This window comes from Pinus tabuliformis, chromosome 8, assembly GCF_031772625.1.
Source record: "Pinus tabuliformis cultivar Carrire ecotype Pingquan chromosome 8, CPIR1, whole genome shotgun sequence".
NCBI classification, from domain to species: domain Eukaryota; kingdom Viridiplantae; phylum Streptophyta; class Pinopsida; order Pinales; family Pinaceae; genus Pinus; species Pinus tabuliformis.
Window position 1 is genome coordinate 1,900,806,020 of NC_142294.1, and position 130,657 is coordinate 1,900,936,676.

General features: G+C 37.6%; 5 protein-coding genes and 2 pseudogenes across 5 annotated transcripts; 3 read left to right on the top strand and 4 right to left on the bottom strand.

Moving 5' to 3' along the window:
* Nucleotides 1-29,211: 29,211 nt before the first annotated feature.
* On the bottom strand, nt 29,212-29,928 carry LOC149244006 (putative indole-3-pyruvate monooxygenase YUCCA9 pseudogene; annotated as a pseudogene).
* An 18,964-nt stretch (nt 29,929-48,892) lies between these two features.
* LOC149244007 (putative indole-3-pyruvate monooxygenase YUCCA9) lies at nt 48,893-51,958 on the bottom strand. The gene is made up of 4 exons (XM_089371373.1): nt 51,272-51,958; nt 49,411-49,659; nt 49,217-49,339; nt 48,893-49,133 (listed from the first exon to the last, which is right to left on the bottom strand). The coding sequence occupies exons 1-4, from the start codon at nt 51,956-51,958 to the stop codon at nt 48,957-48,959; spliced, it is 1,236 nt and encodes a 411-aa protein (XP_089227499.1). The 3' UTR covers nt 48,893-48,956.
* Nucleotides 51,959-73,530: 21,572 nt separating this feature from the next.
* LOC149244008 (protein argonaute 9-like) lies at nt 73,531-78,945 on the top strand. Its single transcript, XM_089371374.1, has 8 exons — nt 73,531-73,785; nt 76,559-76,740; nt 77,736-77,799; nt 77,922-78,030; nt 78,237-78,310; nt 78,427-78,521; nt 78,620-78,651; nt 78,764-78,945. The coding sequence occupies exons 1-8, from the start codon at nt 73,531-73,533 to the stop codon at nt 78,943-78,945; spliced, it is 993 nt and encodes a 330-aa protein (XP_089227500.1).
* Nucleotides 78,946-85,366: 6,421 nt separating this feature from the next.
* Nucleotides 85,367-86,927, bottom strand: LOC149244009 (WAT1-related protein At2g39510-like). The gene is made up of 4 exons (XM_089371375.1): nt 86,766-86,927; nt 86,381-86,542; nt 86,118-86,269; nt 85,367-85,502 (listed from the first exon to the last, which is right to left on the bottom strand). The coding sequence occupies exons 1-4, from the start codon at nt 86,925-86,927 to the stop codon at nt 85,367-85,369; spliced, it is 612 nt and encodes a 203-aa protein (XP_089227501.1).
* A 26,555-nt stretch (nt 86,928-113,482) lies between these two features.
* On the bottom strand, nt 113,483-116,657 carry LOC149244010 (putative cellulose synthase A catalytic subunit 2 [UDP-forming]). The gene is made up of 6 exons (XM_089374700.1): nt 116,184-116,657; nt 115,860-116,072; nt 115,511-115,763; nt 115,216-115,412; nt 114,754-115,104; nt 113,483-114,655 (listed from the first exon to the last, which is right to left on the bottom strand). The coding sequence occupies exons 2-6, from the start codon at nt 116,034-116,036 to the stop codon at nt 114,071-114,073; spliced, it is 1,563 nt and encodes a 520-aa protein (XP_089230826.1). The 5' UTR covers nt 116,037-116,072; nt 116,184-116,657; the 3' UTR covers nt 113,483-114,070.
* A 237-nt stretch (nt 116,658-116,894) lies between these two features.
* On the top strand, nt 116,895-117,374 carry LOC149244011 (pentatricopeptide repeat-containing protein At3g12770 pseudogene; annotated as a pseudogene).
* A 3,845-nt stretch (nt 117,375-121,219) lies between these two features.
* LOC149244012 (alkaline ceramidase TOD1-like) lies at nt 121,220-122,924 on the top strand. The gene is made up of 4 exons (XM_089371377.1): nt 121,220-121,417; nt 121,727-121,933; nt 122,299-122,446; nt 122,572-122,924. The coding sequence occupies exons 1-4, from the start codon at nt 121,220-121,222 to the stop codon at nt 122,922-122,924; spliced, it is 906 nt and encodes a 301-aa protein (XP_089227503.1).
* Nucleotides 122,925-130,657: the final 7,733 nt, after the last annotated feature.

Consider the following 130,657-nt stretch of genomic DNA (forward strand, 5'->3'; position numbering starts at 1 on the left):
TCAAGGCCAGGGTCAAGTCCTTTAGCAACAGGCACAAAGTCCTTACGTCCAAGAGCAATAAGTTCAGTCTTGTTTTGTCCAAGGATAAAAAATCAAAAATCCATATGTCCAAGGACATTTGGCTGAATCCGCATAAATGTGTCTTCTGTGTTGAATCAGATGACTCCTCGGCTTTATCGTTTCGAAAGAAGGAATTCACCTTGATCCTCTTAATTCGAGGCCATAGTTAATTTACCCCCTCCATCTTCATTGCATCAACTGTAGAGTCTGCAAGGAAAATCAAATTTCCTTCGTCATTTTGTACCGAACTATGCTAAGCTAGCTTCAAGATTCACCCAATTGCTCAATCAAGGAACCCCGTTTGTTTGGGATGGGGCTGCCCAAAAGACTTTTGATGACCTAAAGGATGTCGTCATCAATGCTCCTTTGTTGCATCCCCTGAACTATCATCATGATTACTTCCTTTATCTAGCTGCAGCCTCTAGTACCATCACTATGGTGCTGGTATAGGACGATGACGAAGGCAATGAAAATGTTATTTATTACCTCAGTTACAACCTCCTCGACACCAAAACGCATTATTCTCATGTCAAGAAGTTAGCTTTGGCTTCCGTATAGGTTGTTTAACGCTTTCAGCATTACATTCTCCTCCGCACTACCATTGTGATTTCATAATCAAACCCCATGACCTACATCCTGACTCATCAATTGTAGGGGGGTCAAGTATTCAAATTAGATTGTCATCCTCCAAGAATTCGATTTGGTGTTCACTACTGCCAAATCTAAGAAATCATTGGTCTTCACTGAGTTGATTTTCTCCCTTCCTTCTGCTTCTCTTCCTGCTGGTGCCAACGAGCAGCTCCTAGATGAGACTCTTTTCTTAATTAGCACTCTCAACCCCTGGTACGGTGATATCATCGTGTATCTCCAGACATCCACTTTCTGGTCTGCGTTGACCAAGGATGATCGCTGACGCATTCGACATCAATCTAAAACTTACCGTATCATTGGAAATACTTTATACCCCATCGATGTCGATTCCATTCTTCGTTGTTGTCTCGCTCTCGAGGAGGCTAAGAGAGTCATGAATGAGTTCCATTCTGGTGCATGAGGCACTCACCTGTTTGGATATGATGTTGCTCAAAAAATCCTTTGTGCTGGCTATTTTTGGCCCTCTATCTTCAAGGATTTCATCCTTGCTGTTTGCAAGTGCCATGAGTGCCAAATTTATCAGCGAAAAATGCGTGCCCCACCTGCTCACCTACACCTCTTTATTACCATTGGTCCTTTTCCCAAATGGGCCATCGACTATATGACCTATTGTTGAGATTGCAACAAGATGATGGAGCTTAGTGAAAAGAGTCGCCTTCACTAAGTGGGCCCGCAGGCAAATTATGGCGCAAGTTCTATTTTTGATCCCAGCAGGGATGATCACAGTGTGGGTGACCACAGTATGAGTGATCACAGTGTGGGTGACCACAGTGTGAGTGATCACAGTGTGGGTGATCAAAGTCTATTTTTAGACTGGCTGTCAAAAATAGAAAAGTCAAATATTATTGTCTCATAATAATATTTGGACTATAAACTTGATCTTATTCTCTTGGAGCACTTCAGGATGAGCTACGGATGTGGTACATGCAGATCCCAGAGGGAAATACGTGGTTACCTATGGGATGACTAATATTTGCATGCAGGACTTCAGTTAGAACTCAAGTGAGTTGAGTTTAGTGGACTGGAGGTGCAGTTGATGGAGTTGTGTTCAGTTTAGCTTTGTTAAACTGGTTGTATTTAGTATAACTAGCAAATAGACTAGAGATGAGTTGGGTGAATTAGTTATTAATTAATTCACAAGTTATTAACTCATAATGCAACTATAGAATACATCAGTTAACTCAGTTGCATGTCATTGCATGTTCAATTCGGCAGGGACAAGTGTTAGAGGATCAGATTGCTATCAGTTGTGACTATAGTTGTGCATGATGATTTGCACAATTAGAGGGATTGAGTATGCCAATGAATTGGCCAATAACAAGAATTGTAGCCTGTGCTGACATCCAACACAATGTGAGTGATTATTTACAGGTCAAATACGAGTTTGGTAAACCATTCTCATCAGTTCTTGAGCAGGTATTGAGCTGGAGAGGCAGGCAAGCAGTGGAATATATTTGGAGATCAGATCTGAGCTGTATTGTGTGTAACAGGTGGAGCTGGTACTGGATTGCTTGTGATAAGCATTGTACTTTGTAATGTTACATGTTCTCAATCATTAATATACAGATAGTGTGGGGTTTTTAGCGAGATGCTTTCCCCGGGTTACATACTTTGTTAATGTGTGAATGCTCTTGATGTTTTATTGTTATTGATGTTGCTATATTGATGATCATGTATGTATTCCGCAATAGTACATGATCAGGATAATCTCTGTTGAATATGTGTTAAATTATTCAAAATTTCTACACCTATAACCCTCATCTGGTCAGGGGGCATGGGTATATTATTGTTGTTGTGGATTATTTCACCAAATGGGCCGAAGCGATGCCTACATACTCTGCAGATGGTAAAACGACGGCTCAATTCTATTCCATCACATTATTTCCAGGTTTGGAGTGCCTTAGGCAATTGTCACCAATCATGGCTCCCATTTTCGAGATTACATAATGGTTGATCTAACTTCTATGTTGGGTCTGCGCCACGATGTCTCAACCATGTATTACCCTCAAGCCAATGGCCAAGTTGAAGTTGTGAACAAAGTCTTACTTACGATGCTTCAGTGCACCATTGGGATGCACAAGTTAAATTGGCATCTCATCCTCCTTTCAGCTCTGTGGGCTTACCAAACCTCGACCAAAGCCACAACTGGATTCACACCGTTCCAACTAGTCTATAGTCTGGAAGCAACATTACCAATTGATTGCAAAATTCCGTCGCTGAAGATGGTTGTCAAACTTCTCCCCGATACCTCACCTCAGGAAGAGCGCCTCTTGTATTTAGAACAACTAGATAAGATTCGTCGTCTTGCTGTTTTGGTCTTCAAAGCACAGAAAAAGCGGGTCAAGTCTCATTTTGATCAGTCTATCTCTCCTTGAGATTTTTCTAAGGGCGATTTGGTTCTTCTGATTATCAGGCTAATGATGACCTAGGAGCAGGCAAGTTTCAACCCATGTGGCATGGGCCCTACATTGTTAAATGTGTGTTACAAAAAGGGGTCTATGAGCTTATTGACTATGAGGGCAATCCCTTAGAAAAGCCCTGTAATGGGCTTTATCTCAAAAATTATTATGCTTAGGTCATCTTGCATGGCTAGTTTTGTACAATAGTTTGTTATTCATTTTTGTACAGTGTGGTTTGGTGTGTTGTTTTCTAAGCATCTTTCCTGCTTATTATGTTTTTTCCTTCTCTGTAGATGTCGGTGTCTCCTCACATTGGTTTTGCTCATTATGCTTGTCGTAGTACCTGTAATCTATCATCTACGGCATGGGCCATTTACGACCCCCATGGTGAGTTGATTGATCTTCAAGGTATTTGTATAGGTCGAACAACTAATAACATCGTTGAGTATAGCACAGTTATCGAATTGTTGTCAGAAGTTATCTCTCTTGGCATCCGACAATTCATTGTCAACCTTGATTCATAGCTTGTTGTTCTTGAATTCAACAAGAAATATTCTGTCAGAAACCCTCAGATATTGAGAATGTATCTGCATATCCATCTATTGGAGAGAAATTTTGATTACATCACATATCATCATATTCCTAGACACATGAATAGATTAACAGATGCATTAGCTAATTATGTGTTGGATAGACATTTGCTAAACATGTAAAAATGCAGAATACAAAACATGTGTACCATAGTAAGCAAGAAAATATAGCATAAATATATATGTCAATAATTTTTGTCATACATCAAAACCCTAAAAACTAATGTGTGTTCAAATAAATCTCTAGCTTGTAGGCCTTATACATTCGTGGCTCGCAGGCCTCAAAAATGTGGAATGCTAGACCTATGAACTAAACAACATGATGCTCATGGTAGCATGTAACTTCTCGGACTACGCGAGTCAATAATCGGTGGATCCGATCTGATAACCCCACTGTATGCCTCTGATACTGGCATGGGACATCACCCATCTGGGCATACTCTGGGATATCGTGGGTCAATCCCTTAAGGTTCTGCGCGATCTCCTCCTCATTATCGCTTCCTTCCTGATAAGAAGCGACATCGAACTACCGAGCAACGTGCCTGGCAATCAGGGACATCCTAGCAGGACGCTCTATTCCAACATCTGCATTCATAAAATTGAAATTTCATGAACACATATATCTCAAAAACAATAAAAAATTAAAAATTAAAATTGTTTGTTTTTACATCCATAATAATAATCCTCCCCCTCTAGGAGTAGCATATCCAGATCACCATGGAAGTTGGTACCGTTGTAGGGCCAATCCTCTACTACGATTAGCTGTTGTCATAGCCATGAGAAGAAGGCGGGCTTATAGGACATCTGTTGACCCCTGGTAATCCTGGGCATCAATGCACTCCAATGGATCATCTGTGGGTCTCATGGAAATGGCAATTCCACCTTAGCCAATTACAATGGAACCCACTCCAGGAAGAAGGTCACTAAAATGGACCCATAGCAGAACTGCTTCAGGTTTCCCGCCTTAGCTTTTGATAGTTGGTGCTTCATGTTTACCTTCATGGCTTCTGCCCAGTTGAAGATAGTTGGCATCGTACAGTCGATAACATACTGAAACTTCGACTTGTTGGTCTCATGTTGTGCTTGGGCCCCATCCACTCTGTTTATGGTCAACAACAAAACTCTCAGCACAAGATCCCGAACAGTCATGATCTCGATCTTTCCACTTTTTGACTTGAGTGCTTTTAGGCAATGTTCTGCAAGTGGAATTGTCACGCTTGCCCAAATCGGCCTTGTCCCATATAGATTGACTAACTCCCCTCTTAGATACAATACTGTGATGAAATAAATGTTTGAAGTTTCCAACTTCAATTCTTGGTCATGGATCATTAAAACTTCTCAATTCACATCCTAGAGACTGATCAGATACCGTAGCAATTCAAGTTGAGCCCGTAGACCTGGTGTGAGGAAGAATTTGAGGAGCCCACAGTTCCTTACAACATTCAGCAATTTCGGTCCTCCATTGCTTGAATTTGAATATCCTCATGCTCGCGTTCTTTCCAATCCACCATTTTTCACCATTTTTCCCTGCAAAAACCATATAATCAAGTCAATAAACATCTTTCGCTAGAAAAATTTGGATTCAATTGGGCAAATTAGGAAAAAAAACTTGAAAATAAAATATTCAGAGCATCCACATGACTGTTTTAAAAATAGTAGCACCAAAGGCATGCTTGACAGTCTTAATAACCCCCAATCGGCGTGATTCTGTGCCCAGAAATCGCGCCGACCGAGGGAAATTTTGTTTTGTCAAAATCTCCTCAAAAAATCCAAATCTTGTTAAAAATAGGTAAAATAAGCATGAAAATGGAGCTTAAGGTCTTAGCTCTTACATGCAACTGATGGATCAACAAATGGGCTCTCGGATCTCCCGCAATCTGCTCCTGAAAAACTAGGGCACAAGTGTGTAAAAAGCTCTTCACACAAAGGTACAACGGTAAATGGTAAAAAATAATTACTTTTTCTTGATTTTATTCATTTTTCATGAAATATTAGGTTTTTTTTAAAAGTATTTTTGACCTATTTTGCCTCATAAACTAGATACTGCATTTTACCTTTTGTGCAGCAACAAGTGACAGATTATTGACGATGGTATTGGAGTCACATTTCAGCTATTTCCTTGACTCGTAAAACTCAAATGAAAAGATCGTAGAGCATTTTTCCCTTTTTGACTCGTAAAAGAGAATAAAAATGGGGGGTCCGCTTTCAAGATCTTTTCCGACTCTTTAAACATGAAAAGCTTGCTGAGCTCTTGTCGTTTTGAACTCGTTAAAGGTTGTGAAATGTCATGTACCCAGCATATGTTTTCTACCTTTTTCGGGTTGGGATAAACTATTTACAAAAAAGGTACTCCTTGATTGAAATGGTCAAGCGGTTCTCTCAAGTATCGTTTTCTACTTTTTTGGGCTCTAGAGACACAATTATATGAAAAGGGACCATGTGGAATTTTCTTTTCCATGTATTTTTCAAACTCTCTAAACATGAAAAAGATATCAAGTTACCCCTTTGTCAAACTCGTTAAAACATTCAATGACATTGGATTCATCACCATGACGAACATGAGCTTCTCATTCCTAGGGCTCATTAAACTTACTAGGTCGGATTTTTCTGAAGGATGAACTTACAGTGCAAGCATATGCTATCCCCTTCAAGCTTGCAATCAAAAATAATTGGTGTACCTACCATAAATGGTGGGGTAAAATTGGAAATTCTATTAGTCATGTTGGCAGCTCACTCTTGAATATGACACTTTCTTGTTCATGTCGGGTTGGGATATCCTCCTTTTTCGTCATTGACATTCCTGGGTTGGGCCGCTCATTTTTTCCTTCCATTTGATCTCTTCCACATCATCATGACCACTGGTCCTGTGGATCTAAAAGCTACGAAACTCAGGAGTCATGTCACTGATATGTTCAAGAGTTAGTCCTTCTGCAGTTACACTTACTCCTAGTTCTTTGTATCATATGAAATCATCTCCATCCCTTTGTCTCATGTCAATGATGTTGGATACATCATAGCCCTCCTTCGACACGGTAACTTCCTGTTGACCTTAGCTCATTATCCAGGAAATTGGCTGAGAGACTCCCTTCCAGTACCTTAGAGCTTGCATGCCCTAATGGCAAGTTCTTTGCACGCGACAACAAGTTCACGTCATTGACTTTTGATCGGGTGATTTCATGGGTGTTTGACTTTAGTTCCTTTATTCACATTCTATGAACTCTACTGCTAGTATTTTGAGAACCATTGTCATTATTAGTGGTTTCTCTCGTGCTTGTTAACGGTTCACGTCATTGACCGGTAATCAAGCGACTTTCTAGCATGTTCGACTTCAAAACATTCATTCACATGTTAGGATTTGTACTTTGATTGGGTCATTTGGAGCGCAAGACCCTGGGCTCAGATTACACAAATACAAGTTGCGAGGTGATGTGACATGATCATGTTGATATACATGTCTCTTTCAGATGGATGGTTGTGACCATACCATGAATTGTTTTATGTGATCCTTCTCATTATTGGATGGTTGCGACCATACCTTGGTTTCATTATGATCCTCTCTATTGGATGTTTGCGCCCATGCCTTGGATCAATTTACATGATCATTCTCTGGGTGGTTGTGTCATACCACTATTCATGTATCATTTTTCAGTGTTTTCAGTGATTTATATGTATCTATGTTTGCTTGCAAGTTTTCTGATGACAGACTTTGGTCCCCCGCATCCACTTGTAAATAATTTCACCCCTCACTCTAGTTTGGCCTTCATGCTTTAGGGGGCATCTGTTAAACAACATTTTTCCACTGTACTTATACTCTTCGTCCATGATCCTGGAGTACCTCTACAGTGAACCCTACATGCTTTCCCATCATGAAGAAGCTCCCAGTATGTTTGTCTTCATGAACAGAATAATTCCCCTTTGCATCATTTCCCAAGAATCTTCCTTTCACCCCAGTTTACAAGACCAGTGCTACTGACCAGTTTCCTCCTCACGCTGATTTGCAGAGATTAAAACTAGAAATATCGTCGTATGGAGTGACTGAGCCTTTTTCCAGTCATGTTGATCCTCTTTTGGCAATTTTTTTAAATATGGAGTCAAAGCTTCCAACTCTAGAAGCTTCATAACGGAAGTCTGGTAGATGGTTGGGCTGGATGGAGCCGAAGAGGTCAATTTCGGCTCCTTTCACTATTAGGATGGAACAAACTCAAGAGATAAGACCTTCTCCCATGATGAAATGAACCATCTCTCATCCATCAAAGCTATATAAACCTCTCTTTTCCCAAGCTAAACTATTTTTGGAGTGAGTTTGAATGATCAGAAAGACATTTATAGCTTGTAGCTTTCTAGTGCATGTTTGAGGGAGAATAGTGTGTTTGGTTTGGTTTGAGGCTAAAGGAAAGAGGCCTTAAAACTTCCATTGTTGGGGCTATCCATGGGATGCTAGAAGAAGTGTTGGAACCTGGATACATCGGAGGAGACCAACAATGTCAAGGCATTGGTTGTCATCTCTTTCTGATTTATATGAATACAACTATTGATTGATTTCCTACATGAAGTGTTATTTTACATATTTATGGCTTAATGTTCCTTGACCTGTTAAGTAGGTTGAATACAATATTGTATGCTATCATATTTGTTGTTGTTCTTTTTTTGCTTGTTTCAGGTATTCGAAGCAAGGAAACGAAAGATAGTTGGAGTAAGGAAGCAAGATCATCACCAAGAGGAATAACGTTCTAAGAGGTAGGCCCTCTTAATTGATTCTATCTTAAGGAGATTTTCCATAGATTGTTTATTTGTAGCTAGACCCACTCTCTCAGGCTAGAGGAATTGTTTGTGTCCGCACTGAGAATTTACCTGCACCACAAAGCTAACTGATTATAAATGGCTTGTCCTAGAAGTTTCTTTAAAGAACATTGTGTTATTGCTCACCATCTATACTTGATTGCGTGGATCCTTCGTAGGTTCTCTCTTGAAAACCGGTGAACCCAACTATGGATGAATTCCTATGATTTGAAGGAATCTCTACCTATTCTTCCCTTGTTGCTTCCTTATCACCTGGACATGAATGGTTAAGGTCCCTAGGTCCATTGCAAATAAATCATAGTCCTCTCCTCCTTAGTTCATTCTTGCTATAATTTTTTTGCTTACTTCCTCCATCAATCCTTCTCAACACCTTCCTAGTAAGCACCCTTATGAGCAATTTTATGTTTTACCCCACCAACTTCTCGACTAGATCATAGGCAAGTGATGATACCTTTGGTTCCTTCCTCCAAATGGTCAACAACTTGGATCTTATTATTTGGTTTATGTCAACATCTCCTTTTAAGAATAGATACACAATATTTTTCATGCTTGCTTTGACACAGTCTTGATGAGCTAATGTAATGTTGGTGTAAAATCTTTGTAGTAATTGAAATATTAAGTAATCACATTCCAAATTCAACATATAGGTGCCAAATCTCAACTCTGCCATGAGTTTTAAAATTCTACACCATTTCTAGAAGTTAAGAACCTTGATATTGTTCAACCCCCAAAGGGCTTCTACTATCAGTTGCAATACCTCTCTCATGATATCGTTATTGTAAGGCAGTAATGGTCATGCTAAAAGCATGATCTTGCTGAGAAAAGAAGCCACTATGAGCCTAACCTCTTCGCAACAATGCTCCCAGAGTTTGGGTTGTATGAACGCAAGCATGGATAGCATGAGTGGCCAACTGAGTTTCTTTCATTCTGACTGCCCCACCCTAGACAAATATGTGTCTAATTCCTCCAACTTACGAAGGTCTATGATTGACTTTGTTCATTGCACCTTGGATCCATGTGTGAAGAGCTTAACCTCTCTTCCATATCCTTCTTTCACTTTCCATGTGTGATTTTGCTGCAAAATGGCATAGACTCTTTTCGAGAAAGGCCTGTTTTTCTGCTCTAAAGCAGTTTTGTTATGAAAATGCCCCCATATTTCTTCAATTTTATCTAGAATTTTGTCTGGAATTTTATGAGTGTTTTTTTAGGGAAGGTCCCATTTCTCTACATAACAAAGCTCCTCCCCCTCTCTCTCTCTTTTATATTGAAAGCACGAGTCAAAATTCACCCATATGCTCGAAGGTGGGGAAATAATCCCAACACTAAACAGGGGTTGGTTGAAATCAAATGCCAAATGACACAATTAATCTATTTCAAAATAAGCACTAGAAGATTCATATTCTAGATTAAAGAAATTACCTCCTGATATTGATATGTCTCTCTTCGTTGCAATCGCAAACACCTCATAATTTTGTATTTGTGAGTTATGTGATGTTAATGATATCTTGAAACAGTGAGTCAAACTTCCCATAAGATTGACTCCACTTCACAATTATTATGATTTGCTCCGAATCCCAAGAGATATGTTTGCAAACAGATGTCAATAGCACTGCTTGTAAAGAAAACCTGAAGTTTCAAATCAGTGTTGACAAATATAGCATCACGACCTTCTAGTACATGTGCACTGGTCTTGCGATGTGACTATTGGATCGGTCCATGAATGCCTACAAATACAATGTTGTCATGTGAAGAGACTGTTGGTGAAGAATGAAGCAGTGTTGGCACATTATAAGTTTGTGACAGCTACACGTTGGCCTCAAAGCCTTGAGACTTTAGCTGTTGACTTCACATTCCTCCTAATAGTTGGCACTACCATGTAAGATATTTAAAAAAAAATCTTCCCCATTGAATGTACAAAAAAAAAATTGCCTAGAACTTGAACCTGTATTATTTTAAGGCAAATGGTTTGGTGAGATATGATCAGAAATAATCACAAACTTCAGCCCTCAATCTAGAACCTGCGTGTTATAAATAAGTGGATCATCCCACTACACTACTGCAAATGGCCTCACGGCCCCTACAGTCTCAAACTTGTTGACCACTCATGCCCATCATTAAATCACCCCCACCATAAACCTAGTTGCAAATAATGGCCAATTTGACCACCTATTTGGCACATGAAGAAAACAAACATCAAGCAAAAACAATCCTCCACGATGTCCAAAACGACGCATTAAGACCCAAATCTTCTTAGTGGTGATGCATATATATGGCTTTAAACTCTGTGCAATAAGTGTGGCCTTTTTGGCCTCTAGAATTCTGCATATGATTGGCCCTTGACCCTAGTGCTTCCACATGTATCCCTCTTTAGGATGAAATTTCCAGCGAGGTGCTTAGCTCTTCAATCAGCCACAATTAGCTATGCAAATGCAGTAGGTGAATAATGTCATCCAAAGGCTCTCTACCAGATTTTCAAAATAATAATTGAGTCACTTGATCACAATAGAGACTTTTATTAACTGTTATGCAAATGGATGACTTCAACCATGCAATTGCTACGAACAAGAACCCCGGACTACGTGTCATTATGCATCACCTCAGGGATTACGACCCCCTTTACGACGCGTTCACCTCAACATCCACGAACCCTTTCTCTTGTGTCTACAATGGTGGCATGCCTCCTCTATCTAATGGACCACTAGGCTCAGGGCCCCCTTTGTTGCACATCTGCCTCAATATCCATGACCTCTCTCTCCTACGCTTGCAATGGTGGCCTCTTGAAGTGACCCAATCTCCAGCCTCAGAAATACCACTACCAAATACCTTAAGAATAAAACACAATATGGATGTGTCGCCGCTCTTGAATATGGATATGTCTACTCGTCATTCAAGCTCATGTGCCCTCACCACTCTCGACCTTCTAGCCCTTGCTCTATCAATCCCACGTAGACCCTTTGTCCATGACCCAATATGTTTCTCCTCGCAGCTTCTTGAGATTCATCTTAGCAGCTCTTTACACAAAATGGTTTTTCAGCCCATATTTTGCACGAGAGATCAACGCCAAAACCCTGGAACGTGTAAATGTGTTAGAAAACCTGCACAGATGAATCTAGCTAGTAAAGGTTGAACGCACAACTTTGCAGAGAAAAAACACTAAAATAAAATCGAAAGAAAAAAAGAATGATTCATTAGAAAATAGGTTACAATGCTCATGATATAGCATTACTGGGTGAAGATCCCAAGGTAATGCACCATAGTGGTGATCAATGAGAAGACAACACCTACAACAAGTTCCGGAGATAACTAGCTAGTTGCGGAGTGAATGGAGCAAATCAAGGAGTAAATCATGCAGAAGAACTAACCAGTTGCGGAGTTAAAGAAGGAGCAAATCAGGGAGTAAATCATGCAGAAGAACTAACCAGTTGCGGAGTTAAATAAGGAGCAAATCAGGGAGTAAATCATGCAAAAGGAATCTTGCATGTAGTCCCATGCTCTAACTAAGTGTCCGCATGTAGGTGTGTAGTACTTCCAACACCCCCCCTGAACACCACTATGGGGAAAAATAGAAAATGGGCCCTGGCAACTAAGGCCAAAGGTCACCCAAAATACAGTGCAACTTGTACTAAAATTGAGGAAAGAGGGAAAACCTCGTGGGAAAAACCCCCCTTCAAAATACAATGTAATCAAAAGAAAAGAGGAAGAAAAGATAGTTGCTAAGCAACTGTGTCCTTCACTCGAAGACGATCGTGCAGATAGCGAAACTTCTGCTCAGTGAATGTCTTGGTGAAGATTTCTGCAGTCTATTCTGCGGAAAGACAAAACTGCAAATCAATGACCCGATCATGTACTAAGTCCCTGATGTAGTGCATATGGATATCTATGTGCTTTGTCCGCTATCGCTATACTGGATCCCTGCAAAATTTGAGAGTGCTCTGGTTGTCACACCAGATGACAATGGGCTGGTGGAACTGGACGCCCAACTCAGTGAGGAAGTGTTGTAGCCACAGAGCCTGAATGGTGATGTTGAGTACTCCTCTGTACTCAATCTCAGTTGAAGAGAGAGCAATAGCAGCCTACTTCTTGCTCGACCAACAGATAGAGCCGGATCCTAGACTGAGTGAATATCCGGAGGTGGACTTGCAATCAATGTTGTCTCCCACCCAATCAGAATCTGTGAAGCCAAGGAGATTCAATACAGTGCCTGCTGCAGAGTGAATCCTGAAGGTGATGGTGCCCTGCACATATCGGAGGATGAGCTTGGCAGCATCCCAATGTAGCTCATGTGCCTCCTGCATGTATCTAGAAACTACCCCTACTGCATATGAGAGATCTGGTCTAGAGTGGGTGAGGTACAATAAGCTCCCCACTAGCTGTCAATAGAGAGTGTTGTCAACTAATGGAGTGTCACCTCCATCCTCAAGGTGGACCCCAGATAGAAAAGGATTCGGTGTTGGCTTGTAGTCAGTCATGTGAAATCTCTTGAGGAGATCCTGTGCATACTTAGCCTGAGAGAGTTTGATGCCTGTGGCATCCTGGCTGATCTCAAGACCAAGAAGGAAGTGTAATGGACCCATGTCCGTCATCAAACACCTATCATGCAAGGCCCTCTTGACTGTAGCAATGGTTGAAGCCGAGCTTCCAGTGATCAGGAGATCATCCACATACAAAACTAAGATAAGAAGAGAATCATGTGTCCTGAGCATGTAAACATTCGGATCAGACTTACATCTTTCAAAGTTTTGTGATAAGAGAAAAGAATCCATCTTTGTATACCAAGCTCTCGGGGCCTGGTTAAGGTCGTAGAGAGATTTCTTCAGTCTGCAGACCAAAGATGAATCCTGAATGAAACCATCTGGCTACTCCATGCAGATCTTCTCAGATAGGTCTCCGTGAAGAAAGGCATTCTTCACATCCATCTGACGTACTTCCCACCCCTGGGTAGCCGCAGTGGCAAGTGCAAGGCGTATGGAATCCATCTTTGCTACTGGAGCAAAGGTCTCATCATAATCAATGCCATGCATTTGTTGGAAGCCTTTGGCTACTAGCCTAGCTTTCTATCTGGTGATTTGCCCATCTGTAGCACTCTTGGTCCTATAGACCCATTTGCATTGGACAAGGGGGACCAGATCCCAGGTCTGGTTCTCAAGGAGGGAGTTATACTCCTCCTCCATGGCAGACTCCCAAGATGGATGCCCAGCAGCCTCAGCATAAGACTGTGGATCAGAAGATTGAACCAAATGACAGTGCCAGGATGGCGATGGTTCAGTGGTAGTGAGGGCAAGAGGAGGCTCAATAAGCTCTTAGCTAATCCTCTACAGATCATAATTATCCTCCACAAGACCATTTATAGCAGTTGGGTGGTCTTGTGCATATATCTCACGTAAGCTCATTGTTCTCTAATTTATGATAGGAGAATTTGATTCACTGCTAGAAGCCTGATCTGGGCTTGGATGTGGATCATCATATGCATGCACTGGATTTGTATCTAAAGACTCTATCTCTGCATCTGCATGCTCTATCGCAGCCTCTGCATGCTCTGTATCTACATCTGAGTGTACTGAGTCATCATCTTGGACATGAGGTAGATAAAAGGTGTCTGCATGCAGCAATTGAGGTGCATGCGAGAGACTTTCCTCAAATTTGACACTTCGCTCAATGATGAGCTTGTCTGTAGAGGAAATCAGGAGTCGGTATCCCTTCACGCCATTAGGGTATCCAACAAAGATGCACTCAATGCTCTGTGGATCAAGAGCTTTGCTCTTTTCAGAGGGGATCCTGGCCCATGCTCGGGAGCCGAAAACCCGCAAGTGGGTGACCTCTGGTTTAGTGCCGCTCCAAGCCTCAATGGGGGTCTGATCCTTGACAGACCTATGAGGAGATCTGTTCCGGATGTAGTTAGCACAATTAAGTGCTTTAGCCCATAGCTTATGAGGTAATGACTTAGCATGCAACATGCAGGAAGCCATCTCTTTGAGAGATCGGTTCTTTCTCTCAACAACTTCGTTCTACTACGGAGTGTATGGAACTGTGTACGACAACTATATGCCGGACTGAAGGCAAAGGTTCTAAAGTGTTGTGTTAACACATTCCCCCCCATTGTCTGTATAGAGGGCTTTGATCTTTCTCTCCGATTGTGTCTCAACTAGTGCTTTGAAATCTTCGAAGTGCGCAAAAACTTCAGATTTATTCCTGAGAAGATACACCCAAGTATACCATGAGAAATCATCAATAAATGTAAGAACATACATTTCTTTGTTGATGGAAGGATGAGGAAAAGGCCCCATGAAATCACTATGGATCAGATCTAGAGGAGAGGATGCTCTGTGAGTCTTACTAGTGTCAAACTTTTCTCTAGGATGTTTGCTAAGGACACACCCTTCACAGACTCCTTTGGAGAAACTGATATTTGGCAAGCCTTCCACCATCTCATGCTTGCTTAGCTGCTGCATATGCCTGTAATTTAAGTGACCAAACCTCTCCTGCCAAAGCTTACTACTATCATCAGCATGTGTAAGCAATAAGGAGGATTCAGATTCAATAAATTTAGAAAATGTATACAGTTTGGCTCTATTGTTTACCTCGCCGGTTGCAATTTTGGAGTTGCTATGTAAGTCATATATGCTCACTGCATCTGGAGTGAATTCCACTCTCTTTCCTGTTGGATACCTATACCAATAGGTTTCATATTTCATGATTGGCAAGAGAAAGTCCAAATATGCTCTGCTTTGGTATCACAAAGATCCCATATTTCCTAAAGAACAGAAGGTGTGTATAGTGTTTCAATGTTGATGACCTTATTCCAATTTTGATGGATGATCCAACAGTTTAAACTGGGTCATGCCATATTTAAATTTTCTGTTTTAGAATAGAGAAAGGAGTCTGTCCAAACTGTTCAATCTTGGCAGACAAGTAGTTTAGGTAGAGAAGAAAAGGTTCCCAACAGCTTAATCTGGGACCTTGGAAGAGATAAGGGTAGAAGTAGATAGAAAAGAATAAAGAAAAAGCCAAAGAAAAGAAAAGGCAAGTAAGGGTTTGCAAGTCCAAGTGCACCCTCCAATGGAGAAACAAAAAATGCTAGGAAAATAGCTGGGTAAGTAGTTGTGGTTGCAGAAAGGGCATTTTCACCATTGCACATATGTCAAAAGATGTATTGCCAAGGCAAAATCTATCAATGGACAAAGTGGTTAATTCCATCAAATTGCAGCAAGGAGCATGACTAACCTCCCTTTCCCTTTCATTTCATTATTAACATTCCCTTTTCAGCTGAGATTCATGGAAAGAGATCATGGTTTTATGGTGGTTCTTGTTCATTCAGAAGCCACATTTCTTGTCTAAAATCTTTTCATTTTGATCTACTCTCAAAACTAAATCAATTTCAGATAAACTCAGTGAGATCCCCTTCATTTGCTCCCTCATTCATATTAACCTCTAATTCTACTATATAGCTCCCCTATCTTACCCTTCCCCTAATAGTATTAACACTATGGTGTATAAAGCCCCAAATTCTATAAATACTCCTCCCCTTGGCATTATAGCCATATGTTCTTCAAAAGGAACCAAAGTGACCTCTGGTCACCTTGGTGAACCTATCACGTCCCATTCCCCCTTGCTACAAGCCAACTTGCTCCTCAAACCACCATTTGCATTGAAAAAACTCTTGTAAACCCTCTTTTACCCCTAAATCCTTTGCAAAAATTACCCAAAGTCTAAAAAGCCCGCCTCTGGCACATTTCCAAAAGGTTAGCGCGCAGTTTGTTTTGAATGGAAAACATTGAAAAACCATCAAAAAACCCACAACCCAAAGTTTTCCGCCCGCGCATATACTCCGAGCACGTTGTTGCTCCGCCCACCGTCGGATCAGGTCCCGAGGATCCGACGATCCACAGCAATATCGGAGCGGCCCCCATGGTGGTCCTTTACCGCCCGAGAAAGTGACGTTGCGTCACGTCACGGGCAGGCCACGCGTCAAACAATAAGGGCTCTCGGAGCCAGGCCTGACACTTTCAGCGCCGTACCCAGACCGCCCCGAGAGACCGTAGCGGCTAGCCTTAACCGTAACCGCTACGGTCCTGACTGCCAGCTGCCCTCCTATGTCATATCGCCACGTCATTTCTGCTCATTCTTTTGCCGTTGATTGATCCACCTCGCTGATGACATGGCTGCCACCTCATCGCCCCCATGGACCAATAGCTTACCGCCACGTCACCCGATGACGTCAGCTGACGTCACCTCACCTTGACCCACCAATAACGTCATGCTGACGTCATCACTAAAAAGCGCCAAAATGGTAAAAAGGTCCATATTAACCCAAAAAAACCGGGTTTTTCTCACTTTTTACTCCTGTCGCTACTTCGGCTCTGCATGGCTGTTTACGTCCAAATTTTCGCCAACCTGCTCAGTTAACCAAGGCGACCTCCAGAGCTCCAACCGTGCACGCCCATGCGACCTCTGTTCGTCAATTAACAGGTATTTACCGTTTGCTGCCCTCCATACGCCTGTTATTGAAATTAAAGTTACTCAGAGGGCTAAGGAGACCTTAAAAATTATATTTTCACCGGCCATTTCCCTCTGCACATCCACATTTGCAACTGTGAAGTCCAAAAACATCAGCCGAGCCTTAATACCTGTAATTTCACTCAAAAAACAACATTCACTGCGTATTCCCGGCTAATTTCTTGTTAAACTCAATTCACCCGCTAAAAGAGGACATAGTGAGACCATAGAGAAGCCCTGCTCCTGAAACAAACAGTATTTCAACTGCTGTTGTGTAAATTCCTCCTCTGGTATCTGAGATACAAACTGTTTTTACAGAAAATCACTTCTAATCTGTGTTGCTTTCATTAAACCATCCACCTACAATTGTTGAACTTTGAAGAAGATCATGGAGACTCCCATTGCTCTCAACATCAAGCCCCTCAATGCCCCTCACCAGGAATTGGAGTGGAAAGCTCTGGGAGATATGGATTACCAAATGCTGGACTGGTTTCTTATGGGCTCCAAGTATAATATCCAGATGCTGAATGAGTTGAAAGCCCAGCACCTGAGTGGAGCAGACATCTTGGGGATTTGGGACTCAAACCTGCCAATCTACAACCTCCCCCAGGTAAATCCTATGCCAGAGTTGATATACAGCTGCCAGGAATGCTATGACCCAAGCCGAAGAGCTGTCATTAGCCCCTCAGGCTTAGTTTTGTTCCAGATCACCTCAGAGAGTATTAATGAGATGCTGCACTTCCATACTGCCAAGCAATTGACCCCCCTCAATATGCAGAATCTGATAAAGAAAGGGAGCAAGCTATCAAGCGACCAACTTATTAAAATCAATCAGCTGTTTGTAAGACCAGGCTCTGAATCTGTCAGAACTCCTCCTATTGGATATCACTACTTGAATGAATTGGGCAGGATGTTAGTGGATTTGATCAGCTATGCCCTAGGATTCAAGGGAATGGAGGATGTGGATGAAACCATAATAGCAATGCTGTCTCTATTCTCTCCTGGTAAGCCCCCAGCTGTGCATTATGATTATGCTACATACATTGCAGATAAAATCCATGACCAGTTTATGAACTTGAAGAGGGAAAGACTATTCAGGTACACCTCATACATATACCACCTCTTCTTGTTTTATCAGCCAGCCACATTCTCTTTTCCTTTGAAGCAACTCAATGCCCAGGGAAATCCAAGGTCAGTTGTGTTCTGGACCTCTGTTTTTCATCATACATCTGTGTCACCTTACACATACAATGAGTTCATTGACTTATTCATTTATCCAGCCTTGGCAGTATTGCATGGTGCTCCTCCTCCTAGACTAACTGATGACATGAGGAGAATTCTCCATTTGAATAAGTCCTACAGCATTGGTAACTGGTACCTCTACCAGAACCACACAGTCATCAGAATATATGGCTGTGAGTTGACCCCTTTTAGGTTGCCAAGGTATGTCCCCATGAGGCTTTTTGCCTTGGAATATTTCAGACAGTTTGGGAACTCAGACTACCTCCATTTTCAGAGCAAGAACAAGAAGTCACAGCTAAAGGTGAGGAGCCAGTTGGGTCCTTTCCTATACAACAGAAAAGAGGAGGGATGGAAAGAGGCAAGCACTATCCTGGAAGGCCTCAGACTGCAAACTAGTTTTGAATGGATACCCTATGACCCCAATCATTTTGTCTCCCTCAGAAGGATAAAATACAAATTGGGTAGTTATGCACACAAGAGACAACCTGAGATTGAACAGTATGCCAATGCATTAAGCTGGGAAGAGGGTACCTTAGAAGAAGAAATAACTGCTGAAGAGCTTCTAGAAAAAGAAGCTAGAAATATACAAAAGCAAGCTGACTTGGAAAATTGTGGACAGGTTCCTCATTCATACAGAAGACAGCTTGGAGCAGCTACTACATCATCAACAACACAGCAGCAAGCTGCCGGGAAAACACCACAAACAGCCAGTAAAGATAAAGGGAAACAGGTGGAACAGCCACCTCCATTGACAGAAGAGCAAGTGGAAACATTGGTGCAACAGCAAGAAGAGATGGAGCAGCAACAAGAAGGGCAACAGCAAGAAGAAGTGCCACTTAAGGAACAGCAACCCTTGCAGCAAGAAAGGGTGATTGACACTCCTAGTTCCACTGAGCAACAGGCTCAGAATATAGTGCCTCCTAGGGCAGAAACTACTTTTGATGCCTCGGTCCTCCAAACCCCACAAAAGGAGGACTTAACCAGGAAAAGAGATAGAGAGACTCCCCTGACTTCATCCATCAATCAGGGAGAGAAAAGACAAAGATTAAATGACTTTCCAGAGGATGACATAGCAATAAGACAAGCAATGGGCATGGGCCCACCCAGCCGAGAAGTGTCAACCAGTTCATTCCAGCATGAACATGATAGAGCTATGGGAGGAGAGGTCAGTTCCTCCAGCCAGCAACAAGAAGGACAAGTAAGCATCAAACAGCAATTTATCGACATTAAAAAGAGGAGTGATCCTATTAAAATACAGCTGTACAATCATTTGCTGAACCTGGCTCCCACCAATCAGCAAAGACTCATGTCTGCCTTTGATGTAAGTGAAGGCAAAATGATCATGAGTCATTTCATGCCCACAGCTCTGCATCCCCAATCTACCTCGGATTACCTAAGGACTAACATGGAGGTTCTGGCTAAAGACATACACCCTATGGATAAAATCGAATTACATAAACAAACTGGTGAAATGGTGTATGCCTCCTTGGCGGATGAAACATTGGAAAATTATAAATTGAAGAGCAGCCTGGATAATACAGCCTCTCAGCTAGAATTGGAGAGGGCTTCATCACAAGCCAAGGACAACAGAATCAAGTCCTTGGAGGATGTAATTATAGAAATAGGACATGATCCTAAAGATGTTAAAGGTATCCAAGAATTGTTAAAGATAAGGGATCAAGACATGGCTGCCTTAAGGAAGAAAATCAAGCTCCCAGCCACCATCCATCCTCAAACAGATGAAGTTGCTCAGCAAAGGCTAGAAAAGGATGCCACAGATCTAATGATATCTCTGTACAAGGAGCTGGTTCGGACTCAGGACCAGCTAGGACAATCAGAAGCTGCAAAGGCAGCATTACAGACAGCATTGAAACAGAGAGAAGAGGGCCAAACTTCCCAGCCCCCTCCGGAAGTAATCAATCTTGAAGAAGCTCCTCCAACAACTACTCTTCCTCCTCAGCAGACAGGAACTACAGCACCATCTACAGCAACAACTACGCCAACAACAGAGCAGACTCCTAGTCTGGATATGCAGAAACTGCAAGCTGAGATCCAAGTTCTTGAATCCCAAATGAAAGAGCTTGATGAAGTCAAAAGGTCTTTGACTAAGGTGAATGAAAGATTTGACAAAAGCAAGCAGAATGAGGCAGCAAAGGAAAGAGAGGTAAAAGCTCTAAAAAAGAGAATAGCTGAACTAGAAAAAGAGCTTGCACTAGAAAAAGTAACAGCAGAATTAAAAGCAGTCCTCTGGGGCAACATTGGTCGATCCATCACCAAGCAGTGGCAGTATATTGAGACTATGGATGAGCAAATAGCACTCATCACAAAGGCAAACAAGGAAATACACAGAGCAAGAGCAAGCCTTGGCCACATGCCAGATGCTGCCAGCAGAATGATCAATATTTTAAATAACAAGACAAGCTCTCAGCTGGCCACAATAGGAATTACCAACAGGACTGAGACAATCTCAGTAGTTAAAAGAGTCCTGACACTAAGAAGCCTAATTGGAACGCTGGAGAGGAGAACACAGGATATGCAGACCGAGATCAACAAATTCCTGGACAGATTCCTGGCATTACAGAACAGAGGCCTCCCCAGCATATTAAGCAGTGTAGGAAGACTTCTTACCCTGGAAAATTACATCAAAAGGGTTGATGCCCATGCTGCAACACAAATTGCAAAACAGCCCAGTACCTCAGCAGAAACAGGGCCAGCATCAGGGCAGAATTTGTATGATAGGGTGGATAACCTGTTTTTTATCATGAATGAAATTGATCACCTGTTTGATACACCACCAAATTTCTTTAAGTATACAGAAGCAGATGAAACTATGCAGGCAATCATAAAACACCAATTGCCCACACAGGAAGTATGGAGGAATTTGACGCAGATAATCTTATCAGGCCCGAACCTGTAGCGTTAATTTTCTCCAGTTTATGAACAGTCATGCACAGGCAGAATTTGGTGGATAACTCCACAAGGAAAAGACAGATGCTGAGCCAACTCAGCAGGGCTATTTACTCACCACAGCAGCAATCACAATCACTGGTGGCAGACCCAAAATACAGCGCACGAGCCATAAAGTCGGGTTCTCCAGCATTTGATCAAAGTATCCCAACCGACTTAGCAGCTCCCAAAGGCTAAAATATCTTCTGACAGAACATCAAGACGCCTTTAATTTGTATTCAATGCTGTAATAAATTTCTGATAATAATATCTCAAAAGTTGGTGAGAACATTAAGTCTGAGATAACTTAGAACTCAGATATTTTTGTAAAATCGTATGTATATATTCGCCCCCCACTGAAGCTTAAGGGGTTGTTGTTATTTTCATTTTGGAGATCTCACTTGCTGTAAAATTCTCAGAGAAATAATACAAAGGGTGAATGGAATTTCCAAAGCTTGGCGTACCTTGATGCATTGTGATGAATGGTGAATGTTGCAGGATTCCAGAGTGTTTCATAAAACAATAAGTCTTTCTTAAATCTCTGTGTTACATGTTTTCGAGTCTTTTGTTCTCTTTTATTGTTTAAATGTTTTACACTTAATAGCAAAGTAGAAGAATAGTTCCAGGATTTAATCACTGATTACCCTGAACTCAATCTGAGCTATTATCCATGTTTTCTTCGGTTACAGTGAATGAAGTGTAATTCTTAATTGCTGCACTTTAAAACTATATCTCTTACAGTGATAGACATTTCCAGGGATTCAAGTTTTGCCCCTGAGACATCTATCCGTTTCTCATACCTAGTTTGGTGGAAATACTTAAATACTTTAGTGAAAATTCTTAAATGCTTTCACTGTTTGTTTCACCTGTTCATGTTATAAATCAAAAATTTTGTTGTATGAAGTATCCAAATGGCCCTGTAAGTTTCACCAGTTCACCTCAAGGTTTCTAGACACCTACAGCCATAGACTCCATTGCCCAATGATATTTGACTCTTTGAACATTATATCACAAGACCTGAAAGAAAATCTTCAACCAAAACATAAACAAAACCTGTGCATAATACCTAGCCTAAAACACTATCATAACAGATACAAATCATAAAGAGAGAGCCCTCTCTGATCACAGTTTGGCTAGAAACAGTGATCAAAAGATTGGTTAGTGGTTACCCCGGCCGTATTCCCTTGGGAGTCATAGGGAACAACCTGGGTGTTAACATTTCCGATGCCGGAATGAGTGATCTGATAAACTGAAAGCAGGTTCACCGAAAGTTTTGGAACATGAAGCACATCTTCAAAGCTTCTGTGTAAAAGTTCCACTCTACCTTTTCCGGTGACCTCAATAGGTGAGTCATCTCCCATGAGGATGGGAGGTCCTTTGCATGCATCCAAAGAGGAATAGAATTCCTTTGTAATAGCCATATGATGTGATGCACCAGAATCTATAATCCATGCATCAGGGGAAGAATTAATTGCAACTAAAGCATGAAAATTGTTACCTTTCCCGTGTGGCAGATCCTCAGTTTTCTTCTTGGCGCCCTAAGGATGTGGTCCCCAAGGTTGTGCTTCTAAAGGATTTCTACCATTTGGCCAATTTGTTTCTTCATGCAAGAGGATTCTCGATGGAATCCTCTTTGACAGTAGGTGCATCTATTTCCTTTCTTCCCTTTCTCATTTCTCACGCTGGAGGAGTCATTGAAGGGCTTGGTGTACCCTTTATTCTTTGGATGGGAATGCGCTTTTCCCTTGTCTTTTTGTTGCTGATGTTTCTGATTTGAATCAAATCTATGATTTTTATTGTGGTTGCCATCATGCACAGCAAGTGCATGCACTTTTGGAGGTTTGATTTTCCCAATGCCAATGAGTTTATCTTGCTCAAAAGTAAGGGACTCCATGAACTCTTTGAGAGAAGGCATAGTGTAGGATTTACTTATTGTGAGCCTTACTGAATGAAATGTAGACACAAATACGGAGTATTCCGGTCTGAGCTTTGACATAATAGAGAGAGCTTGGCGACTCTCCTCCTTGGATTTGTCAATTCCACAACCCTTGAGTTGTAGCAATAGATCATTATATTTGGTGAAGAAGTCTTGAATTCTGTCATAGTTCCACGGATCCAATGACAACAGCTCCACTTCGAGCAGGTGTCCTTTCATCTCATCCTATTTCCTGTAGATTTCTTCAACCTTTTTCCAAATCTCATTGGGAGTATTGTAGGCAAATAGATGAAACTGCAACTCTGGAGAGATGCACATGCATATGGATCCGTGGGCCTCATCCATACGGTTGAGGTACTTGGATTTCTCTATGGCTGAAGTGGGTTCCACTTCTGCAGCCATGGTAATCCTGTACAACCCTTTTTGACGAAGGTATCGAGCCATTTGGTCCTTCCATTCGTGATAGTTGTACGGTGTTAGGATCGATGCTTTGGGAAACTCCATTTTTTTGTCGATCTTCGATCTCCAAGATGTAATACCTGCAAAATAAAGTACTGGTGCGCCTTTTATCTAGCAACCTGTGGGCTTTGATACCATGTAAATGTGTTATAAAACTTGCACAGATGAATCTAGCTAGTAAAGTTTGAATACACAGCTTTGCAGAGCAAAAACACTAAAAGAAAATTGAAAGAACAAAAGAATGATTCATTAGAAAATAGGTTACAATGCTCATGATATAGCATTACTGGGTGAAGATCCCAAGGTAATGCACCATAGTGGTGATCAATGAGAAGACTCAACACCTACAACAAGTTCCAGAGAGAACTAGCTAGTTGCGAAGTGAAAGAAGGAGCAAATCAGGGAGTAAATCATGTAAAAGAAGTAACCAATTGCGGAGTTAAAGAAGGATCAAATCAGGGAGTAAATCATGCAAAAGGAATCTTGCATGTAGTCCCATGCTCTAACTAAGTGTCCACATGTAGGTGTGTAGTACTTCCAACAGAACGCTTTATGTTCAATATGGCTACGATAGATATCGGCAGCAAAACAAAACACACCATTTGAATTACTTCTCTTTTTCGCCGTGAAGGGCCTTTGAAATTTCATCTGGTGTATTTTCCTTGTAAATTACATAACCACCAGGTATAAATGTGACCCAAAATATCACCACAACATCTTCTTCAACCTTACATTATGATGCTACTACCAATGCTGAGATCTGGTAGAAATCAATCTCCACAAACTTGAATCTCCTAGAGTGAAAATAAGATTGATATATAAAGAGGTAATAGATCTTAGTTACTAATAATTAATTATTTGTTATTAATAAATTATTTATTATTAAAAATATATTTATTTATTTATTTATTACATAATAGTTAGTAATTACTAAATTAATTAATTATAATTAATAATTATTTATTTATAATAATAATGGTTTATTTATTATAATGAATAAATAAAATAATTATTTAATTATAATAAATTGTTTATTTTTCTGCAAGTATTTCTTTTCTTATAAATTTGATTTATAGGATTTTTAATAAGCTCTTTTATTATAATAATAATAATAATAAATTATTATTTATTCATCTTTTATTTCACTTGTTTTCGCTCACAGTCCTCATGATGGATAAAGGAATCCACAAGATTCATCTAATATGATCTTGAGTACACAAGATTCATTTAATATTGTCCTGATAAATTCCTTTAGGATTCACAACGTCAACAACAACAAAATTTTTCTGATAGTGTAAAAAATCCAAATCATCTTTCTCTTCAAAAATAAATCTAACAAATTATAATAAAATTTATAAACTTAATTTTTTCTATCAAATTCATTTTTAACCAATAATATAATAATAATTATCATATAAAAACATAAATATTAATTAAAATAAAAAACCAATAATATAATAATAATTATCATATAAAAACATAAATATTAATTAAAATAAAATCTAACGCATTATAGTAAAATTTATCAACTTAATTTTCCCTATCAAATTCATTGTTTACAATAACATGATAATAATCATATAAAAATATAAATATTAATTAAAATAATACTATTTCAAATATTTGAAAATAGTGTTTTTGCCGTACGAGAAAAGCATGATTATATTATAACGATTTAGTCCAAATTACAAAACAGGAAAGTAGAGAGCTAATACATACAGCTCGATAAGAAGTCAACCTGCAAAGGTGCAGGAAACAAATCTATACCATACAGAAAATTACCAAGAAGATTCTGGAACGCGAAACACGACAAAAGCTCCTCCTTTCAGATTTCTCCGCATGACGTAAGTTGGAGGATCATAGGATCATGATGCATTCTTGAGGGACTGAGATATATCCTGCGCGATCCGCTGACCATCCTCCGAAGCTCCGAGCAGACCTCTCTTTCCGAAGCCAGCGACATACAGACCGTGACTTCCCTTCCAGTCGCTGGGAGGCCGATTACCTGGACGTCCGTCCTCTGGGAAAAGCTCTCTGCCATTCTGCAAATTAAATGCCAATTTTCAAAACCAGAGATTCCAGGACAAACGCAGTTCCAAAGCAGAAAATAACTGTTCAAGCATACCTTGAGCCAGCGAAGTACTTCACTCTTGTAACCAGTCGCAAAGATTAGGGCGTCGAAATCCTCTTCGACGCCATCTTCGAACACGACACCAGTAGCCATTACGCGGATGAAATTCGGGACGACCTGCGATTAAGAATGTAATGGAGAACTTGGATTGACGTCGAATTTCTTAGCGAAGAATGCAGTCTATTTACCTTAATTTTGCCTTGCCTTATTTTGTCAACAGTGCCGTGGTCAATCACCGGGGTTTTGCCGGTCTTAAACTTGAACTCTAAAGGTCCTTCCACGGGCCGCGGTAGTCCGTAAGAAGTTGTGTTGCCTAGCACTAGATTACTGTACATCAGGAGCAAATTGTCCACCATTCGGAGAGGCAGCAGTTTATGCAGCTGAAATGCAAGCGAAACTGTGGATCTTCCAAAAATCTCTCGCGGCAGGACATGATTCTTACATACAAAGTAAAAACACAGACCAAATTATCGTTCGGACAAGATATACAAAAATGAATAATATGGTAGAAACAGTGAAATTTCGAAGAACAAGTTTATTGGGGCGAATTAGTTACCTAGATGCCGGTTAAAAAAACATGAAAACTTTATTGGGGCGAATTAGTTACCTAGATGCCGGTTAAAAAAACATGAAAACACTACAAAATTGATTTAAAAAAATCAAATTTTCATTTTTGTTATTTAACGGTGGAAATATTAATGCCAACCACCGCCTTAAACACACTTACCACTGCCTTAAACACACTTACAACCAGCGTGCTTGCCCAGTAAACTATTCTACGGTTGCGAAGAATAACAGAAGACAGAACAGAAGTTCAGAACGGACCATTCCGCAACACATCACATAAGTTAAGGCATTTAATGAAGTTTATTAAATAGATATGGGCAACCATTCATTCGGCGATTATTACCCACACTCCACGACCGTGCAAATTCAGAAAATCATTTACTATGTAATATCGTCCAGGTTGTCTATTAAATATTTTCTCATGTTCAGCAAGTTAGAGAGGGAGTCCTCAGCTAATGAGGAGAAAATGGTAGAGGAAACCAATAACGCTAAGTTTGTTTTTTTGTACTTGGAGTTGCAGCCTCGTAATTTCTTTGTGTTTCGACATATAATATAAAGTGTGGTTAGTTGCATTATGGTTTTAATCTTACAAAATTCGGCAACCTCTTTTATTTTACTCTGTTTTGTCGTAAGTAAACTCTGTATTTTAAGTCCCTGTAAGATTTACCTTTAGGCAAGTGAAGATTGACTTTGTCAACTTTGTCGCAACTTCCTCTACCCCTAAATTTATTTTCTAACATTAAAAATGAGTTTTTGATTATATATAAATTCAACATTTTGAACTTTGTATAGTAAAATCACAGAAAATTCACAGCTCACACTTGTAAATTTAACAATTCTCTACTAAATTACCTAATTCTAGGCAATTCTGACCAGAAAAAATGCCAAAAACACCGTTCAAAAATTCTAAGAGATATCTACCGGAAAAGTTTTCTCGAGGGTTGGCCTCACGAAAATAAAAGAAAGGAGTATTATGTTCCTTCACAGCTTAAGAAGACCAAGAATCTGGTTCGCTTAGTGCTGCTTGATAACAAGAAGCGGATTTTTTGTAGGGGGCTTTTGCTGACCTTTCTTGTGGCGCCCGATGGGTTTTATATCCCTCCCAAGATCACTTTTACGAAGGAAAATTAGGTGTTGGCTCTGGAACCAATACAGAAGCTGGACTTCTTGCGTGATGAAAGTTGGGCTCTTCAAAGGCATCAAAGTGTGTATATTTTTGGGATTGAAAAGTAATTTTGGATTGGTTTTGTTGTAGATCTAAGCTCAAGGTTCCTCGGCTTAAATTTTGGCAGAACAAGATGAGGGCCTTTCAGGAGGCTTTCGACCCAGGTCCAGCATGTTTTCCCAGAACACAACACTCTAGCTGATCTTTTATCTATAAAGACACTGATTCTTGAAGCAGGTTTATGTATTGTGATTGAATCTGGCCCTAACGGTTTAAACTCTGTTTATACTATACCTTCAAGACTTTTTTACTTATAGCAGTTGTGTCTTTTCAGACTGTCATCTCTCCCCTTTGGGGACTGTTTTTATTCATAGTTTAGCACTGTGTATTCTGTGCGTCTGTTCTAAGGTTTATCTTTCACTTTCAGCTGAAGGTCAATATTTCTTAGGCACTCTTTTTGGTTTAAAGCATAGTTACCCAGTTCGCCCGAATCGGGCTGAAAAAATCAAAAATTCGCCAATTCGATACGATTACCTTATTATTCGATGAAATTCGATTCGGTTTTCAACTATAGGTGGTTGGATAAGCGGTTAAATGAAAAAATAAATGCTTCAAAATCTGCGCGATGGGTGGTTCACGTAAACAGAACAGGTTGTTCATTTAAGAGTGATGTTAATGGCGGAATAAATAGTGGTAGGATGCCATCCGCGTAGAAGGAAAGAAATTGGAGAAATTGAAAAATTACAATGGAATAGGAAAGTTTGTAATTTTTCAATTTTATTATTGTTTTTATGAATTAAAAAGTTAGTAAAATAGGAAAAAAAGATCTGTTACACTGAATTCGTTATAGTTTGTTAATTTGTAATACATGTTAATTTTACAATGACTGATTTTATGGAATTTTATATATTTTTAAAAATGTTTATATTTATTAGGAAGGATTATCTATAAATCATTTTTAAAATTAGAAAAATATTTTAGATTTAAATTTAGAAATAAAAGAAGTATTGAAGGAAAGGGAAGTTTTTTTGGTAAATTGTAATGGTAAAATTATTATATTATCTAATTTAGTAGACCTTATTCAAAATTCAAAATAAATTTAGAAAAAAATAGGCAGAAAATATTCGGGACTAATTTTTAAGATGTATAATGTTGAATTTTTTTCGAATTAAAAATTTCTTGTTCAAATTTTTATCCTATCCTATAGAATTCGAATTCTGATTCAACTTGGTAACTATGGTAAATTCGGATTCCAACTTGGTATATGATAGTGCTATTTTTATTTCAGTGTTGAGAGGCTTCTTGGACTCTGCTCATTACATACATTCTTGGACATTAAGAAAGTAAATTGTGACATAAATAGGGTTCGGCCTCCGGTTTTCATTGCTGACAGGAAACTTGAAAGACGAAAAAATTCTCCACAGCTTTGCAGAAAATCCCGATTTCCAACAAAAATCGTCACAGTATAACGATTCCGGCATAATTATGTCAAAGATCCATAAATTGCTGTACGCAGCTATAAATATTTTTTCCCTGTATCTGGTTCCTGTCTGCATACTCACAGCTTTGCAGAATTTTTTATTTTTTTTTCCGAGGCAGATTTCGTGATTCAGGCATAAAGATTCATAAATCGCTGCATGCAATTGAAAACATTCACTTCTAAAACGAAAATAATGTTTAATTATTGCGGCGTCTCTTTAAATTTTCCGGCGGAAGATGCAAAAGATGTAAAACCTAGCGAAAAAATTGAAATGGCTGTACAGAAGGAAGATTTAGGGGTTTTGACATATCATTACCGGACTACGAACTACGATAGACGGCCTCGGCCCTGCGTCGTTCTTTACAAGCTCCAGCGCTATTTCCATGCCAGAATTTCCGCATCCCACGACAAGAACTCTCTTGCCTTCGAAATCTTTTTCATTTTTGTAATCAATCGAATGGATAACAGTTCCTCGAAAGCTGTCAAGCCCGGGAACATCTGGTATGAACTTTTCACTGAATTCGCCTGTCGCCACAACTAGAAACCTTCCGTGGTACTCCCTCTCAGAATTATCCGAAGAACACCTTGCAATGACATGCCATCTTCCCGTCTCTTGACTGAAGCTCGCAGACTCCACGGTCTGGCAGAACTGCGGCTGAATATTAAATCTCCTAGCATATTTTTCCAAGTAGGCAACAAAATGGTCCCTGGTAAGGAACACAGGGTATTCATCAGGAACGGGCATGAGAGGAAGGCTGGAGTGTTGCTTGCTGCCCTGCAGCGTCACCCGATCGTACGTCCGGTTTTTCCACAGGGACCCCACGCAAAAATCTCTCTCCAAGACGAGACTGGAAATTCTGAGGTCTGCAAGGCATGCTGCGACAGCCAAGCCAGACGCCCCAGCGCCGACTATTATAACTTCTTCGTCCCTATTTTCATCGAATGATTTGTCGTGTTCCTTTTTCCCAATCTGTTCCGATGGGCGTGAAAAGTTTGGCATTTGGTGAACTATTCGACTTCTGCAAACGATCCTAGTTAAAAGACCAGCTTGCACGATCTCGTCACACACCAAAGACCAAAAGGCAGGTTATCCCGGTATGTTTTGGAATGTCATAAATAAGAAGAGCGTTTCCACAATATTGTGAAGTGCGTTGAATGGGGTCATATTAATGTAATTGTAAGCTATAAATAGAGAGGAAAGAGGGGAGGGCTGTGTTGAAAAATGACACATTACATTATCACGATTATAATGACATGAGAGAATAACTCCCTTGTGAGCTTATTTAGTTTCAAGTCAACAACCGCTTAAAACAATGCGATAGCCGTGTTTACCTGACAAGGTTATAGATTTTTTTTTATAATAGTTTTTATAAGAGTAAATTAAATAACTAAATATTAATAAAAAAAGAGTATTTATTTATTTTTTATATTTTTCTTTCCTATTTAAATTTTTTTGAGATTTTATTTTTTTGAGATTTTTTTTTACATTATAATTTTTCTCCGTTGATTTAGTATTTGTATAACATACAATTATTATAAAATTATATATTATAAAGGTTTTTTTTTTTTTTCTCAATATGACTTAGTATTTGTATGGCATATAATTATTATAAAGTTTTAAATTTTATATAAAAGAATTATTATTCACTTGAAGATATAGAACATTTGGGACTACTTATATTATAATAATATTCTTTCATCAATATAGTGTATTTAACTTTTTGATAAACTTTTTCTAAATGTGTAAATAACTTTGTCAACCATTTCCAAAAACAAAATAAACCCAATTGAAAAACCTTGCTCTATTCAAATGTATTCCTTAAATCTTACATGATTTGATTTTGATACACCTTTTTCAAAATCACCACAGAGTCTATGTCCAACAATGTTAACCACTACTTAGAGTGGTGAACAACCTCCCCCTCAAGGAAGCTCAACAATAAAGATCAACCATTTACATAATGATACACAAACATTGTCAAACATTGAACCATAAAAAAACTATACATATGTGTGCATATATATGGTTTACTGCCATATGCTCAATTACATTATGTAAATGTTAAATCGTGCCCCAAATACCTTAGAACCATCATATTTTCATTTGTTGATTTTCCCTTAGTTGTATTCCATGAAATCATGCATATATTTGTTATCTCTATTTTTGTTGTCCCTAGTATATAATTTTTGGTGTGCCTAATTCAATATCCATGAATTATTACAATATGAGGATACTTGAATAAGTGTTACTTCTCATCATACATCAATCATAAGAGTTAGAGAGCTTTGTCCCTTTCTTTGCAAAGAAGATCTTTTCAGCACTCCCCCTTAGTCAAACAAATTTAACCATTAGTCAAACATAGTCAAACAAATTCAACTATAGACAAACAATTTTAACCATTAGGCAAACATAGACATAGACAAACATATACATAGGCAAACATAGTCAAACATAGACAAACATAGTCAAACAAGTTTAACCATAAAAAAATCAAAGACAAACAAATTTAACCATCAGTCAAACATAGACATAGTCAAACATAGACAAACATAGTCAAACAAATTTAACCATTAGTAAAACATAGACAAACATAGTCAAACAAATTCAACCATTAGTCAAACATAGTTAACCATAATGCTCAATCAAGGTCTCTAGGTCAACAATGATCAACTATGGTCAACCAAGATCAACTATAGTAAACCAAGATCAACCATTGTCAAACATGGTCAATCGAGGTCAACCAAGATCAACATGGTTAAGCATGGTAAACCATGGTTAGCCAGTTCACTATTGTATAATATGGTTAACCATAATGGTCGATCAAGATCTCTATGGTTGAATATGGTCAACCCTCTTCAACCATGGTTGACCACATCAATCATCTCAACCATTATTATAACTATTTTTGTAACATTAATATAGTTCAATATGGTCAATAATGGTCAATAAGGTTGATGGTAGACCTCATCAACCATCTCATCCATTATTCTAACCATTTTTGTAACATTAATGTAATGCTAGCATTAATGGTCAACCTCATGAACCATGGTCAATGAGTCCACCCCACACATGTCAGTACTACTAGCACAACCACATGTATTAATGTGGTTGAAATAGGCCAATCAGAAGCATTTTCCACCTTCCATCTTTTATACAACTAGCACAACCACATGTATTAATGTGGTTGAAATATGCCAATCAGAAGCATTTTCCACCTTCCACTTTTTGTAGGCTAATGAACATATCAAAATGATGTCAATTGATGTATATCAACACATTAGTAAATGTGATTGTGCTAGTTTTCTTTTTGTTTGGATCACAAGTGAACTTTCAATTTAAATCTAGTGCTTTTAATTGCCTACTTTTCAAGCCCATGGATTTTGAATTGCTTTAAGAAAAAAATTGATCTATAAGTAATTAAGATCATAAATAATGTTGGTTGTATCCAACGAAGGCAATAGTGTTATCATTACAGGGTTGTAAAGAGGAACACATAATTGACACTACCTCTATTTTGTCTAGTCATATATTTCTTAATTGGATATGCATTTAAGTAATTTTACATTAAACTTATTTAACACATCTCTTCGATCTATACTTTGCTTAATTCTTTCTACAAATTATCAACAAAATTTTATGTATTTCTCCATGTTAAGTGTCATGCCAAATTGGTCAACCCTATGTAATTTTGCATTATATTAAACAATTTGTAATTCCGATTGAATGTGGCATCCATTTAGTTGTATATGCTTATAATGTAAATGTGATTTGAACAAAGTCCTACCAAAATTACTACTTTGTAATTGAATTATAAAATTTTGTTTTTTTTGGAAAATAATTATATGAATATTCATACAATTGTCTTTTGTAAAAAAATTTATAAAATAATTTTGTTTTGTAAAACAATTTTATAAAATAATGATTTTCTATTAACTTACAAAAATACAAAATATATATTAATTTTCTCCATATACTAATATAAAAAAATACTTAAATGAAAAAAATAAAATTATCAATAAATCAATTAATTCCAATAAATATTAATTAATTTACAAAGCCTAGAATTTGTAAAGATTATACAAAACTATAAAAAAATCAGAAAAATCAACATAATACCTAACTCATTGTTGGTCGACAAAAAATATTTAATTTAAATACTAAATTAAATTTAAAAAAATAAATAAATAAATATAAAAGGTTAAACACACCCTTAAAATATTCTAAATCCTATTATTTGTGATTTATATTAATAAATTGAAACATAAATTTATATTAACTCATTATTTACGGAACTAATAACCGGTGTGAAAAATAAAAGATAAAACTCTCTCTATATATATAACAAATAGCAATGGAAAAATCAAATAGCATTCGCCCAGCCCGCACGATATCGTCGTCAATGAATTCGATGCTCACGGTCCCGTCTTTCCATTTATAATACAAATCCTAGCCTTTTCCTACAGATTTTTAGATTTCAAATATTTTTATTTTAAATTAAAATGCAAAATAAATTTGATTTATTAAAAATATTAATATTTTTTCCTTAATTAAAAAATAAAATGAATTGAGATAATTAAAGGAAAAACGAATGGGGAAATTTACCAATTAAAATTAAAATTTATTACATTCTTTTTATTAGAAATTTATATTTTTTATTTTTAAATTTGAAAAAAACAAAAAAAAACCTAAAAATTAATATTAAAGTTTAACTTTTATTGAATTTTATTATGCTCATTAATATTATTTATTTTTAAAAATAATCTAAGTATATTTTTAAAATTATTTAATTAAAAAAATAAAATTAGACAAATTAAAATACTATAATATGAAAGTGCATATAATAATATAGGGAAAACTATTTACTAAAATGAAATTTCATATTCACAAAATGGAGGAAAAATGAATTGGGAAACTTATCAATTAAGGATAGGTTTTAATGTTTTTTTTTACGAAGAGTACACTTTCTTTATTCATGGTTTTACTTTTATTCTTTTTGCCGAGGAGTACACTTTCTTTCTTCATGGTTTTATTAGAAATTTATAGTTTTTACTTTTAATCGGAAAAACAAAAGAAATGAAGAAAAAATTTAAGATTAAAATTAGAGTTTAATTTTTATTGAATTTTATTCTTCTCATTAATATTATTTATTTTAAAAAATAATCTATGTTTTATATTCTTAAAATTATTTAATTAAAAAAATAAAAGTAGACTTACATATAATGATATAGGGAAAACGGTTTATTAAATTGAAATGCCGTAGTCTAATATTCTTAAAATTATTTAATTTAAAAAATAAAGTAGATTTACATATAATGATATAGGGAAAACTGTTTATTAAATTGAAATGTCGGAGTCTAATTAGCGGGAGTAGCAGGAGGAATTGCTTGTAAAGTTATGGAAATTTCAGTCATATTTACAGAAAATTTGGCGAGGAGTTTTGTAAATCTAAGTTATAGTTGTTAAACTTCAAAATTTTAGGTGTCCTAGACTTTTTTGATGGTGCTGAATCCATTTCTACCATCAAAAAACACGATTCAAACACTGTGTCTACAAGATTTTTTGAAATTTTTTTGCTCAGATTCTGACCACTTTTAGATGTCTAAGCAATTCCTCCGTCTTGTTAAAGGAATCGAAATTTGACATTTATAAAATTATTAATAATTAATTAATAGTGAAATAATTAAAATAGTAAATCAAATTATATTTTAGTTTGGCCATTTTCATTCTAATAATATTAATTATTTTGCTTTTTTTTTTAATGTATTATTTTATTATGAAATAAATATTAATTTGATTGGCTCTCTGTCTGCAGGGCGGCACCAAATACTGGAATACCGCCATCACGCACCAATATCCACTCAAATAGACACGTGGCACAATCGAGTTCGTCTGATCCAGCGATGATAGGGTTATGTATGTATGCGTGCCAGCTGTGTTAAATTTGTAATTTTACAGCGCGCGGTGGTTTTTGGAAAACCGCCCGGTCTCCCCGCACCGCCATTCTCCAAAGACTGTACGAGCAGGAGGGGCTCCGAACACAATCACTCTCCACCACGCGTCTCTTGTACGACGCCCAAAACCACTTTCCCCGGACGGTAAAGATCGTTTGGTTTGCTGGAGGTTGGCGTGCGAACCACGTAGGATCGGGTCAGCGATTTGATCGCGTGATCTCCGCCGTCAATCTCCGGAAGGTGCACGGGGCCACGACAAGTCAGATTTTGCGTGAAGTTTTTTTTGTTGACCGCCGAGAAAGGAATTAAATGTATTTAATGTTGTTCGTAAGTTTTTGGTGGAGGACTTTTAATACGTTATGGGCATGCCTTTAATATAGATATGGGCACATAGTTTTTTTTTATAAGTTTTATATATTGTTACGTAAGTCTAAAAAAAGTGTGGTATGTCTTTTATGAAATATGTATTGTGGCTGCGATTGTGAAGTAGTGTGTGTTGTCTTTTTGGTGCACAGCAGTGCGATTTTCATTTTTGTATATGCACAGCAGTGCTGTAATGTTGGTCTGGCATTGAAAAACAGAGGTATGTTTTGAAATTGGTTTATGTAATATCCACAGCAGTGGAAAATCTGTGACTGCAACAGAGTTTTTTTGTGAATCCCTCTTTGCACAGAGGAAGGAATTTGTATCAGTCTTTCAGTTTTAAATTAATAGAAATGTGTTGTGACTGTGTAATGCTGTGTTCTGAGTGAGTTTGTTTTAAAGAGGTTCTCTGCAAAAGATCCTGGACAGAGGAAACAGAGCATTGTCTCTGTGGTGAATTTTTATTTTGGTTTTGGTATTTCTCCATTTAAAAATACCCAACATTGGTATCAGAGCAGGCTCAGGCTCTTTAAAGAAGTTAAAGAAGCTGAAGGGAGAAGGTTGTTGCTGCAGCAAAACTTCTCAGGCAGACAGAAGACTCAGACAGCGAAGGATTCAGGTATTCTTCAAAAGCATTTCTTTTGTTATTGCAGAAGACAGTTAGTTGTTTTAAAAAAAATACACAGTCAAGGAATGGCTAGCACAAGCATGGGTATGTTTAACACCCAGCTCCCACAGTTTAATGGGAAGAACTATGATTACTGGTCAATAACCATGAGAGTTTTATTTGCCTCTCAAGATTTATGGGAAATAGTTGAATCTTGGGTTTGAAGAAGTAGCAGATGAAAATGAGTTCAATGCACTAACTCAGGGAGAGAGAGATCTCCTGAAGAGCAATAGGAAGAAGGATGCAAAGGCCATTTTATTGTTGCATCTAGCAGTAGACCAGAGTATATTTCCAAGGATAGCAGCAGCTAAAACATCAAATGAAGCATGGCAAACCCTCAAGACAACCTATCAAGGCATGGAGAGAGTGAAGACAGCAAAATTGCAAATGCTGAGAAAGGATTTTGAAAACTTGAACATGAAGGAGTCAGACAACATTGAATCATTCTTCACTCATGTGATTGGTGTAATTACACAAATGAGAACTCATGGAGAAACAATTGAAGATAGAAGAATAGTGGAGAAAATATTGAGGGTCTTACCCTCAAGGTTTGATGCCATAGTCACCACCATTGAAGAGACAAAGGATCTCTCAAACTATTCAGTTGATGAGCTACATGCATCACTGATAACACATGAGCAGAGGTTAAGTAGGAATGAAAACTCATCTCTTGAGCAAGCCTTCAAGACCCAGATGTCCTTTGGAAGAGGAAGGGGTCAAGGAAGAGGAAACCGAAGAGGAAGAGGCAGAAGCCAAAACAGAGGTGGAAGGGACAGCCCATCAAATGCACAAGGAAGAGGCAACAATCAAAATCAGAACCAAGGTCAAGGCAGCAGCCAACAAAGAGAACAGTATCATGGTCAAGGACAAAGGTATGATAAATCTAATGTTCAATGCTATTATTGCAAAAAGTATGGACATTATGCTAGTGATTGTAGAAAGAAACAACATGATATGAACAACAGACAAAATGCAAATGTTACAAGAGAAAACAACAGTCAAGAAAATGTCTTGTTAGCTTGTAACATGGCTGAAACACATAGTGAGGACATATGGTTTTTAGACTCAGGTTGCAGCAACCATATGACAGGGAATATAACCCTCTTTTCAGCCTTAAATCAGAATTTGAAATCAGAGGTCACACTAGGAACTGATAGTAAAGTGTCTGTTATGGGAAAAGGGGAGGTAAAAATATTTACAAAACAAGGAGAAAGGAAAACCATAGCAGATGTCTACTATGTCCCCGGAATGAGATGTAACCTATTGAGTGTTGGACAGCTTATCCAAAAGGGTTACAATGTTTACTTTGTAAATGATGTGTGCACCATCATGGACATACCACCCAGCAAAAGATGCATTGCTGAAGTGAAGATGACAAGGAACAGGATGTTCCCTCTCCGGATCAGGACAGACATGAAGAATAAAAGGGAAATGGCAGCAGTCACCCAAGAGGCCTTCCAAAGCGTGCCAAAGGATGAGAACTGGTTATGGCACTTGAGATTCGGGCATCTAAATTTTGGAGGTCTAAACTTATTGAGCAAAAAAGGAATGGTAAAGGGATTACCATTGATAGAGAAGTCGGACAGCCTTTGTGAAGGTTGTATATTGGGCAAACAACATAGAGAGAGTTTTCCATCAGGGAAAAGTATAAGGGCAAAGGCACCCTTAGAGATTATCCACTCAGATTTGTGTGGACCAATGCAAGCTCCATCATTAGCAGACAGCCTATATTTCTTAACATTCATTGATGACTTTACAAGAAAAACTTGGGCATATTTCCTTAAAAACAAAAGTGAAGTGTTTGAGAAATTCCAAAACTTCAAAGCACTTGTGGAGAACCAAAGCGGGCTGCACATAAAAGTATTGAGAACTGATAGAGGAGGTGAGTATATCTCAAATGAATTCCTAAAGTTTTGTAGAGAAAATGGAATACATAAACAGTTCACAACTCGGTACACCCCACAGCAAAATGGAGTTGCTGAAAGGAAGAACAGAACCATCATGGAGATGGCAAGGAGCATGTTGAAGGCAAAGCATTTGCCAAATGAGTATTGGGCTGAAGCTGTACATTGTGCAGTGTATATTTTGAACAGGTGTCCTACAAAGGCAGTCATGAACAAAGTGCCAGAAGAGGCATGGAGTGGGAGAAAGCAAGGAGTCACCCACATGAGAGTTTTTGGGTGTGTGGCCTATGCACACATTCCGGATCAGCTAAGGAGGAAGTTGGACAGCAAAGGGGAGAAATGCATCTTCATTGGATACAGTGATGAATCCAAAGCCTACAGGCTGTACATCCCATCTACCAAGAAGTTCTTTGTTAGCAGAGATGTTCAATTCATTGAAGAGGAAGCTTGGGATGGAAGCATAGAGAAAACAGTGAATGTAAAAAACTGTTTGCCTCATGATGAAGATGAAGAGGAGGTGGCTGAAATGAATCCCCAAACAGCAGCGCCAACACAAGAACAGCAAGGTACACCATTGAGGATCAATGAGAGTGCTTCTCCAAGCACACCACAAGGAGGAAATTCAAGTGCATCTTCAAGCACTTGCACACCAAGTGAAAGAGGTAAGAAGTTTAGAAATCTAAGTGAAATTTATGAAGAAGGAATGAATTCCTTATTTGCCTTGTTTTGTCATGTTGATGATCCTATTCATTTCGAGGATGCAATTAAAGATAGGAAATGGATAGAAGCTATGGATGAGGAGATCAATGCCATAGAGAGAAACAAAACATGGGATTTGGTTGAGCTACCAAAAGGCAAAGAAGTCATTGGTGTGAAATGGGTCTACAAGACCAAAAGCAATGCTGAAGGCAAGATTGAAAGGCATAAAGCAAGGCTGGTTGTCAAAGGCTACAAGCAGCAGTATGGGAGAGATTATGAGGAGACTTTTGCCCCGGTTGCAAGAATGGAAACCGTGAGAGCAGTGCTGTCCATAGCAGCTCAAAACAAATGGAAATTCTACCAAATGGATGTGAAATCAGCATTCCTAAATGGAGTGTTAATGGAAGAGGTTTATGTGGAACAACCTCTCGGATATGAGAAGAAAGGTGAAGAGCACAAAGTGTGCAAATTGAAGAAAGCTCTTTATGGGCTGAAGCAAGCGCCAAGAGCATGGTACAGCAGGATAGATTCATATCTATTAGATAATGAATTTGACAAATGTGAAGGAGAACCCACAGTCTACATCAAGGAAAAGGATGGTAAAATTTTAATTGTTGTCTTGTATGTAGATGATGTTATTTTTACTGGAAATGATATTCATCTTATTGAGAATTTTAAATCAGTCATGAAGGATGAATTTGAAATGACTGACATGGGTTTGTTGAGATACTTCTTAGGCATAGAAGTAGATCAAAATGAAAAAGGAATTTTTATATCTCAAGCAAGATATGTAAACCAAGTTTTGGGCAGATTTAAGATGGAAGAATGCAAGGCAGCAATCACTCCCACAGTGATGGGATTAAAGCTCAGCAGAGAGGACAGCAGCAAGGATTTTGATCCTAGCTTGTATAAAAGCATTGTGGGCAGCCTTATGTATTTAACAGCAACTAGGCCTGATATTATGTATGCTGTTAGTTTGATTTCCAGATTTATGGAGAGGCCAAAGGAGGCACATTGGCAGGCAGCAAAGAGAATTTTGAGGTATGTCAAAGGCACCAAAATGTTTGGAATTCTATATCATGCCTCAGAACATTCAGATTTGGTTGGATACACTGATAGCGATTGGGCTGGAAGTGTAGATGATCGGAAGAGCACTTCCGGTTATGTTTTTAACATGGGTTCAGGAGCCATTTCATGGGCTTCTAAGAAGCAGTCCATTGTAGCATTGTCTACAGCAGAGGCTGAATATGTGGCAGCTACAGCAGCAACATGTCAAGCAGTGTGGATGAGAAGAATGTTGAGAAGCTTAGGCCAAGAGCAGGCAAAAGCGACAGTGATCTTTTGTGACAATAGCTCAGCTATTGCTTTGTCAAAGAATTCAGTGTTTCATAAGAGAACGAAACACATCGATACAAGGTTTCACTACATCAGAGAATTAGTGAACAATGGAGAAATTGTCCTCGAACATTGCAGGACCCAGGAACAGGTTGCAGACATCTTGACAAAGCCACTGGTTCAGAAGAGTTTCGAATTTTTGAGAAAGTGTTTGGGAATGACCGAACGCGCGGCTGTTAAAATTAAAGGGGAGTGTTAAATTTGTAATTTTACAGCGCGCGGTGGTTTTTGGAAAACCGCCCGGTCTCCCCGCACCGCCATTCTCCAAAGACTGTACGAGCAGGAGGGGCTCCGAACACAATCACTCTCCGCCACGCGTCTCTTGTACGACGCCCAAAACCACTTTCCCCGGACGGTAAAGATCGTTTGGTTTGCTGGAGGTTGGCGTGCGAACCACGTAGGATCGGCTCAGCGATTTGATCGCGTGATCTCCGCCGTCGATCTCCGGAAGGTGCACGGGCCCACGACAAGTCAGATTTTGCGTGAAGTTTTTTTTGTTGACCGCCGAGAAGGGAATTAAATGTATTTAATGTTGTTCGTAAGTTTTTGGTGGAGGACTTTTAATACGTTATGGGCATGCCTTTAATATAGATATGGGCACATAGTTTTTTTTATAAGTTTTATATATTGTTACGTAAGTCTAAAAAAAGTGTGGTATGTCTTTTATGAAATATGTATTGTGGCTGCGATTGTGAAGTAGTGTGTGTTGTCTTTTTGGTGCACAGCAGTGCGATTTTCATTTTTGTATATGCACAGCAGTGCTGTAATGTTGGTCTGGCATTGAAAAACAGAGGTATGTTTTGAAATTGGTTTATGTAATATCCACAGCAGTGGAAAATCTGTGACTGCAACAGAGTTTTTTTTGTGAATCCCTCTTTGCACAGAGGAAGGAATTTGTATCAGTCTTTCAGTTTTAAATTAATAGAAATGTGTTGTGACTGTGTAATGCTGTGTTCTGAGTGAGTTTGTTTTAAAGAGGTTCTCTGCAAAAGATCCTGGACAGAGGAAACAGAGCATTGTCTCTATGGTGAATTTTTATTTTGGTTTTGGTATTTCTCCATTTAAAAATACCCAACAAGCTGTATATTGGTGAGAGAACATGGGGATGGGATGCATGCTTGCCATGGCTCTCTGTCTGGAAGGGCGGCACGCATGTGGGCGTTTTCCCATTGGCTTTTTCTCATTTTATTTTTAGATGTTTTCTTCACGGCCTGAGTGATTGCGTGCTTTTTCTAACTGTTATGCCAACTCAGCTTTTTGTAACTGGTTGGTGTGTTCCCAACTTGGGACGATGTCAAACTATCCGCGAGTATTGTCGATTTAGCGGAATTTATCGATGTGAGTCGGATAGATGGTCTTCTAATTTTTTTTTATTTTTATTTTTTTCCTTCCGGTTATAAATTAATTTTTTTAATTACAATAATAATGTTTTTTTTAAATCAAAATTAAATTACTAAGTTATTTTAAACTGTGATTTTTTGAGAAATTTTAATCGAAGTTTTGAATCCATATAAAGTAAAAGAAACTAATTTAAACAACACAAATCAAGATTTTATTACAAATTTTTTCATAAATTAGTAACAATCACCATAATACATTAATAGTTAAATTCATTGTCATACTAAAAACAAATTATAATAAAAGTCCTCTCCCAATGCCCTCAAACCTATTGTGATAAAGTATCCTATGATTTTCATAAATTAATAACAATCACCCTAGTGCATTAATGGTTAAAGCCATTCCTCACAGCTAAAAACAAATTATAACATTAAATTAATAACAATCACCCTAGTGCATTAATGGTTAAAGTCATTCCTCACACTAAAAACAAATTATAACACTAAATTAATAACAATCACCCTAGTGCGTTAATGGTTAAAGTCATTCCTCACACTAAAAACAAATTATAATAAAGGTCTTGTTGGGTAGCGAAGGTCCCACGCAACAGTTTTGAGACAGAAAGCCTAGAAATTAGGAGTCAATTATTGTAAAAACTCCGAAGTATGCGGAGCACGAAATGTAAATAAGTCAAAGGGTTGTCTGCCCAAGAAATAATGTAAACTAATAGGGAGTAAGTCGGTCCGCAGACTATAGCTAGGTATAAATAGAGCGAGGCTCTATGGGGGAAAGATAGTTCTTGGTTGAGTAAGCGTCTGGAAATCGGATATGTAATGCGTGTTTGAGAAGCACAGTGAAAAAGTGTCTATAGTCCGAGTCAGGGTGTCACGCCCCCAGGTCGACGGTAGTCTTTCAACCGCTCTCGATGAGGTGCAGCACACCGAACACTTTCTTTTCACCAATACTTATGTTCATGGACTACGCCTAACCACTTGTCCTATTTAGTTTGTGTTTTTCAACCAAGTATTATTATGTTTCCTTTATACCAATGAACACCCATACACATTCATTATCATCAGCAATTATACATGAAGAACACAATTGCACAGTATAAAGGGAGGGGCAACTCCCTGAACAATGAGTCTGCCCGAATAAATATATTATTCAACTTTACAATGTTTACAAGCTTTACAAGTATACTTGGGAAACACTAAGTTTCATACTTAGCCAATTTTACATCAAGGCAACACCTCCGTGTGCCAACCAAAGTTCCTTGCCCAAGCTGGGCGGGCGCGCCCTCACACGAGCCGCCAGTCGCTCCTCAACCGAACTTTGTTTCGACGGGCAAGCGACCTACCCGAGTCACCCTTCACACTTTCGCACAGCAGGTGGGCGACCTACCAAAGTCACCCGAAGACACCTCCGCGTTTTCTTCTGCATGGCGGGCGAGCGACCCACCCGAGTCTCCACCTGCACCTTCACCCGAACACCGGGCACCTTCACCCGCACCCTCGCCTTTCTTCCCAAGTCCGCATGCTACCGTGTGGTGTTGCCCAAGGATGGGCGCATTAGAATTGTGCCTTTCCTTGCTGCGGCTAACACTCCCTTTGCACTTCACTTGCTCCACGAAAGACTTCGTTCCAAATGTGATGATCGAATGCCCCACGCCTTCGTTGTATTTATATGGATGGTGGGGCGAGTCGAGCTGCCCAAGCCGACTCGTCCACCATATGTCAAACGTCATTACACACATCGCAAAATCGCCATTATTGTTGGTCGGCCAACAATCTTCGTTCGATCTTGCCATCGCATGTAAGTCGGTCATGGGCTATGCCAAATGCTCCTCTCGCCATATATAAACCATCTCTCCTCCTCTATGCGCATTATAACTATGTTACCTTGCACATTTGGTCGTAGAGTTGCACTTTGTTCAAGTTCCCAACTCGCTCGTTCACCAACAAGCCATCGCATTTCACCGGTGGTTATGCCAAGGACCGCAGGTCCTTACATCCTCCCCCACTGGAAGTCGTTGTCGTCCTCGACAACATGCCATCTTGGTAAGCATCCTGCTACCAAGATTTTTATATCCGAATAGTCTTATCCATGATATCAACTACTCCACATACTGCAAACATTCCTGCAACATATGTAGAACTACCATCTCCATCATGTCTCGTCCCGACAACCATTTGTCACTAAGATCACCATACCAAGGCATACACCCCATCGATATGTCATACATCGGAAATCATCTCAATCCATGACCATCAACCACCCAGTCACAATCTCCACATGTTGCTCCCCATCGTGGAAGGCTGGCCCCTCCATCTCAAGCTACATGCTTCCTCCGACATCGTGTCGACCTCATCATGTATCGTCATTGTGTGAACTGCTACCATGATACTCCAACAAATGCTAACACATCTCTGCACACTACGCGTCCCCATGTTTGAACTAGTCGGATGATCAGTCCAACTGTCACGCTCAAACCATGAGAGTGAACATCCTCATGCCATCATCATTCGTTTCTCATAACATCCTGTCACATCCTCAATTCGATTAAGAATCCATCTCCATATAAGTGTAAGCCATGCTCAGGTCCATGAAGTAGTCCTCATCTCATCTGCAACATGTTGTCCATGATGTTTGGTGTCAATGTGCTGCATGAAATCAGCCGCATCTATCCCAACATCATCCATCTGCAAAACATCCATCTCCTCAAAATGAAGAGATCATCTCATCAAACTCCGACTCTCGATGTGCCACATCCAGGTCCATGAAGCAACCTCCATCATATCTGTAATGTGCCATCCCTCAAGTCTGCCATAGAAACAAGTATACACCTGTCTCATCTATCCATGTGCTACGTATGATCATAGATCAATCAGCTCCTATGCATCAAAATTGGTCAAGTCTTGGCTCAACCCATGCCCAAGTGTTGCCACCAAGGTATCATCAATGTTGTAACTCCATCACCCCAAAGTGTCTTATATCGATCCTACACATCAAGTCACTCTTTCAAGCTACACCCATACATGTACTCGAAAGTATGCATCCCATTCTGCATCAAAGTCTCCGACCTCAACTCCTCAATGCATCAGATCCTCCAAGTCCACCATATATGAAGTCTCCCTGAAAGTCACAACCTCATGTCATCATGAGCTCCGTGTGTCATCTCCAACCAAAATCCAACAAGCATACAAGTCTTGGCCCAAAGGTCTCTGCAAGATGCCTTAGCTCTCCATGTAGTAGGAATGCTCCATAGTCTGCTCACAACTCCATCCAAGTCCCTGCATAAGACTGCCATGCTCCATGTTCCAACCTAATTTCCATGACTAAGTTGTCCATGTAGTCCAACCAAGTAGGCCCATCACAACAATTAGTCATCCTCATCCAAGCTGCAATCTTCGGTTTAGTGAACTCGGTCACCCAACCATATCACGAGTCTCTCCATCATAGCTCCCCCGCTAAAGGTTCCACCAAGACTATCTCTTGGTCTCAGCCATGAGGAGTCCACCCAAGTATCATCATACCTTAAGTGTGTGCCCTCCAATCTATCCATGAGTCATGCCGGACACTTAGCCAATTCTCCATGTGGCTAAAGCATGACCCAATCTTCCGCAATGATCATCATTTTCCTCCCTTGTCACGAGCCTTTGTACCTTCTACCATAAGGTCACAAACAACCCCAACAAGTCCTGCAACAGTAAAAAATCCTTGCTTCTTCATACAAGGTCTCATCATAGACATCCATGGTAAGATGCTCCCTTGCATCGGCAAACTGATTTTGCTCTTCCCTGCATACGGTTCATCTACCAAATGCTCAAGTGAAACAAAAGTATCAATAGTACTTACATCATCATCATCATGAGGCTCCTCCATGTGAGTATCTTCATCCATCCATATCTGCAAACTGCACGATCCTTGCCCAACTTGATCAATCTCAAGTTCATCCTCCATCGTTGTCACATCTGCAACATCCTCGATCATCACGACTTCCTCTTCCTTGTCAGCACAACCTGCAACTTCATCCTGCTCCATTGTCCAACCAAGTTGAAGAAGTTCGTCTTCAACATTCTTTTCCAAAATTTCAAGCTTATCTCAAATCTGGGGGTTCTCTTCTTTCATCTGCTTCAACCTGTATAAGGTAAGCAAGAGCTTCCCTGCGCATTCTTCCAAACTTGCCATGCCTTCCCGTTCAGCTTGGCCCAAGCACTAAGCTTCACCTCTGCTAAACCCGTTTCACCATTCACCAGCTTCACCAAGTTCCCTGCAATCATGAACCAGCCCTTGTTCCACTTGTATGTGAAACCAGCTTCCTTCACCTGCAAGTACCTGCTTCCACTATCATCAACTGTCAAGATTCCTCAACCTTGAATCAGTTTCAATGCCATCTGCACTTCGTCACGAGCAACCTTGCTCTAATACCAATTATCATGCCCCTAGGCCGGCAATAGTCTTTCAACCACTCTTGGCGAGGTGCGCACCATCGAACACTTTCTTTTCACTAATATTTATGTTCATGGACTACGCCTAACCACTTGTCCTACTTAGTTTGTGTTTCTCAACCAAGTATTATTATGCTTCCTTTATACCAATGAACACCCATACACATTCATTATCATCATCAATTATACATGAAGAACATAATTGCACAGTATAAAGGGAGGGGCAACTCCCTGAACAATGAGTTTGCCCGAATACAATATATTATTCAACTTTACAATGTTTACAAGCTTTACAAGTATACTTGGGAAACACCAAGTTTCATACTTAGCCAATTTTACATCAAGGCAACACCTCCGTGTGCCAACCAAAGTTCCTTGCCCAAGCTGGGTGGGCACGCCCTCACACGAGCTGCCAACTGCTCCTCAACCGAACTTTGTTTCGACGGGCGGGTGACCTACCCGAGTCACCCTTCACACTTTCGCACGGCGGGCGGGCGACCTACCCAAGTCACCCGAAGACACCTCCACGTTTGCTTCTGCACGGTAGGCGGGCAACCCACCTGAGTCTCCACCCGCGCCTTCACCCGAACACCGGGTGCCTTCACCCACGCCCTCGCCTTTCTTCCCAAGTCTGCGTGCTACCATGTGGTGCTACCTAAGGATGGGCGCATTAGAACTGTGCCTTTCCTTTCTGCGGCTAACACTCCGCACTTCACTTGCTCCACGAAAGACTTCGTTCCAAATGTGATGATCGAATGCACCATGCCTTCGTTGTATTTATATGGATGGTGGGGCGAGTCGAGTTGCCCAAGACGACTTGTCCACCATATGTCAAATGCCCTTACACACATCACAAACTCGCCATTATTGTTGGTTGGCCAACAATCTTCCTTCAATCTTGCCATCGCATGTAAGTCAGTTGTGGGCTGTGCCAAATGCTCCCCACGCCATATATAAACCATCTCTCCTCCTCTATGTGAATTATAACTATGTTACCTTGCACATTTGGTCGTAGAGCTGCACTTCGTTCAAGTTCCCAACTCGCTCGTTCACCAACAAGCCATTGCATTTCACCGATGGTTATGCCAAGGACCGCAGGTCCTTACATGGGGGATTGGGTAGAGGATAGAGGCTCTGCAGCTGTGTGCGCAGAGGCCTGGAAGTCCGTAGCTGTGTGCACGGACCCCTGCAGCTGAGTGCGCATGGCAGATCTAGATGTAAGGGTGATAAGTGGAAATAAAGTTAAGTTCTTCTTAATTGTGTGTTAATTCTATTGCAACTCTGTTCTGTCATGGTGAATAAAATTGTTTTGATCTGTGCATGTATGCTTATTGAATACTTGTGAATTAGGTTTAATCTTAATGCGCAACTGAATGAAAGTAATAAATGTTTGCTTAAAGGCCCCTCTAAGTAGATCTGAGTGATAATGCTTAATCAAATAAATAAGATCTGTAATTAGCACGGTAAAGAAAAGCTACGGTTATCTAGATCTACGTGGATCTAGCGCAGCACGAGGCTGCAGGATAGCACGCAAACCTCTCGAACCACATCTAGACATCCCAAGGGTGTGGAAACTTGGTTCCAACACCCTCCCCTACTACCTCGAGTGAGACCTCAGTCCACGTTTCACGGGCTGTTGCTGAAAGGGCTGGTAGCTATGGGATTTGCTTGGCTAAATAATTCTTCTGAACCTGAGTCAGGGCCATATAAGCCAACAGGTCCTCTCCCAAGGTCCTCAAACCCGTTGTGGTAAAGTATCATACGATACATTAAAGAACATATAAAATTGCAATGATTTTGGGGAAGAAAGACATATTCACTCACTTTACAACATCGAGAAACAAGTGTCTCAAAAATAATATGGATGAACATCAAGTTGAGGGAGTTTATAAAATTGATTGTTCTTGTGGCAACAGTAAAATGCCAAGATTATCGCTAAAGAAAACACTATCAAAAGAGGAAAATCAAATAAACTCTTGAAATTATGAAGCATCCACATAATCTCAATAGGGATAGGAGAGCCAAATGAATGGAAAATGACTTCTTCTAACTAAACATACTAGTCCTTCCAATTATAGTTCTCTCATATATTTTACCAATACCAATTATACTACCTTGGGTATAACTTTCTATCCCATCCTTATCTTAGATTTCTTATAAACTTAATTTAATTTCATTAAACTAAAATTAAATTAAATTAGTATTAATACTAATATTAAATAATATTTATAATAATTATATTTTTTACATTTCATCATTAACATTAATATTTTTTTTAACTTTAGAATTTAAATAAATTAGTTAATTATTATTAGTAATCATTTATTTGTCATAATAATTATTTATTTATCACGAATGAATAAATAATTATAAATTATTTATTATTAACCATTAATTATTTATGTATTACATATGAATGAATAATTAGTTATTATTAAATTAATTAATTGTTAATGAATAATAGTTTTTTATAATAATAATTATTTATTTATTACATTGAATAAATAATTAATTATTAATAAATAAATCGTTTTAATAATTAAAAATTATTTATTTTGAATGCATTTTGGCGAGGAACTGTGTGCATTCATGGATAAAATGCATATCACAGGATACTTAAAACTCACTTTGTACTCAAGACAGGAAGAGAGCAAATAATTATTTAGTTATAATAATTAATAATTATTTAATTTTAATAATTAATAATTATTTAGTTATAATAAGTTATTTATTTTGATAGGTTTTGCCACCTTCGGAAAAAAAAAAAAAATTTATTTATTTTGTATAATTATTTATTTTTATAAATTTAATTTAAGTTTAGATTTTTATTTCAAAAATTTTAATTAACTTAAAAAAAATCATTTATTATTTATTCATTCACTACGCTCATAATGGGAATGGATTAGCTTCGGGATTAGAAATGTAGACAACGTTCATCTAATACGGTGAAAAATCCGAACCAACTTTCTCTGAACAAATCGGAACCATCTCTCTCCAAAAATAATTTAAAATCTAACGAATTATAATAAAATTCATAAACTTCATTTTCTCTATCAAATTCATTTTGGACCAATAACATGATACTGACCCTATAAAACATAAATATTAATTTAATAATAGTATTTCAAATAATTGAAAATAGTTTACATCCATTTTATTTTATTTTATTTATCAAAGAAAACCTGTACAAATCCCATTTAACATGTGGCTAAATCGAAACACGACAAAAGCTCCCCCTCTCAGATTTCTCCGAATGACGTAAGTTGCAGGATCATGATGCATTCTTGAGGGACTGAAATATATCCTGCGCGATCCGCTGAGCATCCTCAGAAAGTCCGAGCAGACCTCTTTTTCCGAAGCCAGCGACATACAGACCGTCGCTTCCCTTCCAGTCGCTGGGAGGCCGATTACCTGGACGTCCGTCCTCCGGGAAAAGCTCTCTGCCATTCTTCAAATTAAATGCCAATTTTCAGAACCAGACATATCCGGACAAACACAGTTCGAACTCAGAAAATCACTGTTCAGACATACCTTGAGCCAGCGGCGTACTCCACTCTTGTAACCAGTCGCAAAGATTAGGGCGTCGAAATCCTCTTCGACACCATCTTCGAACACGACACCAGTAGGCGTTACGCGGATGAAATTTGGGACGACCTGCGAATAAGAATGTAATGAAGAACTTGAATTGACTTCGAATTTCTGAGCGAAGAATTGAGTGTATTTACCTTAATCTTGCGTTGCCTTATTTTGTCAACAGTGCCGTGGTCAATCACCAGGGTTTTGCCGGTCTTAAACTTGAACTCTAAAGGCCCTTCCACGGGCCGGGGTAGTCCGTAAGAAGCAGTGTTGCCTAGCGCCAGATTACTGTACATCAGAAGCAAATTGTCCACCATTCGGAGAGGCAGCACTTTATGCAGCTGCAATGCAAGAGAAACTGTGGATCTTCCGAAAACCTCTCGCGGCAGGACATGATTCTTACATGCAAAGTAAAAACACGGACCACATTATCGTTTGGACAAAATATACAAGAATTAATAATATGCTGGAAACCGTGAAATTTCAAAGAACCAGTTTATTGGGACGAATGAGTTACCTGGATGCCGGTTAAACAAAACATGAAAACGGTTAAACAAAACAGGAAAACCCCAGGAAACTTGTAATTTTTTTTTTTTCTTTCTAAATTTTCATTTTTGTTGGGAAATATTTCATTTTATCTTTAATTTTCATTTTGTTATTTAAAATGGTTTTTGATTACATATATAACTTCACAGTGCAACTTCATAGTTTTGAAAAATCTTATAAAATCTTAATGGTAGAGAGTTCAGCATTTAAATTTTTTATTCTAACAAATTTGTACTTATTATGTCCCTTCCCAGCTGAAGAAGACCCGGAATCTGGTTCCTTTAGTCCTGCCGGATCACAGGATGGTTTCTTTTTTTATGGGGTTTGTGCTGACCTTCTTGTCGTGCCCGACGGGTTCTGTATCCCTCGCCAGATCACTCTTACAAGAGAAAATTAGGATTTGCCTCTGGAACCAATACAGAAGCTGGACTTCTTGCGTAATGAAAGGTGCTCTCTTCACAGGCATTAAAGTGTGTATATTTTTGTGATTGAAAGGTGATTTTGGAATGGTTTTATTGTAGATTTAAGCTCAAGGTTCTTCTGCTGAAATCCTGGCACAACAAGATCAGGGCTTTTCAGGAGGCTTTCCACCGAGGTCCAGCAATGTTTTCCGAGGACACAACACTGTAGCTGATCTTCTATCTTAAAAGACACCGATTCTTGAAGCAGGTTTATGTATTGTGATTGAATCTGGCCCTGACAATTTAAACTCTGTTTATACCTTCAAGACTTTTTCTAGTTATAACAGCTGTGTTTTTTCAGACTGTCAGCTCTCCTTTGGGGACTTTTTATTCATATTTTAGCAGTGTGTATTCTGTGTGTGTATTCTGTGTGTCTGTTGTAAGGTTTTTCTTTCACTTTCAGCTGAAGGTCAGTAGTTCTTAGGCACTCTTTTTGGTTTAAACCTGTATATGCTAGTGCTGTTTTTATTTCAGTGTGGTGAGGCTTCTTGGACTCTGCTCATTACATTCTTGGACTTGGAAAAAATAATAAGTAGAAGAAAAGACATTATGAAAGTAAATTGGGACAGAAATAGCTTTCGGCCTCCAGTTTCCATCGCTGACAGGAAACTTGAAAGACGAACAATTTCACCACGGCTTTGCAGAAAATCCCGATTTCTGACAAAAACCCTCACAGTATAACGATTCCGGAATAATTATGTCAAAGATCCATAAATTGTTGTACGCAGATATAACTTCTTTTTTTTTCACTGGATCCGGTTCCTGTCTGCATACTCACAGCTTTGCAGAATTTTTTAATTTCCGAGGCAGGTTTCGTGATTCAGGCATAAATATTCATAAATTGTTGCATGTAATTGTAAACATTCTCTTCTAAAACGAATATAATGTTCAATTTTGCATTTCTTTAAATTTTCCGGCGGTAGATGCAAAAGATTTGAAACCTAGCGAAAAAATTGAAATGGCTGTACAGAAGGAAGATTTAGGGGTTTTGACATATGATTACCGGACTACGAACTACGATTGACGGCCTCGGGCCTGCCTCGTTATTTAGAAGCTCCAGCGCTATTTCCATGCCAGAATTTCCCCATCCCACGACAAGAACTCTCTTGCCTTCGAAATCTTTTTCATTTTTGTAATCAATCGAATGGATAACAGTTCCTCGAAAGCTGTCCAGCCCGGGAACATCTGGCATGAACTTTTCATTGAATTCGCCTGTCGCCACAACTAGGAACCTTCCGTGGTACTCCCTCTCAGAATTATCCGAAGAACACCTTGCAATGACATGCCATCTTCCCGTCTCTTGGCTGAAGCTCGCAGACTCCACGGACTGGCAGAACTGCGGCTGAATATTAAATTTTCTGGCATATTTTTCCAAGTAGGCAACAAAATGGTCCCTGGTGAGGAACATAGGGTATTCATCAGGAACGGGCATGAGAGGAAGGTTGGCGTGTTGCTTGCTGCCCTGCAGCGTCACCCGATCGTACGTGCGGTTTTTCCATAAGGACCCCACGCAAACATCTCTGTCCAGAACGAGACTGGAAATTCCGAGGTCTGCCAGGCATGCTGCGACGGCCAAGCCAGACGCTCCAGCGCCGACTATTATAACTTCTTCGTCCCTATTTTCATCGAATGATGATTTGTCGTATTCATTTTTCCCAATCTGTTCCGATGGTCGTGAAAAGTTTGGCATTTGGTGAACTTTGTACAATCCTAGTTAAAAGACCAGCTTGCAGATCTTGTCACACACCAAAGACGAAAAGACAGGCTATCCTGGTATTACTCATTTTGCATCTGTAACCAAAAAAAATAATTCTATAATGTTCTGGAATATCATAAATAAGAAGAGCGTTTCCACAATATTGTGAAGTGAGTGCAATCGTGTCATATTAATGTAATTGTAAGCTATAAATAGAGAGGAAAGAGGGGAGAGCTGTGTTGAATGGTGTCATATTAATGTAATTGTAAGCTATAAATAGAGAGGAAAAAGGGGAAAGCTGTGTTTAAAAATGACACATTACATTATCACGATTATAATGGGCTGAGAGAATAACTCCCGTGTGAGCTAATTTAGTTTGAAGTTAACAACCTCATAAAACAATGCGATGGCCGTGTTTACCTGACACAGTTATATATATATTTTTTATTTTGATAATAATTTTTATGAGTAAATTTATATAACTAAATATTTTTTTGAAAGTCAACATTTAAAAGAAGGATGACCAAAGTATGTAGAAGATGACACAAATATAAAAAGATATTAGTAGTAGTGTCCACAAACGAGAGGGTCATAGATTCCAATAGGCATATAAAACATAAAGGAAAACAGAGGACGTACTAATCGTTTGAGGTGACAGAAGCTGGGTTATCTGGAGCATTTCTTAGAGGAGATAAAGGCCGGAAATTGCACTAAAAGCGTGCTTCGAAGTGTGTCATCAAGGTCTCCATCTTTTCCACTTTCTCTGCTAGATGGTTTTGTCCCTACCAGACTACCACCACTTGCTCCCTAACTTGGCACTGGAAGTAATGCATGCGTTCCGGACTTGCCATTAGCTCTTCATGCTTTTTTCGATTAATTTGTTCTACCACATTTATCTGGTCCATCAAGAATTGAATTAGGCCACAACAATTTTCCAAGCAGCAATGTTGGAATCCCTATGGGTCAGGGGCTTCATTGCGGTCATCGCTTTGAACAACTTGACCTCTCCTATGCCCACCACCCTCCCGAGAGCCCAGTATCCGAAATTTGTTTCCCATGCGGGATGTCTTCGTGCCACCATTGCTACCACGCTAATTCACATGTCCTCGACCTCTGCCTCCTCCTTGAACAGTCAGACACCGGCCTCCACGAATTCCACTACCTTGCCCTCCACGCACTCTAGAACCTGCACCCCGACCCCTACCCATGGGATTGCTCCCACTTCCATCCATCATGGTTGCCAATCCGAGGGCCTTATCCATCCCCTTTCCTGGCTCCGCCAAAAGGATAGCCTGCACACATCATGGAATGGGGCACAACTGCCACCAACTAAGTGCTCCCACAACAGTTGAGAGTGTGACCCCATCCACTCGTCTGTCCGCCCGAGAGCTATAGTCGCATGCTTGAAGCCGAGGGAGTTAGCATGATTGCCTTCACTAGCACCACCTTCGTTATCCCCACTACACCAATCACTCCATTGTACAGAGTCGGCTACCGGGAAGACAAAAGCTCACCATAAGCTTGGCGCCTCTCAGTCATCTCCCTCTCCATGGCATTTCCAGCTTTTACAAAGATGTTCCTTGCCCCAAATAAACAAGAAATAACATTTATTCCCCCCCAGCACTTTCCAACCCAGTCTCGCCCTGCAAGGTCTGAGAAAAACCAGAAGTTGGAATCTATTATATGCAACAAACCACGATTCCCCAAAGAAAATCCATACACCACCAATTATATTGTGCCTCTGACGTCGCTTCTGTCATCAAGCAGAAAAACAAGTGTAGCTACACCACCAGACCTGAGCATCGAAACAAATTCTCGGCTCCTCCCTCATCCCGCCTATCAATTCATCAACACTTTCCCTTCCCGAGGCAGCTTGATTACTCACACGCTCCAGATTGAATGTATATATATGTTGGGTATTTTTTATGGGAAAATACCAAAAACCAAACAAAATAACCTCCACAGAGGCAATGCTCTGTTTCCTTCTGCCACAGGATCTTTTTGCACAGAACAGAGTATTACACAGCCATAAAAACATTTCTATTGATTAAAATATAAAGCCTGATACAAACTTCATCCTCTTTTACTGAGAGGGATTCACCAAAATTACATTCAGCAAAACTCTGTCTCTTCTTGAGAATTTACTGAGCTGGGTTTACTGCTGTAAAACCCCTTTTACATTCACTGCTGTGAAAAACTATTTTACACTTACTGCTGTAAAAATAAATTTACTGCAGTAAAATTTTACATTACATTTACCAAAAAAAGATTTGCTCACACCATACGTTCTTGCTACCCTTTTCGTTTTTACAACATTTAAAGAACGGCTTACATTTCAACCTGGTTTCTTTGGTTCGCACTGCTGTGTAGTATCTCCCTTTGTTTCACCACGGTCAACACATAAAACAAAACATTACATTAACTTATGCGCTTCCCACTTTTTCTGGATGCACTGCTGTGCAATCTTTAATCTCCCTCTATTCTCTTTTGCTGCCGCGAGCTCTGATTTCATTCTACTTCATTAGCGCCTTTGCTCTCTTGCACTGCTGTGCACTATTTTCTACTTGCATCATACACTGGGCAACACATAACAAAAATTACACTGGCATATATGTTCTTTTTTTTCACCATGCACTACGGTGCATTTTACGACTTACAATTTTTTTAACCTACGCTGCCCCCTTTTTTTAATACACAATGTGTGCGTTTCTTTCAATGTAATTCACATGTGAAAAACCAAATGGTCAACACACGAAACCTGCCCATACTTCCGCTATATATAAAAACATTAAAATTAAAAAATTCACCAACTATTTATGAATGCCATTTATTCTCAGCATGGCGATCAATTCTTTTACTGACAAGTCGGCGGTCAAACTGAAAGTTTGATATTACTCCACGCAAGGCTTTTAATTCTGGCTCGTATGCAGGTTAGAATAGATCAACGGACGAGAACGCTGGAGCAGATCGGACGGCGGAGAAAGATATCGGGAGCCAGTTTGCTGCAGAACTTTAGCGTCCGATAAATTACGTTGGCTGATGTCAGGCGAGAGACACGTGCCGCCTCCATATCATATCGGAGTCGATCGCCGGGATATTCCTTCGCCTGAAGGCTGGTGCGAAAAGTTTCGGGCTGCCGGAAAAACTCACGATCACTGCGCTTACTGAGTTGGCATCCATCGCTGCCCACGTCCGCCTGTAACCTGCAACCTGCAGTTGGAATTATCATTCCAACAATATACGCCATTCCCTCTGCCATATATGAAGAGGTGACCGGGAGGTACGACCCTCTCCCGTGGCCCATTTGTCACTCTTCATGAGGCCCGACGACCACGTTATTCTCGATATTCACTACCATTAGGGAAGTGGCATCCTCCTCCACTATTGTTCGAAACTCTTCCAGATAATTATCTCCGTAGGAGGGAGGCCATTCTTGCTGCATTTCTCGGCCCTATATCTCACAACCTTGATTTTCTAGGAGGTTTGCTGCCTTGCTACCTTTCTAGTCAACATGCTCTGTGATCACATAATAAAAAATGAGAGGTGGGATTGGATGCGTTCCCATATCAATTCCAGGTGAAAACTTTTAATTACCTTGTCCAAGGTGAGCCATTGATAAGGTGTTGAAGCATAGAGATGGCAATCTAAGAGTCCCCACTGACCTATAGCTTTGTGATTCTGAGATCTTTGGTCATCTATAATACTCTGTCTAGGGCCATATACTCTACCACGTTGTTTGTTGTGTGTCCACGCATAACTGCATATATTCTAATTGCCTGCCCTTTGTCATTTCATATTATTCCCCCTAAGCCCGCATTCCAAGGGTTTCCCTTAGATGCTCCATCGAAGCTCAATTTCTGGAATCCTTGTGGGGAGCATTTGAACCTGTTGGAAGACACTTGCTTTGCATGTAGATGTCGGGTAGGAGGCGGGATAGAGGACTTTTGAGAAATATCTAACGCCAAGAGGATGGTGCACTCCTTTCCTTCTTTCCAATCTCTGTCCTTCCACTAACCAATGGTGAGGGTCTCTTGGATGTTCCATATTATAGTTGTCCAGGCCATAAGGGGCCTTCCGAATGGAAGATTACTCTATTCCTTGATTTCCAGATGTTCCATAGTACTAAGCCCCGTGAGAGGTACCAGGCTCTTTTCACAATAGGGTTTTTGGACATGGACCATCTCCATGTTTCTATACTTTCCCCAAGGCTATTATCTGGTCTATATGAGGCTCCAAAGAGCTCCAAGTGATGCCCCAAGAATTCCAATGCTTGTGGGCATGAGTTTGAGAGATGGTCTATTGTTTCCTACTCCTTGTGACATAGAGGGTAGAATGATGGGCCCACTTAAGCCTTTCTTTCATATTTTGTCCCATGCTAGCAGTTTAACAAATCTTGCTAACCATAGGAAGAATATTACTTTAAGCCATAGGCAAGAATACCAAATTCGTTTCCATATGGAGTCTGGCTCCATATTTTCTTTTGTTGACAAAAGGGAGTAGGCTTCCTTCAAGTTGAACATTATGAGGGGTCTCTATCCCCAACACAACTTATCTAGTTCCTAATTGTTGAGGATGGGTCGTTGCTGAAGAGTTTCAAGGAGGCCCTCCCACACCCTGTGGAGAACCTGTGGGGGCTAGTCCTTAGAGGTCTTCCATTCCCTCCATTTTGATTCTAGAAGGGAGTCCTTTCAGAAGTCCTGTTGAGCCCCAAAACTACCTCACTTCTACATACTTTCCTAGACCTTTTTCCCACATCAGTGCCTTATAAGCTATCAAAGATTGTTACATATTGATTCTAGTAGCGCATTTAATTGGTTTTATAACTATATCCTTGTGTGTGCCATTTGATTTAGATTTTGTTCATCAACTACAGAATGTAGCCACTTTCCGCAGCTGGCTTGCAATTCCGCAGCTATTTTTATTGTTCTATAGGTTACAGGTGTCGGTAGATGAAAAGAGGCATGTGGGCAGCTCAGAAATGATCTACACATGGACAAGGTCCTATTTGTTCAGCCAAATTCGTAAAGAAATGCCTTGGTCAAACAAGGAGTCCTAAGTCAAATAGGTCTCTGTTTTAGCACGTGAAAAGTCTGAGACCGTTCCTAGATTCGTGGATCCCTCTTGACAATTGCAATCTTTCTCCATGACGCAAATCCAACATCCACCTTTTGTAGATTGAATGATTATGGCAACCAAGACGCTGAACTTACGGGTTCTGTCATGTTTACGTGTCCTCTGCTGAAGATTTCTCACAAAAAAACAGTTATCTATTTTCCTCTGTAAATAAAGAGTTTGCAAACGCAAGTAGTTAGTCTTGATGTTAGTTTTTATGTTGTTGTTGTAGTGTTAGTCCTGCTGTTGTAACGAGAAGACATATCCTCTGTTTTTGCAATATAAAAACTCTGTTTCTTATGACTGTTTAAAGCGTGATTTTGGTTTGACAACGTATTAACCAAAGGCCGTGCAGAGGGCCCCTGTTGGCTAAGGTTTTGCTTTTCATTTTTGTAAAAATTTTCATGCATATTTTCTCTTATTCCCACTGTATATTTTTCATAATTTGTTTATGGTGTTAATCCTTTACTCCTGTACATGATTTCACAGCATTGCATACTTTTTACTAACACTGATCAGTGTGTTTCAAGATAGGTTATGCTCGAGCTTTCTCATATAATTTTTGCATCAAATAGTGACTTGAGATTTGCTTCCCTGTTGAAATTTTTAAGCTTTTCAATTTCAGTTATGCTTTGATTTCAGTGATATTTGTTTGCTGCTATTAGCTAGTTTAGGTATCAAGTTCTTCATGTTATTTGACGTTATCTTCGGTGCCATGGCTTAACCCAAGAAGCTACTTGGCGAGCTATCGGATTATAAGCGAAGTAATTTGATTTCTCTTTCATTAATCTGCAAGTAGGTAGTTTAGATATCAAGTTCTTCATGTTATTTGACATTATCTTCGGTGCCATGGCTTAACCCGAAAAGCTACTTGGCGATCTATCGGATTATAAGTGAAGTAATTTGATTTTGCTTTCATTAATCTACAAGTAGGTAGTTTAGATATCAATTCTTCATGTTATTTGACGTTATCTTCGGTACCATGGCTTAACCCGAGAAGCTACTTGGTGAGCTATTGGATTATAAGTGAATTGATCTTGCTTTCATTAGTCTGCAACTTTTGTTTTTTCTTTTAGTGCAATAGTTTAGATTTTATTTCTGTAATTAGATGAGAAACAGAGGCAATGACTTCATGATCAATATTTCATCTTTTGTTTGATTTAAGTAGCTGCATATTTACGTTCCTGTTCAAGTATGATTTAATCAATAGCATGTTTTGAGATCATTGGAAGTGCTAAGTGTTGGAAATTATCATAAGAAACATAAACCTTGTCTTAAATCTACATCCATACTTTCCCTCTAAAAGTATTCTTAAAACCTAGGAATAGGATTTCCATTTGCATTAAGAGACCAACAAGGACAAAACCCCAAAAACAAAATAAAATTGAAAACAATAAAAGTAAGAAAGAGGTTGTCTTGCACAAACAGTGTGCCACACTTCATCAATTTACGACTCCAGGATTGATAATTAATGTAGTAATTTAGAACATACTATATTGACTAAACATTTTGGCGTCATTGCTGGGGAAATGTAGCTAGGTAGCCTATCTCTTACATTTAAAAAAAATAAAAATAAGGGGGCAAATTGATAACTTCTTGAAGTATGCTCTTCTCTTGCACCTAATGTGATCTAGAGGATCAGAAAAGAGAATTATTAGTTTAATAATTTCTTGAGTATGCTCTCTTCTTGCACCTAGTGTGATCTGGAAGATCAGAAAAAGGATTATTAGCCCAATTAAAAAAATGGCATGCATAGAGCAAGAGATTCTAGGGGAAGGTTTATAGCTAGGGCCAAAAGTTTGATTTTTACAACTCCAGCTACTTCAAGGCATAGACAAGATACACCTCCATCCCAGACTCATACTCCCAAGCTTAGGATTCCCGAAATTCAAGGGGCAACAACTGAATTAGAAGATTCTCCCACACTATCTACTAAATTTGATCTAGGAGAAGAACGCTTCTTCACTTATATAGGGGAACATATTGTAGTTGAAGAAGTAGAATCACTTGGAGAAGAAGGAAAGAAAGAAACTCTCTCTCATCAGCCATTAATAGAAGAACCAGAAGACCCTGAGGAAACTATCATGGCAGAAGAAGTACTAGATGGAGAATATTCTCTATTTGGAGGAAGGGGTAGAGGTAGAGGTAGATGAAATAATGGAGGTGGTGGTAGAGGAAACAATGGAGGTAACAATCGAGGAAGTAGAGGTAATAATGGGGGAAATAGGGAAGAAGATAACTCATTTGGATTCCCTATAGTTGATGACGAAATCCATACAACAATAAAAAACATTTCACCATCTATCCTCCCAAACTTTTATGGGTTGCGAAGTGGGGATCCTAAAACATTTATATTTGAGTTTGAAGTCTTGTGCCGGACCTATGACTATATGGAAGACTCTCGAAAACTCAAACTGTTTCCTTCAACATTGAAAGGAGCTGCTTTGAAATGGTTCATGGGATTAGTCACTCAATCTATTAGGACTTGGAATGATATGAAGAAAACATTTTTGGATAGATATCTGGATTATTGTATGCCCACTAATCATAAGGATGAGGTATTCAAAATGATGCCAAAAGAAGATGAGAACTTGGAGGATTTACTTGAAATATTTCAATACAACTTAAAGAGAGAAAAAATGAGCAATTTAGACGAGGAAACTTTAAAAGCCCTTCTATTGAAAACCATTAGAGATGAATGGATAGATATTTTAAACATGATGGAGAAGGGAGATATTTCTCAACTTCCACTACATGACGTAGCAAAACTATGTGTCCATCTCTCAAGGGGAAAATCTAAAACTAGAAAAGGGCCTAGAGATCTTTCTCTTATTAGAGCAAACAAATCTGTAATTGGATCAGTAAGTAGGGCAGAGATTGGAAATATGCTTGATGAGTTCAAAACTGATATTCTAGGGAGCCTTAATGAACAACTAGACATCCTTAAAATTCAAAACAAGCAGAAAACAGAAGCTGATGCCTTAGCCATCTTTTGTCCAAAATGTAGAAAGAAACATGCTTTAAGGGAATGCCCCTTGGATGCAAAAGTTGTAGAAACATGTATGATTTGCTCAGAAAGTCATGAGACCAAGGATTGTCCTTCAATTCCTTGGCTCAAAGCTATCTTTTAGGAAGATCCAAATTCAGTAGAATCCCTTTGTTTTGTTTCAAGAAGACCTTGGCAAGGGCAACAAAATCAAGGATTTAACAATCGTATGAATTTTCAACTACCACCAAATTGGAATTCTTGGCAACAACCTTGGCCCCAACCTCAAAATCCGTATCAATCATGGGCACAAGGGGTACAAAATCCTTATAGGAGATTTGCTCAATTTTATCAATATCCTCCATCCTTTCAAAATCAACAACAAAATCCACAACTTCCAAATCAAAACCCATAATTTTCATTGCCATTTCCACAACAACAACCTTCTCAACAAAATCAAAATTCTCAACTCTTGCTTCCATTTCAACAAAAACCAAATCAACTACCAGCCTAGCCATTACCAAATCCCAATAACAAAAATCCTCAGAATGCTTACATGGTAGAAGGACAACAATTTCCTACCTATATGATTGTTCCTCTTAATGATGTTCAACTTATATCTAGTAGAATTTTAGAAAAGGAAAAACCTTCTATAGATGTTCAAGAGCAATATGCCTCTGAGGAGGATTCTCTTAAAATCAATAAAGGTTCTGAGGAAGCATCCCTTCAAAACCTAATCATTCAAAAAGAAAAGAAAAAAAGAGTCAACCCCCACAACTCCTATAGTTGAGCGACCTGCATCGTCATCCACACCTCCTTTCCCTGAAAGATTACAAATTGAAAAAGGGGTGGAAAAACAAATCTTGTTGCCTGACTATGATTTCCTAGATGAATTAAAGAATGTTTGTATCAAGATCCCCTTGCTACAAACCATTAGGGAGATTCCTATTCGAGCAAAAATAATAAAGGAGTTGAGTTTCAAAAGACCAGGTAGGAAACCAAGAGATACAAAAAGAATCCACCTGGTAGGAAAAATTGTAGAGATCATGATGGAAAAGATTACCATGCAGAAATATGTGGATCCAGGTAGTCCAATTGTCAAGACACACATAAATGGGATAGAAATTCCAAATACTTTGATTGACTTAGGGGTTGCTATAAACATTATGAGTAGACATACTATGGAACAGCTTAAACTTCCTAATCTTCTTTTTACACCCACCTTACTGCAACTTGCAGATAGATCAGTAATCAGACCAGATAATGTATTAGAAGATATTTTAGTCTCCTTAGATTCTTGGGAATATCCAGTAGATTTCATGATTTTGACTCCCAGGAGTAATCTAGGAGGGCACCCACTCATTTTAGAAAGACCTTGGCTAGCCACAGCTGATGCTTTCATTATCTGTAGATTTGAGGATATGTACATTTTTTATGGTAGTTCAACAAAGAAATTCAATTTGTATCCTCCAGCAAAAGCAATTACAGAAGTAGGAGACAATGAATGGGTCAACGATGAAGATATTATACAACCTGTCTTTACTATCTCTGAAATTAGTGAAGATAGTCAAATTTTGAACACATTAGAAAATTTTGAAACATCTTCAGAATATGACCACACACAATTTCAGTTAGATTATGATATTGAATATTTGTCATCAAGGCAAATGTCTCTTTACTCTATGGAAGAGTTTGGTAGTTCTGCAATTGAAATTTTTCTAGGTAAAACATTGAATATCAACAAAATTTTTGAAAAGTTACAACAATAAGAGCTAACCAGAATCTTGCAAAAACATTCTACTGCATTTACATGGGAGTATACTGATATGAAAGGTATTGACCCTAAGACTTGCATCCATCATATCTATATCGAGGAAAATAGTAGACCAATCAGACAACCTCAGAGAAGGATGAATCCAAATCTTAGGGAGATTGTGAAAGAAGAGCTCCAAAAACTACTCAATGTAAACTTCATTTACCCAATTTCAGATAGCCGATGGGTTTCTCCTTTGGTTATAGTACCCAAAAAGAATGGTAAATGGAGGGCGTGCATTGATTACAGGGAATTGAATAAAGCAACTTTAAAGGATCACTTTCCTTTGCCCTTTATCGATCAAGTCTTAGATACATTAGCATGCAAAAAGTACTTTTCATTTCTGGATGGTTTTAGTGGTTATAATCAAATTCCGGTAGCACCTGAGGATCAGGATAAAACCACATTTACCTGTCCATGGGGAACTTTTGCTTACCGAGTGCTTCCTTTTGGATTATGTAATGCACCCACAACATTCCAAAGAGTAGTACTAGAATTTTTTTCTGATCTAATCCATGATTGTGTAGAGGTATATATGGATGATTTTACAGTTTATGGTAATACATTTGAAAAGGCGATAGAAAATTTGGAAAAAGTACTTATAAGATGTAAAGAAACAAACCTTTCATTAAACCATGAAAAATTCTTTATGATGTTTATTGAAGGTATTGTTTTAGGACATCATATTTTAGGGGATGGGATTAAAGTTGATAAATCAAAAGTTGAAGTCATCTCCAAGTTACCTATTCCAAATTGTCAAAAAGATGTTAGAAGTTTTCTAGGATTTATTGGATATTATAGAAGATTTATAGAAAACTTGACCAAAATAACATCTCCACTCTTTAAACTACTTACAAAAGACTGTGAATTCAAATAGAGTCCTGTTTGCCAATCAACATTTGAAACTTTGAAAACAAGAATATCTGAAGCGCCTATCTTGAGAGGACCAAATTTGAAACTTCCTTTCCATATTTCTACAGATGCTTCAGACACAGCTCTAGGGGCTGTGTTGGGACAAAAAGACTTAGTTCCTTATGCCATTTACTATACCAGTAAAAATTTAACTCCCACTGAGTTGAATTATACTGTGACTGAAAAGGAGTTCTTAGTTATTGTTCATGCAATCAATAAGTTCAGACAATATATAACAGGCTATGAAACTTTATTCATACTGATCATTCTACAATTAGATATCTAATGAAAAAACCCGTTACTAATGTTAGAGTTACAAGGTGGCTCCTACTTTTACAGGAATTCAATATTGCTGTGTTAGATAGACCAGGGAAACAAAACACAGTAGTTGATTTCTTGTCTAGGATTCAGAATACTAAAGAAGATTCTCCTGTAGAGGACAAGTTTCATGATGAATATTTATTTGCAGTAACTACTAAGACTCCTTGGTATGCAGATATGGATAACTATTTGGTTACAGGGAAACTGCCTCCACATTTATTTCCTAATGAAAGAAGAAATATTATTAAGGAGAGTTCAAAATATTCATGGATTTATAACAAATTGTTTAAAATAGGGCTAGATCTTGTGATCAGAAGATGTGTCAGGGAAAATGAAATGCCTAATATTCTCAAAGCATGTCATGATGAACCATGTGGTGGACACTTTGCTGACAAAAGGACAGTCTATAAAATCCTTTCTTTAGGATATTATTGGCCATCCCTCTTCACAGATGCAAAACAATATGTCAAAAGGTGTGACAGCTGCCAAAGAGTAGGGAAACCTACCCCCTCAAATGAGTTGTCATTACAACCATAGGTACTCATCGAACCCTTTGAAAAATGGGCTTTAGACTTTATTGGACCTATTAATCTACCATCTAGAAAAAGTATATATTGGTATGTACTGATTATGTCACTAAATGGGTAGAAGCCAAAGCATTATTTTCTGCTACTAAGAATTCAGTTGTTAGTTTTCTTTATGAGGATACTTTTACTCGCTTTGGTGTTCCAAGAGAAATTGTGACAGATCAGGGAGGTCAATTCACATCCAAACTGGTGGAGAAGCTGATGGAAGAGTACAAGGTTAAGCACAAAAAATATACTCCTTACCATCCGCAAGCAAATGGTCAAGTAGAGTCGACAAACAAAGTAATTGAAGGCATCATTACCAAGATTTTTCATCTACACAGAAGAGATTGGGCAGAAAGGCTTCTTGAAGCCTTATGGGCCTACCGAACCACATGGAGGAACACAACATGACATTCTCCCTATGAACTTGTTTATGGGAAAGAAGTTCTGCTCCCCATTGAGTTTCAAGTTAAGACCTTCAAGATGGAAATTCAATTGGGAATGGATCTATCAGAAGCTCAAAAGCATAGAATGGAGCAGTTGAATGAACTAGATGAGATCAGACAAGAAGCAATCCTAAGAACTGATCTAGTTCAATATCAAAGAGCTAAGTGGCATGACAAATACATCAAGGAAAAAAAGTTTCAACAAGGGGATTGTGTATTGCTATTTGATTCCAAGTTCAAAGATTTCAAAGGTAAATTTCAGACTCATTGGCTTGAGCCATATGAGATTGAAATTTTTTTTAGAAATGGAGCGGTAAGAAACAAAACTATTGATGAGTATCAAACTCCTCTCATTGTGAATGGTCACAGATTGAAGATTTATCATAAGCCACTCTCAAAGGAGGAATTTGTCTAAATCTTTCAAGGTAATTCTGCAATAAGGCTGGTGAAGAAGAATCCTTCTTCTCCACCAGCCTAATCTTTTTTCTTTTCATTGTTTCTTAAGAAAATAAAAAAAATAAAAAAAAGGTATAAGCCTGAAAAACCAATCACTGATTGGTAGTCTTATACAGAAAATACAGGGCGAAAATCAGAAAATTCTGACGCCCTATATTTTCCAAAAAAAAAAAATCTCTCTTATTTCATTCATAGTTGTTCCATTTCATTTCACTTCATTCCATTTTTCCATCACATTCCACCAATAAAATTCCTTACATGTCCAGTTTTCATATATCATTCATTCAGTCATCATTCATTTCCATCCATCTCCATTCACTTTGCCAAGTCATATATTATTCACTATGTTAGTTTCTGCAGCCGAATTCTGATTCTGTAGCTAAAACTCTGTTACTCTGCAGTGATAGTCAAATGTTAGCCAAGTAATGATAAAAACCAGATGCGGGTATGGAAGAGGAAGATATTTTGAATATGTTAGCACCTAAAGCACCAACAAGAGGCAACCAATCAAAAGTTAGCGAACGGAAGTGGTAAGATTCTAAGGTATGAGAAAAATTAATTTCAAATAGCATTTTAAAACACATAATCTATATAGTTGTAAAACCACCAGCTCTATCATGTGTAATTATTCGAATTGATATCTTCCTTAACTCCTCCATGACCTTTGCATAACTCCATTATGATTTCTGCATCAAATTCCAATGGCCTCATGATTCTCTTCCGAATCTAACTCGTACTTAATTGTATGTCTGCATTACACCTGTTGAACCAGTTAATCATGAAGATGTAAGCGAATTGACCACGGCTCTCCTCTGCGGCACCACTCTGCAGTCATTTTACAAATTTGCTAACGTCCACTTCATAGCCTTTTAATTCAAAATTCTGCCAGACTCACTCTGTTTCCATGCTCTCAGATTGAGTTTATGATTGTCAGTTCTGGGTTGTTTATACAAACCTCTGCTCCGTGAACTCATTTTCATTGCATGCTCTATATTCTTTCCATTTTGTAACTACTAGTTTTCTCCACAATCCTCCTCCATCTTCTACTCATACAACCGTTCCGCCTCCGTCAAACCATCACTTACAGTCCATCACTTACAGAGGTATTTTTGAGGCAAGAGGAAGGAATGGGCCTTCTGGTAAGAACAGAGCTGGATGGACCTAAATTCATGGAGGGTTATCCATAGTTAAAGAGCACGTTAAGGAAAGCAAGGTGGCTGCAGTTTATCCAGAAATTCAGGGGTCATAATAAAGAAGTCATGAAGACATTTGCAAGGTCCTTCAACGGCATGGAAGTTGAGGTTGCGGATATCAAATTTTTAGTAATAGAGGCATCCATTGCAGCATCAATGGATCTCCCACGGGAAGGAGCATGATGGTTCAAAAAAAAAGACTTTGATGAGAGGGCCTGGAGGATCATTTTGCGTAACCCAGGTATGGATATAACTGTTTTTAAACGTGGAATTACTGTTACAGCCCTAAAGGAAAAATGGACTAGTTTGATGTTGATAATTCAGAAGTTCATTACGTGTGAAGGAAGGTTTGGGTCCATGTACATGTACCACATAAGGTTATTAATGAATTTTCTGGAGAATCAAACCATCAATCTACCTTATTTCTTGTTGAGTAGCTTGAAAAAGATTTCCACCACTGTACAAAAGAATCTGGATGACGTAGAGCCTTACCTTTATCATCACGGCCTTGTCAAAATTCTGATTGAAAAACAATTGAAGGAAAGAAAGGACACATGGGAAAAATTCCTAATTAGAAATTTCTTTCAGGACCCACCTGAAACACCTGAAGGTAGCTCAACAAGAAAAAGTAGGAGAAGAAAAACAAGTGTAAACATTCAAGATACTCCTGCTAGTATAGCTAAAGAAACTAGTAAGGAAGAAATGTTGTCTGAAACTTTGACTGAGGTTAGAAAACAAGTGAAACAGAAGGGGAAAAGAAATGTTGAAGATGTTTATCAAACCCCAGAACCTTCCTTAGAAGAGGAGCATATACTTTTTGAAAGACTAATTCATCTTAAAGAACAGTCAGCTAAGGCAAAGGAAAAAGGAAAGGAAAAGCAAAGTGTAGAAAAGGGAGATACCAACTCACAAAATTTAAGAAGGAGCTCAAGACTTAAAGGCAAATTGAAGAAAGTGCAAATCAAAGGGTCTCACTTCATAGACTTGTGAGGGGAAACACCAGAACAGTCACCAGCAATCACTCCTCGTGACCATATTCCATAGCATTCTCCTTTTCCTCAACCAGATTTTGAAATCAGTGCAAGAAAGGCTACACCATAAATAGATCCAACTCAGCAACAAATGTATGATTTTATTGAATCATTGGAAAATACTGCAACAGACCAGGGCACTTCATCTAATTAGCCTGATACAGCTCAGGAAGTTTTGATCCAATCATTAAAACATGAAGCTTTTGAACTAGAAGTCCTGAATAGACACATCAAAAGGGAAAATGAAACATTGAAAGAATAGAGCAGGTTGGATAAAATTATCTATGACAACACCATGTTGAATCTTGGATTGTGGCATAAGAAAAATAGGAAATTGAAGAAAAAGAATAGGAGGTTGAGCAGAGCCCTCATTAACCTCAAATACAGGTGCCTAATGATGAAGCTCAGGGTGACAGTGACACCAAGGAAGAAGAAAAGAAGGCTAGATGTATTAGCAGAAGTCTCAGAGCAGATGAACTAAAGGAAGGATGGTCACAGTTTTGGTTGCATGAGGACATGCAACATCTTCATAGTGGGGGTATGTTGAGCCCCAGAACCACCTCTCTTCTACATACTTTCCTAGACCTTTTTCCCACATCAGTGCCTTATAAACTATCAAAGATTATTACATATTGATTCTAGGAGTGAATTTAAGTGGTTTTCTAACTATATCCTTGTGTGTGATATTTGATTTAGATTTTGTTCATCAGCTACAAAATGTAGCCACTTTCCGCAGCTGACTCACAATTCCGCAGCTATTTTTATTGTTCTATAGGTTACAGGTGTTGGCAGGTGAAAAGAGGCACGTGGGCAGCTCAGAAATGATCTACACATGGACAAGGTCCTATTTATTCAGATAAATTCGTAAAGAAAGGCGTTGGTCAAAGGATGGTCAAACATGGAGTCTTATATCAAATAGGTCTCTGTTTCAGCACGTGAAAAGTCCGAGACCGTTCCTAGATTCGTGGATCCCTCTTGACAGCTGCAGGCCGTCTCCATGACGCAAATCCAACATCCACCTTTTGTAGATTGAATGATTATGGCAACCAAGAAGCTGAACTTACGGGTTCTATCCTGTTTACGTGTCCTCTACTAAAGATTTCTCACAGAAAAACAATTATCTATTTTCCTCTATAAATAAAGCGTTTGCAAACGCAAGTAGTTAGTCTTGATGTTAGTTTTTATGTTGTTGTTGTAGCGTTAGTCCTGCTGTTGTAACAAGAAGACATATTCTCTGTTTTTGCAATATAAAAACTCTGTTTCTTATGACTATTTAAAGCGTGATTTTGGGTTGATAGTGTATTAACCAAAGGCCGTGTAGCGAGCCCCTGCTGGCTGAGGTTTTGCTTTTCGTTTTTGTAAAGTTTTTCATGCATCTTTTCTCTTATTCCCACTGTATATTTTTCATAATTTGTTTATGGTGTTAATCCTTTACTCCTGTACATGATTTTGCAGCATTGCATACTTTTTACTAACACTGATCAATGTGTTTCAGGATAGGTTATGCTCGAGCTTTTTCATATAATTTTTGCATAAAATAGTGACATGAGGTTTGCTTCCCTACTAAACTTTTTAAGCTTTTCAATTTCAATTATGCTTTGATTTCAGTGATATTTGTTTGCTGCTATTAGCTAGTTTAGATATCAAGTTCTTCATGTTATTTGACGTTATCTCTGGTGCCATGGCTTAACCCGAGAAGCTACTTGGTGAGCTATCGGATTATAAGTGAAGTAATTTGATTTCGCTTTCATTAATCTGCAAGTAGGTAGTTTAGATATCAAGTTCTTCATGTTATTTGACGTTATCTCCAGTGCCATGGCTTAACCCGAAAAGCTACTTGGCGAGCTATCCAATTATAAGTGAAGTAATTTGATTTTTCTTTCATTAATATGCAAGTAGATAGTTTAGATATCAACTCTTCATGTTATTTGAAGTTATCTCTGGTGCCATGGCTTAACCCGAGAAGCTACTTGGCGAGCTATCAGATTATAAGTGAAGTAAATTGATCTTGCTTTCATTAGTCTACAATTTTTGTTTTTTTTTAAGTGCAATAGTTTAGATTTTATTTCTGTACTTAGATGGGCAACAAAGACAGTGACTTCATGATCAGTATTTCATCTTTGTTTGATTTAAGTAGCTGCATATTTACATTCCTGATCAAGTACTAATTTTATCAATAGCATGTTTTGAGATCTTTTGAAGTGCTAAGTGTTGGAAATTATCATAAGAGACATAAACCTTGTCCTAAATCTACATCCATACTTGCCCTCTAAAAGTATTCTTAAAACCTATGAATAGGATTTCCATTTTCATTAGGAGACCAAAAAGGACAAAACCCAAAAAACAAAATAAAATTGAAAACAATAAAAGTAAGAAAGAGGTTGTCTTGCACAAACAGTGTGCCACACTTCATCAGTTTATGACTCCCGGATTGATAAGTAATGTAGCAATTTAGGACATACTAAATTGACTAAACAAGTCCTTCAAGAATTCTTCTCTTAGCTGAGAGGGAGAATCCATGGCCACTAAAAAGGAATGTTCTTGATCTAGTTGTGGATTCTTCATCCAACGTTCACTCCAAAATATGGCTTTACCACCAATCCTGATTTCCCAAAATCAGTGTGTTCAGATGAAGGCTTGTTGGGTTTTAACCTGGTTCCAGACCGAGAATCCATTAGTGAGGTGCATATGATCTTGCAGGGGCTGCAGTCCACCCTCGATCCCATATTTTCCATTCCACACTTGTTTCCATATCTTGTGCCCCCTTGTATCCACCAACACTACACCTTGGCACTGAGAGCATGGAATAAGATCTCTGGGTCTTTTAGGCCTAGGCCACCCTAGGATTTTGGTTTACATAGCTTGTCCCATGCCATTAATGCCCATTTTCATCCGATCTGAGTCCTAGACAAAAGAAATTTCCATAATTTTGCTGTCATTTCTCTGTAGATACTTTTGGGTGCCAACAATGTCGAGAGTTGGTGTATCGGGATTTCCTGTAGGATGAATTTCAAAAAGACCAGTTTCCCTATTGAATTAAGGGCCATGAATGTCCATCTAGATAGTTTCTTATTGATACGAGACATCACCTCTTTCTAGATTGTAAGCTTGAGGGAATTTGATACTAGAGGGACCCCTATATAAGTGTTGGGAAGCTCTCCCACTCTGAATCCCATGGTTCTAGCCAGGTGGTTTTGGACTCGGGTGAGTACTGAATAAGAATACATCTGAATTTTCTCCATTTATCTAAGTGCCTCAAGCCTGTTGGAACGTCTCCAAAATCACATTGTTTTTCTTCACCTCTCTTAGTGATGACTTCCCATACAGAATGTTTCATCTACAAATTGTTGATGAGTTTTCGGTGGGGTTCCATGGGATATCTTAAGGCCCATAAGGTTCTCAGAGACAACTTCAACTTTAATTAGGTGGCACAGGCCTTCCACAACAATGATGAAGAGGAAAGGGGATAAAGGATCCCCTTGCTGAAGCCCTCACGATCCTCAAAAGGGTCAGGAGGGTGCCCCATTCACTAAGACTGAGAAGAACGGTGTTGTTATTAGTGCCATGACCCATCTGATCCATGCCGGGGAGAAGCCAAACGTAACAAGGATCGATAAAAATTCCCAATTTAATCTATCATTTGATTTAGAGAGATCTAGCTTTATGAGCATACCTAGAGTTCATGTTGATGATAAGGTATGGACTACCTCATGAGCCACCATGATTCCATCCAATATTTTCCTGCCTTCCACAAAGCTCGTTTTCTTCGATCCTATGATAGTCTTAAGCAAGAGTTTGAGTCTTATAACTAGGATCCTCGAAAGAATCTTTTAGATGGTGCTACAGAGAGAAATCGGGTGAAACCTGTCCGAATCTAGGGCTTCACCCTTCTTAGGGATGGCGGCAAGAAATGTGGCATTCAGGCCTGCCCATAACCACTGGTATCGACAGGAGTATTCCAAAATCTCCAGGATTTTGTTCCCTAAGAATTTCCATCCCACTTTAAAGGACTAATTGTGAACCCATTCGGGCCTAGAGCCTTGTTTGATAGGAGGGCCTTGACCACCTTCTCGACTTCTTCGAGGGATATTTCTAGCATATGGGCTTCATTTTGGTCTTTCGAGATGAGGGAGGGAATGTGCTGTTGAATTTGCTGAATTGCTTCTTGTCTGTCTACTTCTGGTTCTGTGAAAAGGGTCTGGAAGTGTAATATTAGTTCTTTTGTAATATCCTCATGGTGCACCAAGCGACACCCCTCCTGGTTCTTAAGGGAGAAGATGTGATTAAAGTGCCTATGCTTGATCATAGTTTGGTGGAATAATTTTGTATTGCATTCCCCTTCTCGTAGCCATTTCACTCTCAATTTTTTTTCCACAAAATCTCCTCTTTCTTCCTCCTCTGTTCTAAAGCATTGAGGATTTCCCCCGCTTGAGCTATGTGGTCCTTTATCCTACCTTCCAATATTATTTGCTATTGGAGGGATCACATGGCTTCCTCTAGATAGGGCTTCTCCCCGTGGATGTTCCCAAAGTCTGTCTTGTTCCAGACTTTGACTTTTCCTTTGAGCTATTTGAGTTTTAATTGGAAATTTTCCATTGGGATTTTCCCTCTTACCCTTGAGGCACCCCACCAATATTCCATTTTGGGTAAGAGGTATGATCTGTCAAGCTAAAAGGATTCAAAGCTAAATGGCCTGTTCCGAGGGGGCATTTGTAAGTCGATATCAAGGTATATAGGTAAGTGATCAGATCCCATACACTGGAGGATCTCATCTTAAAAGAACAGATCCTGCAATAAAATGTTGTCAAAAAGGAGAAAGAGATCCATTTTTTAGGCTATTTGGAATTTACCTCCTCATTTATTCTTCCAAGTAAAAGTTTCGTTCCAGAATTTCACATCCTTTGTTCCCAACTCTTGAATCATTTCCTGGAATGCCATTGAGTTCTGGTCTAGGCGACTGATACCCCCCTTCTTCTCACTGAGATCCTTGATGAGTATAAAGTCTCCCGCTAGAATCTAGTTTTCCATACCCACAATTTCCTTCAAATGTCATAGTCCTAGTGGAAAGTCTGGTTTTAACCCTGACATGGTAGGACCATATACCCTTGTTAGCAAGACATTTTCTAGATTTCCTATTTATTCAAATTTCCCTGTAAGGCAGTAGGGATTGGACATCCATTTAACAAAGGCGATGAACCTAGGATACCAAAGTATTCCCGTGGTGTCGTAGGCATCCAAGGCCATACACTCTGCCAATGGCCAATTTTTGCCTACTATTTCTTTGAATTGCTCCTGTGTCACCTTGGTTTCCTGAATAATGAGGATATCAGACTTCTTTTTATGAATTCTTTCCTTCTGGTACCTCATCTTTCCTTTGGAGTCGAGGCCACGAATATTCCATGAGAGTACTTTCATTGATGGGGAGAGGGGGTGGAGTGTTGATAATACTACGTCAATACATTTGTCTGTCTTGAATTAACTAGGATTTCCCTTGCTTCCTGGATCACCTCCCTCATTAGTCTTCTTCCCCTTTTTCTTGGGCCTTGGATTTGATCAGAACGTGTGGATGGGGAGATTTCATCCCATGGTACTAGAGCCAAGGTTTTTGTTTGTCCATCGACGCTTGTCGTTGTTCCCATTCCTTGAAAATCTGATGGAATTGTTCCAGCTGATCCTAAGGAATCTCGGTCAATCCATCTTTTTCCCAGCTGTGGAGGTAAGAAACTGTGACACACCCATCAGAGTTTAGTTGGTTTAATTTCGCTTCATGATCCAGTTCCTGACGCACTAGAGCCAGGGCTTGCAGGATCTCTTTGTTATTGGCTTGGCCTTCTAGGGTCTTAAGCTTGCTCTGCTGCTTTCCTTTTTGACTCTCCACCTCCCGCTCAATCTCCATTGCAGAACAGGCTGAGGACTATGGTGCTAGGGTTTCTATCATCTCCGTATCTGAGGCATCAACCAAAAGGGAATTGATTTTCGTGAGGGATCTGAGGGGAAAAGTGGGGATTGATCGGCGAATGACTGAATATAGCAATGGTGGATTCCCCTGCCCAACTAGACGACGCGTTTGAGGCCTTAGTCTAGCCTGTGGGTGGAGGAGGCTTTATTTGGAGGGGGTGCCGACGCTGCACTTCCTGGAATCCATCTGAGGCTGCAGGCACAAACGGAGGTTGGTTCTGTTGAGGACAATCCCTGAAGAAGTGGCCATACTCATGGCATAATCGACATTTGAATGACACATACTCGTAGTCTAATGGTTGTGACCCGATTTCATCCTGGTACTTGATGTCCACTGATTTTGGGAGAGGTTGAGATATATTCATGTACATAGAGATGCGAGCATATGATGAGAATCTTCTTCAGTGGATGGCCTCCGAGATTTGGACAATATCTGTAATGGAATTTCCTTTTAGTTCCAAGATATTTGTTTCCTAGAAATCTTCTGGGAGAGAATATAGAAGAACCCAGATGAGGGCCACCAGAAAATGCTCCTTGTTAAGGTTGTAGCAAGGTTATCAATGTCTCATGAATAGCCCCGCATTGTTTATGAAATAAGGGCCATTTTCCAAGTTTCGCTTCTGATCCTCTAGGTCTTCAAATATTATTGTGAAAAAACCCTTGGACCTAAGAGAGGGTCGAAGGGGACTTTCAGCTGCCATTTTTCTTGGATCCATCTTAGGATATCTTCTTCCCTGGGCTAGATGCCCATGAATTTACAAATGACAGCATGGTCTTGCATAAACTGGTGATATTTCTCAATCCAATTACTGGGGATGGTCACCTTGGGTTTTTATCTACCTTCGGGAGGCAACACCCCTTCATCCGTGCCTACCATTTAGCACTGAATGCCCGGGCTTCTGGTGTTTTCTCGATGCGGGTCCCTGATGAAGATGATGCGGCGAAGGATGACTTGTTCACTCCTGTGAGGATCAGTTTGAAGGAGGGGCCTATTCCACCCCCTCTAGGAGGCCCCATTCATGGCGTGATCTGTCTGGCCATTCGAAGATAGTGATAGTGGCGACGTTTTTAGAGGAAAAGGTCATTGTTGATTCAGAACATTGACAATACGTCAGGCTAAAACCCTAGCCTCAGGCTTGGAGAGTGTTGCTCTTGTTAATATTTCCTTATATAACTAAATATTAATAAAAAATGAGTATGTATTTATTTTTATATCTTTCTTTAATATTTAATTTTTTTGAGATTTTTATTACTTTCTAGTTTATTATAAGATTTTGAAAATGATTTTATATTACAATTTTTTTTCTAGTATGATTTACTATTTGTATGGCATATAATTAGTATAAAGTTTTAAATTCCATATAAAAGAACTATTGTGACTACTTATATAATAATAATATTCCTTCATCTATACAGTCTATCTTCTTGATAAACTCTTTCTAAATGTGTAAACAATTTCCAAAAACTTAACTATTGCAATTGGAGAACCTTGCTCTCTATTGAAATCTATTCCTTAAATCTTACATGATTTGATTTTGACACACTTTTTTCAAAATGACCATAGAGTCTACGTCCAAAAATGGCTCACTAAACAATGTTAACAACTCCTTATAGTGGTGAACAACCTTCCCCTCAACGAAACTCAACAATGAACATCAAACATTTACATAATGAGACATAAACATTGTCAAATGTTGAACCATAACCAAACTATACATATGTGTGATTATATATGGTTTACTGCATTAAATTATGTAAATGTTAAACCCTACCCCAAATACCATAGTGTCATCATATTTTGATTTGTTGATTTGTTGTATTCCTTGAAATCATGCATATATTCGTTATCTCCATTTTTGTTGTCTCTAATATATAATTTTTGGTGTGCCTAATTCAATATGGATGAATCATTACAATATGAGGTTATCTGATTAAATGTTACTTCTCATCATACATCACTCCTAAGAGTTACAGAGCTTTGACCCCACTTTAAGCACTTCCCTTACACTCTTTTTACCAACAATTTAGTCAAAACACATATAATAAGACATTGTACATTGTCCCTTCCTTAGTTGTATGTTAGTGTTTTATAAACTTTTCTATGACTGAAATAAGCACCATCATTGCATCATGCTCTATGAAAATTGACTATCTTGCATGTGACCCACCACAACACAAAATACACTTTCACTATAATATGGCTCTATTTTTTTATAAGCTCTAAGTTACCTCATTCCATAAAATTGGTAACCTTTGACCTTAAGTGGAATCGTGATGCTTTCCATACATGAGGATGTTATTTACATACTTGATCAACTACACAATAGCTCTACTTTCAATGTATAATTTCTGCTTTGGTCATTGCTTCTAACAATCACACTTGTTGAGCCAAGAGGCTCATTCTACATCCCATTATGAGGGGATGTGTAAGTTTGTCGGTCGTGCCCTTTAAAATAAAAATAAAAAATTAAAATTATGTTTTAAATAGGAAAATAATGTTAAAGTAATGAGAAGTAAAAGAACATTGTATTTTGCACTCTAAAAAAAATTTACACATAAAAAAATTTGATCCCACATGATTCATGTTAGATCCGTACTTAAAATGGACCTATGATGATAGTTATTCTACCATCTACAAAATTTATACTTAAAATTCTTAAATTTATAATAATAAGTATTCACTAGCCCATTAACACACTCTTAAACCAACCCATGGAAAAACTAAAATAAAATACTGAAATTATAAAATATTTACTTATAAATAACATATAATTTAATCTATTCAATTTTCTCAAAACTCCTGAGCAAGATATGAGAATGTTTATGAATAATGGTTAGAAATATATCTAAGTACTTTTCCTATGTTCCATCACATTTTAATAATAATAAAATTTAATTATCTTTTATTCTTACCATGTGAACTATTATATTTCAAGTTTTCATTTTTCATTCTTCATTTTTGCATGAAAAAATTAAAAAAATTCTCACACAATTTTAATGGTTTTTATATCACATTAGAATTAAGGAAATAATATTTCTATAATAGTGATTGTTCTCATATCACTATAGTTGCAATAAGTAAATACTTGAATATTTTGTTTATATATAAAAAGCATCTTATCACAATCTTAACTAATTGAGAAAATATCTCAACTTCACACAGAAATAGAAATTAAATTAATTTTCTTTTAACAACCTCCTAGAACCACTCAAAAAAATTCTACATATAAAAAAATCCCTATTTAACAACATCCCATAATATAAATATTAATACACAAAACACATATTTAATAAATACTTAATTTTTTATAATAAAAACCTTTCATTTATTAAAAAATAAATAAACTTTACTTTCTTAAAACCTTAATTTAAATTATCCTTAATATAATTATTATCTTTATTAAGAAATTATTTTCAGCTATTTGTTGCAAAGTGTCGTTAGCCATTCCAAAAATTTATAAAACGTAAATATTAAAATGGGTTGAACTTTCAAATATTAAATTTATTTTTTAAAATTAATTAATTACGCCGTAAGGCGTTTTCATTTGAAATGAACTCTCTTGTGATCCGCGCTGTCTTGGTTATTCACCATTAGATTTAGTGTTAGACGATTAAAAACTTTACTACCGTTGATCTCCGTGGGGTATACGAAGGGATGTATGACAGTGAGGTGGGGTATACGAAGGGGATGAGTTTCATAGCAGGCGTGCGTCTGCAGGCTAGATCTGCCCTTTCATTTTCAGGCAAGTCCCTTGCTCTTATGTGATTGAATTTTTGAACAAATCGTTTTGTCTCAGCTTGGTGGGCTCAACTCTGCTTTAGTTGTGGAATATGAGCATAGAATGCCTAAGATATCCGAGATACCAACAATTATTCTTGGAATGGGCGTTTTACACAGAGAGCTACTTTTAGATTTCCACAGCACCTGCAAGCCTCCACCAGAAGTAGAAAGAAAACCTCAACAAATGATCATTTTCAGGTATACAGACAATGTGAGAGGTATATTTTGTTCTTTTTGTGTTGTTTGTTTATTAATTTTAACTGCATAGCGTGAGGAGATTGACCTCTTTGGCAGCATGCATCAATGTGAGTAGTAGTTATTAAAATGCAGGGATTTCTTTCTTTATCTGTTGCTTTGTGGACTAAAGCACGCATCAATGTGAGTAGTAGTTATTAAAATGCAGGGCTTTCTTTCTTTATCTGTTGCTTTGTGGACTAAATCATGCATCAATGTGAGTAGTAGTTATTAAAATGCAGGGCTTTCTTTCTTTATCTGTTGCTTTGTGGACTAAAGCATGCATCAATGTGAGTAGTAGTTATTAAAATGCAGGGCTTTCTTTCTTTATCTGTTGCTATGTGGACTAAAGATAATAGGCTAGTTTAACTTTAGATGAATTATCTTATCTTATCTTATCTACATAATGTAATATTGCTTTTGTCGCCCATTTTTGTGAGTTGAAGCTAATGCATTATATAAACGAAAACTGTTTACTAAGGCAAAAGAGGTTCAGGTTATTTCGTTTAGTGCTGCCATTTGTTTTTACTTCTTTTCGCTATGATGTGAGAAACTCAGCAAGCAATGCTGTCATTTTGTATTTACAAATTTGGTAGGCCAATTAAGTAAAACTTATTTGTTGTTAATGTAAATTAATGGAAATGAATATTGTTACGCTTACATGTCAACTTCCATATTCTTATTCCAGAATTCTTGGACATAGGTTGTTGAAATGGTTTGTCAATTGTTTAGAAAAGTTCATATGGATTTTATTCATTTAATCCACATCAGAACAAGGATCACTACCATTAATTAACGAATTACCCCCAAGTTTCAATGTTGAAAGTTAACCTTAATTATAGTTTCCTTGTGATGTGATGTATATTTATGTTTAGCTATGTTTGAAATGCTTTGATCTAATTTTCCAACCTTTTGATATTTTGAATATTTTGGAGTCACTAATGAGTTCAATATTGCAGAGACGGAGTTAGTGAAACACAATTTGAGCAGGTCTTGAATGTTGAGTTGCGAGCTATACTCAAGGTTATCCTAGCCTTATTTCCTAGTTCGTTCGGTTTGTAATTTCAGGTTGACAGTTCTCATATGGTTTGTTATGTGTTTAACATTATTCAATCTAAAGTTGTGAATGGTTATTGATCCACTAGGCCTGTAATGATATAGAGGACGGTTATAGACCCAAAGTTACATTGATTGTTGCGCAGAAGAATCACCACACAAAGTTGTTCCCAACTGGTCAAGGCAATGTGCAGCCAGGTTATATTCTTTATAAATCTTATCATATGGATAAAATACGACATTGTTAAAATCCATCATCATATCTGAATTATGCTGTGACCCATTGACCAGAATGCCAATGACTTCAAAACCTCCTAAGAATTGACCTTAATGTGAAAACTTGATGCTCTCCTATGCATTTTCAAAAAGAAAAGAGGTGTAAATTATTTTCCCTTTGGATGCAGGGACTATTGTAGATACTCAGATTTGTCATCCTAGACGCTTTGATTTCTACTTGTGTCCTCAAAATGGCGCAGTGGTAAGCATACTTTGATATGGTTATACTGTAATTAATTAAACATAACTTTACTAGTGGTATGCAAACCTGGGAAGTTGAAATTTCCTAACATTTTATTGAATGACTATCTGTTGTAGGGAACTTCACGGCCTACTCGTTACCACGTTTTACTAGATGAGAATAGTTTCAGTGTGGACGATATTCAGAGTATGGTGCACGTATTATCTTATGTGTAAGAAACAATCCTTGATGGTTTTAATTGATGTTACAACCCAATAATATTGAGGTTTTGTCTTTTGACTCTTCAACTATGTATTTGTTTCGTTGCAGGTATCAAAAGAGTACAACGGCAATATCTTCAGGTAAATTGTTAATCTTCAAAAGAACTGTAATTGTTGTTAGTTTGCAACGGAAATGCCATCGGTCAAATTTTTATCTTATCTGATCATCATTTATGTGTTTGATGATATGCAGTTGCCCCAATAAATTATGCACATCTAGCTGCAACCCAAATGCAACAACTCCTGAAGGCAGTTGAGCTTTCGGAAACAGCTTCCCGATCAGGAAGAGGTGAAGGGTCAGTTGCATCTGGAGGACATGTCCCTGAGCTCCCTGCTCTGCACGAAAACATTTGCCACACAATGTTCTTTTGCTGAGTCAGGCTGTACATGTCCGAGGAGAATGCATTTTGGGTGATGGTTGTGTTGCTTAAAGGCGGAGCGAATACTCCATTGCTGTAAATGTCTGAGGAGAATGCATTTTACGCCGTAAGGCGTTGTTCTTTGAAAACAACTTTCCCAGGTGACACCGTGTACTTTTGGGAGCCGTCCATACTGTGTGTTAGAGGATTAAAGTATTTTCCTCCATCGGATCGCTGAAGGTAGTTATAGATTGGTAGTTAGAGGTATAACTGGAAGGCCGGCTTGGGATCATTAAGGTCACTCCAAGGAGCTTCTCGGTGAAAATTCAGGGGAAACTAATGAAAAATGCACAGGGAAAAACTCATGAAAGGAAAGCTTCAGAGCTGTTAAACTTTTAAAATTTGGTGGAGGAGCCTTTGCGCTGGTTGTGTAATAAGGTGTTGTTTCTTTTGCAGGGGCCATTACCATAGCGCTCACGCCCCCATTGCGAGATTCCTTGCGAGGCAGAGACTGATCAAGGATAACATCAGGTAAAATTTTGGGTTTTATTGTGATTGATGATGTCTGTGGGTTAAATCCTTTTGCTTTAACTCACATATTTGATAAATTTTCTTATGCGTCTCTAAGGATGGATCCTGAATGTTTTATATAAAAATGCTTTCAATGTTTGCGTTCCCCTGTTTTGAAACAGATCTCGTGCTTCGGAACTTTCACTACCCACGCCAAGACCTGGTCGAGCACCAAAGAATCAGGTTTCAGACTCAGAGAATACTACTGCTCCGCGTGTCGGTAGTAGAATATTGATGGATAGTTACAAACCCAAAAATCTCGACCATAAATTGACTAAGAGCCCATTATCTGAAGTTTTATCTTCTTCCCATATCTAGCTGTTTTAAACAAAATCCATACTCGCATTATAGAACAGAGCAATAGAAAGTCTGGCTCTCTCTTCGTTTGTTACTGCCCGGTGCTCTTACGTTTTTTTATCTCCCGTTTCTCACTACCTGCATACAGCAATGCCGGTATGAGGCAATGATAGAAATAACTATAAGAAGATAAGGAAATGATAAAATTTATAGCAATGAGTACATGTAAATAAATTTTTTATTAATGGGTTAGATTTGAGTACTCACTGCCAACTGCCAAAGTAGAAAATATTTTACTTAGTTGGAATTTTACTTAGTATAATTTTAATTATTATATATTTTTAATATAAAAAAAATAATAATTTTATTAATACTTATAAAATTATTAAAAATATATTAATAATAAATATAAATATTATAATAATAATAATAGAATTAAATTAGATGTCAAATTTATATAAGAGATATTTTTTTGTGTGTGAGAACGAAGAGGGTCGGCTTTGCAAGGTATGCTATGACAAGATTGTAACTCAAGGTATGACAAGGATAATGTACCTATAGTTTCAAAATTGAATATAGTATAATTTTAATTATTATATATTTTTAATATAAAAAAATAATAATTTTATTAATACTTATAAAATTATTAAAAATATATTAATAATAAATATAAATATTATAATAATAATAATAGAATTAAATTAAATGTCAAATTTATATATAAGAGATATATTTTTGTGTGTGAGAACGAAGAGGGTCGGCTTTGCAAGGTATGCTATGACAAGATTGTAACTCAAGGTATGCTATGACAAGATTGTAACTCAAGCTCCTGGTGGAGGACGTGTGCCTCACACATGGCGTTCCCTCTGCACTGCTAAGCTTGGTGGAGGACGTGTGCCTCACACATGGCGTTCCCTCTGCACTGCTCAGCTAGGGACGCTTGTAGAGACTTATGAGAACAATTGCTGGTTGTGTGGTGTCATTATCAGACTGGTTCCCTGGACGGACACGCTTTGGGCGGTCGTCTACTTACTAGACAGCTGCATTATCAAGGCGTGTGGGCGTCCAGATTTACTCCCCGCTCTACAATGGCAAGGTGGAACGTGGACGGTGATCTGTCAGGTTACTGCCTATTAAACAGATAGCACAGATAAAGGATTTTTCATCAGCTGTTACAACTTTTGGTTTGGCATTAAACACTTTTCTCAGGCAGAAGGGATGAATATTGCTTTCCAGGTTAACTAGGGTCCAATGAATATTGGTTTGAAGTTCTTATTGTATAAGAAGATGGAGATGATAATCTTGGAACAGTATATTTAAAGTAGGTAAAAGAAGTGGAAGTTTTCTTTTTATCTTTTTTGTAAGAGAAAAAATTTTGGATCTCAAATAATTGCTATTAATAATAATATTGTAAGAAGATGGAGATGATAATCTTGGAACAGTATATTTAAAGTAGGTAAAAGAAGTGGAAGTTTTATTTTTATCTTTTTTGTAAGAGAAAAAATTTTGGATCTCAAGTAATTGCTATTAATAATAATATTGTAAAATTGGAAGAATAAATATGTTTTGGATCATTATTAAAATGATTGAGTAGGTAAAAGAAGTGGAAATTTTTATTATCTTTTTTTGTAAGAGACAAACTTTTTGATCTCAAATAATTGCTATTAATAATAATATTGTAAAATTGGAAAAATAAATATGTTTTGGATCATTATTAAAATGAAATAATTGCTATTAATAATAATATTGTAAAATTGGAAAAATAAATATGTTTTGGATCATTATTAAAATGATTGAGTCCGAGTTTTTCACTCTGAAATAAAATTTTAGTTGAAGAAAAATGTGGAGTAAATTTTTCTAATATAAATTTAACAGTGGGTATATATAGCCCAATCGGGCATGGTAAATAAGCTTGACCTTTCTCAATGTGTTTGACGGAGGGAATTGTCATGGTCAATGTGTCTGACGGAGGGAATTGTCATGGTCAGCCTGGTAAAATTAATCGCAGATATTTGTATTTTTGAACATGTATATTGGTGTGTTATACTTTGAATAATATATGAAAATATTGTTTGACGTATTGGTAAACCTGAGGATGGGTATGTCACCTTGTATGTCACCTTTACCATTGACGATTAATTAATTACGCCATAAAGCATTTCCCTCTGAAATAAACTCCTTTCTCTGCCTACCTGTCATCTTTATATGCCATAGGATTATATGTAAGACGATTGCAAAGATTTCATCCATTAGATTAGAATGGTTACAAAAAACTAGTTCTCTCTGCCTACCTGTCATCTTTATATGCCATAGGATTATATGTAAGACGATTGCAAAGATTTCAGCCATTAGATTAGAATGGTTGCAAAAAATTAGTTGTTGAAACAGTTTGCGCACTGGTCTAGTGGTTACAAATACCGTCGCCTCTTGCAAGTCTTTCTCGACAAGCCTGAACTGCAGGCTGGACAAAATATTACATCTCAGATAGAAGCTGTTGTTTGAGTAGCCTCTGTCCATATAGCCATTTTATCTGCAACCTATGCCGAATCCAGGTGGTGCCTGGATGTGCTGGTCGTCGTGGTGGAGTCCAAAGCTATTATTCTTCCGGTCTTCTATAAAGTGAAGCCCTCGGAGGTCAGGTGGATGGGCAAAGATAAAGATGGATCATATGCTAAAGCCCTACGTATCCACGAAGAGAAGCAGCCGTACAACTTGCAGACTATCCAGACTTGGTGAAACGCCCTTCATCATGTCACGAATATAAGTGACTTTGAACTGCAGGAGGGTAATGGGTAAGGATATCCACTATCTTGATCCATATTAGGTCTAAATTTGTTGCATTGAAGCTACATCACATCTCAAGTATGCTTTTGTCATTACTTACTTTACTGTCTTAATTAATATTCAGGGACGAGGGCGAAGAGAGACTCTTGGAGGAGCACGAAGAGGAGCTATTGGAAAAGGTTGTGCAAGCCCTGTTGAAAAATGTTGCAATGCCATTTGATGTGGCAAAATATCCAACTGGTTTGGTGGAAAAGTTACAAGATTTTTAAGGGACACTGCAACCGCATCATGGTGAGCATGTGGAGGTCAAGGTTGTGGGGACTGTGGGCATCGGTGGAATTGGAAAGACAATGCTGGCCAAAGAACTTTTTAATCGTAAGAGGTCAGATTATGATAGATCCTGCTTTCTATTTGATGTGAGGAAAAATGCAAATAAAATGTCTCTAAACAATGTATAAAGCAAACTCATTAAGGACTTGAAGGATAGAGATATCAAAATTGAGAGGTGGGAAGAAGGCGTGGAGATACTTAAAAAGAATCTTTCAGCTTGTGAGGCACTCATAATATTAAATGATGTAGGTCGTGTGGATCAATTAGATCCTTTCTTGCCAATTAAGCATGTCCTTCACCCCAAGAGCTTGATTTTGGTTACGTTTAGGGTCAAGCATATCCTTAGAAGTGCACGAATTGCAGAGTCGTCAATTTATCAGTTACCAGGCCTCAATATAGCACACTCCCAAGAGTTGTTTTGCTTGCATGCCTTTTTCCAGCCATATCCACTACCAAGATTTGAAAATCTTGTAGATGGGTTTTTAAAGGCATGCCATGGTTTGCCTCTATCATTGAAAGTTTTTGGGTCGCTTGTTTGTGGACATGACAAACTTTACTGGGAAGAGCAACTGAATGGACTTCACCAAACATTACCTACATAGATAGAAAGGAGCCTTAAAATTAGTTACGACTCTCTCAATCATGAGTAGCGGCAAATATTTTTAGATATTGCCTATTTTTCGATAGGAAAAGACAAGGATACATGGGTAAGAATATGGAGGGGTTCGGGATGGAATGGTTTGGTAGGGTTTCAAAATCTGCTCGACAAGTGTCTTGTTGAGTTGGATGATGAAAATAGAATAAGAATGCGTGATCACTTCATAGATTTGGGAAGAGCTATTGTGGATTGTCCAGAATTATTACCGCGTTGGCTTTGGCGATCGATAAAGAATCTTCATCTTCATGAGTTCTTGCAACAATCATCCTCTATAAGTGTTTGAGCCATCCTAATTGTTGAATGTCTAAAGAACTTTCGGTATTTTTTATTCAAAACAATCTGCCACACATTATGTTAATAATAGTTTATTGTTTTCAAACCACAAACAAGTGATAACAGAAGTGCGCGGATTTGCGATGGCTCCTTGGTACACCTTTATTGGGGAGGATGAAGATTAGGAAGTGTTCCATTCAGAATTAGAATTGCCCTTGAATACAAGTTACAATCAAGAGGTCTGCGGAATCAGGAAATTGCAACTTCTTGAAGTTGAAGGCAACTTTGAAAGCATCTTGACTTCGGTGTGGTCACCAAAACTCATATGGCTTCATTGGAATGTGTTGATCTACTCATCACTACCTTCTTGGATTCCATTGTGCGATTTAAGAGTTTTAAAAGTGTTCGGTTGGGAATTGAAAAGATTGTGGCAATCTCGATTTGAGGTACGTACATATGGATGCAGCAATTTGCAGAGCAATAATTCTCCTATCTTTTCAATTTCTTATATAATCGAAATGTACTTAACATTGCAGGCACCTCTCCACTTACGGGAATTAAATATTGAAGCTCCATTTTCCGAGTTTCCAAAGTCACTAAGGTCGTTGAAGCACCTAGAAAAGATTGTACTGAATTGTCCGCGATTGTTGACATACGCAGATGTAGCAATGCTATCAGAAGAATTTTGTTATTTGAGCTCCTTGAGATATCTAACCCTCATAGGGTGCCCGAAATTGCAGCTTCTTCCAATTTTATTTGGGAATCTAAAAAAACTCGAATACTTCCATCTGTCCAAGTGCAGTAGTTTGGAAATGCTTCCTGATTCTTTTAGTAATCTAACAAATCCTCAACACATCAATCTGACAGACTGTGGAAGTTTGAAAATGCTCCCAAATTCCTTTGGGAATTTGGTAAATCTCCAACACGCCAATATTTCTAAGTGCAGCAATTTGGAGATGATTCCAAATTCCTTTGGGAATCTAACAAATCTCCAACATATCAATCTCACACTGTGCGGAAGTTTGAAGATGCTTCCAGATTTGTTTCAAAATCTGAGAAATCTCCAGACCATGAATTTGACATTGTGCAAAAGTTTGAAGATGCTTCCAAGTTCCTTCGAAAATTTAAAAAATATTCAATACATCAATCTTTCTAGGTGTAAATGTCTGGAAATGCTTCCAAGCTTTCAGGGAAATCTATTGCAACTTAGACATCTACATTTGAGTGATTGTTTGAATTTTACTCTTTCCACACTTGGAGATATCACCACTCTTGAATGTTTAGATCTATCAGGTTGCCTCCAAATGGAGTTATTGCCTTCCCAGGTTGGAAGTCAACCGTCTTTGAAAAAGTTAAATTCGTTCCGTACAAACATCAAAGATTTAACTAGTACTATTGTGTGCCTGAGCAATTTGGAACTTCTGATGTTAGGTAGCCCTTTTTGTTGGGAGCGTTTCCATCTTTGTTCGAACTGACTAAGTGTTTATTACAAACATTGCAATTTTTCAACAAAATGTCAAGAATGTTACTGTAGTAAAGGTGTTTTCAAATCCACTACTTCAGAAGCAGGAGGTGGGTGCTGATTTTCTTCTCCTTCTGCTGTGATGGTTATATCTGCTTCTTCGTCAGAAGATATTTTGATCTGGGTAGCATCGTCTTGGCTTTTGCCCCACAGAAAAAGGTAGAGACCAATGAATATAAGAATCACACCCATCAAACTGTTCTAGTGTAGGAAAATCAAGCATTTCAGTTAATTAATTTTGTAAATTTGTAGGCAAAATGAGAGAAGAAATAATAAATTTAATGTAAATTGTTAGGGTAGTTCTGGTAAACTTGATTTAGTCGAGTTATAAGTAGTTTTCTGGCTCCAACCTGTGGTTTGGCCCATGATATTCCTGTGGAATATAACCTATTTAAAAGCCAAAAGCCTCCATGTTAATTTCTTTCACTTATGGAGTCTTTTTGTTTTTAAACAGGCTATATTCCACATGAATACCATAGACAAAATTATGGGTTCTCATGAACCCCAAAATAGCTGATGACTTTACCTAATCAAATTTACTTGAACCACTCTAATAGAAATTGAAGACTTAAGAATATACTATACTCCATATGAATACCATGGACAAAACCATAGATTCTCATTAGCCCAAGAACAACTAATAACTTTATCTAATCAGGTTTAATTTTACCTGAACCACTCTAACACAAATTGAATATTGGAGTATATAAAAAACCACCGAATTGAATATTTGAGAATATAACAAACCACCCACCTTCCCAGACGCAGTGTGTCTCCCAGAACTATAGATGATAAAATTGCTGAGCACACGGTAGACACTGGGTTGAATACTGTAACGAATACCGGCCCTCGTTTCTGCAAACACCATAACTGTAATGGAAATGCCATTGCATTGAATATGATTCCCTGCCAAATTGAATTAATCTTCCACAAATTAGCTTAACCACCTAACAAAAATTTAAGTTGTTCATGGCTGGGAAAATTGAGGAAGAACATCATTCATGTATGTAGACTTACTGCAGTGAACACAGTCAAAATATTAGCCCTATCTAGTATCCATGATGTTGGAATGATGCCCCTGTCAAGAATGGCTATTAGGAGAGTAGTTTGGATGGAGCCTAGAATGGCAGTAATTGATGTAAGGGATAGTGTGGCTGGAAACTTCTTCAATGTCTCAACCTGCACATGAAATTATAATCATACATTTGATTGGGTGGGGAGCTTTGAAACTTCTAAATACAGAAAAGGGTTATAATTGGGTATCAATTTAATATGAAAGGTGGTAGGGAGACCTGCAATATCATGATAGTGGATAACATTATCAATGCTGAGATAAGGTAAATACACCTCTAATCTGGTTGCCTGAATCTCCCTCGTGTAGAATGGTTTCCACTAGGTGTACTGTATTAGTGTTGGAAACTGATGTTGATTGTCCCCACAGAGGCCAGAGTTGGGCTAGAGTAGGACCTTGAAGGAAACTCATAGCCATTGCTCCACCCACACAAATTACAGTTCCCAGAATTTTGGCTCTGTTGCGAATACACATAACGTCTACTTTCTCCATCCTACATATTTGACACTCACATTAGATTTTGGTCACAATAAATCTAAATGGTATAATTAACTCCAAATGAATGCATCATATAGGTGAGCAATTATAAGCTCAAAATAATTTTTTGACCATTAGTAACCTAAATCAAAATAAATTGTTCAGAGTTTCATTTCATTAACCTAAATGAAAGAATCTCCTCCAAATTTCAACTATGTGAACAGTTACTTCTAGTTTAAATAGTTATAAGATAAGCAATAGAAAATCTTTTCACTTTTTAATAACTTCAACTACATGTAACTCCAATCATTAACATTCACTACCAAAATACAAACGATTTATATTTCATTAATCACACATTCAAATGATTAACCACACATTCAAAGTGAGTGTTGAGTTCTTGATTAACCACACATTCATGTAAACGATTCATATTTGATTAACCACACATTCAAAGCACATTCATGCATCCACACATTCAGATGATTAATAACACATTCAAAGTGAGTGTTGAGTACCTGATTAACCACACATTCATGCAAACGATTCATATCTGATTAACCACACATTCAAAGCACATTCATGCAAACGATTCATATTTGATTAACCACACATTCAAAGAACATTCATGCTAATTAGCCACACATTCAAAGCACATTCATGCAAATGATTCATCACTCAATGCAGAGTTAAGGTTTATAGCCACTCACTTATGGATCAAAAGCATGATGAATTAGTAAACTCTTAGTTGTTGGATGTAAAAAACAGGATTCAAGTCTATTCTACATGTTAATGGGTATTTCTATCAATCCAATACATAGATGAAGTTTATAAACACCACTAATGGATCAAAATCAGTTACACATGCCAAGGGGAATCAAGTGCCATATATTTCAACTCAAAATCTCTGATCAACAAACTTTGTATTTCAGAGCTTTTCAACTGAAACTAGGAAAAGATGCTATAGTAGAAAATATTTCCCCTCTTTATATTTGGTGACTCACTACAGCATAAAGAGCAAACTCCATTGGTGTTGCAGGGCTTCAAATCTGGGGAAAAGAGTTAGAGAAATGAGCAAATGATTTGGAAAACAGATCTATGGATCCCATGCTTTCATCCATAATGATTTAATTTCTGCATCACTGAATTTGTAATGAAAGAAACTCAAGCCCATTTGATCTGCAAGTCATTCATTGTGCTCTCAAACGATTTGCAGTCGCGAGAGAAGAGGAAGAGGAAACAACAGAGTGGTTGAAGGATTTAGGGGATCCTAACACTGATCTGATGGATTGGGCGAGGGAAGAGGCAATGGCTGCCTTCACCTGCCCTCTTTTGGGGATGTTCCTCCTCGAATCAGTAGCAATAGTTGTAGGCATATTGGTATTTATGTTTTGGACTGAATTCAATGGATTAAGCGATTAAGGAAGATAACAGGCAGTGAATACTTGAAATATTGAATGAACGGAGTGCAGAAGCAAGGGAGAGAGGGTTTAGAGAAATGAGATGATAACGAGTATTTAAGCCTTTTTTAGACTTTACCCTACTCTGCTAACTAGCACACTCTTCACATGCTAGGCTACATTACAAATAAGTCAGAGTGCAGAGGATAAATTGAGGAAGTAGTCTGCAAGCCCTTGGTGACTGTTTTTAGCTCTGATTATTCCGTTCATGAAATAAACTAGCATATATTTAGATTTATTAACACTGAGAATATTATTCAATGACATTGAATATTGACCTCATTTTATTTAATAATCATGGACATCTTTCCCAGGCTTGTTATAGAGCAGCTACCTTTTTTGTGTACAATGTTAAAGAAAATGCAGATTACTTTGCAAAAACACTCAAATTGCATGAATTTTAAATTCATAAAAGACCAAACCTTTTTTACGTACAATGTTAAAGAAAATGCAGATTACGTTGCAAAAACACTCAAATTGCATGAATTTTAATTCACAAAAGACCAAAACCTCTGTTATTTTAGTAGTAAGTTCAATCCAAGTAAAACCTAGATTTATTACCAATCCAACATGGGCTATAATTAGCACAAACTCATCTGAGGGTTTAGGGAATCTGAAGTTGATGTCACACTTGGGTTTGAATGGGCTTGTAATAATGTCTATATATTCAATGCACCTTTATGTACAATCTAGATTCCATACATCATTACATAGGCACATTCCTATAAAAGATTTCATATCTCATTTCCCCTCCAAACTTTAGACCGCGCCTTGTTTCTCTCCCTTGTAACTTCATTTCCATTCATTCCAATTTCATTTTAAAACAACTCACATGCAAAATATTACAAATAAATTTCCACACTTAATTTACATATTGCAAATCCTAACAAAATATACATTTTGCAGGTTCATTACTGCTTCTTCAGGTCTTTGATGCCTCCAACAAATTTCGATGCAACTTCAAATATGGAATGACAACCACAATGTTCTTCATAATATTATATTTCTTCTCTAACCTCTTCCGTTACAATTTACTACTTGTATTTTCCAACTGAAACTTGAAAAAAGATGTTTCAAGATGAAATACTATTTTGATAGTTTATGTCTTTACAACCAATTCATTATCAATGGGTTTTAACATATTTAAAAAAAAAATCAATTTATTTTAATGAATATAATACATGTTTTAAATATATCTTGATATTAATTAAATTTTTCATTTAAATAATGATTTCTTAAATAACCCTATCCAAATCGATATGGATACCCAGTTTTTGTTCACCTGGATTCATTTGTTTACCTTCACCTTCAACTAGGCAATCTTTATCCAGATACAAAGGTGTTTAAACAACTTCAATGGCTATTTATGACTATTTTTATTCCATTTTATAGCCACTTTAACCCCCGAATAGGGTTTTAGGCATGGCTTCCTCAATTGAAACTCATTATCATCAACCTGTTCACCTGGATTCATTTGTTTACCTTCACCTTCAACTAGGCAATCTTTATCCAGATACAAAGGTGTTTAAACAACTTCAATGGCTATTTATGACGATTTTTATTCCATTTTATAGCCACTTTAACCCCCGAATAGGGTTTTAGGCATGACTTCCTCAATTGAAACTCATTATCATCGACCCTTGCTTTCAAAAATGCCCATTCACATTTCAATATTCCTCCACAGTGTATGCCTTACGGCGTTTCCTTTGCAACATTAGGTGCAAATGCTAGTTATAATTATTTTTAATAATAAAAAATTATACGTAAATTATCTAATTGTATGTATTGTTTTCAAATTATTAAAATATATAATTAAGTTAATGGTTAATTTAAAACTATGCTAAAACAACTTGAAATTAACATCAACATCCACGTAGTAATTTTATAGTCATGTAAAATGTGATATTGCAGGTGTAAAAGGCAGGTTAGATATACTCTGAACAAAAACCCTAGTAGATAGGCTTTTTAAGAGAGAATCTTTCTATGTTGAATGAGTTTCTATAGCATAGGAATGTTGGAAACTTGGGTATGGGTGTCGAGAACGGTTAGAGGTTTTCAAAAAAATTACAGGAAACGGCTAATCGGAATGGTAATATTATATAATAAAAAATTAAAAATGTAATTTTTTTTTTCTAATTATAAATTTATAAAATAATCAAAATTAATATTGAATCAAATTTTCAAATATTAAAATCAGTTTAAATATATAAATATATAATATATAATTTCTCTTATATATAAATATATTCTTTGGGTGCCTCTCTCCCTGAGTTTCTCCCTTTTATATATAAAATATTAAAATGTCAAGTTCATTATGACACATGACGAGTCTTTGAAACAATTTGACTTAAAAATAAAAATGAACAATTTTACATATGTTTCTCTAGTTATTATTAAGAGAAAACTTAAAGCAACTCTAATGTTTAAGCATTGACTGCCACATTATCAATATGCACACACAATCTTTTGCGATATATATATATAGACACACACACACACACACATAAACAACAAAAGAAATACTCATCAACATGACATCCCGAGATATCTCCCTTACATCAAGGTGCCACACACTTCCTTAAACCATCAGGAGATTGCTCCATTTTCTCAATTAAGGATTCTGATGTAAAGGATGTCTTCGACCTTTTTTCCTGCGAAGGTTTCAACTTAGGCTCATGTTTTGTGGGCAGTTTAGCATATTTCTCTAAAAAAAACAGTATTCAAAGCTCCTAGAACTTTCCCAAGCTCCCATTGGAGCTCTCGCTGAAAAGTGAACATTCCCATATAGGTCAAAAGCTCCCGGGAGTGCGGCAACCATTGGAATGGGTTTCCCAACTCTTGGGAGTGGTTCCCGTGTAATAGAGGAATCCTCTGTGCCTAACGAGCAGATTTCTATTAGTTGCTTAACAATGATACCATTCTCAGTGGTGGGATCATTCTATATCTAGCAACTTTGGTTTTTGATTCACATGGTTTCCTCATATCTCAATGAAATTTTCATTCACATTTTCCATTCATGTGAGGGATATCACTATATATCAATGTTTTTTTACATTCTCTAGAATATGAGTTTAGTCCTCCAACAAATATTCCAGATAAGTATTCATATTTCTATCTACTATTATTATTGGTTGATTTCTTACATTATCTAGAATATGAGTTGAGTCCTCTAACAAATATTCTAGATAAGTATTCATATTTCTATCTACTATTATTATTGATTGATTTCTTATAGATTGATCATCTACATAATTTAGATATAGTTATTTTTGGGATTGCCAAACCTTATGGCTAGATTTGGGACTTTTCCCCTTTTTGAGTGAGTTCGTACTGTAGGGAAAGATCTTTGAGGAATTCTAACATCAAAACACCATATTCTGATAACATAAAGTGTAAATCTAAAAAAGTTTCTCATTTTAGTTGTCTTACGTAGTACTAATCAATGTCAAAGATCAAACTAACCACAATTGGGAAAAAGTAAAGAGATTTGTTAGCATCCAATTACTCAGTACTTCTATAATTCTACTTAGGGAATTCCTAATATCCTCAAACATCATTGGTACCACAAATCAATTGGAAAATTTTGTAGACAAAACCCAAATGGTCATGGCAATGACATTAATGGTCATAAAGTTGATTTTTTATAGAAAAAAGAGACTTATAAATATACCTTCTCTACCCAAAAGTAGGGTTGCATCCTCACATAATCTTTTGTATCACCAAGATTTGAAAACTAAATAGAGAAAAATCCTTTTGAGCATACATGTATATAAAAATATTGTATCAAAGTGTAATAAATCCATCAGAACAATTCAAATGTAGGGGGCCAAGTTCCATTATATCAAAATATTACCACATTAAAGGCATAGAATGTGAGTACAACTAAGATCACCTTCTTCATTAAGAAGAAAGGCATGTAAACCCCTCTACCTACTTCGAACAATCTTTGGGAATCCATCTCAATAGACTACATGTTTGGTCTTCCTTCAACCAAACAGGGTAATGAATATGTCTTTGTTCTTGTTGATTGATTATCTAAGATGGGCATTCTAATAGCCTATATGAAGAATATCATAGTGGAGGCCACTTCCAAGCTCTTATTTCAGCCGATGTGGGTACATTTTAGGATACCATACACCATCATATCAAATCTAAATAGCAGGTTCCTAAGTACATTCTAGTCGAGCCTCTAGTCACTATTGGACACCAAGCTCACAAAATCCACTTTCTTCCACCACGAAATTGATGGCTAGACATAGGTTCTAAATAGGATGAGCATGTATATATTGTGCATGTGCAACTCCAAGAATCCATGCACATAGGAGCAAAGTCTCCCCTATGTTTAGCACAACTACAATTAAACCCTTCATAGCTTGATCGACGATAGTCCTTTTCAGTTGGGCCTGCAATTTCAACCATTGGATCCTATTGATGTAGCACTAGCCCTTGCATCCACACAATTATAATTTTTTCATGCTCATTTGAGGCCGACAAAGCCGCCAAATTCATTGAACATATTCAACACATATTTCAATAGTTATGTGATATTTTAAAGAAAGCCAATATGAAGAAAAAGCAATGTGATTATAAATATTGGGTGCCAAACAAATTTCGGATGGGAGACATGGTTTGGTTACATTTGCAAAAAGAGCACCTTACAATACCCCATTGGAAGCCTCATCCACCTTTTTATGGACCTTACATTATCACTAAGTCTGTGGGAGAAAATTGTTTTGAGCTAACCATTCCCCTTGTCTTGGCTTACACCCAGTGTTCAATGCAAGCCTCCTTTAGGCATACTTTCTACCATTAGTAGACACATAAGAGATAACATAGTAGTTGAACCCAACAAAGTTCAACCTTAACTAATTGGAACAAGCAACCATTGAATAGATTGTGAACACACAAGTTAATGGCACTTGCTAACAGAGGATCCAACTTTATTGGGTTGTTAAATTAGACCAGCTCCTACACCAAGGAAAATGGATTACACAGGCCAACTTCAACACAAGATTCCCCATATGATGGGGGAATTCAATGAAATGGATACCATTCCTTCCTAAGGGGGAAGGATTGGTCAAGGTGGATATTGGTGGCCACCCACTTCTTCCACTAGCTCAACGTAGAGTTCTCCAGTTTGGTAATTTTTCTATAGCTTTTTGGGTCCTAAAATTTTATGGATGTCTTAAGCCCATAAACGATGTTTCTTTGACATGGAATGGGCCCAAGTGATGACTATAGGCTTTGGCTTATTCTCGCTTAGAATTCTTACTTCTCGGCTATACCTTTCTAACATATTACTAAGCACGCTAAATAAACATCATATGTAAAGGTTACAAGCATAGGAAGTTGATGTACCAACTAACCCCATCGGGGCCACAAACCTTTTGGTGTTTCATCTACCAGGGTTTTGTTTTTGGAAGTTTAGGATTTCCTTATTTTTTATTTATGTTAAAAAGCACCTTTTTGCCTCATTGTCATGCACGTAGTTATCATATCTCTTCTCCGAGATAAGCTACCATCATTCAAATGAGTTTGTTTCATTTCACATTTTTACAATTTCAACATATTCAATTTATTAGTAGAAGTCAAAGTTTACTATATCTCCGTATTTTTGCTATAAATTAGAATTTAATTTCATTCCCTTTATAAATCCAAATCAAGTATTACTAGGAGAGTTAGGAGTTAGAGGTTATTTTGGATATTTCTAAACTTAGGAGCTTTGATCAAAACATGTTAGGAAAAATAACCTAGTTTTTATAAATGATCTTGCATGATCACATAGTAATAGAGAATGAAGATAATAATATAGAGAATGAGAATTATAGTATGATGTGTCAAAAATAGGAGTAATTATGAATACCATGTAATGTCTTTAAATATTAATCAATAAAGTTGTAGAACTTGGAATATCTCCCAACACTAGTCGCATGTGTATATCTCCTCTACGAGGTCATTGTCTATGTAGTTATTTCCCGATGAAATAAATTTTCTATATATTTGCTTGATGTCATGTAGTTTAGGTGGAAAAAATAACTTAGTAGAAGAGGTGTGATGTACCAAAGATCATTGAAGATAGAGGTTATTAGTTTCGTGAGGTTTCAAAGTGTAATTCACATATTAGGCAAGTACTTTCCATAAGTTGTTTTAATTAGAAATATTAGAACTCCGGTACCTAATACCGAAAATTTTAATTGACTAGAATAAATTTTCTTTCCTGACATATTTATTAGTAACGAGACAAAAGTATATAAGGACTTTAAAAATAATGTTGTTTCACTCAATCTCCCAAAACCTTGATATCCTTGTTGCTCAAAACTTGATAACTATGATACCTGATATCCCCCATCCCCAACTCCCAACATTCTTTATCATCAAATAATCTTGATCCCATGATCCTTGAAATTGGACTAAAAATTTTAGGTTGTGCATTGGAACTCTTCAATACCTTGATTCTTGACATCCAAATGCCTTGAGGAATTGACCTCAATTGATAGAAATATTTTATATCTACTAGGGCATAAAATTATCTATCTACTAGGATGGACTTGTATCAAGAAACCTATAAAGTGTTATATCACAATGGTAAAGTTGAACAATATGTTGATCGATTGATGTTCCAATAAGTTAAATAACATAATACACAATTAAATCCTTTGATGAAATTGGTAAAAATGGGTTCACAAAAGGTTTATAAACACCATGAATGCATGTTAAAGAGTGCTTATGACATAGAATCTATGAAAGAGAGGTGGTGATCACAAACAAAAGGTAAAGGTTACATCAATTTTGGTACCAAAGGGAGAGTGTTGAATATGAGAGAAAATGGCACAAAGAGGAGAATAAATAGGTTGACTAAATCCTATAAAAAATGAAAATTTTCTAGGTGATATGATATACATACAAATGAGGTCAAAAGCCATAGGCACTGCTTAATGAAGAGGAATCGACATAGATGATGTATGTGAAGAAAGAATCTTTTGTTGAAGAATACATGGAACTTGGTGAAGAAACATCAAAAGAAAATACACTGAGGATGATGGTCATATCAAGTGCCAAACCAGAGATGGACGTAACTATATACAAACATAATATGTTTGTTGAATAATTGATAGACTAAATCAATGTTATGGATAAGTATTTTGACCATGTATATGTTGATGAAGAAAAGAGTGAAATATGTTGTGACTAGGATGAAGGATTTTTCACCATTATGGTGGGATGTAGTGCAAGTAGACTAGAGAAATAAAGGTAAATCCAAGATTAAAGTTTGGGTTAGTGTGATGGAAAAATTGAAAGATAAGTTCATGCATAACTATTACCAGTTAAATCTGTTCAAGAAAATGCAAAACCTTAAGCAAAAATATAGTTTAATGAAAGAATATAATGAATAATTTCACATATTAAATCAATGAAATAATATAATCAATAATTTCACGTAATAAATATATAAGAGTGGGAACTATAGAAGAAATGCATAAAATGTAGCTAGGTACATTAATGGTTTTGGGTATGAAGGCAGAGGATAATAAAGCAATGGAAGAAGGTAATAGTTCAATTCAATCAAGTCAGTCACCTGAAGGAAGTGATTTTAGAGGAATAAGATATAATTCTAGAGGAAAAGGAAGAGATGGATATTACGATGTTAGGTGTTATAGATGGAATAATCTAGTACATATGGTGGAATATTATCCAAAAAATAGTTCTACAACCAAAAGAAGTGTGCATGTAGTGTAGGGATATGAGAAAAGTGTGAATTCTACCATACGATAAGACCCTCCAAAAGTAGGATAATAATTGTTGATGAAAAGAGTCCTACTCAAGCAAGCAAAGGAAGTAATTCACAGGAATTTTGGGCATATCGTGTGAATATCAAATCTTCATGCAATAAAAACTTTATCGCATGAAAAAAATATTCATGTGATATAGCCTAGGACCCCCTTTAGCCCAACATCATGTAGTGAAGTAAAATTAGTTGTAGTATTCGATAAAACTTTCCTTTAGTGAACATGTGGCAGACTATGTAGCCTCTGAGAAAAATCCTTGCTAAACACATAACACCTTCTTATTTGATTTTACAACTTGACAAAATCTCTAATAAAATATGTGACTATCTCATAAAGAGAGGAGACTTTTAAAAGGAAATGTGGTATGATCTTGGACCTTGAGGGAACCTTGGAAGCTCACATGGTAGGTGCTCATTCAATCTCACATTATAATTGTATTGTACTTTTGGATACCAAGTGTCAAGGGTTGAAATTGTTTCTTCTTGCGGTGTCTCACATGAAATATATTCATGATGTGACATGTTTTTGCATGTGAGACAGTTAGGGAATCAAGACATATGAGGTCTATTCCATTCAATATGTTATGGTTATAATTATGTTGGTGCATTTTGTGTAGATAAATATTAGGGAGAAGGTTTATCCATGACATGTAGACCAATTGGTTTGTGTTGGATTAAGTCCCCACCTAGTCATAGGCTCAAATATCATGGGGATGGGTTGAGGATGGGAACCAAATTTGGGGGAACTAAACTATCCCAAAGGGAATCCAAGATCAAACTAGCTTCTAAAAATCCTGGTGATAGCATCCCACTGGTCAGTAGATCAATTTTCCTTAAGAAAAACTACTAAAGAGAGGGAAGCATTGAATATAGAACTTGTTTGAGATTACATTCACATAAGCACTTATTTCACTTTCACTGTCAAATTTTAATAATGGGAATATTTAGTTTATTTATTTAAACATGATAATATGAAAGTGAAAATTACTCTTTAATAATTATTAACTGTATGCGTAGTGTTAAATTAGATAATTAGCAATAATTATTAGCTATGTTATGATGATGATGATGATGATGATAATAATAATAATAATAATATTCAAATTAACATTAGATAGTATTATTAATAACATCATTAATATAATATTAATATTGTCCAAAAAAATAATGTTAGTAATATTATTAATCATAATAAACTTTTAAAATTATTAACATGTAATGTTATTAATAGTTTGAGTGGGCCATCCCTGATTGAGGTGTGAGCTAGAAAATGGATCTTATCGGGATCTGAGCCATGTGTAAGTTGAAAGAAGGGTCAAAGGGCGGCTTACCTACAACCCTCGCATGTTTGGTAATGAAGGTGTTGGCTTGATGGGGCCTGACCCAGGTTCAGAGTTAATTAGCCAAACAAATCCTTGTACTACTGGCCCTTTCGGCAACAGCCCGCAGAGCGTGGACTGCGATCTCACTCGAAGTAGTATGGGGGGATGCTGGAACCAAGTTTCCGCACCCTTGAGATGTTTGAGGGGCCGACTTAGTCCAACTAGGAATAGCTTCACGCAGGTCACTCCACACACTTCCTTGACCTGTGAGGCCTTCCCGCTCTCTCTCGATCGCCTTCGTGCAACCCTTAACCAGGGGCTAAGGTGATTCTGCACTGCTAAGGCAACGATTTGCGCTCTTTCCCTGATTTCTACCACAGATCTTACTTATCCTCTTATAATTGTTAGTTACCTTTGCTTAAACCGATACTTAGTTTATCTTCGCTTATTCAACACATTCATATAAGTTCGCGCAATAAATAAACAGTAACTTGCAATTCATACCCAATATACTTCAATGCTTAAAACATGAAAAGGACACACAAAATGATAAGAAACTTCTCTTTATTATTTTCTCCAACGATTACAGACTTGACTCACCCTGCACACTTAGCTGCATGGGTCCGCACACTCAACTGCAGACTACTAGGCCTTTGCGCACTCAGCTGTAGAGCCTTCTCCTATCCTACGAACCAAGACACGACTTTCCACTTCAACCAAGACTCATTGCTTCCTCTTTTCTTAGATTCTTAGATCTAATAAGTTGTCCCTACAACTTAGAGCCTCGCTCTATTTATACAATCCCATGGTCCGCGGACCATGGGTAGAACTCTCAAGTCGACATTACATTACATAAGTAAGGGTGGATAACCTTGTGACTCAATTACAACTTCACACTCTGTGCCCACACTTCGCAGAGTCTTTACATTGGACGTAGTCAAACTTTGGATTTAAGCCCAAAAACTTGCCTTGGGGGATCCCGTGCCTAGTAGGACCCCAACACAAACATCGTGACTCGCCCTCGAGTCACTCTGTCGATGCGGAGATCGTCGCGCGGAGACCTCCCAACTTTGCTCGGACCGTTGTGAGGTCTGCAGCGCACAGAGCCACTGCTTGCTGGACTTCCTTTAGCTAGTCAAATGGTCAGGCCACCTGTGTAAGGCTTCAATCGACTACCGTTTACTTTTCCTGGGAAGAGTTCACCGTTCAATTTCAACAATTGCTCCGCACCACCATCTGCGACTTCCTTAATAACATATGGTCCCATCTAATGCATTTGGAGTTTCCCTGGGAATTTATCAAACTTGCTGTCATATAACACCACCAAATCATTCACCCTAAAAGTGCGTAGCTTGATATGTCGATCGTGCCATGCCTTTTCGCACTGCTTTTGTACCTGCTGATGGAATCTTGCCAAAAACCATTCTTCTTCGAGTTCCTCCAGCGACGCGAGCCTCTTCTATAGGGCTCCGTGGTTCATCATTCTTGTGAGCGCTGCTATGCGCAAACTAGGCACAATATACTCCATCGACATCACTCCATAGACCATCCTAAAAGGCGTCTGTCTCGTCAGTTTCTTGCATGTGGTCCTATAAGCCCATAATACTGTGGGGATGCGCAGGTCCCAATCGTTTCACTGTGCATTGCATACTTCTGTCAGCGCGATCTCCAATACTTTGTTAAACGCTTCCATGGTTCCGTTAGCTTATGGGTGATACGGTGTGCTTTTCTAATGATACACCTAGAATTATTACGTTAGCGCGCTGATTGTTTCATTCAAGAAATGTGTACCGCGATCGCTCATCAAAATCTTCGAACACCCGAATCGTGTCAGTGCGTGTTTAAACAGAAACATCGTGGTCATGCAATCTTTTACTGGCTGTGCTTCTACCCAACGCGTTAGGTATTCTGTCACAGTAATAATATATCTCACGCCTGTCTTTCCTTACGGTTTGATAGGTCCTACAAAGTCGATCACTCGCTTTTCAAAGGGCTGCAACGTCATTTGCAGATTCAAAGGCATATCTTCCATCCATGACGACTTTCCCGTTCTTTGACATACATCACATGCCTTGCAATGTGCTTTTGAATATTGATGAAGGCTCGGCCACCACAACCCTGTGCAGAGAATCTTCTGTGCGGTTGCTCTCGTTGCATAATGACCTCCCGCGGGGCCCCCATGAGCGTCCGTGAGGATGCTACTTCGTTCAAATTCTGGTACATACCTTCGCAGTATCTCATCAGTCCCCATCTTGTATAAATGCCCTGCAATAACAGAAAAGTCTGTTGCACGCACCACTAGTTCCTTCTTCTGTTGAACAGAGTAACCTTCTGGCGCAGTCCCAGATGTTAGAAAGTGAATTATGTCTTCAAAATGTCCATTTATTACGTGTAGAGAAAACAACTGCGCATCAGGTAGTCCTTCCTCCAGACTGGTAGGTTCCTCCCCTGTCTCTATGCGTGACAAGTGATCTAGTCCCACGTTCAATCGTCTAGACTTCACGACAACTTCAAAAACATATTCTTGGAAAATATTAAACTATGAAACCAATATCATAGTTTAATATTTTTCTTTCTTATTTAGATTTTTTTGAGATTTTTTTTACTTTCTATTTTATTATAAAATTTTAAAAATAATTTTATATTGTAATTTTTTTCCCTAGTGTGATTTAGTATTTGTATGGCATACAATTATTATAAAATTGTATATTATAAAGTTTTCTTTCCTTAGTATGATTTAGTATTTGTATGGCATATAATTATTATAAAGTTTTAAATTCGATATAAAAGAATTATTACTCACTTGAAGATATAGAACAATTGTGACAACTTATATTATAATAATATTCCTTCATCTATATAGTGTATTTAAATTTTTGATAAACTTTTTCTAAATGTGTTAACAACTTTGTCAATGATTTCCAGAATCTTAACTAATGCAATTGAAGAACCTTGTTCTCTATGGTTATAATTGTTAAATATGGTCAACCAAGATCAACTATAGTCAACCAAGATCAATCACTTTCAAACATGGCCAACCAAGATCAACATGGTTAAGCATGGTAAACCATGGTTAGAATTGTCAAACATGGTTAACCAAGTTCACTATTATCATTAACCATAATGGTCAATCAAGATCTCTATGGTTGAATATGGTCAACCCTCTTCAACCATGTTTGACCCCATCAATCATCTCAACCATTATTCTAACTATTTTTGTAACATTAATATGGTTCAATATGGTCAATAATGGTCAATAGGGTTGATGGTAGACCTCATCAACCATCTCCTCCATTATTCTAACCATTTTTGTAACATTAGCATTAACATTAATGTAAGTTTGCTTGTGTTCAACCTCATCAACCATAGTCAATGAGTACACCCCACACATGTCAGTACAACTAGCACAACCACATATATTAATGTGGTTGAAATAGGCCAATCAGAAGCATTTTCCACCTTCCATCTTTTATACAACTAGCACAACCACATGTACTAATGTGGTTGAAATACGCAAATCAGAAGCATTTTCCACCTTCCACCTTTTATACGCTAATGAATATATGAAAATGATGTCGATTGATGTATATCAATACATTAGTAAATGTGATTGTGCTAGTTTTCTTTTTGTTTGGATCACAAGTGAACTTACAATTTAAATCTAGTGCTTTTAATTGCCTACTTTTCAAGCCAATGGATTTTGAATTGCTTTAAGGAAATAATTGATCTATAAGTAATTAAGATCATAAATAGTGTTGGTTGTATCCAACGAAGGCAATAGTGTTGCCATTACAGGGTTGCAAAGAGGAACACATAATTGACACTACCTCTATTTTGTCTAGTCATATATTTCTTAATTGGATATGCATTTAAGTAATTTTACATTAAACTTATTTAACACATCTCTTCTATCTATACGTTGTTTAATTTAGTCCTACCAAAATTACTATTTTGTAATTAAACTATAAAATTTTGTTTTTTTTTTGAAAAATATAAATTGTCAAATTTTGTCATATAAATATCCATACAATTGTGTTTTGTAAAACAATTTCATAAAATAATCATTTTCTGTTAGCTTACAAAAATACAAAATATATATTAATTTTCTCCATATACTAATATAAAAAAATACTAAAATGAAAAATATAACATTATCAATAAATCAATTAATTCCAATAAATATTAATTAATTTGCAAAGCCTAAAATTTGTGAAGATTATACAAGACTATAAAAGCATCAGAAAAATCCACAAAATACCCAACTCATTGTTTGTAGACACAAAATATTTAATTTAAATACTAAATTTCAAAAAAAAAAAAAAAATTTAAAAGGTTAAACACACCATTAAAATATTCTAAATCATATTATTTGTAATTTATATTAATAAATTGAAACATAAATTTATATTAACTCATTATTTACAGAACTAATAACCGGTGTGAAAAATAAAAGATAAAACTCTCTATATATATAACAAATAGCAATGGAAAAATCAAATAGCAGCCAAACATAAATCCCTCGGATTCGCCCAGCCCGCACGATATCGTCGTCAATGAATTCGATGCTCACGGTTCCGTCTTTCCATTTATAATACAAATCCAAGCCTTTTCCTACAGATTTTTAGATTTCAAATATTTTTATTTTAAATTAAAATGCAAAATAAATTTGATTTATTAAAAATGTTAATTTTTTTTCTTAATTAAAAAATAAAATGAATTGAGATAATTAAAGGAAAAGTGAATTGGGAAATTTAGCAATTAAAATTAAAATTTATTACGTTCTTTTTATTAGAAATTTATATTTTTTATTTTTAAATTTGAAAAAAACAAAAAATAAAGAAACCTAAAAATTAAAATTAAAGTTTAATTTTTATTGAATTTTATTCTGCTCATTAATATTATTTATTTTAAAAAATAATCCAAGTATATTTTTAAAATTATTTAATTAAAAAAATAAAGTTAGACAAATTAAAATACTATAATATGAAAGTGCATATAATAATATAGGGAAAACTATTTATTAAAATGAAATTTCACAATCACAAAATTTAGGAAAAACCAATTGAGAAACTTATCAACTAGCATTTGCATCTTATGTTGCAAAGGAAACGCCGTAAGGCATAGAGTGGGGAAGAATAGGGACATGTGAATGGACATTGTTGAAAGCAAGGGTGGATGATAATGAGTTACAATTGCAATAGTTAGTTATGTGTATTCTGAAAATGGATATTTTGTAAATAATAATAGTTTGTGGAAGAATAGCGACATGTGAATGGACATTGTTGAAAGAAAGGGTGGATGATAATGAGTTACAGTTGAAAGTATTAGTTATGTGTATTTTGAATATGGATATTTTGTAAATAATAGCAGTGTGTAGAAAAATAGAAACATGTGAATGGACATTGTTGAAAGCTAGGGTGGATCATAATGAGTTATACTTGAAATAATTAGTTATGTCTATTCGAATATGGCCATTTTGTAAATAATAGTAATGTCATGTAGAGGTTATCCATTATCCATGTAGTTGTTTTTGTTTATGTGAACATGTTTTTGTTCATTATTTTAAAGTAAAGCTACAAAATAGATATATCAATAAAGCTACTCAGCAACTTAGCAACTTTTTTAGCACGAAAAACAAGCTATATGGTTGTATTATATTCATCCAGCAGATATGTACAACAATGTTGATATGGAAACCATCTGATATGAAAAATGTAATGTGGTTCAAACCACATGGAGAGAAAGGATATATGTAGCCCTATCAGATCTGTTACATAAAGGTATTAAGGAAATATATTGCATAATGCACATATGTTCATATAGAATTCAGAAAATCAGTCCCTTGAGCCAAGATTATATATGGAAAAAAGACAAAAATATGATTCAAATGTTGGGGAAACAGAAAATCATACCAGATTTGACTTCAGAAAATAGAGAAATATGTACTCGGCATGGAAAAGACTTGGATCTGGTGGGAGGTGTTGTCCACTGTAATCTGCATCCTCCATATACCCTGTGGCAATGATAGCCCCTGTTTTGATAAAGCATCTGCTCTCCGGTTTTTATCCCTGAAAATATGGGAGATTGTGTAGTCTTTCCTGTTGCACCACAAAGCCTCAAGCCTGTTCAACCAGCCAGAGAGATGTATATTTTTTATGATATGTTTAGACAGTACATGGTCGATGATGACTTTCGAGTCTCCAAAAATATGAAGGTTTTTGAGGCCAAGGAAGTCAGAGATAGAAAGGAGACCAGCCATGGCCATAATTTCTGCTTTGTTGTTAGTTCCAGGTCCTCCATTCCAATGTATGTCAAAAGCTTGTCCTTCTTCTGGGATTATATAAACTCCACAGGCGCATGTGTCATGCTGAGCAGCACCGTCAAAAAAAGCACAGGGATATCCATAGGCATCGTTGGGCTATTGATTCCTTCCTTGTCCGACTTTGGGATGTCGTGGCCGAGCTAGCGCTTCATATAAACAAAGGATAGATTCGAAAACTTTATAAAATGGTTCCCTTTTGGAATCTAAAATAATTCGATTTCGCCATTTCCATATGGCCCAGATTGTTAACAAAGAAATGGGCCTCCACTTGCAGTACATGTTGCTCCATGCTTTGAAAGCCTCATATATAGAAGGAGCATTGACGATGGCGAAACCAAAGTGAGCAGTTAAGTTCTGCCAAATCAACTGGGATTGAGGACACTGTAGGAAAATATGCAAATTATTCTTAGAATTTGACCTACAAAGGGGGCATATGGCAGGCCCACACCATTTGCGCTTCTAGAGATTCTCCCAAGTGAGATTCCTGTCATGAAAAACCAGCCAAGCAAAAATAATGATTTTTAAAGGGCATCCAGGTTTCCAAAATGCTGGGGGAAAAATATGATCACATGCATCGGATTCTGATAATAAAATTTGGAGATATATATGCTTTGCATATACAGTCAATGCACCACCGAGACCTTTCCAAACGAGGCAATTCCTGTCTGACGAGCGATATAATCCACGCGATTGCAGTGAAATAGTGATAGCATTCCATTGGGATTCCAGAGCACCGGGTAATTGCATTTCTGTAGCAGTTTTCCAGATTGGAATAGCACCATCCCATTTTTTTATTGCACTAGCCCAAAAGAAATATCCCCTGCTGTGTAAATTTCTCAAAAGTTGAGAGGAGATATGGATCTTTTCTCCCGCACTTGCGAATTCATCAAATCCAATGATAATAATGGATCCGGATTGGAATTTCCAAATCAAATTTTTTCTAAAGAACAACTCCAATCTTTTAAAACCTCTCCATATATATGAGTCGTTGGTGGATCTAGTGGAGCGCTATCTATACCAATATGTCATGTCTTGCTCATCCATGTACTTAGCTCTAATGGTTTTGCTCCAGTTGGATTCACCCATAATCGCTTTCCACATTGATTTACATAGAAGGGCTCTTCTAAAGGAGTGTAAATCCAATATGCCCCAACCTCCCATATTTTTTGGCCGTGTCAACTTCGAAAGCTTGCTGAGGTGATATTTTATCTTCTCCTTCTGTCCTCCCCATATGAAATTAGATATCATTCTGTTTAAACTGTTAATAGTAGATGAAGGGATATAGAAAAGGTGTGCCCAAGAAACCATGATTTGTACCAGCAGGGATTGTGTGAGAATGGTGCGACCTCCAATTGATAAGCCCCTGTATTCCCATGTAGATATTTTCTTATAGAACTGATCCGGAATCCACGACTAGTCGGCCAATCTGTAACCCATAGGTTTCAAATTGAATCCCAGATATTTGAAGCCCTTCAGGATAGGAAATGCTTTAATGTTGAAAAGATCTATTAGAAATGTGATTATATCTCCATTTACATCAGCGACATGGAATGAAGATTTTAAATCGTCGATATACATGCCGGTGGCTTTTTGAAATCTCTCCAAGATTTCATAGATACATATCCATGTTGATTTGTACAGTATGGCTGACAGAAGGATATCATCAACAAAAAGATTATGCGACATGAATATATCCCTGCAAATGGGGGGAGGCTTGTATCTCTCTTGTTGGATCGCTTTCTTTATGTGTAGGCTCAGAGATTCCATAACTAGAATGAAAAGGAGTGGAGATAGGGAGCAACCTTGACGTAAGCCCCTGGTCGCTTTGAAGAAAGGAGTTGGGACACCGTTAATTAGGACTGCATAATTTACTTCCACCACACAGGCCATGATCCATCTAATGCACCTGACATCTAGGCCAATCCTAGCTAGTAGGCATCGCATAAATCCCCAGTTCACACAGTCGTATGCCTTTTTAAGGCTGATTTTTAAAAGAGCAACTTCTATTTTCCTGCTATGCATTGAGTGTAAGCATTCTTGGGTGAGAGCCACCGCTTCTAAGATATTTCTGTCTTTAAGAAACCCGTGTTGCTCTGGAGACAGATGTAGAGATAGAGTGTTTCTAATTCGAATAGCTATAATCTTTGATATGACCTTGTATAATACGTTACACAATGAGATTGGCCGATAATCTGAAAATGTGGAGGAGAGCTTTTTCTTTGGAATTAGAGCGATATATGTTGAGGAGATTTTTTGGCTTATGAAACCCTGTGTTCTCGTTTCCTTGACCATCTTTAGGATATCTGTCTTAAATATTTCAAAGAAGTGGATGAAGAAATCGATGGTCCACCCATCCAGCCCGAGGCACTTGTCCTTCTGGAATGATTTCATTGTTGCCAATAATTCTTCTTCTGAAACTTCAGCAAATAGAGCTCTGTTTAGACTTTCATCAAACATAGTGGGGTACGGGTCTATTCCCCATAGAATATCCTCAATATCGCAAACAGAATCCTCACTGTAAGCCCTTTTGTAAAATTTCACAGCTTCTCTAGAAATAGCCTCCTTTGAGGAGTGAGAATTTCCTTCCTCATCCTTGATCTCCCAAATAGAGTTTGTCTCCCTTCTCTTATTTGCAAACCTGTGAAAAAACTTGGTGTTTTTATCTCCTTCTCTGAGCCATAATGCTCGACTTTTGAGCCTCCAAGAGGCCTCTTCTTCTTATAATATCTTTTGTTTTCTTTTTTCTAAATCCCATATATGTTTTATGATGGTGGATGTCATGGAGGGATTTTTAAAAAGTGTAGATAAGTACTCCAGTTTCCTACATATGTCCTTTAGCTCCTTTATTGGAGGCCGATTTCTCTTTTTGCCATTTTTTAACCTCCTTTTGAAGAAATTGCAGGCAGTCAAGGAATTGCCGGGAAGAGTCATTTTCCTGCATGGGAGATAGCTTCCATGTATCATTTATAAATTTGTTGAATTGACCATCAGCAAGCCATGTACAATTGAACTTGAAAGGATATCCAAATCTGCGTCCAACATATTTCCATTGAAAAGAAATGGGGAGGTGATCAGATATGAAAGATGGTATGATGTTCATTGTAGGAGGCCCATATCTTTTTATCAGTCTTTCATGGAAGATAAATTTGTCTAATCTTTTCGCCAGATAGGAATTGTTGGATTGCCCATTGTCCCAAGTTGGTCCCTGACCAACAGGCAGGATATCAATAAAATTATTTTGTATAATAGATTCCCAAATGAATCTCCCCATCGGATCATATTTCCTGCCATTGCCCCATATTTTGTCATTACAAAAGGTGTAATTAAAATCTCCACCAATTATAAAAGAGTCAATTTCAAGTAGTTCAGAAGAAAGAAGATAATTCCAGAAAGGGAACCGGTTTTTATATGGAGCATAAATATTCAATATGTGAATGGGGTCTGAAGATCCACGAAAATGGGCCAGCACAAGAATGCAAGCGAAACATTGAAAAGCAGCAGCCGTAATCCATTTAGGGTCCCATAATACAGCTAGTCCTCCAGACATGCCCACAGCATTTGAAGCGACCATATGCCATGTTGGTAGCATCTGCCTGAAGTAAGAAATGGTTTGTGAGCTATCGTGCATGGTTTCCTGTATAAGAAGCATTTTAGGTTTTGAAGAGACAAAAAGATTTTTTAGGGCCAGAAATTTGGGGTCAGCTCCAAGGCCCCAAATGTTCATTGATAGAATGTCAATCATTTGGGAACATCATTAGGCCGACATGCTCTAAGAGGCCTTTTATCAGGAATATCTTCAGCTGCAATTTCTATAACAGGAATGTCAATTAAGGAAAGATCCCGGGTTGACGAGTCCTGTCTTCCCTTCCTACCCCGGAAGTGTCTACTACCACGCTTCTCTTTGTGGCGGACAGTTATGTTTCTAGCCGAATTAGGGCTAATATTGGGCGAGGGGGAACGATTGGGTCGATGGACAGTTAATGGTTGAAGTTTTAAAGACGCTTTTTTAAGGAGGTCATTATCCTGATCAAAAGAATTACGGGGAGAGGTTCAAGGGGATAGTGGAGGGGAAATAGGGATATATGGAGCCTTACCTTTGCGGTCAGGTACATGTCCAAGGGATGGAGGTTTAGGGGAGTGAGCTATATATGGAGATTTATTATTTATATCAAAAGAGCGACCAAGTGAGGGGGAAGACGGGAATCTTTGGATGGGTGGAATGTGAGAGGAAGAGGATTGGGGCGATGAAGATATGTATTGAATATGGGCGGACGCAGGATCAATACATGGAGGCTTAGAAGATGCAGGAGGGAGGGGAATCTCAGGGTCCAGTTCCAATTCACGAGGCGGAGAAATATTGGAGAAGCCCGTTACTCTGGCCGACAGGTTAAAAAAGGACAACGAGGGAGTCTTAGAAACAGTGGAAGAATGGGGTCGATCAGCAGAATAGTTAGAATTACGATTTGTAGGGTCCACAGATACAGATCGAGATTGCGGAAGACTGGCACATCAATCTAGGGAATGACCTTTCGGTGAGGATAGGACGTCATTGGTTATGACTGGAGCCCGATAGACCTCCATGGTGTTAGGCCATTCATATGCCGAATTTTCTCTTTCATATGTCGAAACAGGAATATTTACAGCATGGAACCTTTTCTTCTGTTTACCGCCAGGGCGACGAGGACAATTACGAAAAAGGTGTCCAGTTTTGTGACAATTTGAACACCTAAATGGGACGCCCTAGTAATCTAATCGTTGTTGAATTTTGGACAGCTCCCAAGTTAAATCAATAGACTCTGGAAAACCCCCTCTGAATTCCTTTTCTATGAGAATCCAGGCCACCCGCTTGTCTTTTGCCCCAATACACCTAGGATTGACGTATATGAATCGCCGAATAGCATTTCCTATTTTTTCCATAGATTCTTTGGTCCACAGCTCAAGAGGCAGGCCATGCAATTTTGGCCAAATGTAATTGTTTTGGGGCGTGCAACGAAGCGGATTAAAACCGATAAACCATCTGTGCAGAGCTAAAAAGCTCTTCTCTTTCACCTAGTGTTTCGAACTTTTAACTATCTTTACATTATTTGATAAGAGAGAAGTAGATTAATTAATTCTTTTAACTATTTATTGTATTGAAATATATCTTTTATAACCTAATATAAAAAAAATATATAATTCCTTCATAATTCTATATAAATAATAAAATAATTAAACATGTATAATTATTTTAATGTTAATATGAAATTTAAATAAAATATCTATAAATATTAATAAAAAAATAGTAATAAAAAAATATTTTAATTTCTATTTTAATTAAAATATTTTAATTTCAACCTTTTATGTATAAAAATATATATTATGAAAATATAAATTTTATTTAAATTTAAATTTAAAATAATATCATTAACAAATATTTCATTATTAAAAATAATTAAAAAATATTTCATTATTAAAAATAATAAAAAAATATTTCATTATTTGGGCTCCCATTAGTCATGCGATCAATCAATCTAGATCTAACGGTCATGAGCAAACATAAGTAGGTTGTGTAACGAATTCCTTTCCTGGTACTAGAGTTGTGCCTCATTCTGTCGTGTGCTTTAGTGTTAGGACACTCTGCAACTTCATGGCGATAGAGGGTTTCAACAACTAGAATTGCTTCCTTTTGCAGGTATTCAAAGTGCACAACCTCCCTGTTTGACATTTTGAGAGTTTAATGGCGATTTGTTTGAGTTTATGCATTTACTTGGTTAATTACCCTGTCTGTGCAGGTAAGTCTTCCTGAATCACGGTGAGGGAGAGACATATTCAGCTTGTGTGCTCAGGTAACTCCTACCCCATTGCAGACATTGGGTAGAAGACATTGATATCAGGTATTTTACTCAGGACCCTCGTTTGGGAGGTGCGTCAGCAAGGCACAACCTAAAGGTTCCACTCAATTAGTTGTTTTGTCCCCGAACCCTCCATTATTTCATTTCTACCCTCATCGAAGCTCTGTTAATTCAGTCCCTTGTTTTTTTTTTGTCAGAGGTTAGGTTTTCGGCTACTCTGCACTTGTTAATAATTATTCTACCATTTTTCCAGGTTTTCCTTATCCTACAGTTACGATTGCTTACCTTTCACAGACGGTTCTAAGTTGGCATAAACTATAGTTATACCTTGCAGAACGAAGTTTGCAATGCTTTAGGTTGGTTATGTATTTGCTCAACATTTTTGTAATGTGCGTATATGTGTGTGTGTGTGTGTATTTTGGGGTTTCATCCCCTTTTCACTGGACAAAACCGTTCAGTGGTTTATGACAATTTTCTTGAGATATGAACTGAGCAAGTGGCTCTGCCTTGCTGGATGCTCTGCAACTTAATGGCGATAGAGGGTTTCAACAACAGGAATTGCTTCTTTTAGCAGGTATTCAAAGTTCACAACTCCCCTGTTTGACATTTTAAGAGTTTAATGGCGATTTGTTTGAGAGTTTATGCATTTACTTGGTTAATTACCCTGTCTGTGCAGGTGACTCTCCCTGAATTACGGTGAGGGAGAGACATATTCAGCGTGTGTGCTCAGGTAACTCCTCCCCATTGCACACATTGGGTAGAAGACATTGATATCAGGTATTTTACTCAGGACCCTCGTTTGGGAGGTGCGTCGGTATGGCACAACCTAAAGGCTCCACTCAATTAGTGGTTTTGTCCCCGAACCCTTCATTATTTCATTGCTACCCTCACCGGAGCTCTGTTAATTCAGTGCCTTGTTTTTTTTGTCAGAGGTTAGGTTTTCAACTACACCTTTTTTCTTTTGATGGATTGGGGTCTCGGCTACTCTGCACTTGTTAATAATTAATCTACCATTTTTCCAGGTTTTCCTTACCCAACAGTTACGATTTTTTACTTTTCACAAAGGGTTCTAAGTTGACATAAACTTAGTTATACCTTTGCAACTTTGTAGGTTGGTTATGCATTTACTTGGTTAATTATCCTGTTTGTGCAGGTGACTCTTCCTAAATCACGGTGAGGGAGAGACATACTCAACTTGTGTGCTTAGGTAACTCCCACCCCATTGCACACATTTGGTAAAAGACATTGATATCAAGTCTTTTACTCAGGACCCTTGATTGGGAGGTGCGTCGACATGGCACAACCTAAAGGCTCCACTAAATGCTGGAAGTATCAACTTCTCAAAGAGTTAGATGCTAATGCCACTGCTCGGATAAGAAGGACAAAAGGGATTATAAACACTGTAAGAAGATGAACACATTTTGAGTTTTTTTTTATCATAAATTTTTTTTGAACTAAGTAGGTTGAAAAGTGAACTAAAGAGATTAAGATTATAAAACTAGACGTTAAGACTAGGAGGAAAAAGACCCCCTTTTTTTTTGCGAGGTAAATTTATAAATTTTATTTTATTTTAAATTTCAATGAATCCTCAGTAACAGCTCTACTTGCAACCCGATATAAATCGGAGTGTTATGATCAAAGTTATTGGAGTTCAAATCCCCTTAACTAACTCGCAGGAGGAGCAACCTAGACACCTAAAAGTTATAGTGGTAGCAGTGAGATTCAACCCCATATCAAACGAGTACAAAACCAGCCCAATTACCAATTCCCATGATCACTAAAAAAAATCCATATTATTTTTAATTATAATTCTAAAATAAATAAAACCCAAAAATAATTAAATATAAAAATTTATTTAAAATATATATATTTATTAAACCGAAGCGATTAAAAAGCGCTGATTACCACTTTTCTCATTATCATTTACCATAAACCCAAGTGCTCATATTCTTTGCTACCCATTTTCCCGTATATTAATTAAAAAGAAAGAAAAAAATTGCCACCACATTCTAAATGTGTATTCAATGGTTTATTTTATACACATAAATAAACAAAGCTCGCACCTTATATATATATATATATATCGAAGTGCTCGTGTTCTTTGCTAACCCATTTTCCCATACCCCATATTCAATGGTCTACTACTATAATACTGGTGTACCTTCTGCACATTAATAGAAGAAAAACTCACACTTACTTTATATCGAAGAACTTACTACCCTCTTCGTGTGTATTCAGTGGTCTACTACTATAATACTGGTGTATTTTCTACACATTAATAGAAAAAAAGCTTACACCTCCCAAAATACAGTCATGGTTATATTACTAGAAAACATAAACTTTAAACTTTTTGCTCTCACAGACTGTTCAAGTCAACATGGTTTGTTGAATTTTTAATACAGAACTTATTAGCAGCATCAACATTACAAGCCAAACCACAGTTCTAACATAGATGCCTATCTAGTACATAGTTTATCTCTAACATCAACATATATGGCTATCTACTCCATAATTTATCTCTAAAATCCCAGTGGATTAGGATTAGTTGCATTTTGTTTGGATTCCCTTCGGTAGGTTAAGCCGAGGATAGTGACCATCTTAATAAACCTTCTGTTGAGTTCCAAGGGGAAGGAAACCTTTGTAAACTCTATATTTGCAAACTATTTTACCATGTACTTACTACTCACCTAGTATGATTTCATTCCACTCGAAATCTCACATTAGTGTCTCCTCAACAATGCCTAAACACTGATCTTTGGAACGTCGTATGCACTAAACAGGCATCAGCTAACCGAGTCACCATGAAGCTGTGACACTTCTGATGGAACACTTCACTCTGGTTCTGGTTTTCAAGTATCTTCTCTGCGAGAGGGACTCATAACTTTCCGACTACTCAAATCCAGAGTCTCAGTTTATACGTCACTAAAGGCATGATTAGCATTCGAAAAGCAGAGGGACTCCATAACTTTCCGACTACTCAAATCGGAGTCTCAGCTTATCCGTCACCAAGGCCTGGTTAGTAATACAAAATTTTGAAGTTCTAAACCGAGTCTCCTCATTTTTTTCATTGCATTTTCTGCTCTTTTCATGACATTAATTTTCTGCTCTTTGCATGACATTATTCAAATGTAACTTGTACTCGTAGGAACTCATTGTGTGTGGAATTAAATTCTGCGACTGACAAGTATCTGACAAGTATCCACTTTGCATTCATTTTTGTAACACATCAAGAGAAAAAAAAAAAAATATGAATTTTCATTGTATTTTCTGCTCTTTTCGTGACATTATTCAAATGTCACTTGCAGGAACTCATTGGTTTCCCCTCCCAAAATGTTTACCTCGAAGAATGACATTATCATCTTGAATCTGGCTGATTCTTTTAAAGTTGATTTTGATATTACTTTTTTTTATTGGGAGACTCATTTTTTACCAGAAGAATTCCCCTAATAACAAGGAAGAGAATTATGATTTATAAGAAAATTAACAGACCGAAAATGATCACTTAGTAAAAATGATAAAAACGCTTAGTTTTATGATAAAAAGACGTCCCTCCATAGCAGGGGCTGAGACATCCAACAAAACATCCCAGCACAGTATAGACATTCATCTTCTGAATGAACGCAATTCAACCTCCTTCCTATTATAAATGTAAAGATGGCAGGAGTTTTATAAGTTCATGACCGGCCGTGTAGCAAGATCCGTTGAACAATAACTTCATAGAAATCTAGAATCCATCAGGGTACATGATGAAAGAGCTTCAGCTCCTTTAACCACAAATATGAACATAGTAAGATTGGCATCAGTTAAAAGTCATCAATTATTTACAAGTAACAGCCGTGTCATTGCATGTAGTGAGATAATAGTTCAAAAGAGTAAACTAAGAATAAAATATTATATCGTTACAAAGAATCTTACAGAAAACAGACCATCAATGCTACGAGAACTACTACACTACTACACACTTTTTATGATGAATATATTACACAAACCCTCTTGGGCGTTGTCACAGGAGGTCAGATTATCTTCAGATACGGAATCACACTACAGTCAAAATTTCTTAACTATAGCTTGCAATTGTGCCATGTTCGGCAGAATCAGCACAGTACACAAACAACTGTCTTCAATATCACAATGCCATCAGTTACCAGCGTCTTTTCAGTGGATCTTACTTGATGACTTATCACCAAAATGAAGGATCACAAGTGCCAAGAAAAATGCCCTAGAGAACAAATGACGAGAAATATCAAGAACACTGCATCTACATGCCAACAGCATCCCATCAAATTAGGTAAGAGAATTATCAAATCCTGAAAAAGCTGTAATAGAATGCTCAAGCCCTCTGAGCGGTATAGATCTTCGATGTCAGAGAAGCCTTTCCGAATCACAAATTAATTTTGGAATAGACATGGTTGACCAGCAAATGGATGTTTGAGCCACTTAGCAATTGATGCCACACTGTTGTAGGTCTGGTCCTTTGATCCTGGTTGTGAAGGGATCTATACGAACCCATAACAAAGAGAAAATAGATGCCAGAAGAATTGACCAAACAATAACAATAGTTGGAGTGCGGTTCTGGCGACCCATCAAACCCTTGAGGAAAGGATAAAGGTGAACAATCACCCAAAAAGCAAAAAAGAGTTTCCCAAACAGGGGACCCCATGATCTATAACCGGTACTGATAGCATATGAGATGCCCGCCACCACACCTACAATGTTAATTATAAGCAAAGTGGTTGGGGGGATAAGGAGAGCAGTCCATTTGATCATATACAACTCTGCAAAATCACCACCTTCATCTGAAGCTTTTGAGGTAACAGTGAAGTTTGTGTCAACGCCAGCAAGGACCTTTAGTAATCCTTGAATGACTGCAAAGAGATGAGCAGACACACCTCCAATCACCCAGAACTGCTCATTCCTCCACCATTCATCAATGCCAACCCCGCTCCATCGCATTTCTAGTATGCCAGTAGCAAAAATGGATAAAAATAATGAAATGAACCATAAACTTGCAAGAGTGCTAATCTGCAAATCAACAAATGAAAGTTAGAAGGGTCAGAACAATCCAACGTCTGTTAAAAGACCAGTTTTAACCAGATAGTGAGTAGAGGCTAAAAATCTACCTCGGGAATAATGAATTTCCCAGTAAGAAGACATATTGCCGGCAATGTACAATATGCAAGCAGAGGAATAGAAGTGATAGGATAAACAGTGGTGTTTATATATGCCAGCCTCTCCAACCATTTGAGCCTTCCAGTATAACCATACCAAATTGGAAAATGCCTGCTAAGAAGAATTTCCACAGAGCCCAAAGCCCATCGCAGAACTTGGTTCAGACGATCAGAAAGATTAATTGGAGCAGATCCCTTGAATGCAGGGCGAGGAGGCATACAGTATATTGATCGCCAACCACGAGAGTGCATTTTAAAGCGAGTCAAAATATCTTCTGTCACAGAACCATATATCCAACCAATCTGCACAAGATACAAAATCCCAATCCATTAAAAAATTAAATCTCAGTTATGCTAGGCCCAAAGAACCAAATATAGGCACTATTATTCGCAAATTGGTGGTTATGGTTTTACCTCTTTTCCCCAATCTGACTTGTCTTCATAACCACAGCTGATTACATGGATTGCTTCTTTTAATAAATCAGCAGGAGTTGCAGATTGTGGCACGCCGCTATTCTCCATTTGAGTGGATGCCACAAAGACAAGGGATTGACCAAATTTTTTCTCCAAGCTTTTTTGGAACACCAGCGGGGATTTTTCATCATCAAATCCTGTGTATAGTTAGCAAACAGTGAAATATGTAAGGCAGAGGCAATATAAAAATGTGGCATCTAGTAGCTTAAGAAACTGTTTAGAAATTGGCATTTACCTTCCACACCTCCTTCTATGTCTTCCAGACTACTGAATATGGGGACAGTTGAATCAGTTGGCCTGTCTAATTTTTTTGTGTCGTTGTACTTCTTGTTTGATTTTCTGCTCTTCTTTCTAGGTCCACAACAGCTTGAAAAATGGATCTTACCTTTGTGAGGAGGCTCATAACCATAGAGGGCTTGCCTGTTGAAAACGCACCCTGTGCCCACATAAACAGGCCCCTGTATCCCATCCAAACCCTTCAAATTGATCTGCAAACAATCCAGTACAATATTTTAGTTTCAAAAGCGCATAAAGCAGCATACGCAAATGCAAGTCTGTAACAATGCAATTTGATCAACACTCACATCAAAAAAGACTGTATTGTGATTAGCATATCGATCATTTCTGTCAATGCCATCAAACCTTTGAGGGAACTGAACATAACAGACTTTCTTCCCAAGAGTAGGATCCATCATAAAACACATTGCCTCACGAAGGGCCCTGCTGTTGTTTATATAATGGTCACAATCAAGATTGAGCATATAAGGGCCATTGGTAAGAACTGCGGAAACACGAACCTGTAAATAAATAACAAGAGGAACATTCTTACTAAGAACAACATAATTTTAAAAAATCAAATTTAAAAGGCAAAATAACTTTTCCAGATTTTGGTTTAGCAAATTACTTACCAATGGTTGCTAGATGAGCACGATGGGTGAGGAGAGTGGAAATGCTACTGGCAACGTAATGGAAATTAGGATTTCTGGGTGCAATCTAGGAGCAGTGGTAGCTGGTTGTGAAGTAGCTCAGAGATTGGAGGGATGTGTGCAGCTTATGAGCCTTCCCAGAAGTGCAGGAAGCATTGTATTCAGGTCAGAGCAGGTGAGTATTTGATTAATTTTTCCTTTTGAATGGATTCTGCAGGGTGCAGAGTTCCTGACCAGATCAAGCTTTATATGGTTACTTCCACAGGCATAAGCCAACTTCATACAAGCAAAATCGGCAAAATCAAGCATCACTTCTTTCAGTCCATCGAATTTACAGAATCGATCCATCCATGCACTCAGCAATGGCATTTTCTCTGGATCTATAAAACGCTATCGGTAGCCTTCTCGAGGACTTTGATAATCGCTGACAAACCACCCAATGCGATGTCAAGCAAGCCGATCTGATCCCCTCCAAAATACGGTTTTCCTGAGAAGCACTGGTTGGTTCGCAGCGCTTCCTATCAAAAGAAAGTTTGTAACGCTATCTTCCACTGCTTTTTGTAGCTGCTCGCCATGGCCAGCGAAAACTCCTCGCAGACATGGATAGAACTGAGGGGCACACATTAAAACCAGGAGTATATTGGTTATTGAATAGAAAAATAATATTTTTAACTTTCGATTACATGGACTGCAATGATAAGCGGGTATGTGAAGAATGAGCTGTTCCAGGAAGCAATTCAACTCTATTCTCAAATGCAATGTGCTGCTATACAGCCTGATAATTTCACATTTTCCTGTGTACTTAAGGCCTGTGCTGCCTTATCAGCTCTGCAACAGGGCAAACAGATTCATAATCACATAATTCGACTTAATGGAGTGAAGCATGATGTGGCTGTAGAGAATGCCCTTGTGGTCATGTATTCTCAATGCAGCAGATTAGACATTGCACGCCAAGTGTTTGACACAATCTCTCATAGAAATGCCGTCTCTTGGAATTCTATGATTTCTGGTTATTCTCAAAATGGGTATCCTGAAGAGGCCCTAGAATTGTTTCGTGGAATGCAGAGTGATGCCGTGGAGCCTAATTGGATCACCATTACGGCTCTGCTCCCGGCCTGCGGATACTTGGGAGTTGTGCGACAGGGGAAGGAGATTCATGGGGTATGTAATTAAGAGTGAAATAGAGGCTGATGTTTTGGTGGGAAATGCCCTCATAGACATGTATGCTAAATGTGGGAGTATAGAAACTGCGTGCAAAGTCTTCGATGAAATGCCAGTGAGAGATTTGGTGTCGTGGAATACAGTAATTGCAGGGCAGGGAATTAATGGGCGTGGGGAGGAAGCCATAAAATATTTTTTTCGAATGCAGGAGGATGAAGCAGGGTTGAGGCCAGACAGTATTACCTTTATTTTAATGGGCGTGGGGAGGAAGCCATAAAATATTTTTTTCGAATGCAGGAGGATGAAGCAGGGTTGAGGCCAGACAGTATTACCTTTATTTCGCTTCTGTCTGCGTGTAGCCATGCAGGCCTCGTCGAGGAAGGATGGCTATATTTCAAGAGCATGAGTGAAGATTATGATATCACTCCTGAGGTTGAGCACTATGCATGCATAGTGGATCTTCTAGGTCGTGCTGGACGAATAGAAGAGGCATACAAATTCATCCAAGAAATGCCACTGGAACCCAGTTATGGATAGAACTGAGGGGCACACATTAAAACCAGGAGTATATTAGTTATTGAATAGAAAAATAAGGAAAATAGCAGATAAGGAAAGGATCGATGAGATACGAATGCAGGCGATTACTAAGAATGAACTAAATTACCTTATCATCTACAAAGGCAGCCCAGAAACGAGCAATGGCTCGGTCATATGGATCTTTGGGAATTCTTGTGAACAGGGTTCGATTTCAGCAGCAGCTCGCTCTTAGCTCTGAGATTCTCTTCCGCGAACTGTTCATCGATACGTTTAAGAGCAAGTGCTATGCGAACTCGCGCACAATGAAGGGACTCAGAGTCATACCGAACCGCTTTACCTGCCCCTTTTCTCCCGTTTTCTTATTTCAGTTTTCGATCAACGATCAAAATTCGTTCAATCGTCTAACATCACAGATCCACGGTCGACAATAGAACACCAAGGCGGCTGGGGCAATTCATCTCAAAGGGAAACGCCTTACGGCGTAACTAGCATTTGCACCTTATGTTGCAAAGGAAACGCCGTAAGGCATAGAGTGGGGAAGAATAGGGACATGTATAGAGGGGAGAGAATAGAGACATGTGAATGGACATTGTTGAAAACAAGTGTGGATGATAATGAGTTAGAGTTGAAAGTATTAGTTATGTGTATTTTGAATATGAATATTTTGTAAATAACAGTAGTGTGTGGAAAAATAGCAACATGTGAATGGACATTGTTGGAAGCTAGGGTGGATGATAATGAGTTATACTTGAAATGATTAGTTATGTGTATTCGAATATGGAAATTTGGTAAATAATAGTAATGTCTTGTAAAGGTTATCGATTATCCATGTTGTTGTTTTTGTATATGTGAACATGTTTTTGTACATTATTTTTTGAGATGTAATTTTTCCATATGCTACCTATTTATGGTGTTCTTAGAAAATACTATTATATTGTAATGGAAGAGGTGAAAGAAACGATACGAGATTGTCAACAACATCATGATCGTCATTCCATATTTGAAAATCCATGAAAAATTGTTGGATCCATGATGATAATAATAAAAATTCCAGCATGATTTTGAAAAAATCTAGCTGATTTTTTTGAAAATGTTAATTACAGTGGTCAAGCTTCAGTATTTTGGGTACCGAGGCATTCATGATGGATGCTAAATCCATTTCCGCCATCCAAAAGAAATTTAAACACTCCCACAGTCAAATTTTGGAATTTGTCATTCAAACAAAATTGTGACCTCTTTAGATAAGATTGGAAAAAAATGGTCTACGTTTGTGTGGGAAACATGATTGAATATCAAAGTTCCAAACGAATGTGTACATGCATAGAGGATTATTATGGAAGATTCCTTCTTCAAGGAATCGTAATATAAGCCATGAGGATATTAAATGTCCTTAAAAATTAAAGCACAAAACTCGGGAGCTTCAAGACCCAAGAATGGAATTTGGTATTTGGTAACATTTTACAAGGGAAACATGATTGAACATCAAAGTTTCAAATGAATGCGTACATGCATAGAGAATTATTATGGAAGATTCCTTCTTCAGGGAATAGTAATATTTTCAAACGAATGCGTACACGCATATAGGATTATTATGGAAGATTCCTTCTTCAGGGAATAGTAATATAAGCCATGAGGATATTAAATGTCCTTAAAAACTAGAGCACGGAACTTGGGAGCTTCAAGACCCAAGAATGGAATTTGGTAACATTTTTAAATGGAGTTTCCAATACAAACTGACGGGAATCACCCACAAGCTTTCAAGTTCATGGCCCCTAAATTTTTGCATTCTTGATAATGTGTTCTCACTGTTTCAATGTCAATTTCATGATGGTTCCAAAAAAAATTAAAAAACAATTTTATAAGTTTTAATTTTTATCTATAAAATAGCTACTCCATCATGAAGAACGAATATTATTGCTACTCCATCATGAAGGATAGAGAACTTGCGAGCTTTGAGACCCAGGAATGGAATTTGGTAACATTTTAAATTGAGTTTCCAATTCAAGCTTTCTCAATCTGACATAATCACCTACAAGCTTTCAAGTCCGTGGGCCCTAAATTTTTGCATTCTTGATGATGTTTTCTCACTGTTTCAGTGTCAATTTCATGATGCTTCCAAAAAACTATAAAACAGTTTTAAAGTGTAAGTTTTTATCTATAAATTAGCTACTTCATCATGGAGAATACACATTTGTTAGGTATTATTTGGCATTTCACATCATGTTGTATTATGCGTCATTGTGTAAGTAAAGCAACATTGTGAATCTAGTGTGAGGAGGACCAAGGTGTATTTAGTTGTCACAATTGATTGAGGGATGAGGCACATTGAAGAGTCATAGATAAGAGAGATGCATTGAAGAGAATTTTGGTATCACATCATGAGGAACGTTGTGAGGCATTTTGCCACCATTTGGTCATATCAACATATATTTTACTTTCTAAAACTAGCATTTCCCTGATTTGGAACAAAGATTTTGTTTTATTATGTATGCATTACAGTGTCCAATTTTTATTTCCCTGATGCAATGATAGTAGCTATTGTGAAGAAACATCTTGACGCTTTGAATATCATAAGAGATGAATCTTGGTATTTCATACAGTAAGAAGAGGCGTCTGGTAGAAGTTAGAACGGACTGAGAATTCAGCTTTCTTTTTCATTGAAGGTTTGACATTTCATAATCATCCTAGGGATACATTGACAATTTGGCCAGGGATTTGTGATCTAACTATGCCAGCTAATTCCACTGAGTGTCAGCTTCAATTTCCATATCCAATTTCTAGTAGTTTTAATAGTATGGTTTGAAGGTGGCGAGGGCATCCCTCCCAATCGATGTTTGGGCCCTCAGCCAAATAAAATATTACCTCTCCTCAGATAGAGGTAGCATTCCACATAGTTTTTCATGGCAACATTCTTAGATTAACTTGAGATATAGGCACAAAATATTGCTGAGTATTTAGATGATCATGTCTCCTGCAGTTTAGGAACATCTATTCTATCCCATAACAAATTTACATGAAATTGTGTTAATGCATAAATTATCCTGAAACTAATGACACTTCTTGCGTTGACCTACTCTGAAAGAATGGATACTTGTAGTTGTTTCCTTCGATTTCCCCCATAAAAAATAATGCATTCACAAAATGCTGGTTATAGTCTCTTTTGAAGTTCACTCGAAGCTTTGGTTTGTACGATTAAAACCACTAAATCTAATGGTCGAGTGAAAAGGGATTTAGAATCGGCCCTATATTCCTCGCTTGAACAAATCAGGGTCCAAGGTTGTGACTTAGGTGGTATTACTCATATGTTTCGGCTATCGTACATGAAAGGCACTGAAAACCCCAATTCAACTTCAGGTCCAGTGACCTTCAGTGGAAATCTGGATGTGAAGGAAAGAAAAAGGCATTTCAATTATTATGAAGGGATTGATTTGCCTTGTGGTTTTGCCAATTACCGTACCCGAGGGTTCCTTGTGTCTGAAGAAGACAAGAAGGTCATGGAACAATGCAAGGGGGGTGTGGTAATTTCAACTATATTTGGATCCTATGAAAGATTAATAAACCCAAGAATGTTAAGAAAATCACAATAGAAAACATTTGTTTCTTCATGTTTATGGACAATGCAACTCTCACACTTCTTGCCAGATACCATATCAAGCCCAATGAGTCTCATAGAATTGGAATTTGGCACATTGTTTTGGTCAGGGAGTTTCCATACAAGGAATCTGTAATGAATGGCCGCATACCCAATTATATTTCCCACAGGCTTTCTCAAACTGTGTTTACAACATTTGGAAGGATGCCGAGCTACAACTTGTTCTTGACCTCAGCTACCGTACATGAAAGGAACTGAAAATCCCAATTCAACTTCAGGTCTAGTGACCTTCAGTGGAAATCTGGATGTGAAGGAAGGAAAAAGGTATTTCAATTATTCTGAAGGGATTGATTTTCCTTGTGGTTTTGCCAATTATCGTACCCGAGGGTTCCTTGTGTCTGAAGAAGACAAGAAGGTCATGGAACAGTGCAAGGGGGGTGTGGTAATTTCAACTATATTTGGAGCCTGTGAAAGATTAATAAACCCAAGAATGTTAAGAAAATCACAATAGAAAACATTTGTTTCTTCATGTTTATGGACAATGCAACTCTCACACTTCTTGCCAGATACCAGATCAAGCCCAATGAGTCTCATAGAATTGGAATTTGGAACATTGTTTTGGTCAGGGAGTTTCCATACAAGGAATCTGTAATGAATGGCCGCATACCCAATTATCTTTCCCACAGGCTTTTCTCAAACTGTGTTTACAACATTTGGAAGGATGCCAAGCTACAACTTGTTCTTGATCTTTTGTAAATTTTGGAAAATCTCCATGGAACTCACAACGTTGATATTGCTATCTGAAAGCATCCCTACAATACTCATACCATGGAGGAAGCCGTTTTTAAAGTCATATGGAGAAATTGGAGCAAAGAAGCTGTGAGGTATCAAATGGACAGGTACTGTGCCAATGGCTTGCAACCTTGGAGCTCTGAAATCCTTCCGTCAAGAAGTGGTATGAGAACTCAACTTTGCTCAATTATGGTGAAGTTTTAGTGGGATAGCATCTGAGATTTGTTTTGAGGTTGGTTCTCTCTGTAAATGATTTTTTGATTTTGTGGGTTGTTGTTGGCATTACAGATGTGGCTGATACTGCACTGATATTGAGAAAGCACACCCTTTCAATGAAGCTATTTTCTTGCCTGTTATTCAATGAATTAGATTTCTTTGATCCTCAGGATCAGTTGCCATTTGCATATGTAAGAGACATGATGACCCCCAAAGTGAGGATTCACATGTTCGAATCAGCCATTTTTAATGCAATAACAAATGTATATCAACATTCTTACAAGGTCAATCGAAGCATTTTCAAAGAGCCTCCTTTGGATCGGCAAATTTCTGAGCCTCCTTTGGACCGGAAAATTTCTTTGGTTTATGAATCTAGAGCCTGGAAATCGTATTTGGACAGAATGTGGGCTACATATTCTGTTTGATTGTATTAATTCATTTCAAATTTGATTGGTTGCTAATATTATTCTGTTTGATTGTATTAATTGATTTCAAATTTGATTGGCTGCTAATATTACAATTTTCAGAAGCTATCAATTTTTTAAACTGTGAAGGGTCATGAAATAGCGGGAAATAGCAGAATATGGGAGGAACCATACATGCAAATTTATCCAATCCATGATGTTGATGGATGCCATGCGTGTTAATTTTGTGCTAGATTGGATTAGATTAATTGAAATCATTTTTACTGCTTCTGCCAACATGAGAAGATAGAGATTGTGCACCTATATCTAATATGTGTATTGCATTTAATGGCGTTGATAGAGACTGAATTTTTTTTCCATGTGAATTCCAGTGGTGATTCTCGTTATACTGGAAATGAAGGAAAATACAATGAAACGTGCTCTTCTGGACAACTGGTATCCAAACTGGGTGTACACCATGAAAACATTTTTAACTCAAACAGAAACAAAGAATTTTTCTAGGTGGCTCTTCATTGTCAACGCAATCCTGAATTGAAATTTGGTACAAGTTGTAAAGGCTTGCATGTGCACCATCGTGATAGAGCTTTTATTAGATGAGGTGTGACGTGGGAACAAATGTCCCCATATGTTGATTGTTACATTTCTGCATCTTTTTTAGATTTTCCTATCCCTATGTCGCCATTGCTCTTCTATTTATGCACATTTCTGCATCTTATTTAGATTTGCATATTCCTATGTCACTATTGCTCCTCAATTTATGCACATTTTGCACCTTATTTAAATTTTTCTATTCCTATGTCGCCATTGCTCCTTAATTTATGCCTTACGGCATTTCCTTGGCAACATTCTTAGATTAACTTGAGATATAGGCGCAAAATATTGCTGAGTATTTACATGATCATGTCTCCTACATTTTAGGAACATCTACTCTATCCCATAACAAATTTACATGAAATTGTGTTAATGCATAAATTATCCTGAAACTGATGAAATAGCCTCCGCAAGACATTAAACCACCTTCACCATACTAATTACTAGATGATTAGTAACATTTATAGATGGCCAACGACTCCAACTTTGGGGAAATAGGCTTTCAGCATTTATATATGCCACCCAAAATGCTCACAGAAAATGTCAAATTCAGAGTCCCAGAGTCCCAATTTTGGAAAAATGGAATGTAAGCATTGATGTATGCCCAGCGTAATGCTGGCACAAAATATCAAATTCACACTAATCCAATAATTCATATATGGACAAAATAAAAGGGCTGCTTCAAACCTACAGGCCTAGAATCAATAAAGGAAGCAGAATTTCACATGTAAAAACTATGATTACCTTGTTAAAGAATAAGTAGTTCTATTTCACATATATCCCATATTACCTTGGAAGGAAAAAGCAATCCAAAATGAAATTTCACATGTAAAAATTATGACTACCCTGCTCCAGAATTAATGGTTTTATTCTACATCGATGCAATATTATCTTCAAAAGAAAAATATGACATGAGTACATTGGATTACAAAATTGTGAATACAAATCCTACACAACTCAATTCACTACACAGAAAAACCAATACAATCCGCAACAAAATTTCAAGAAAAATTATGAACTATCTATTCTATAAAGGAATCTCAATGACGACATTATCCGTGAGAATCAAAATTAATATTACCCATAACATCTAACTGAGGCCCAAGTGCCTGTTCTTCTGCAGGGTTAATCTCCACTGAATTCTGAGGCTTTTCGGTTGATGGGTGTTTGATCGATATTAATAATTTCAACACTGCCTGTGCAAATGGGGCATATGTAGCGCTGGGAGAGCCAAATATCTGCGCAGGGAACATGGAAACAATGGCTACATTTTGGTAACACAAGGCATTTATCACCATCCTTGAATTGATCAAGACAAACCATGCATTCAAGATCGATGTTGATGCAAATATTTTCGACATCATTCTTTTTATCATTGCTGCTCTGTTCAGCGTTGGTGGTGCAAAAGGAAATAGGCAATTTCTGGGAATCAGACTCAAAAAGACCAGATCTTAGGGTGAACGGCAAGGGCGAAAATTCATGAACCGTTTTAATTTTGGATCAACGATCAAGCTTTGTTTGATCGTCTAACACCACAAATCCACAGTGAATAATAGGACACGGCGACAGCTGGGGTAATTCATTTCAAAGGAAAACGCTACAGCGTAAAAATCAGACTCAAAAAGACCAAATCTTAGGGTGAACGACGAGGGCGAAAATTCATGAACAGTTTCAGTTTCATGAACCGTTTTAATTTTGGATCAACGATCAAGCTTTATTTGATCGTCTAACACCACAAATCCATGGTAAATAATAGGACATGGCGACGGCTGGGGTAATTCGTTTCAAAGGGAAACGCTACGGCGTAATTATTAATAGAATGTATTATTGATATTTCTATACTTTATGATCCATCGGTCAGTTCACAGTGGTGTCTACAATTGTGTAGTTCCCATTGTGTAGAGAGTCTGAGGACTATGCGATGTGAATGTTCCGCCCAGAAACAATTTCGATATATTTCTGTAAATGGCTTTAGTCAAATGAATCCCATCCCAGTTGAAATGTTGTCTAGGATTTGTACACACAGATGCTCCTACAGCGTCGCATGTTACGCTCAAATTGTAATTATATCAACTACCCATTCCACAACAAGCCTGTAACACATTATTCTACGGCCCAAAATTCTATGGAGTTCAAAATTTTGAGGGTTGCCCCGTGAAAGTCTGCAAAAACAAATTTAACTTGTGGATATTGTGCTTTAAGTTTTTTCACTCGGGCTTATAGAACATCATTCCCAGTTTTGGATAAATTGTTAAACCTCGGAATGCACCCTATGTTGTCCATTGGTTCTCCAGATGGAGTGTATAGTGTTAAATACGACGGTGAGTAGCCAATGGGCAAATTCTTTTGTACTAAAATCTTCTTTGCTCTGCCCACAGTAATAAATTTCTACAGTGCATTTTCAATCTTGGCCACAACTAAAGGGACAAAGCTAGACACTTCTTGCATTGACCTACTCTGAAAGAATGGATACTTGTAGTTGTTTACTTCGATTTCCCCATAAAAAATAATGCATTCACAAAATGTTGGTTACAGTCTCTTTTGAAGTTCACTCGAAACTTTGGTTTGTACGATTAAAACCACTAAATCTAATGGTCGAGTGAAAAGGGATTTAGAATCGGCCCTATATTCCTCGCTTGAAGAAATCAGGGTCCAAGGTTGTGACTTAGGTGGTATTACTCATATGTTTCTTCCATTTTTGTTGATACCCCTGCATTCTTTCTATGTGCCTACATTCCATAGGGTGTTGAAGAAAGAATACTTTTGTATTAATTGCAGCAACTCATCGAGTCACTTGCTCATGTGAATTCCTCTTTTTTCAAATTTTGGATTTTACAATGAAATTGCAATCGATTTTCTTTGAGATATTTTTCAGGACAGTTCTATTCAAAACTTGAACATGGCCAATATATTGAAATAACACCATGAGAGCCTCAGAACTTGTGCCTGCATTTATAAGCTATCTTAACTAACCCATTTCTTTTGGTAATCCAACTAACAAAAAAACCATTCCATTTCTTGCCTTTAAAACAAATGGAGCTTGCAATAAGGGTGGGAAAATGATAGTTAATGAGTTGGAGTAATGGTTAGATAGCAACAAAGGTGGGAACAAACTCTATTTTTTATATTAAGTTTTGGTTCTTTGGAACAAAGATTGTGTTTTATTATGTATGCATCACAGTGTCCAATTTTTTTCCCCGATGCAATGATAGTAGCTATTGTTAAGAAACATCTTGACGCTTTGAATATCATAAGAGATGAATCTTGGTATTTCATATAGTGAGAAGAGGCGTTTGGTAGAAGTTAGAACGGACTGATAATTCAGCTTTCTTTTTCATTGAAGGTTTGACATTTCAGAATCATCCCAGGGATACATTGACAATTTGGCCATGGATTTGTGATCCAACTATGCCAGCTAATTCCACTGAGTGTCAACTTCAATTTCCATATCCAATTTCTAGTAGTTTTAACAGTCTGGTTTGAAGGTGGCCAGGGCATCCCTCCCAATCGATGTTTGGGCCCTTAGCCAAATAAAATATTACCTCTCCTCAGATAGAGGTATCATTGCACATAGTTGTTCATGGCAACATTCTTAGATTAACTTGAGATATAGGCACAAAATATTGCTGAGTATTTACATGATCATGTCTCCTGCAGTTTAGGAACATCTACTTTATCCCATAACAAATTTACATGAAATTGTGTTAATGCATAAATTATCCTGAAACTGATGAAATAGCCTCCGCAAGACATTAAACCACCTTCACCATACTAAGTATTAGATGATTACTAACATTTATACATGGCCAACAGCGCCAACTTTGGGGAAAATAGGCTTTCAACGTTTATATATGCCACCCAAAATGCTCACAGAAAATGTCAAATTCAGAGTCCCAGAGTCCCAATTTTGGAAAAATGGATTTTGGAAAAATGGAATGTAAGCATTGATGTATGCCAAGCGTAATGCTGGCACAAAATATCAAATTCACAAATGCCAGACGCTAATCCAATAATTCATATATGGACAAAATAAAAATAAAAGGGTTGCTTCAAACCTACAGGCCTAGAATTAATAAAGGAAGCAGAATTTCACATGTAAAAACTATGATTACCTTGTTAAAGAATAAGTAGTTCTATTTCAAATATATCCCATATTACCTTGGAAGGCAAAAGCAATCCAAAATGAAATTTCACATGTAAAAATTATGACTACCCTGCTCAAGAATAAATGGTTTTATTCTACATCGATGCAATATTATCTTCAAAAGAAAAATATGACAGGAGTACATTGGATTACAAAATTTTGGATACAAATCTTGCACAACTCAATTCACTACACAGAAAAACCAATACAATCCGCAACAAAATTTCAAGAAAAATTATGAACTATCTATTCTATAAAGGAATCTCAATGATGACATTATCCGCGTGAGAAATTATGAACTATCTATTCTATAAAGGAATCTCAATGACGACATTATTCGCGTGAGAATCAGAATTAATATTACCCATAATATCTAACTGAGGCCCAAGTGCCTGTTCTTCTGCAGGGTTAATCTCCACTGAATTCTGAGGCTTTTCGGTCGATGGGTGTTGATCAACATTAATAATTTCAACACTGCCTCTGCAAATGGGGCATATGGAGCGCTGGGAGAGCCAAACATCTGCACAAGGAACATGGAAACAATGGCTACATTTTGGTAACACAAGGCATTTATCACCATCCTTGAATTGATCAAGACAAACCAAGACTACGATGCAGTGGAGAAGACGTAGCAATCGCCATGGATTTGCCATCGGAAGCTTGCAATAAGGGTGGGAAAATGATAGTTAATTAGTTGGAGTAATGGTTAGATAGCAACAAAGGTGGGAACAAACTCTATTTTTTATATTAAGTTTTGGTTCTTTGGAACAAAGATTGTGTTTTATTATGTATGCATCACAATGTCCAATTTTTTTCCCCGATGCAATGATAGTAGCTATTGTTAAGAAACATCTTGACGCTTTGAATATCATAAGAGATGAATCTTGGTATTTCATACAGTGAGAAGAGGCGTTTGGTAGAAGTTAGAACGGACTGAGAATTCAGCTTTCTTTTTCATTGAAGGTTTGACATTTCAGAATCATCCCAGGGATACATTGACAATTTGGCCATGGATTTGTGATCCAACTATGCCAGCTAATTCCACTGAGTGTCAACTTCAATTTCCATATCCAATTTCTAGTAGTTTTAACAGTCTGGTTTGAAGGTGGCTAGGGCATCCCTCCCAATCGATGTTTGGGCCCTTAGCCAAATAAAATATTACCTCTCCTCAGATAGAGGTAGCATTCCACATAGCTGTTCATGGCAACATTCTTAGATTAACTTGAGATATAGGCACAAAATATTGCTGAGTATTTACATGATCATGTCTCCTGCAGTTTAGGAACATCTACTTTATCCCATAACAAATTTACATGAAATTGTGTTAATGCATAAATTATCCTGAAACTGATGAAATAGCCTCCGCAAGACATTAAACCACCTTCACCATACTAAATATTAGATGATTACTAACATTTATACATGGCCAACAACTCCAACTTTGGGGAAAATAGGCTTTCAGCATTTATATATGCCACCCAAAATGCTCACAGAAAATGTCAAATTCAAAGTCCCAGAGTCCCAATTTTGGAAAAATGGAATGTAAGCATTGATGTATGCCAAGCGTAACGCTGGCACAAAATATCAAATTCAAAAATGCCAGACGCTAATCCAATAATTCATATATGGACAAAATAAAAATAAAAGGGCTGCTTCAAACCTACAGGCCTAGAATTAATAAAGGAAGCAGAATTTCACATGTAAAAACTATGATTACCTTGTTAAAGAATAAGTAGTTCTATTTCACATATATCCCATATTACCTTGGAAGGCAAAAGCAATCCAAAATGAAATTTCACATGTAAGAATTATGACTACCCTGCTCAAGAATAAATGGTTTTATTCCACATCGATGCAATATTATCTTCAAAAGAAAAATATGACAGGAGTACATTGGATTACAAAATTGTGAATACAAATCTTACACAACTCAATTCACTACACAGAAAAACCAATACAATCCGCAACAAAATTTCAAGAAAATTTATGAACTATCTATTCTATAAAGGAATCTCAATGACGACATTATCCGCGTGAGAAATTATGAACTATCTATTCTATAAAGGAATCTGTTGGTGTACATGCACTTAGACTAGCTGTAGACTAGCTGTGTTGGTGTACATGCACCTAGATTAGCTCCAGTTAACTTATTGCTTGCATGCATGTGGCACATGTACACATTAGCATAAGATAAAGCACACTTAGCTTTAGTTAGCTTTAGTTATTGCATGCACAACTAAGCTTAACTTAGTTGCTTTTGTGTATTTATTCTAAACCTCATATTGTAAAATTCACTTTCATTCTTTTCTCAATTCTTGCTCGCTTCCTTCCTTCTATTGCAAGCTTGTTATTGTTTTGCAGATCTAGATCTATCTGTGTTTCTCAAAATCTTACATGGTATCGGAGCACAGGGATTTGTAATCAGTGCACAAGCAATTTTATTTGCAGGTTCAGAAGATTGAAGCAACAACAAAGAATGGAGTCTAAATTGGAGTTTCCACAATCGGCAATTCTCACTCCATATAATTATTTCGAATGGAAGCCAAAGATTCAACTTCATCTCAGAAGTAGAGGCTTATTTCGAATAACCATGGAAACGGAAGTTGAACCAACATCGGAAGTGGAGAAAGCAAGATATTTTAATCGCATGGACGAGGCCTTCGGCATCCTATGTTTATCTATTTCTCCGGAACTGCTATTTCATGTTGAATCATGTTCAACTCCAAATGAGGTATGGAAAATTTTGGAAGAATTGTTTGGAAAACAGGATGAAATGCTTAGAATGATAAACGATTCGATCGCAATATATAGAAATCGTCGTGAAAGCTTTAGCTTAGAACCGGAGGACCCGCATGTCGCCAGCCTGTACGCCACCAACTACGTCCAAGGTCTCCAAGAAACCGACCGTGGTGACCCTAACCAGTTGGAGGGCACCATCAGAGGCACTGTCTACGCACCTGGCTGTGCAAACGTTGCATGCATGGAAAACTTGGGAACG

Excerpts from the sequence above, each read along its gene's own strand:
- LOC149244007 (XM_089371373.1), bottom strand. The coding sequence starts at position 51,958 with ATGCCAAACTTTTCACGACCATCGGAACAGATTGGGAAAAATGAATAC. Across the intron at positions 49,660-51,271 it reads CAATCGTAGTTCGTAGTCCG|AATCATGTCCTGCCGCGAGA; the intron begins GTAATCATATGT and ends TTTGCATGTAAG. Across the intron at positions 49,340-49,410 it reads TAAGGCAACGCAAGATTAAG|GTCGTCCCAAATTTCATCCG; the intron begins GTAAATACACTC and ends TCTTATTCGCAG.
- LOC149244008 (XM_089371374.1), top strand. The coding sequence starts at position 73,531 with ATGGTCTTGCATAAACTGGTGATATTTCTCAATCCAATTACTGGGGAT. Across the intron at positions 76,741-77,735 it reads CAACAAATGATCATTTTCAG|AGACGGAGTTAGTGAAACAC; the intron begins GTATACAGACAA and ends TCAATATTGCAG. Across the intron at positions 78,652-78,763 it reads TACAACGGCAATATCTTCAG|TTGCCCCAATAAATTATGCA; the intron begins GTAAATTGTTAA and ends GATGATATGCAG.
- LOC149244009 (XM_089371375.1), bottom strand. The coding sequence starts at position 86,927 with ATGGAGAAAGTAGACGTTATGTGTATTCGCAACAGAGCCAAAATTCTG. Across the intron at positions 86,270-86,380 it reads TTTTGACTGTGTTCACTGCA|GGAATCATATTCAATGCAAT; the intron begins GTAAGTCTACAT and ends TCAATTTGGCAG. Across the intron at positions 85,503-86,117 it reads GACACACTGCGTCTGGGAAG|CCAAGACGATGCTACCCAGA; the intron begins GTGGGTGGTTTG and ends GTGGGGCAAAAG.
- LOC149244010 (XM_089374700.1), bottom strand. The coding sequence starts at position 116,036 with ATGCTCAATCTTGATTGTGACCATTATATAAACAACAGCAGGGCCCTT. Across the intron at positions 115,764-115,859 it reads ACAATACAGTCTTTTTTGAT|ATCAATTTGAAGGGTTTGGA; the intron begins GTGAGTGTTGAT and ends GATTGTTTGCAG. Across the intron at positions 115,105-115,215 it reads AGTCAGATTGGGGAAAAGAG|ATTGGTTGGATATATGGTTC; the intron begins GTAAAACCATAA and ends TATCTTGTGCAG.
- LOC149244012 (XM_089371377.1), top strand. The coding sequence starts at position 121,220 with ATGAAAGGCACTGAAAACCCCAATTCAACTTCAGGTCCAGTGACCTTC. Across the intron at positions 121,934-122,298 it reads AACAGTGCAAGGGGGGTGTG|CATCCCTACAATACTCATAC; the intron begins GTAATTTCAACT and ends GCTATCTGAAAG. Across the intron at positions 122,447-122,571 it reads AATCCTTCCGTCAAGAAGTG|ATGTGGCTGATACTGCACTG; the intron begins GTATGAGAACTC and ends TTGGCATTACAG.